The sequence below is a fragment of the Tauraco erythrolophus genome, chromosome 2 (assembly GCF_009769465.1).
Source record: "Tauraco erythrolophus isolate bTauEry1 chromosome 2, bTauEry1.pri, whole genome shotgun sequence".
NCBI lineage: Eukaryota > Metazoa > Chordata > Aves > Musophagiformes > Musophagidae > Tauraco > Tauraco erythrolophus.
In genome coordinates, this window is record NC_141466.1 from 86397055 (window position 1) to 86541233 (window position 144179).

The 144179-nt window shown below is 36.0% G+C and overlaps 1 protein-coding gene across 4 annotated transcripts; it reads right to left on the reverse strand.

The window, feature by feature from the left end:
• Positions 1 to 7948: 7948 nt before the first annotated feature.
• On the reverse strand, positions 7949 to 94025 carry SIPA1L2 (signal induced proliferation associated 1 like 2). Of its 4 annotated transcripts, XM_086627409.1 has the most exons (22): positions 92561 to 94025; positions 85979 to 86112; positions 84418 to 84606; positions 78517 to 78691; positions 73718 to 73821; positions 70947 to 71024; positions 67041 to 67198; positions 64952 to 65528; positions 59194 to 59468; positions 43482 to 43739; positions 39951 to 40034; positions 38343 to 38446; positions 37861 to 37964; positions 34819 to 35207; positions 31001 to 31225; positions 29597 to 29750; positions 26529 to 26748; positions 19424 to 19555; positions 11690 to 11743; positions 10626 to 10749; positions 8903 to 8984; positions 7949 to 8095 (listed from the first exon to the last, which is right to left on the reverse strand). In XM_086627409.1, the coding sequence occupies exons 1-22, from the start codon at positions 94023 to 94025 to the stop codon at positions 7949 to 7951; spliced, it is 5232 nt and encodes a 1743-aa protein (XP_086483535.1). The 4 variants fall into 4 exon arrangements, with proteins under 4 accessions (XP_086483535.1, XP_009978913.2, XP_086483551.1 ...); XM_009980611.2 differs by lacking the exon at positions 70947 to 71024; XM_086627425.1 differs by lacking the exon at positions 70947 to 71024 and having other exon boundaries at positions 8903 to 8999.
• Positions 94026 to 144179: the final 50154 nt, after the last annotated feature.

The window sequence follows — 144179 nt, forward strand, 5'->3', positions numbered from 1 at the left end:
ATGTGTTTGTTCACTGTTTAATACACGTGTGTTATGGATGATGTAAGGGGCTACAGGAGGGCAGCAGAAAGGCAGCCTGCTTTGCTCTGGCATGCAAGCAAGCAGCTTGCTGCGGCACATGGGGAAGGTGGAAGCCACCGGAGAAAGGAGGGGAACAAAGAGCAGGGAGGCTGCCGGCTGGCAGGACACTCTCAGAAGGAACAGGAGATTTGCCTGTAAGAGACTCAAGAACAATGTTCAGGCTGCCAGAGGAAGGGACACTTTCCTCAGGTGTCAAATGGGACCATGCAATCTGGGAAGCTGCTCAAAGCTCCATGGTACAAGCAAGAGGAAAAAGCCAGCCCTCGTGGGCAGGGGACAATTATTTGGTTGTGAACACAAGGAGAAAAAGATCCGTCTCCATCAGAAGATCAGAGGATCTCTGTCAGCAATTACCTTGCTCTCCTCTGTATTCTCATCAAATTGAGCATTAGAGACTGGAAGTCCTGCTGATATTTCAGGCATATTTCCTTCAAGGAAAAGGTACAGGTGTATCTGCCCCTGAGCAGCTCTGTTTCCTGTCAGTACAGCTTAGCAATCTCACTCTTGTCTTTAAACTGAAATAGGGTAGATTTCAATTAGGAAGAAATTTTTTACTTTGAGAGTGGTGAGGCACTGGAACATGTTACTCAGAGCAGTTGTGGAGGCTCCATCCCTGGAAGTGTTGAAGGCCAGGTTGGATGAGGCTTTGAGCGACTTGATATAATGGAGGGTGTCCCTGCCCATGGCAGGGGGGCTGGAACTAGATGATCCTTGAGGTCCCTTTCATCCCAAACCATTCTATGACACTGACTGAGGGATTCATGTCATTAAGTGAGCATTTCCACATCACTTTAAAAAAAATGCAGCTGGGTATTTTTGAGAACTTTCTTAGAGATGAAAAATAGTGATTTTAATGGAGGAAATTTGTAACATTTCTTGTAAAACAGGTCAACAAGTCATTATTACCATATTGTTACCCATTCACTGCAATGTGGTTTGCTGTCTGCCTGGCTTGACAGAGAACCTGTGGTGCATTCAGGAATTATACACCAGCCTGTTAAATATGCAAGCCTATTTTTTTCTCCCTAAGAGGATTATTAAAGCATCTCTATGATGCTATAAAAATACTTAAAAAGGATCCTCATCTGTGCTAGTCTGAAGATTGATTTCACTTTCTCTCCTTAGGTTTCTTTCAGTCTCTTCTATTTCGTGTTGGGTTTACACAAAAAAAAAAAAAAAAAAAAGAGAGAAAAAAATCAGCAGCTGAACAACTCTGCGTTGCTCTGCAATAACAAACTAGGATAGATGGGGAAGGAAGGTACCGACACATAGTCTTAACAAGAATTCACACTTCAAGAATCCAAGAGGATTTTATGCATGAACCTTAATAAGGCTATTTACAGATGACGAAACTCTCCTATCAGCATCCCTTTAAAGTTTCTCTGTATAAATACCAACAATCTTGCTGGACAATTGGTGAGACGTTAGGAAGCTTACTGCATGCTGTGCTGTGAAGCTATCTAGTTTTAAAGAGCAAATGACTCATTTAATAGATATGGTTCTGTTGAAAGAACATTCTTCAGAGCTTAGTAAGAGGTTTAAACCACATTAACATTAGAAATCAATGAGCCAAAAAAACGTGGACTACTGAGGTCATGGTCAATAAAGACAGACTTCAATTTTATTTTCATATCCTGTTTTTGGTCTAATCACTTGACCTCATTTTTACACATGGTCTGGATGTAATTCACCATTCCACAGAGAAAGAAATATTCTTTTTCCCAGTTTTACTCTCTTCAGTAATTTCAATTGTATTAAACCTGATTTACACTGGAGGAATTACACACATGTGCTGATATTTTCAATGAAATGAACCATGCAGCCCACAAAGCACAGTCCAGTGTAATGGTACCATTTGGAGCTTTTCTGTCTACATGATATACAGTTTTAGTTGGCTATGTAACATTAAAATACATAGGAATGAGCCCATTGTTTGCTTTCTCCTTTGAATGGCAGATTACTCATTCCTCATTGTCCAAGCAAACACACACCACGATTGATGGAACGGCATTTCCTTCACTGGAAACAAAGTTGCCTCTGGTCTGTATGCAGACTGAAAGCATGCTGAACAAATTTTTGTATTAATTAGTGCTTATGTTTAAGATCCCCTGTATCTCCTACAAAATGAAGATATTGCAAGTCTGAAGGAGCTTTTCGTTTTGTGCTTATTTATGCTGAAACTCCTACTGAGCAACTCAGCCCTTGGCAAAGGAAGGGAAGACCAAGAATCCAGGAGCTGTGTGGCAGAAGACAGAGACAACCTTGAGCACAAACAGCTTAAGTTGCACACTACTGCTAGAGGATACTTCCCACAGCACTGTTCTTACACACAAGAGAAATATTTCTTCTTGAAAAGAAACACTCTGTCTTGGGTTTGTGAAAGGAACGTCCATCATCTTGAACAAAATGTTTATGTCGAGGGAGACACTCAGCATTGATGGGAATGCAGATATCTCAGGTTTCCACAAAAAATTATTCAGCAAATTATTATCTATCAAAGTTATGCCTGAGCTGAAAGCAAGACTACAGTGTTAGTGGTAACAAGAGCCTCAGACGGCTAGATTAGTGTTTACTGCTGGAGAACTCTAGGGTCACTTATTTATTCTATTATTAACAGCTCAAATAGTCACATACTTTCATCAGTTTCAAAATAGAAATCAAAGATGAAAAGGAGTGAGCTTCCAACACTTTGAATTTGGGTTCAGTATAACCAAGTCCCACCACTTAGACATTAAGTCATAACTATCCGAGTACTGCAGAACTTCTCCCAGATTTCTGGTCAGGGCTAACTCAGGACAAAAGTTTTTCCTGAGATATTCTCACTATTGCTTTCTGGGTTCCAAACAGTGGATTTACGAAAGATTAATAAAATAGAAAATTTGCATGGAACTTAAACGTTTAAGTTCTACTCTCTGAACATAGAGTCCACCTGTCACCAATAAAAGCACAATTCTTATTGCCCATGATTACTACTGGTGCACTTTGCATGTCCCACTTTCTGACATGGCATGTTTTTATCTCCTTACTCTCCATCATCTTTCCTCAGATTTATTTTAAACACCTCCAGCTCCTGTATGGACACAAGGACACCTGAACTGATACTAACAGCATATTCAATAATCTTTTGGTTTGTATTATTATATCAGTCAGAAAATGCCCATCTACTGTTTTTGAGCTTTTGAGATTTGCGAATTTTAATGATTTGCTGTTGTATAGTAGAAACTTAAAAAAAAAGTTTATACCTTTCTGCAATGAACACATTTGTACTATTCACTTATCAGCCTCAGATTGTTCCAGTGAGGACAAGGTCAATTACTAATATATTACTAGATTAAATCTGTGATGCTCTATAGTAAAGAAGCCTTTAAATATCAATGCTTAGTGAAGAAAAAATGTGCACATGTTCAAAAAAAATGGAAAAAAGGACATAAAACTATTTCCCCAGAGAAGTCAATAAAATAAATAGGATTCCAACAGTGATATGTTTGAAACCTTTGAGTGATTTCTAACATAGAAGGCTATAAGCAATTTGGCCTGTTCATTTCATCCCTGGTCCTGCTGTGTCCCCACAAGTTGGTGCAACATCCAGCAATGTTGGTTGTCTGTCTGAAAGGAGAATCAAAATAAGATCTAAGAAAATTTCCTCTCTATTCCCCACCCATTTTATCTTTTTTTTTTGTTTTTAATTAGTTCCCTGGTGAAGGTTTTGGAAATCTGCTAGATACAGTTATTTCGGAAATACATATACTTGCCTGGTTGAGCCATGTTTTACCCACGACTCAAAAACCAATTCAGAATTCTAGCACTGTGGTGAGACAGCGAGGGACTTCAGAGTCTGCAAAATAGCCAAGATTTACATTTGCAAGGCTGGATGGATGCGTACCTGCCTCGCTTTCTGTTCTGCAGCCACTGTAGAGAACAATGTAGGAGCAAAGACTGCCAAATGTTTAGGCCCTGCTGCTCTACGGCAGAAGTCTTCCTTCTGGTTCTTGTGCCATCGGATTCTTCTTGAGAGAAAAGCAAGGGAACAGGGTGAGGGAGTGAAATAAAGGAATGACAAGGAATCGAATGAAAAATACAACCTGTGTGCACAGAGAAAAGATCTGAGATTAAGATTTATATTCTTGGCAAATTCATTTCCAGGATTGCTAAAGTATACCATTCTCTCTGAGTTTGCACGATCCGTTCCCTAACACGCAGATGCAAGCTTTTGCTTGCTTTTGAGTTGAAAAGCATTCTTTTTCTTCTTGTCTTTGTAGACAAGAAGAGAGAAGTTGGAGTGAAGAATAACTTGTTTTACCAATAATTAATGGTTCTGATGATTTCAAACCATACAACACCAATTCCTGAGTTTCACTGAATTTCTTAGATATCAGAACCAGTCAGTGTAGAGAGCTCAAGAAAAGCTGCAACTAGAACGTAATGCACACAGCAACTCTCCTCTTTTCCAGACTGAAAATTGTTTTTCTAAGAAACTGCCCTACAATAAACTAGTTGATATTACAAATATTTAAAATGTTTTTCCAACATAACCAGATTTTAGGCACAAAAAAGTGAACTAATTTTAGAATTTATATTAAATAATATGCAGAGGATGTATAAAGCTTCTGTATAAAGCTATCACATGCTCAAGCCACAGTACAACTACGCTCTCAGGAACAGAAAATGTACCAAAAATTATCCCTTATGTTTGTAATAGTGGTCTCAGACAAAAACATACATAATAAAATAGTCTACATTGTGAGAAATGTCTCAGTAAGGATCCCTTTAATTAAGATCTGCATATATATTAGGATGCTACTTTTAAGGCAAAAGCAGTGCATTTTATAATTTTGCCATGATTTGTATTTGTCCCTTTTACAGAAGTAAACACCTGCGCTGGCTCATATGCTTGATTTCTGCATCTCAGTACTTCACAGCACAGCCTGCTGTGCTGGGAAGACTTTGTTGTCATTACAAACACTTCCATATTACTGTTTTAATTCAGATCACAAACACATCTTTGAAATTAATTTCCCAATCATCCCCACTTACTCTGCTTTGGTTCGCACGGATTGGTCTTAGAGCACAGAGCTCTAAGATGAAGCTAAGCCAGAGCCCATCTAACATATGATTTCAGCCACTAAAAGATGTCCAGTCATGGGCCTGGATAAGAAAGAGCCTGAAAGATCTCCTCCCACCCCCAAAACCTCAGTTAGCAACACTCTAAATTTTCCTAGTGCTCCACACTAGTTGCTTCTGTAGATTTACTCTTTGCCTCCACATGCCTAAACCAAGCATTTTTGTTAGCAAAATGTCTCTGAGAGAATTATTCTTAAAAAACAGTTAATTAAACTGTCCAATTACATGACAAAACTGTATTATGGTCTCCGATAAATATTGTATTCACACGTCACTAAAACAGTAACCATCAGACTAAAAACTTTTTCCTATGGTGAGAGTTACTTAAGGAAGAACCACACGTCTCTGACACAACTGCTTTTCTCATCAAAGGGAATAAGAGATTTGTAGACAGAGCTTTCTGCCACTTTTGGAAATAAAATGTTTTCAACTGGATGGGAAAAGAAGAATGATAACTACTGAAAATCCGTTTTGTGCAGGTAGTTATAGTAAAGCTTGTTTTCTGTAACTGAGAGATAAAGAGCTAAAATGAGCATTGGATTAAAAACTCTTACAGAAACCTAAAAGCACCCCTTCAGAACAAGCTCGTTCACACGTTCATTTGAGTCAGCATGGCTCTTCAAAGTGGACAAACCAATCCTTACAGAAACGCGTTCACAGGCGAACTGCCCGAGTTGTTCAGCACTGTTCTTTGGCACGGGCTCCAGCCAGATGGGTTTGCTAATGACTCCTGTAAGGTGCTTAAATCAGAGCCTAGTGTAACACGACTGCCATGTTTAATTACTCTGTTAATACAACTTAATGAATATTGTTTGGTATGTAAAAGAGTTTTGGGTAAAAAATACAAAAAAAAAAAGAATAAGCTTTTTCATTTGAATGTAAGGATTTTCTGCCCATATATAAGCTTTCCCAAGAGCAGTCATTCAGAACAATTGTTATAGCAGAGGCAGACACTTGTTCAACTTACAAAACATTTCCCATCCAATGTGCACTAACAATGGACACAGAATTTTACTTGCATCAGTTGAATATATTTTTTAACTATTCAACAACTTTCTATAGGTTTGTCTGAACACATTCAGCTGCCGAAAGGAAACTGGGATACAACCATGATCTTGAACTATTTTTTTTTTTCTCTCAGAAGGATAACTCAGACGTGCTCATTAGCTTCATTTCATTTTGCAAAACTGTACTTTTTTGGTGTAGACTTTAAGCTCAGTACTATACACAAAACATCTCATGTGCTAACACTGCAATCAAATCCTCAATTGTAGGCACAAGAAGATGGGAAGCTATTTGCTGCTACAACTAATGTACAGTAATATGAGAAAACTAGACCCCCTTTGAAAGCTTTCTTTAGGATGTATTTTTGAGTAAAGCAGCTTTTTTTCCTCCTAGGTCACTAACCACTGCCTGTAAACAGCCAAAACAGCTTTTATTCCTTGACCCAGGAAGCTACCTCCTCAGTTACAGAACAGGACACATCAAAGAAATTAACTTTGATAATATTGACAGTCCCTCGTTGGAAACACGGGATCACGAGAGTGCTGGGGGGTTGGGCTATCTCTGGGTTGAGAACCTAAAGGGTGGGCTGAACAGAAGCCTGAGCTATTGCTGATGACAGTGATTATAGGTAATACAAGATAAAATAATTCAGGTTTAGATTTTTAATATTTATTAAAAAAAGCAGGATGTATGTTCATTTCAAATTAAACAGTTAAAAATGTTAAAGCATACAAACAAATCAATTGTGTACTAGCAGCATCCAATTGTTAGAACTTTCTAGAACTCCTCAGTACAGTTTTGGCAAGCTAAAAATATTACAACTTGCAACCAACTGACCTCACCATAGTGCAGATAAAACAAACTTTATAAAAACAACAATTTAAGGTTAAATAAGCTTAAATAAAGGTGTTAAATACAAGACACTTGATCAAAGCTTCTGTACAAAGATAAACAAATTTGGCATTGTACAATTGATTGGCTGGCTCACACCATACATGATTTCAATAGTTAAGCAGTATAACTGTTTAGCTGAACATCAACTATACAAAAGTAACTGAAGTCGGGAGTGGGCTAACCCCAGTGAGCCATTTACAAGGCATGTGTATTTTTAGAAAATCAGAACACTGTTTATATTCAGGCACCATTTGTTCCTGCAAATAAATAATCTCTAATGTATCTGCATCCAAACTAGTGTTAAACACATCAGTGCTAACATTTTATAAACACAGCTTTGTAACTATTCACTATACCTCCATTCTTATTGCTATGACAATGTGGACTGAGGAAATAAAACTACTGTACATACAAAAAAATAGAGCACCTTTTAAACATTAAAGTATATGTCTGGTTATTCTTTTTATCTTACAATACTGAAGCCCAAGCTAATGTAAATTGCTTTAACATCTTCACCAGCGCACCTGAAATGCAGGAACTAAAACCCCAAATATTCCTCTTCAGGCAAGCCCCAGCCAGAGCATCTTCTAAAAATGTCTAAAATGACACTAAGGATTTTTTACATTCATCTGCACACAAACAAATATCTGCTATTCTCTGCTTTCTTCATATGAATTTAAAGACGAATTACCACAGTTCTCTCTCCTTTTCAAATGAATAAAGCTGGATAGAGAATGTAGCAGAAACACCTAAAATGGATTGTGAACACAGTGAAATTATTACCCCGCTAATTCAAAAAATACAGCTGTTACATTGTTCAAATAAGTATTTTCTAGGGGCCGAGTCATTAGGATTTTTTGTCTATCGTATTGAAAAACCATTCTGTAAATTTCCTCAGTTGAGCAGCTGCTGTTTGAGACTCCTCCTGAAGTCTCATGTTATCTTGTCTCAGATGCTGTACCTCTGCTTGGAGAACTGCCTTGTCCTGTTTTTCCTGATTAACAAAGACACAAGTTGAGTAAAGTGAGTAGTCGTGACGACAGCATTTATTTTTGTTGTTAATATTTCTGTGCAAGTCATACAGCTAGATTTTGTTAAGCTCTCTAATCCATTCTGACAACTACTAATTGTAATTTAATTCCCCAAATATGCTCCAACTATCTCATTCCTTCTAAGAAAACTTTGCAAGCTAAAAAGGAAACTAGATGTTACTTTAATACAAAGATTAGCATTTACTCCACTTAAAATTCAAGCACTAAAAGGATAAGAAGCTTTTAACTATTACAAATCATACGGGAGAGCTCAAGTAATTTCAAAATTTTCCCTTGCATGACTATTTTCTGACCAAAAGCAGTCTCATTTCTAGCAGTCTGGCATTGTCTCCAGCCCAGCAATTAGACAGCAGATAAGACACAAAGTAGGTCACTGTTACATGATCAAGATACCACAAGGCAACAAGGATGACAAATCTGGAGTGTTAACTACTTAGCAATAGTGCCTGTGTCCATATCCATACCTTTTCTTAAATCCAAGGTACCATAAATGGAAGTGCCTCATGACTATTATGTAGGACAGTTATTCTGGAGTAGAGACCCATAAACTAGTTAGCCTTGGGGCAGCTTGTTCACATAACCATTCCCACAGGATCTTCTGCATCTTGGTGTTCTGACAAACCACTGAGTTCTACCATTCATTATACTGTGTAGTTTGACTGATGCGCTTTTTTCAAGCCCTTGATGAACCTTGCATAAAAATATAACTATTAAAACTGGAGGTGATAATATTGCTAATGATCTCTTACCTTTCTCAGGTCGGTTTGTAGTTGCCGGAGGATGACTTCTAGCTGGTTTACTTTTCCAGTCAGAGTACTCGGAGCATGTTCCCTGTAAAGTAAACCACTACCTTCACTCTGGGTTAGCTAAAAACTTTTCCTCCCCCAGCTTTTGCAGAGTAATATTCTTAGTGATAGCAAAGGAAACAAGTCAGTTTAGGCATAGTTAGGAAAACACAGACAAAACCAGCATCAGCAAAAGACTATTGCCAGAACATAAACCCATTGCTGCAATACCTGAACTACGACACTGCCTCTCATGCAAATCAGGCAGAAATTACCATGATTTTAAGAAGGAACGCTCTAGGAATTATTTGCACATATCTTCACAGTGCAAGTCTAACTTGCTGCTAAATGATGTGCTGAGTACATCTGTTAACAAGCTGCTTTCTCATAAGGACTGTATTAATCTGAAGCAAGATGCAGCAGCAACTATTGTAAACCAAAAGAGCTGTTAAGAGCTCTTGTCTGGTCTGTAGTTGTGTCATTTCCAGTAAAGAATAAACCTATGGCTTTATGGAGACAAATATTCTGTTTGAAGGTAAAAACACACGAAATATTGCCACAAGTTAATCAAATGCATGACTGAAGGAAAATATTGAGAATAGCTTCTGTTTCCTGTATGAAAATGAGCACTGTGAGACAGTTTCATATACTTAATAGATGAAATTAGCCACGTGAGTCATTTTGTCTAGAAGAGAGAAGCTGAAGAGACAAGGTTTATACAAAGTTGAATCAGCTGCTTCATGCAAACGCACAAATCTAGCAGATTTGCCAATGCTAAAAGTGAAAGATCTTTAACAGTCTTTTGCAATCCTTACTGATCACTAGGCTGGGGAAAGATGTGGACTTAGAACTCATTATAATAAATGCATTTTACCATGTAAGTAAGTCAATTTGTGTAGAATTGGCTCAAATTAAAATGTGATAGTCTAACAAGCAAGAAGACTTTTCCCTCCATTTCCTTTTCTTCCATTCCTGCAGCTGAAGACCAAAACTAATGAAAGATGGGTTTTTCTTTTAAAGCCTGCTAGTGCACAGATTATATTGCTGAATATCTGTATTTTTAACAGGTACAGTCCCCACAACAGGAAAAAAAAAAAAAGCGAATAATCTCTCCTAGAGCACTGGAAAGAATTTGAAGAATTCGGCATTTTGGCATAAAAGTTTCCTCCAGTCCTCATTTACAGGTTCTCTTGATTAATTTACCTCTATATAAATTAAAAATCATGGATTTGCAAGTAGCAAATGGATGCAAAAGATAGGTAGGAACACCAGTTCCAAGGTCTGAGACATTTGCTTCAGATAAGGTTATTGCATACTACAGTGTTGAGCTCCTGTTATTGGTTCTATTTGAATGAAAATAGAAACAAGCATTAACACAAATTATTATTGTATAGGAGGAATACAGTGAAAAATTTGATTAGCTGAAACTCTGCATCTAACCATACCTTGCATTAGAGGCCTATTCCACTGAGAGAGCTTTGTCTGGCTATACTACAAATTTTCTAGATAGAACTGCAGGGGTTGATTCCAAGAAACAACATTTTTCAAAATTAAAGAAAAGACTTGATCAGTCAAGGCAACAGGTCTGCCATCAAATAGCACTGAAATATGCATACAGGCAATTTGACATGCAACATTAAGAGAAAATCAGGTGTTTTTTAAGAAATATGCCTTAATTCTGACATACCCAGTAGCTTCAAGGAAATCTTTTCCATCTGTGGGACTCTCATCCAAAGGTAACTCTTGTGTTCCTTCTAAGCCCTGAGCTTGCTGCATATCATTCAAGGTGCAAAAAGACGCTACTCTCTGATCTGCAAAAAAGTAACATAAGGATATGTTTAAAGCTGGACATATATACAAAATGAAAAGCTATATTACAGTCATTATCCTGGTTCAGTTAGAGACATGGATGTAGATTTCTACATCACAGCTTTGAAGATAATCAGCAGATGTATAATGAATTCCAAGTAGTTGGCTTCCCCACGTCTGCATCCAAAGGCAACCTCAAAACAATGTTTTGTGTCAATCAGCAGAGTAAGACAGATTTATTTTGATCAGTTAATGCTGATATGAACAGTAAATCAGCCTTGATGAAATCTGCAGAAAACCGCTTGAGAATTCAGGGCCACGATCACTGACAATAATAATTCAGCGAAAAGGTTTGCATTTTCCATGGACTTTTTAATCCATCAGATTCCTCAGAAATGGGCACTGTTCATTTTGTACTGTTTTACTTTCTCAAGCATTTGCAGAACCTTCTGGTAATCTGCATACTTGAAAAACGATGAATTCACACTATTTTTATCAATTGAGTTTTTGTAATATGTATTACTAAGGCACGCTATCTACATTGGATTCCACTAGAACATAATCTAACAAGCACAGATGTAATTACCTATGGATATACAGTGTGGTTGCCAAAATACATCAGTCACGACATAATAGAAGTATGCCATGCAGATCATCATTGCACAGAACAGGAGTAAATGATGCATTCATTAGGATTTAATTTGTCTTCTTTAAAAAAAAAAATCCATATTCTGTGGAGATTGATTTAACTTACATCTGTCAAACAAAATCCATGTCTGTAGGCTTGTATAAATTCTGCCGAGAACATGCCTGCCTTGCCCTTTCTCCCCTTGCTCTACCACCCCACAGGCCCAAAGCTTGCATTATCATGCAAACGTGCAAACACAGGAAATATTAAAGAAAGTTTACAAAAGGCAAAAGTCATCAATCCCAGACCATCACCTAGAAACGGCGTGTGATGACAGAACGGCCCAAATTCTTCATCTGAGTCAAAACCTGGAATAAGATTTAGAATGTTCCTATAAACAAGAGAGTCCATCTCCACTGGAGCAGCTGTGGCCCTCACGTACAGCTCACACAGCGGAACGCTCCCCGTGCAACTCATGCTGGCTCTCACTCAGCCTCGCAACGTCATTTTTACACAACACCGACATTACAGTAAAGCAGAAGGCATCACGCCCCGTGTCTCTAAAAGTAATACCCAGTATTGCGACACAGCATGGCAACTTGGCACGATACGTAAAAAGACAACCCTCCAAACTCTAAGCACTCAAACAGTGAATACATGCCAGATCATTTCAACTAGGAAGCAAATTTTGGTTCAAAAGTTCTACCAAACAAAAATAGGAAATCACTAAAAAGCTCTTTAAAGGGATTTTTTAAATAAAGAGTTTTAAGATTGACAATTCCTTTTATAATATAGTGAAGAAAAGGTGCCTGTCATTTTTTGTCCAATTTTAAAGACTACAGCTCCTTTCACCTGCTTTTATTATTATTTCTGACTAGTGATTGATCTCAGCAAATATGAACATGACTTTTTCATATGTGCTGACAAGGTAAGAAAAGAATTTTAAACGCATAATCGATGACATCATTTACAGATTTGAAGCTTATTAAATTGAAAAGCTTTGATTAGTACAGATAAACTAAACTAGTTTTCCCAATCAAATGCAGTATGTAAGCCGGAAACGAGACTGTGTGAACAATCAGTTTGAAGTACAGATCTGTTCGCACTTTCATCACCACTAGAAGAAAATAAAGCCAGTAACAAATGTTATGCTGTTGCTGTTTTTTCTATGGTCAACAATATGTGACATGTGACATTGTGTCTCAGAGGCAATTCTACTGTAATATATAAAAAAAAAAAAAATATCTGCATTTTTCTCCTCTGCTGAGTAAGCTTAACTAAAGGGAAGAGTCACTTGTCTGGTTTATTTTGTCGGTTGAGAAAATGTTTTGTCAATTTGATCTCCCAGCAGTACTTGAAAGCATCTTTTTCCTGACAGATAAAAGCAGGTGCAAAAACAGGTACATGCAGCTGTTAAAGAAATCCCATGATGCTGTTTTTAAATACAATATTTTAAAATATTTTCATATCATTTCAACACACAACAAAAATATAAAAACATGAGTGCTTGCAATGAAGTATAATGTGTGGATTAACTTTTTCTTCCTTGTGTAATCCCTAATGAATTTCAACTTCACATAATTTAAAAACAGTATTAACATTTAGTAGTAGGAAATTGTTAAATATTTTATATTTTACTAGTATAACACATTTTTCCGTTATTCATATCTTCATAAACTACGAAACCATATTCTCACACTCATCAGGTGAGGAATAAAGTCACTACACAGCCACTAATAACCAGAAGTCTCCAATCATATAATACTATGTAAATTCCTGTGCTGCTCTTTAAAGGGTAGTTTCTTAATTTCAAAAAGCCAGGTTAGTGTCAAAATCATTCTCTGAACTAGTTAGTGAAACAATAAACTTCTGTGAAAACCAGTACATCAACCAGATCCTGGACTAACAAATTATTTTGCCTTTGAATACTTTTGAAGTACTTTTAAAGACTCATTTTTATTTTCGGTAACTATATAAAAATCTCACTGATCTCCGTATAACATTCCTGCTTAGCAATACTTTCACCGATTTGCTATTTAAATCAGAACTGCTTTTAAACCTGAATTGTGGTGAAGGCTGAACTTGTGCTCCAAAGAGTAAAATCTTCTACCTGATTTTTGTTTTATTTGTTCTTAACAGAGTTAGCTTGACTCTGTATTAATGAAAATGAAATCAATGCTACCTTTACTGACAGTTAATTTTTTGAAAGAAAACCCAAGTGATTGTCTGACTACAATGCTGTAGACATAAGTTCTGCTTCTTCCAAGCTACAAGGACACCTCCCATTCAATTCAAGTGATATGTGCATACTAAACAGAAGAAAATAGATGCAAATCTCAGAGATCTTATTTTTATCTGGGACATCCTTGCCAAACCCCACCATAGGACCCATGCATAGAAAACTACTTGCAAAAATACATTGGTGTTTATAGCAAAAGGTTAAGCAACAGTTGACTTAGCAAGATTAAAGACACGACAAAATTCATGTCTCACTTTAAAGTAATAGAATTGTACAGTTGTAACCATTAAGAATTTGAATCTGGATTTCCATTGTTCCAGCCCACTAATAGGGGCCAGGAAACACTCCAGAAAATTCTGATGTACTGGAGAGCAGAAAAGGCTAAAATGAGTATAATGCACGAAGCTGCACTCTCATTATTAAGGCTAAGTCTACCCACAAACATACACTGGCATATGCACTGAAGCAAAAAGAGTTACACATGCCTGCACTAGAAATGACCAAATGTTAACTAAATATTTTCATTTTTCCTTTTTCTAGCAGTTTAACATATTAATTTGGTTAAAATAATTATCTCTCATGCTGAATGCTTCACTTCTTTCTCATTATGTTATGTGTAGCATTACTTGCATGAAGCTATAAAGATTTTAAATGAAAGTATTAAAATAATATTAATTATAGTAGCACAGATGTTTCTGCAAAGATAAACTGGCATTAAGAAACACTGCATTCTGATTGGCACAACTAGACATTTATAAAAATAACTTGGAAAGAAATCAGAAGTTGAAACCACCTATTTTAGTGAACTAAATCAGAGACAGAGGGACTTTCTTAGGTTGTTAATTCTCACAATATGATTTACCAAACACTAAACAGCTCTTCTTAAGCACAATAAACCCAGATTAAAGTAGCACAAATAGTACAAAGATCTATTCATAATAATAATCCGTATTTATGTTTGTGTCAATTGTCTTCTGTAATGACAGTAACAGATATGGACACCTAGAAAGGCTTCTCCTTTTGTTCCCCAAAACATTGAAAAGATCCAGATTAGTCATCAGCAACATAGTACACGTGTTGAAAGCCAGTCCTTCTTCTCTAACTTGGAGATCTATTGAAAGGATAATACTAAAAAAGAGAATTCAAAAATATGTTGTCTCTTTCCCCCCTTATTCTTTTCTGAGCTTTCTTTGTTCTCCTTTTTCTGATTTGGCTTTCCAATTCATTCATCTACCTGGACTTGTGCAAAGCTTTTGACACTGTCCCGCACGACATTCTTCTCTCTAAACTAGAGAGGCATGGGTTTGATGGATGGACCACTCGGTGGATAAGGAATTGGCTCAATGGCCGCACTCAGAGAGTAGTGGTCAACGGCTCAATGTCCAAGTGGAGACCGGTCACGAGTGGCGTCCCTCAGGGGTCCGTGTTGGGCCCGGCCCTCTTCAACATCTTTGTCGGTGACGTGGACAGTGGCATGGAGTGCACCCTCAGCAAGTTCGCCGATGACACCAAGCTGTGTGGTGCCGTCGACACGCTGGAAGGGAGGGATGCCATCCAGAGGGACCTTGACAGGCTGGAGAGGTGGGCCCGTACCAACCTCATGAAGTTTAACCAGGCCAAATGCAAGGTCCTACATCTGGGTCGTGGCAATCCCAGGCATAAATACAGACTGGGTGGTGAATGGATCGAGAGCAGCCCTGAGGAGAAGGACTTGGGAGTACTGGTGGACGAGAAGCTCAATATGAGCCGGCAATGTGCTCTTGCGGCCCAGAAGGCCAACCGCGTCCTGGGCTGCATCAAGAGGAGCGTGGCCAGCAGGTCGAGGGAGGTGATTCTCCCCCTCTACTCTGCCCTTGTGAGACCTCACTTGGAGTACTGCGTCCAGTTCTGGAGTCCCCAACATAAGAAGGACATGGACCAGTTGGAGAGGGTCCAGAGGAGGGCCACGAAGATGATAAGAGGGCTGGAGCACCTTTCCTATGAGGACAGGCTGAAAGAGTTGGGGCTGTTCAGCCTGGAGAAGAGGAGGCTCCGGGGTGACCTTATAGCGGTCTTCCAGTACCTCAAGGGGGCCTACAGGAAAGATGGGGAGAGGCTGTTCAGGAGGGCCAGTTATGATAGGACAAGGGGTAACGGTTTTAAAATAGAGGGAGGTAGGTTCAGGTTGGATATTAGGAAAAAATTTTTTACCATGAGAGTGGTAGAACACTGGAACAGGTTGCCCAGAGAGGTGGTGGATGCTCCATCCCTGGAGACGTTCAAGGCCAGGTTGGACAAGGCCCTGAGCAACCTGATCTAGTTGGAGATATCCCTGTTCCTTGCAGGGGGGTTGGACTAGATGACCTTTGAAGGTCCCTTCCAGCCCTAACCATTCTATGATTCTATGATTCTATGATTCTATAAATCCACATATCTTTTACTCAGTTCAACATGTTGCTTGTTTGCTTTCTGCTTCTTTAACTTCTCCTTTTTCACCCCAGCTGCACTCCCTAAAACCCCACCTCTTTTGCTGTACAGTCACATCCAGTTCTATCTATTTTTAATCATTTGCTTCAGGGACGGATACAAAAATACGACAACAGTGTACTTCCAGCATGTCAAGTGCTCCCTGGTTACTGTCTCTCTGCAGCTCCCACCGAAATGAAAGGGAACTGGAAGTAGTCTATCCATGTATGAAAGAAATGGAAGGATACTCCCTGATACTGACTGCATGCATGCCAGAGGAGATCTCTAGATAAATCAATGTCCTGCAATGGAAGGCAGTGCGAAGACTTAAAACAAGGTTGCACTGTGCTCCAGCTTATGGACTCTGACCATCAAGAGACACAACTCAAGCAAAACCCCTTAATGATGTGGCTTCCAGAGCCTGTGGAGTTAACCCCTGCACAGCTCTCCATTGCCCTGTGAAGACCTGTCTTAGGAATAACAGAAGATTTTCAGGAAAAGTTTGAAGTAGATATTTGGCTTCCCACAAAAGTTCTTGCCAAGCAAAAGCATTGAAAATTAAATCCTCACAAAGCATTACCATCATACTTTCAATTAAAATAACCCCAAACATCATGACTTACTCTATCCTCATGGAGCAGAGTTTAAAAACTGCTGTTCTACACAAGAGCAAGACTTCAGTTGGATAAAAGGTAATACCATAACAAAGAACCTAGTCAACAGGTCATCTGGCAGAAGGGGGGGAAGCTAAAAATGAGACTGCTTTTCTTGCTACATCCATGAGTAAACTCTGAGTACAGGTGATGGTAGCAAAAATCTTGCTACTATATTTAATTCTTAATCCAATTAATGTCAACATTATCAACACCTAAAAAGGCTATATTCAACATTAATCAAGATACAAGTGCATTTTAAGGCAGACAGATGTAGGATTGTGGGGCCCACATTATGGATGTTGAACTGATCAAAATATGTAAGCTATCAACGCATAATCTAGAGGGATCATCAGGGAAAAACCCTGATCTTGGAATCAGATTGGTGATTCTAATAAACCGATGCTAAGAAAAGACCTTGTACAAAGGAAAAACTAAAATTAAGTCTTGTGTCTAGGTTTTAGAAGAGGACACAAGTTTGAAATACCAGATTGTCAAAGCCAAACTAGAGAACAACTCTAATTTCTTAAATCAGCATTAAACAAGTCCTATCCATTTTGTGATCTCTTTTTTATTGAAGGTTTAGGGGGGGAGTGTGTTTTTTGTTTCAGGGTTTTTTTTTGAGATGGTCCTATATAATGTGTGATCACATTTCTTCCGAGTTTAATAAAAAGATCAAAGCAGTTTTGTATTTGGAAGTGGACAAACCTTAGAATCATCCACTCTCTTTTTCACATTGACAGAATGCAGAACAGTAGTTCCAAGCTGTTTTTAAAGGGTAAGTTGAAGTAACTCCTAAGTTAACAACTTTAAAATACATAAGGAAATGGCATCTGCCATTCATATCCAACACATTCTCTCCCAGTTATTTTTTGATGGCATGCCTATCAGTTATTCTTTTTTAAATTGCTTTCAAATTGCAAGACATAGGATAGAGAACATTGAACAAGGGCTGCTTAAAAATTCTATTCCTTGTGAAAATTTCAAATTGCAGTACTATGAATTTAGTCAAAACATTTTATAAATAACCCAACATATACACAGATGTCTATTGCAGTCATAAACAGAAAAGAATTACATCCCTTCATACAAAACTAGATTATTATTTACTACTCAAATTCTTACAACAATTAAAAAAACCCAGTAAAAATACTTTCTATCTTGTGACTCATATCATCAGTTTTTCAGTATTACCTACAGATATATCTAACATTTTTGCAGTTAAAACCCAACAAGCGAATACTCCTCCTCCCTAGATTAGGGCTCTGTGGATAGCTATGCTGTTCTACCTCTCTCTCGCAAATGCAGATGGTAATTACACTCACATAACACCAAAGTGAAATTATTTTCAGCACAGTATTGAGTAGTAAAAATAATGAAAACATATTAAAGTTTTCAAAGAAAACTAAAAACACAAGAGCCTAACTGGTACAGAATGACCTTTTATTCAGCTGAACTCAAAATTTTTATTAATGTTTTAAAATATTCTTCAAAAACAAAGTCACAGAGTTAGTCGTTCACTGATCCAAGTCTATTTTCAGTTAAGTCGTTGCTAACAAATAGCAGGATGTTCCCTGAGCAGTCAAACATAGAAACACATGGCAACAGTTGTCAGATCCTCAGCATCACAGGCATGTTTGAGTCGCACTGTATAGTAACGAGTGCACATACAGTTAATCAGGTTGAGAAACGATACAGTACTTTAGATTGCTAATAGTCACTGTTGTTTGGGTTTTTAATAATGCCATTTAAATTAGTATAGTAAGTAGTTCTGCAGAGCTTTTTGATCAAATTGAAATTTAATCACTTCACACTTAGGGAAGGAGCCACGTACCAGAAAACTGATTCCAATAGTTGCTTTTAGTTAGAAAAACAGAAGCACATCTCATCACTAACTTCACGACCAGTTCTCGTCATAAAGTTAAGACCTGTATCTTATACAAAGATTACTGTGGTAACATCATCCTTATTCACAGATATCTCTGACTTTCCACACATTCACTAATGAGAGTAACATCAGCTAAGGCATGTCAGAGATCTTAGGACAGCACAGCAACCTAATCAAAACACCCCTCGGAAACAACAAAACACAAACATTCAACTGTACACATTCACATATATACTCAAACCAACATCCACCTTTCTGTGTTTATACATTATGTGTAGGTTTAGCTCTCAGAGAGGCGAATTAGGTTTTTCTTAGTTAACCTGGCCTTATAATTTAATAATACAAATCTGATCTATATCCTGCATCTGAAGTTCTGCTACTGGAAAATATAGTGCACATTTTTGCTGTTTTCCAAGGGCTTATTATGAGAACTGAGATAGACCACATCATTTGGACTACACATACAACTTTATAACAACAACACAATAAACTCAGGGAAGTGTTACTCCCAGTTTCATTTTAAACATCTAACTTAAATGCTTTGAATCTCTTCTTTAAAGCACCTGATTTTTCCAGTTCATTACAGAAGGAACTTAGGCCCCTAAGAGGATGAACTGAACCTAAGACAGACACTGAGAGTATCATGAATATCCCAAATTTTCAGTGACAATTTTCTGCACTGAGAAGTGATACTGCCAAAAGAACTGAAGGGCTATGGAGGGAAACGCTGGATTTTTGTAATTCAAAATGTGGCTATACAATACATATTTTTTTAAAAAAGTTTTGTATGGAACATTGATCTTTATTCATATTTTCCTGTTACCTTCAAACGCTCGTGCAGCATCTACCAGGTGGGACCAGTCTAGCCCTGTGGCAGTGTCTGGCAGGGGCATCAGGCCAGGATCATTGAATTTGGCTTTATCAGATAAGGACCCATCTGAGAACCAGAATTCATCTAAACAATAAACACAATAATTAGTCTTCCTATAACAATGATGTACAATTAGTTTTGAAGCTATTATAATGAGCTGTAAAAAAAAAGTATGAGCAAGTAGTGCTTATCTTCATTTCTCTTGTTACTGTCTTTTCCTGTTCAATACTCAGTATGGGTGGAACAATTTTTAAACTTTGGTAGAATAGGATGGGAAGGGTTTCTAAAGATATTTTTGTGCCACTTTGCACAAGATGTGATCTTTGCATTTTCATGTGAATGCTGCATGAGTAGGCAGCACTCATTCTTTAAGTATACCATATTAAACCTGAGCACTGAGCGGAAAAGTTGCTAGATACACAAAGCTATGTTTTTAAGAAGGCTGTGAAACAACATATGAGATATCGACATGCAGTTTTATTCTGAAACTTAAATACTTCAGTTCCAGAAGCAATTTGAAAAAATATCACCTGTTTTTCTTTTAATGCATTTGTAAATTCTAGCCAATATCCAAAACTCATTTTCATATTGAAAAGACTACCCTATTAGTTTAATATTTTTAGCTGTATATCCAAGAACGTTAAGACTTGTGTGCTGATCTCTAAGCTCCAGAGTATACTCTCCAGAGTATACGCATTGTATACTGTAGATAGATTGTATATTGATTGACATGTATACACTATAAAGTTAGTTCAAACACAGCTTTCAGTTATGTAGTCTTTCAGAAAAGTACCACGAACATACATCTTAGTAGAGCAGATACTTTCATAATTCTTAAACAGTTTTACATTTTCCTTACCTATCCATAGCAATCTTCACTCTGATCAAAGTGAACACATTAAAACGACTACTGCTGAACAGGTACAGAGAGGTTCTTAAAACTGAACATAAACCAAATACATTATTTATAACCACATTTCATCTTAACCATAAAGCTAGTGATACAATTTTGTACTTTTATTACATAGTATAGTCAGGAAACCAGAAATTTTGCTTCAGATGTATCTATTTCTATTTAAAAAAAAGGTCAAAATAGTAATTTTTCCTCAACTATTTCAGATGGAAATTTCCATCTGGTTATTCCAGGGATTCAGACTATAATACTTCTGAGGAATATTTTCCAGGAAAACACCAAACACGAAAATCAATGAAAGAAAAAATGCACACATACAAGTGGAAGATACATCACAGTTTAAGAAAATGGCATGTTGTCATTGTCCTGATAGCAATGAAAAAGAATATCAGAGTCCATTTGAATTAAAGATTTCTGAACTAAAAATCCAAAAGCAGTAGCCTGTTACAGAGCATTCTACTGCATGGAGCAACGATGAGAGCACATAATATTTTTTGCAGAAACCTTATTTAAAAAAAAAAAAAAATCAGGAATAGGAAAGTGAAAGTTTGCAATCCCCTGTCAAAAACTAGGAGTCTCACAAAGCAAAAACAATGCAGAAGAGGTACATATTCTGTTTATTATAGCATTTATCTTGTTCTACAACTTATATAAAAGATGTAATATTGTTATATTACAATTGTAAGGGGCTTGACAAAAGAAATGTCTTTCTCAATACCCACTCTTAGTATTCAAAAGTGGATATATTATATGAAATGGAAAATGTAATACGCAAATATATTCTCTGCATACATCTGTACTAAGATTTTATTTTCAGTGCCTTATAAACATACATAAAACCTTATCTAAGGTTACCTTGGGGTGCAAATATATTGGAAGCTCAAAATCAGAGCAGTCTCTGAACTTTTGTATATGATCTGGGAATTGTAAGAGCCTTATTTATGTATGTACAAATGTTTTATACATCCCTGTTGTGGAAAATAGACAGAATGCCTTATTTGAAAGGCAGCTTTTGGTTCTAGAGCAGCAGGCGGGCCCTAAGGGACAGCCCTTGCTTTCGTGTGATCAGCCTACAGAGGCTGATTGTGAAACCTGTCAGGAAGATGCCTGTTCCCAGTGCGATTCTGCTGGGTTTCCAAATTAAAGTGTAGGAGTGATATATTCACCAGTAGTCATCCTTCATTATGCATTGTCTTTGTGAGAACCTCAGTTCACCTTAGGGTGGATCCTATTGAGTCCTGCATAAGCCCTGACAGAGCGACTTGACTGCAGAAAGCCTGCCAGAGTTGAGGTTTGAATACTGATAGCTCTGAAAACGCAAGTGCTCATGCTGATGGCTGAAATTATAAGTGGAATAACTGAACAGGTATGAGTATGCCACTACAGAATAATTAATTTTCAAGACATAAATTGTGTGTTCTTGTGCAATGGTGGGGAGAAGGGGAAGAGGAAAAAAGAAAAAAAAAAAAAAAAAGAAAAAAAAAGAGCTTTAATGATACTAGCTTCTTTGTGCTTTTGAATTTCAAAGAATAGTGTTTGTATTGCAGGAATGCTCTGGGTGAGATGAATTATTTCAAGCCTCCTGTATTTGCATTTCTTCCCTGCTCCTCTTACCTTGCTGTTGACTTCACTTTTTTCTGCATGACTGCCACATTAGCAGCTGCAGGCTACCTGTTGAAGTCTTCCTTTTTGATTTGTGTAAAGGTGGCAAGTTACACTTAAGCATGCCCACCTCTGCGTGTCCAGGAGGCTATGCCTAATCTCATAGGCCACTGTCTTCATTGCCCACAAGATTGGTTTTGAAGTAACACAGACTTATCCCTTATTTCCTTTGAGAAATAATGTAAGCGTTATCTTTCAGTTTTAAAGATTATTTTATTTGCCATACTCCTTTTGGCACAAAATCATTGATTTGGTGGCTTCTGGTTCTTTCAGGTATGTCACACTCTTCCTACTCTTAGGAATGTTCTTTATTTATTATTGATACATAAAAGTATAAAGCCTTTTGAAGAATACTTATTTTCATCAAAATTATATGGTCAGTTCAGTTTCCAAAAGAGCTCCTGAAATTCACTATTATTGACCCCACAAACCTCTGTATTCAAAGAGTAACCAGCTATAAAGAAAGAGGAAAGATTCACCTCACTTAACCTTTTCTACTTCCAAGACAAGTATCCTGCTTCAGTTGGAACTGCTACTCTTATGTAGAGACTGTAGATCATGAAAAAATGCCTGCTAAGTACTCCTCACTGTGCTCAAACTAAACACGTCATTTAACAAGCAGATTACGTCAAAAGATGCAGCAGCTGAAGGAACATATCAAGTCATATGCAGATATAAGTCCCAGTGTCTGCTTCCTGTTCTTCTTTCCTGCGATCAGCAACTATATCTCTACGGTCCTCTTAAACAACTTCTGCCTCCCAAACTCTTCCCTTCTTCAGTACTACCTAGGGTTGCCCAAAGTCTCCCTTGAAGATGCCAATCTGCTAGTAGACTCTTTTATGGACATATGTTCACATTACTGTTAGAATAGTGGACATGTGCTCCCAATAACTACTTTTCTTTTCCCTTTTGTTATTGAAGAGAGTCTCATGTTCTGGTATGGTGGATTATTCACTGTGTGAGAGTCTGTAACATACTCCTTTGGTTGCATGAATTATTTAATCAACAGCCTTTATTTGCTTACTGAAAAACTGATTTCCAAATTGTTCACGTTGTACACCATCAATACACAGTGATGGTCTTCCATTTTAATATTGCTTCTTACCAATTAGGTTAGTTTTGGATTGAAGCTAACACTGGTAGTAAACCAGTTTTAAGATGGACTTTCATCTAATAACATACTTGCAGATATATCAGCTGCACTTCTGGCAGCCTTTCCCTATGGCATGTATAATCCAAGAAATTCCAGACTTTGTTATCATTGCAAAATATTCCCTTTCTTAGGATCCTCTTCACTGCAAGTATCCTGCATCCTGCTCCTTTCCTCACAGCCCAGGAATGTCATGTCACTTAAGAAATTTTTCTTTCTCCTTCTTTTTCTGTTTCATAATAGGAACGGACCATGGTGCCTGCGATGTCAGTCAGACTGCAGCCACGTGTCTTCCGGGATTTCTGGCTTGTGTTACTACACTAGTTCTGTATCAGTGGTTCTCATTGTTTTCACTCTCTCCCTGCTAGTTCAGCTGACATGAATTTGCAAGACTGGGATAGATTTGCACCTCCAACCATGTATGGCATGCTAGAATCATTCAACGTGGACAGCACTGTCTCAGCTAGGGAATCTTTAATGTCCCCAAGGTAAAAATTCCAGCATTCTCAGCTACACAAGTTCTGCTTTCTGGTTTAAGATAAAAATAAGATAAATGAAATAAATCTTTCTACATTTGTGTACTGCATGCAATCAACACACTCAACTGTCAGAGCTTTAATTTCAGGCTTTACTGAAAGCAATTCTTTTTTCACTTCACTTCCCCCATGATAAAATAATAAAAAAACCCCTATAGCTCCATTTTCTCATCTTCTTCCTACAGTCAACAATTGAAGTTTCTGTTTTCATATTTGCATGGTCGTTCTGTGATAATGCTGATTTCTCAGTAAACTGAAACTCTTCAGGTTGCCTATTATGCTTCAGTTTTGGTACTGCCTTGCTTACCTATTAATCACACTCTTTCCCTTGCTAGAGAGGTCTCATGAGACTTGGTGCTGCCACATTATTTCATATACCACATGCTGGGTAATAACATGCAAGAATGCATGTTTCTAAAACGAATTCCAGCCAAAACCACAGTATTTCCACTGATTTCCGTAAACACTAAATATCTGTAAAATTAAAATGTTTTAAGATCACAAACATATGTCTTTTACAAAAGACATTACTATAACAGCTAAGAATCCTGATAGCTGAAACTACAACCTCAAACTAAAATTATAAATGAAAAAGAAACCTCTCACATCACCACTGCTATAGAATGTAAATACCTACTACGCACTGAGTACAAAAACCTTCCTAACAAGAGCCAAAGTTAGTTTCTCATACAGAGATATTGACTAACCTTATTTTGAAAGCAGAGGTGGGCAAGTCATGATGTGCTTGTTTTCAAAGTGTAATTACAGATAACCAATTCAATCTTCCTTGAAACAGCTATCATAAAAGATCCTATATTGCTGGCATTAAAAAGCATTTTTATAACAGAAAACCAGAGGCAGAAAATAGAGGTGTATGAAAACAGCATGAACTACCTTGGATATCAACAATCAGCTTCATTTTGACTGACCGAATAATAATTTTGTGGGTTTTTTTCCCAGCTATGTGTATAAATAACTTACTATATCTAAGAAGCAGCAAGAATGGAAAATAAGGTGTCCAAGATAGAACTAATACACAAACTACTAAAATTTCACTGCTGGAAGAGCAGCATATAGCTTGAGTATACACCATTAATTGCCTTGTGTCAATCTCCAGAATAAAAACACACTGAAAGGTTTGATCCCATTGCATGTTTACCTTTACCAGAAACGGCTCTAAAAACACAGGTCTAACAATAGTAAAATAAAAAAAAAAAAACCACAATCAAGATTCCTGATTATATACATAGGTCCTTCATAGACTACAACACGTAGTCTAATATGAATTAATCTCAAATGAAACAAAATGGGTCTTCGTTCTCTATCAGTAAGGGCAAAGCATCTTTTAATATTAAATTTATAGTACAGTTCCACTCTGATAGAAGAGTATTTTTAGAACGGCAAAAGGTACACCAAGCATGCATTCCCATCTGAAGCAGGAATTTAGCACTTAGCACTTGTTTGTGATACTGCTTTAAAATGAACCAGTGCTTAGTGACTAAAAAGCAGCCTCATAGCTGAGGCCATTATAACCAGAAAAGTGTTTTGTATATAAGGCTTACTTCTGAAAGTTAGCAAGTGATCGCTAGTTCCTGAAGGACATGATGAATGACAGAGCCCTTTTTATTACTATTTCTTTTAAGTCATCTGTCTGCATTCTCTGGACATGTGCCTACAAAAGTCCTTGATATTTTCAAGAAATCCACCCACAGCTTCCTAACTATAGACTTCAGAGTTCACAATTGCTCTACTATTTTTTTAAATTGCTGTCAGCTGTGATGCAATATTAAAACAGCTAACTAAAAGTGCCTTTTTTTTTTTGTTTCCACATTGGGTGTCCTCTGCAGTTTGGCATAAAATAATTGAGAAGTTAAGAGATTTATCGGTTTTAAAAAACAATTCACTCAATATTATTAAGTATATAGATATGGATATGTAGCCTAAATATATGTATTCAGCTGTGTAGATTTGGGCTGTGGTATATAAGCATGTATATTTGTCACAATCTGCTTTGTTTCTTTTCTTTTTTCTTTTTTTTTTTTTAATTTTCATAATTTTAATTTCATTTTTTCAAAAAATCACTACAAACCCTATAGTTCATCACTCCATATTAGAATTATTGCAAGGTAAGTATATAATAAAAATCTCACTTATGAAGACCTCACAAGTAAAGAGACACCTTCATAAAATAGTTTTAACTTAGCACCCCAGATTACTCTTTTTCTGCCATTAAAAACAAAGTGTTATTTGCAAAGGTTTTACTAACATGTTAAAAAAAAAAACATCAGCGAAATCAGTTTTGAAACGGAGATGACAACTATTGCATGTTTCCTTTTAAGATGTTACCAAAAAGATCATCTAAACAGAAGCTGTCTTGTTTAGCTATTAATTTGAATAATTCATGAATATTTCAGTAATTTGAAAGTACATAAAAAATAAACAAATAAAAATACTAAAATAAAACAGGCCAGTTTGGCTTAATTAGGTCACCACTGGAAAATAAAAGGATAACAAGAAATATCTTCAAACAAATGCTTGTTGTCTATTACTGGTCTCATGAAAATTTTTTTGGAAGTAAAGCGAATGCTGTCTCCAAACATGATAAATTTGAATTGATCACTAAGGCAAGCATAAACATGTACTGCTGACCAAATACACTTTTACTAGAATATCTAGAACACCGATTTGACATTTCATAATTTCACCTTAAAAGTAAAATCTAACTTAATATTTGGTGATTTGTTTGAGTTTATTACAAATATTCCAAACTCGGCAATGACAGCAACGATCACTTACTTCTCAGGTTTCCCATGCCAGGAGTGAGGCTCATTCTGGGAGGCAACGTGCTGTGATATGGTGGAGTAGTGCTGAATAAGATATCATTTGGCAAGGCCTGGTCTAGCATTGAACTTCGAGAGCTAGCATATGAAGAGCCTCTTCGATTGCTACATATACTCTCATCGGACAGGGTACGATAAAGTGTCCTCCGTGGAGAAAGGTTTCCATAAAATGAAAACTAAACATCAAAATATGAAGATACAAGAACATGTATTACTGGTTAAAATAATTCACACAATCATATCCCATCATCAGTTCTTGGGAGTATTTTTCTGGGCAGGCACTCTGGAATTCTTGAGCTAATACAGAAGATCAGAGATTTGTTCCACCACATCATGTCTACTGGGGCCTCAAAAGAGTTACTGAATTGGATTTTCATACCTCCTCTTGATATTTTGGGACATATCACCATGAATTATATACTGTGTAGTTTTATTAATTCTGAAATGTTAAATAAAACCTCCATAGCCTTATGACAGGAAGGTTTTCCATAAATGTATATATAAGGTTACCAACTCTGGCAACATTTATTCAAGACTACACACAAAATTGTTTGATTTTAATTTGAAATGACTAAGCTTTACTGTTAAACATTCTGAACTGATATATGGTGCAATATAATTCATTGGATGATAGAAGTGACTTGAGACACTGCATCTCTTCAGATATCACAAAACAGGCTTCGAAAAGAAGATAACAAGAGTTCAGTGAAAACTTTTTATGCATTTCAAAAAAGTTACTTAAACCACAACCCAAATATCTACAGTAAAACAAGATGATACTGTATTGTAAAACTGGGCCATTCCACTCCGTAAGTCCTTCTTCAGCAGTGCAAATCCAGTTATTCTTCACATCTCCAAATGCAAGTTATTGCCTTAATTATTTTCACTGATTTGTCCTGCATATAACAACTTAATATCCTGTCCTGTTTTCTTTGTAAATAACTATGAGTTGGACACTCCCTATGCAGAATGTATGCTTAAGAGCAGTAGCTTATTTAAAAAGTGAATATAGCATAGAATTAAAGATATCTGCATTGCTATATTTCTGAAAAAACTTGTTCACTGATGAATACTTCTAAAAGGAACACATAGAAACACTCAACCATGCCACAAGACACAGTCTTTACAAAATACTTAAATACACTCCATAGCATTCGTTCAGGAAATCATCTGTCTTGATGACAACACAGAACATGCTCAATTGTTAGAACGCTTAACTACGTCCTAGAGAAAAGTGAGGGAGATACTCAGATTCTTATCTAGGAAAGTATCAAAATACTACATCAATTCTAGAGATTTTCCTGAAACAGATATGGGGAAACAGATATGGGCTGTGGGAATAAACACCATCCAAAACTTTACATTAACACATACATAAAATGACCACAACAATAGACATAAGCAGCATCCCTAAATGAATGGATAGAGGACATACACAGCATCCTTAAATGAAGGGATATACGCTGTCTTTCTATACGCAGTGGTTAAAGAATACCAAAGACCCTGAGCCTAGTTAGGGACCACTTGGGCAAAGGGTTAAAAGCCTTCGCCCTCTGAATTCAAGGGTCTCTGATCCTCTTTCCTGCACCCAAGATTCCCAGCAAGCATCCTGCTGCAATTCTTGGCTGTTACTCCAGTCTCCTCAATCTTATACTGCATCTTCTGCCTATAAAGGTTGTTTACTAGCTATCCAAACATGTTGAATGTTAATTGTTGGAGCTTTACAGAGTTTCTTTTCAGGTTGCGACAAGAATTAAACATTACCTAGAGGGCTCATTATTCCTTGATCTATGAAGAAGGTAAAACCAAACCAAATCAAAAATGTGATTTGATTCTGTAGAATCTTACATATTCAGAAAATTCCTTTCCAGCTTTGTTGTCAAAGACAACTGACTCACCTATACCAAGATTACTACCCTCTATGAAGGCATAATCAAAGACTGGATACTGCTGAGTCCTGTGGCTGGGGATCCCCTGTGAGTCAGGGCCTATGGTCTCTTTCACTTAGTGAGCTTTTGTTTGGGTGTCTTGGGAGGGGAAGGGGACAACAGTAATTTATCTCACGATGGCCACGTCTCCTCACTCCTTGTTTCTCATTTACATAGTCAGAAACATTGGCAGCTCTTGAAATCATCACAGAAAACTAATTATTGTATCAATGATAAATCATAAAAACCTCTAGGACATTATTCATGAGAATTCAAACACATGTAACACACATTTAACATACTGCATGTTAAAAAATATATATCATTTCAATTTTAAATTCAACTCTGCACTTAGAGAATTCCCATATGTTACTTTTGTTCAGAAATGAATGATTCTGCTATTTAGCACATTATATAAACGCAGTGGGTTAAGAGAGCATTGAGTTAATATTGAAGTGTGACAATTATCTCAAGTAATTTCATTGCTTTGTGCTCTATTCCACATAAAGCACAGAATTCAGAATTGTGTATACTTCGGGGAGCAGTAAATTTTAAGTTCTGTATCCACTTTTTGTGAACTTTTAAATATTATTGTCTTCATACTATAAAGATGAGATGCATGCTCTGGCAACACTGGCAGTTATGCCTTTTGATCAGTTGCCAATGAAATTGTGACACAAACTTCAAGCAGAGTAGTTGATACTGAGTATCACAGGGGAGGGGAAAGTGGGCTACTTTTATTCATGGGCCTTAATATCATATGGGCTGTATAAATTTAGGCATCCAACCTTGAAAATGTTACTTTTAATCTTTGAAATTATAATTAAATTGCTCAACCCGCACCTTTCTCTGCTCAAACTAAGCAAAGCCATACTTAAATACTGTATTTCATACATAATCATCAAACTAGATATGATTTTCATACTGTGGGAAATGATGTTTTGGGACTTACGGTCAGTATTTATAGCAGTCCCACGGAATATACTTAGCTTATATGAAATGATATTGCCTTCTCTATAGCAATTTTGGGAATATCAGAAATTCATTTCTAAGGTAACTGTGCCTGAGACGCAGAGAGCCAAAGAAAGTAGCTAACCTTTCTTCTCCCCTCCTCCATAGAGAGGCTGTCTGGCAGCATCAACTTCAGAAAATCTTCTTTGGACAAGACTTGCTGACTTTCAACAATGGCATTCCTCACGCAAGTTTGGAGTGGACTCGATGCAGACACAGCATCAATATCATCATACACTCTGTTGAGACAATGAGTGTTTTTAGCAAGACGAGCAATAGTGGTCTTAAATTTGAAAGACTGCATTCATTTTCTGTCACAAAGTAAAAGTTTTGAGAATGATCTCCTGAGACAGCACAGTCTTATTTAGAACATTTTTCAATTATTTTATATTTATGAAACTGTTTGTGAGTCCAAAATGAAATTCTTAAATCACTAAAAAATAAATTTTAGAAATTCTAAGGAACAATTTAAAATAGCATAATGCTCGTTTCTCCTAGCTTGCCTCTCTCTTTTTCTACGCCACACTTCTCTATTGTTAATGTTGTATTTATATCAACGTTTCCAATAGTTCATCACAAAATATTTTAACTTTTACATCCTTAGCAAATAAGAAAACTGATATTTTAGAGTGTGATATTGTTTCCAGATTCACAATCTGGCAAAATTACTATGGTCATCAATGGCAATGTTTGAAGTTTGTTTGTAATCAGTCATGCCATGTGCCAAGTGTATTTTATTATCAGAAATTTCATAAAGCTCTTTAGATAAATAAAACAGCTGTCTTCCTTAATTATCAGCATATAAAAATGTATTTACGGTCAACAAAAGACTGTCAAACTGAATTATTAACTTTCAGCTTCCTTCCAGTGAGAAAGGAAAGAGAGAATTATAACAGGTTTACTCTGGAAATGCAATCGAAGGAACTAAAGATTCTTAATCACATAGAACATACATTTGAAGCTATTACTTACTGCCAAGTGCAGCATAATCAGTGACCGTCTTCAGCAGAGAGGAAACAAGCTTTGCTATGGTAAAGTGTAATTCTCAGTGAATTATAACCTATAGTCGTGCAACATTCAGCAATTGACCTGATTTTCATCATCACTGCTAATTAGAAATGTTATTTTACTTCAACATAATTATCCTCAGAGAGATATTTTGTCTCTGTGATGTATAGAAAGACAAACTCAGAATGCATGACATAGCCATACGTTTTTGCCTACACACACTTTCAGAAATTTCTGTCAGTTTGCTCTATTTCACATATGGGGAAAAGATGGGGCTGGATAGAACAGAGAAGAAAACAGTACCCTGTGCAATCATCATCTTTTTTCTTTTTTTGAATGTATCTTTGATACATAAATGTACAGAAAAAAACCCAAACATCTAAAAGTGAAATGGGATTTGTAAATTTTAATTTTTCTATCCTATTTTAAGATTTGTTTTCATTACCCTTCTTCCCCCAACAAAGTTAAACAAAGTTCTTACTCATGGCATTCAGAAACTTCAGATTCTTCAGGTGGAGGACTTCCTTCCGATTTTTTCCACCCGATGACATATTTACTCACTGCTCCTTGTCTGTGGTATGGTTTTGAAACTGATCCAGAAATCTGTGGACTACTGTTCTGCGACACTATATAGACTTTGGAGGTATCTAGGGAGCCACTCTTTTTAGAGCCATGTGTTGATGGGCTTCCTGAATGATGGGACCCACTGAAAAAGTAAAGAAAACACACAGAAGCAAAAATGAAATCTGGTACACAATAACTGAAAATCAGAAATGCTTTTCCTGGTATGCAGCTATAATTCTTAATGTTAACTTTTTCTCAAGGTTAAAATCAAGGTAGCAATATTGGTACAGTAATTTTCTACAGCAGCATATATATTAAAGCTCTTTGAGAACATAACTGTGATGAGTTTCTGAAACAAGTAATGCGTTTAACTCCACTTGCTGAATGCCAATGCAAACTGATATGAAATAAAATTCAAAGACTAAGTTCAAGACATTATATATATAATTTGTGTGTGCAATTTAAGTAAATAGGTACACACACATTATTAATGGTATAATTCCATTTACATTAAAAACCACATAGGGAATTACCCCAAATATCTCTCTAATTATAAAACTTATGTGTTTTTCCACTTCATGTTAATTTTGCCAGTTCACACCAGTCTAAGTTGTGTCTCTCATTCAGTACCATTGAGAATTTAATATTAACAGAAGTAAATTTCAGTTCAACAAAAACAGTCCGCTGGATAATTTTAATAGTCTGTTTTATTAGAAATAATAGCACTAGTAGGCACTAATGAAACCTTTTACTGAAGACTCTCAAAGTGATTTAAAATGAACTAAAACAAACGCTTCCTTGAAGAATAAATTTCTTCTTTTCATCTTGGAGGTGAAGTAAGCGAAGCACTCAGAAATCAAGTGCCTTGCCTAAAATCAGAGGCTGGAACCTTGAAGCAGCAGCTCCTAACTTTTGTTGTTGGTTTACAAAGACCAAACTTAGTGCTATCTTTTAATCTAATCCCAAGAATATTGGATTAATTCATAGAGGAGCAGAAGGTGTTGCTGAAAGCTAAACAGCCATGGCTACTTTGCTGACCATGCAGAGTCAAATACAAGCAATGCATGTGCATACATGTAATTAAATCAAATTAAAATGCCTGCTGTGGAAGAAAGTTGAATCATTAAGGCAATGGATTAATAATTTTGATCACAGTTAGTACGTGCATTTCATCTTACAATCAATTTATTTTCTCTCCTCTCCTCCCTCTTTCTCCCCAAAAAGTAGAAACAAGATTATGAGGTTTTGGGGGAAGAACATAATGGGGGTGATGTTAAAAGCTTTTTTGTTTGCTAAACTTTCAAGCATGCAAAGAAATGATGTAAAGATGTGGTGAAGGAAATAATTCAGCTATAAAAACCTGAAATCTAAAGATGAAGCAAACATTGAAGCACAATGTAAAATACATATCAGATCAACAGCAAGGACATTATTCAGAGGATTTTAGGCTTCTGTACGTTTTAAATAAAGGAATATTTTTTGAAGTAAAGAAATAAAATGCCTATAAAAGTCTAGCTTTAGATAACGAGCTCAATGCAATGGTTGGAACAAGCCGTACGTATTTTTAGGATACAAAAGATGGTCTATGTAAGAAACAAAGCAAAACTAAAGGCAACAAAGTTAAGCTGTTTCATCTACAGTAACATGAAGATATTTGACAATTCATGCACATAATTAATATAAAATAAGGGAGATAAAACCATTAATAACAGCGCTGTGAGACAATGCTGCGCATATTTAAAGACAGCCCTGTAGTTTGAGATACTGTTTCACACAGCAGGTTTAATTCTTTAAATCTTACTTGGCCGCTATAGTATTAAGCTTTTTCAGGGAATTCTTTATCTGATGACATTAGAGAATCAGGCCAGTATCTTTCAACCAACCAACGTCTCTCCTGTGGATTGAACTTTACCTATGCAGTAAACCGAATACAATTTTAATAAAGAAATGTTGCATTTATAGAGCAAAGACTTTCCCCACCAGTCTCCGGGCTTACTTGTTAAAATTTTACACTGTTTAGCTACTGCAGAACAAGTTTACTATTTCACATTCATAAAGTAATTGTGAATGAATGCCTCAATAATGTTAGAATTTCGTCGTTATAGATTATGAAGAAATACAAACTCAGTGCCTGACCAGTTGGAAATATATATAGCATTCAGCAGTAGATATCATATGCTTATATCTTAACTTTCTTACATCTGTTTGAATGCATCAATGTTGCAGCATCAGAGCTATACAACGAGGTAGGGTTTTTTTTTAAAATAATGTATGCCTGTGGGTGCTGTATAGGTGACACCAGCTTTTAAACTCAACTGCAAAATTATTTATCACTTCACCATGATTTGAAGGACAAGTAAGCAAAGTTTAAATAAAACAGTTGGGTCACGTAAGTCTAACATTTTCTTACAGCAAAAGGATTTGGCACACAAAATAGAAGGTGATCATCTGAAAACATTGCTATTGTCAAAGTGGAATTGGGCAATCCTAATGTGAGTCATCACCTCAACAATAATTAGTACTTTGGAAATTCCTGGGTAAATCACTTAACGTCTATATGCTTTTTTTTAATTATTATTTTTAATTAAACCATAAAATGTTTATTCCGTAGAAGTGAGCAGCAGATTACTTAATGGCTGCCTGGCACTTTAAATATGACAGCTGCTGAGAACACATATTCAAGCCATTAGAAATCTATTTCAGTTCATTATGATGAAGTCTTAGAAACATAGAGTTTATTTCTAGTGCTGTAGAAGTCTCAATATATAAAATTAAATCTTGACACACACAAAGCAGAGTAAATGTGGAGCTTCTACATTATCACAGGTGCAGTAAAAGTTTAATGTGAAAGCATTTATCTAGTTTTCACAATAGTCTATACCATAGCCCATACAATCTTCTATTACTTGTGAAAAAAAATCTAGAAGCCAGAGTAAGAATACAAGACTAATTCACTCATGTCGAGCATATAAAGAAATGAGGATACAGGAAATGAGGATATAGGATATTATTTGGTCATTTTCCTACACTGATTGACATTGAAAACACAAAAATCAGAGGGAAAGAAGAAAAACAATATCCTTCCATCCTTTACAGAGCAAAAACCTTAACACATAGACCAAAGCTTCAACTTCAAAGTCACCATAAAATGGAAATTGGGAGATAAAGGCAACCATCTGTAAAAGCGTACTTTCAAAGTTTGCTTTACAACAGATGTACCATGCACACATTCCATTGGTAACAGTTCAGCAAACAAAACTGTAAAGCATACATCACAATAATGTAAATTAGGGGGGGATGGTACGCAATGCAGTTTCACTACTCATAAAAACTGTCCATTGCAATTTCTCCGATTTCCCCCACTGTTAACTCCCAGATAATTTGTTGCATTGTACTAAAAAAAAAAACCAAACAAGTATGTGAAATAAGTTCTAGGTGCAGAACTCACTTTTACTCAGTGATGTTTCCCAACTTTAAAAACCTGAGCAATGTGCACAAGGTCAGATATAAAATGTCCAACAAATCCGGGAGTAGGGCTAGCTATGCTTTTTAGGGAGTCTCATCAAAAGTTGCCTGAAAATTGCTACACTTCCTCATATAGATATTTAAATACAACAAAAAAATCAAAATCAGTTAAGCACACTTTCAAAGAAAGGCAAACGGAATAGCAACAAAAAAGATTTCTCTGTATGTTAATCTATAATACACAATCCCTAATTTGTAAGAAATACACACCTGGAATGAGAGGAGATTTCACTTAGGTCTCCCATACTGCCTTCAGCTGCATGGCTGGTAGAAATAGCAGAGGCATAGCTGTGAACAGCATAGATTTTAGCTGGATCATCATCTGGCCCAGGAGTTTCAGAAGACTCGGTCCACTGCTCAGTGCGACAGTGCACTCCAGATCTGCTTCCAGCAAGGTGCAAAGGGGTCAGAAGAGGAGCAGGCATGCAGGGAGCTGTATCAATTCCACTGTCAGTAGAAGCCCCCTTTATATATGTTAACCCAAGCAGCTCAGGATCCATTAGATCTCCAGAACCAAAGTGTTTTTCATCACTGTTGCTGGATGTATTACTGGATAGGGTGTTGCTGCTTGAGTGGCTCGAACAGCTTTTGTCTCCAATCTTAAAAACAAGAAAACAAACAAAGGCCCCCGTATGTTAAACAGTAAAATATTTATTTTCATATAAATTACTAAATTTGTTCAATTCAAAGACCATTTTATTATTTTTTATAGTATGCTATAATATAACTGCCAAATATGAGAAGAGCTAATCATACCACCAGTTTCTATGAAATGCACAACTCACTAGACACATTAAAGGTTGATGTTACTGCAAACGAAAAGGCTCTAATTCCACCTTCTATGGTAAATCTTAAGATCACATTTGAATTTTCTTATTATAGGACCTGATTAACATCCATCAAATTGCATTTCTGAACAGTTAAAATAAGCATTTGTTAAAGATAGATGTATTGGTAATTATTTGTTTAAACAAGTTCTACTGCAAATCTGAAAGACACCAAAGACAATTATCCTTGGCTTTTTCTCAGTGTGGGTGAAATATGCAGCTTATTGGATCAAATCCAATGGGATGTGTGGCTAGTTAAACTGAAGCTAATTGCGATGTATGTGTACCAGATGAAAGTAACTTAAGTCACAGGGCCCTAAGCTAAGCATGGCTATTGAAGTGGAATAATTAAGCCAGGCATTTGTGTCAATAAAGTTCGGGGGTTTTTTAGTTTTTTTTTAAAAGAGATTTTATAGAGAGTTGGATTAATTTATCTATGTGACAGAGTAGCCAGAAAAAGGGCAGCTGGACTTCTATTAGGTAGAATACAAGTGGCAAAGGTGACTAACTGTTTTACGAGATCCCCCTCCTAGCAGATGCTTGTAAACATAGCTGTTGCTCACACATTAAAGCAGTCAGACAAGGCAGCCTTTCCAGATATGATACTTCTATTCTATATGGAAATTAACTGGCTGCAAAATTTGAGAAAATTATTTTAGAAAAAAAGGAGGGGTTGCATATGCATTCATTCTAAACTTTACAAGATGGCTGTCACCTTAAAAACAATGAAACAATTGATAAAAATACAATAAGCAGTTTTTCCAAGGAGAGGGGCTTGGAGAAGGGTGTTTGGAGAAAAGGCATGTCACGTCTTACTGTAAACATAAAATGGAACCAAAGTGGAAAGAAACAAGGGCAGGGGGGAAAGCTTGAAGGCATAAAATTAGCCTGAGAAGACATATTGTTTGCCTGAACTTTCCCAAACATTTCCTGTATGTTGCTGAACATACATGCTTAGGCACCTTCCCGACCCTGCAAGCAGCAGAGAATCTGGACAACAGCTATTGATATGGACATCTTGAACTGCTCAAAGTTCATTATGGCCATAGTTTACGGTCATTTTATGCATTTCCTTGTGCCAAGAGAAATCATTGTATGAAAGCTCAGCATGGCCTTAATTGTTACATATTGTTAAAGATTGTGCCATGGAGGAAAATTTTTTAAAAAAGAAATAAAAAGTCAGTGTGAATTTCACTGGCTGGCAGAGAGTCATATGGCAAACTGAGCTAACAAAAAGGGGATGCACAAGAGAGCATTAAAAGGTCTTTTACAAGGAGATTACCATTTTTTTTCTGTTTTACAGCATCTAACAACAAAATAGCCTTACTTTACTAGTATTATCTTTATAATAATGCTGGTTCTTACTTTGTACTATATAGTTCATTTACACCTACACTATACATATGCATCTGCAGGCAAACACAAACATAAGTTCATTATGAAATTTTCTGTTCAGATCCTCACCATTTTAAAAGCATGAGAGGTGTCATTAGCATAAAACTGATTGAAGTTAAGCAAACTCATCTAACTTTGGTATCTGTGCTCTGTTTCATACTGATTGTTACATATATGGATTCTAGCTTCCTGTCAACTTTGGCTTAAGGTAAAAGAAAGTATTTTTGTCTTCATGTGCTTAATTCTACAGTAGGATTCTGTTTATGATAGTACTTTTTTCGAGAAGTATCAAGCCAGATTCTCATAAGGTATCGATGTTCATAAAATGAGAAACTAGCCTCATATTCTTACCATATAAGTCTACAAATAGCGTACAGATTCCTACTATGTAAGCAGGTTTTCCCATGTAACAAACAAAAAAAACAAATACGGAAAAAAGATTGTGCATATCATTACTGTACTTTCCATCTCTAAGTCTTTGAGGATTTTGCCATTACTGAAGACAAGCTGCTAAACTAGGTAGACTAGAAATCTATTCAGCATTCCCAACATACAAACTATATTTTTATAGTGTCTATTGACAATTATACTACGTGGGTATTTCATACAACATGACTAGTGATATGGTGAATGTTTTTTTTAAAGGATATGAAATACATCACAGATTAAGCAAGTCACTATAAATGAAACTGTAAATACACAGCTGAGCGTAGACTATACTAGTTTTAGCGCTTCAATGCGCCAGACTCAAGTCCTCTTGGAATTCTTAGTTTATAAACACAGATTAAGCATGCTCAATTCGCCCCACATCTAGGTGAGCATACCCTTTGCCTCCCAAAACACAGTGGTCTTCATACATTATTAAAATGCATTTTTAAGATGTATTTCTTTAAGTCCAAGCTGGTGGTTTTGTTTGGTTGGTTTTGTTTTTTTTTTTTATTGTGCTGTTTTTTTTTTTTTTTGGTGGGTTGGTCGTTGGATTTTTGGGGTTTTTTTAGAGTTCCGAATGATATCCAAGAAAAAGACTTACATGTGAAAGTTTGTTTGGCGACTCCTTGCCACTGCCTTCTTTTTGTAAAGCCCGGTCTTTGTAGGAGCTCAGGACTTTGGTCGATGGTGCATGCCACTTGGTTTCTGCCATAAATAATTGTGTTTTAATTTCTGAATGCTAAAAAGATGAGTATACTGTACAAAGAAAAAAGGCACATGGCTTAGCATCAGGTTTCAAACCTGTGAACTCTTTGGAATCAGAGAAGCGTATCTTTGCAGAATTTCCTAAGATCTAGTTTTTCAATGATAATTAAACGAAGTTCAACCTGTTTTTCTTCATTTATGAGGCTTATCAAAACATCCCACACCATATTCTGTTAGACTGGCTGTAACATCCCCAGCTTTCACAGTCATATTATGTGTTCTTTGAGTATCAAATCTCCACATCAGAAGGTGGCTGCGCTTCAACAGGCACTGCATTGCAAAGAACATTTATTTTTAAGATATAGTGGTTTTTATTACCAGAATGTCTAGTTCCTTCCAAAGTTTCCTCTCGTTCTCTGCCTCCTTCACACTCCAGTGAGCCTGAAACTTGGTGGTGTTCATGGAGCAAAGGAGACTGGCACCTTTTAACAAAAGCAGAGAATTCAGCTGTTTGGTTTTTTCCCTAGGAAACTAGCTACATGATGAACAAGAACACTTTTTATTCTTCAAAACAAATATTTTTTAAGTGATTTGTTTAAACAATCATCATTCCCCCCTCAAAACAAACACAACAACATTTATAAACATTGTATAGAAGTATTTACATGTAATTTTTTTTTCAACAGCACACTGTTATGTCTTAAGAGTGAACAGGCCAAGAAGACACTAACTGCAAGAAGAAATGCATTCTTGGGGCTATAGAGCCAAAGGTTTTTGCAATGGAGAATAATGATAATGCATGCTTAACTGCTTTATGAACTAAGTCCCACAGAAAGTGGGACTATAGTTTTGCAGATTTTCACACTCAGAACACATAAACTAGTACTGGATCTATTGCTTTGTACTGTATTGCAGAAGTTACACTATTTGACAAAGCAACACACCAAAACCAAGGTCGCTATTACAAATAACTGTTCTGGAAAAATGACGCAAGATGCATTTTCATGTGTCCATGGAATTATAGGCACCTATTTATCTGCCAGATATTTCAATGAGTGTTCTGAAATCCCTTGAGGAGTCTCCAAGATATTGCACATGTATCTGCTACATGGGATATCTTATCCACAAACAGTCATGCCAAAGCAATATTAAGCTTACAGACAAGGAGTCAAGTTGATGTTTTCAATATTCACTTTTTTTTTTTTTTTTTGAAAAGTAGCTTCCGAAAGCCAAGTGGCAAGTCTGGAATGCTTTTATGTTATGCTATGTAGATACTGCCATGGCTCAACATTTTATAATAGAAGTATTTTTGGCAGCTATAGTTATACAACAAAGCAATAAATTAAAAGTAATTTAGAACGGATTTCTCACATAATACTCTTATAACATGGACAGTATATTGGTGTGGTCTTTTATACACAGACAGCTAACTTCTGAAACTTCAGCACCAAGAGACTAACAGGGATATGAAAGAACCATCTATATACTGCAACTGCCCTTTAGGGAGAAGAGATCTCTGAAAGAGTACTATTTTTTTTGAGAAGATATACTGGGGAATGGATGCCACTGGAATAAGCACAGTAGGAATTAAAAACTTTGAAGATTATAAAGATAATTTTTTAATCAAACACTTTTTCACTGGAGCAAAAGGAGGAGAAATTATTATTTTATGCCAGTTCTGAGTTACTAGCTGATTTCTGGCCTGTTTCTGAGGAAGCAAATCAAGAACTATTTGTTATTTACCTGAATTGAAAATAACAATTTGGTCCTTAAGAGTTAAAGCAGTATAACTTTAAAGTTGTATTGGCATACATGTTACATTAAAGATCAGTAAACTTGTACACCTTAAAATATGTTAACAGATTTTGCAAACATATCTATGATATAGAACATTCACATAAATTTTGCTTAAGAAAGATGATGAATGGGAGCTATGGCAAGATTTATGAAAAAAAAACATAAAGCAAACAAAAACGTCACCAATACCCGTCATATCCCACTTGCTGTCTCCATTGGCTGCTTCCACTGGGTCCTGGGTCACTGGATGAAGACTGGTTGCTCGGAGAACTTCTGTAATGTTGACTTAGAGTCATTAACAGTGCACCAAGATATTTGCAGGGTTTCAGATTTGAACTGAGCTGTGTCTCTTTTATTTGAATACATTTGTTTTTACAAATATTGCAGAGGCAGTATGAACACTTAATTATATTCATTTTGGGAATTTACAGCTTTATCTTATTTTCATAAAACTTAAAGAAGTATTTTAAAAGTATATTTTCTATCACCACTAAAAAAATATTTCCAACTGAAAATATAAAAAAGCCACAAAAAGAGAAAGACTAAGTGCCAAATCCTATTTTCCTTATATCTAGCTTTACTTTTGAAGAAGCAGGATTACTCAGGAGTCAGGGGAGCTGCATTAGACCTCTGAATTTACATGTAGAAAGCTCTCATGATGGATCAGAAAAGATTGTCAGTTGCTTTGCATTTATTCCAATTCTCAACATAGTAATTTCGAAGAGGTAATACCAATACTTTTTTTTTATTTTATTAATTATTTGACATATAAGAGCAATAAGAAAACATTTTCACAAATAGTATTATTTGGTTCTTATTATTTAAACTTTTGAGCCTCGTGTTAACAATGTCTCTAATTACTCTTCTTGGATTTTCAGAGTTGAAATCAGAGAAATGTTCCAATTTGGTTTTGATCACTCTCTTATCCTTCACTTCTCTGTGTATCAGTCCATAACTACAGTACAATTTCCCTCAATGACATTACCTTGAATTCCCTCTATTGCCCTTTTTTTTTTTTTTTTTTTAAAGGCTATATGCAGAAATGAACATATGTACTCAGGGAAGAGGTGAAATGAGGTAGTTTTGGATTTATGCACAACACTTTCCCAAGGACATGACATTCAAAAAGCAACTTTACTGTTCAGCTTGAAAATTTTAAAGACATTAGCTATTGCCTAATTTTTCAGCATGTCTCTCTGATAAGTATGGAGACGACTGAGCCACTCTCAATCAAGTGAATTAGTCTATAGGCTACAGTTGAATTCAGCTGAGTGTTCTTGCTTCTTACCACCAAGAACTTGCATTTCTTGCACAGCTTAAGAGAACCAACAATAAAGAATCGGTAAGTTACGATCCCATGTATTTCCAGACTGATGTTTAGGACATGGTCCTCAAAATCAAGACATTGGTTTGTACTATCCCAGGCTGAGGAACATCTAGGTCTCAGATCTCCCGTTTGCTGGACAAGCATCTAGCTATTAGCCTACTAAACAAAAGGAGAACCCCAGAAATCCAGTCAGTGAATGCCTCACACAGTTCCTTTACAGAAGAGCTGCAGCTGCCTGCTCTCAGGAACAGATTCCAGACTCCAGGTGAAAGGATGCACTCGTCTACAAATGTGACTTAAGGACTAAAGTACACGGAGACTTCTTGGTACAAAAAAAACCAAAAGAGTGAGTTTGACTGAAGCTTCACTCTTAGGCACTCACTAGGAGCAGCTGTCACAGAATTAGGCATTTTGTAAAAACAGGAGTAGATCTCAAGGATATCCTTGTATTTCTTAGTGACTAATTACAGAAAACTCCTTGATTAATGCAAAAACATTTGGATTGCCTTCTCAAAGCACTTAACTCTCCTCAGGAACTGTACTAGAAGTATAGGTGTTCAGCTCATAGTTTTTAATTTCACTCCAGGGACCGGGCACCTAACTGCTACATGTTACAGTAGTTGAACTGTCCCTGCTTAAGGCTTTTACTATATCTAGCCCACACTTCTGTTGCTTCTTCCTCTTTTCATCTTAAACTCAATCATTTTATCATTGTCTTCAATGTTAGCTTATTTTCAGATCAGTTGCTATAACTTCCCTGTTTTATCAATCTGCTTTTTCATGCCCAGACTCTTCAATTTGTCTAAATTGATATCGGGTCTCTGACCCTCTAAAATCTCTTCATCATTTTCCTAGCCCAAGTACATATTTTCACCCTTGCAAGACTATCCATAAGTACTAATCAACCTTACTTCAAACTCTTGTTTTAAGCCCATCTCTCTGCCAAGCTATCAACTATGCTTCTTCCCATGTGGAAGGACCTTGCCAATTAGGTATCCTTCTTTTCATGTTTCAAGACCCACATGTCACAAGCGTGTTGCTCTTGTTTTGCTTAAGCGATAGAAGAATTTCTTCATGACAAGACAGCATTACAAGAAGTGTAATTTATATTCGTGAAGCTTTTGGAAACAAGTAGCAAGTCAGAAAGCTTTCATTTTTTTCTATGTATAGGCATACAGTATGCTTAATAAAGCTCCACAGATATAAGTATTTCTAGACATTTGATACATTGTTTCCTTATGCTAGATTTTACTGAGAATTTCAGTAATAAGACTTTAGGAAAAGCTTAAGCCCCATAATGGTATATATATGCTTACAGAAATGCCCCTCTCCTTTTTTCAGGGTGTAAGGAAGGGGTTTGGGGAGAAAGAGAATACCAATGATCAAACAGTCATAACTGGGAGTCTGCCTTCCTCAGATCATGAGATAGATGTATTTTGAAATATGTACTACATTACTTGCATATATTTCAAACAATGTAAAAAGTCACTAATTCTTTCCTACTAAACAAGACAGGCAGTGTAGCAATAGTGGTATTTCATGATTTCATCCAGAATTTTTTAAAGCTATTTAAGATTAGTATTTTAGATTTTCATATTGATTAGATATTTTCTACATACAGTATTTTTTCCCTGGAAAATTAGAGCTATATCACACTATGGAAAAAGGGCATAAGCAGAAATAATTGCAAACAATAAAAGACAGAGAGTTCTGCTCAAGACATATGGTTTTCCCAAATAATTCAAAGGGCAAATGTATTTACAAATTTTTAACTTCAAAAATAATTTTTTGTCTTATGAAGAATTATGATTCAATTAGAATCGACCTAACATTAAAGGATACCATCCCATCATCTAAGAGGTGTTACATATTCAAATCACAAGCTCTGCTTTGTTTAATTAAAAGCAAAGCAAAGCATAAGGACTGGTAATGAGTTACAGAACCCTTTGAAACGATGCCAATAGCTTGGTAATGAGATTAAATAATTTATTTTTAAAGGGATGAGTTAATTTTATTTACGCTCATTATTTGTTTAATGAGGTAAAAGTCCTGTCCCAAAAAGGTAGGGGACAGGATATGGTTTAGATCAAAAAGTCATAAGGCAGTTTCCCACTTTATTGATTAGAGACTAAAGGGAAACTGATTAGAGACTGTCCTCAGCAGTAGGATCCTCAGTACTGTCCACTTTCATCACAAATAGCAAAAGTAACTTGTTTCAAGTAGAGGGAACTGGGCTCAGTAAATGCTCTTTCATACAACCTCAGAATTAAAACTACTGTCCAAAGTGAACAAAATCAGGTTTAAAAAGTAAGCATACCCAAGTTCTAGAAAGCAGGATATCTAAAGTAAGGCACATTAGGAAAATGACCAGCATTAAACGGGGAGTATATTACCTTGCACCATCTGGCAGTTTTCTATCAAAGGAAGTGCTGCGAGGAATGGCTGTCTGAGCCTGCTGGAGAAGCTGCTGGCACTGCAGTCTGTCAGATGTTCCTAGGATTGGAGAGGCACGAGAGAGAGGCTGCCCAGCGGGAGTCGGCACCCGATGCCAAGTGGTATTTCTTCTGAAAGGGGTTTTATACTCACATGGGGTGCCTTCACTGTCAAGTTTGTATTCCACCATGGGTATACGACAGAGTTCTGAACAACCCCTGCAGGACAAATAAAAATGCTGATCAGTCTCACTGGAGGGCACAGAAAAAGAAATCTTGCATTCTACAGTCAGCGGGTGCCTAAAGGAGTTCATATAGCATTGTACAGCCCTTAGAAAGCTTCAAAACTATAATGGCAATCAGGCAGGAAATATTTCAAAATAAAGGATTTGCACTTATGTGCTCAAAGGTTTTCAAACTCTCTCCTTGCCCTTCAAAAAGGGGAAAATATTTAAGCGTTTATAAATTAACCTGCACTTTGAATTTTACACAATAAAAACTAGCAGAAGCAAAGCATTCAGAAGTCAGCAAACATCGAGTTCTTCTCTAACAGCTTTAGTTTCCTTAAATTTCACAAATACAAATACCTACTTAATGTAAAAATTTACATAATCAAAATTGCAAAACATGTTTTTGAAACTAAGCATTTCTTAGTGGCATTGAAAACTTTCTTTTAGAATCCCTCCTTGTCCCCACGAAATGACAGAGCATATACACTGTGATGCAAATGATTAAGCAGCATCGAAATATTTTTCTATTTGTTTTCAAACTGTACTTTCTAACGTCTCTCTTCCTGGGGACTCTAGGCCTGGAAGAGGAACGAGGAGGCAGAAGGAAGAGACAAATCAGAAACAGTCTGGCTTACAACCTCTGCTTGAAGCTTACAATGCGGTAAAACACTGACAGCATTCCCAGAAAATGTAAACTCAGGTAAAAGTAGTGACAGTGTTCCCTGAAAGATCAGTCTGCCAGTGTAATATTTGCTGTAGACTCAGGATGGACTTGAATTAAGGGTTACTGTTTCAGAAATTAGTTAACAGAAGCTCCACACCCACTTTAAACCAGCACTGATTATCGTTACAGATATTTTATATTCTCATATACCATCTCCATGATTTGTCTGTGTCGTGGGTTAGGCCGCTCCAGCAAATGAACCCCACACAGCCGGTCACTCACCCTCCCCCAGCCCCAGGAATGAGGGAGAGAATTAAAGGATAAATGGGAAACACGTGGGTTGAGATAAGAACAATTTAATACAGATGATTTAATACACAGTGTAGATGCCCACCACCCTCTTATCTGCAGCCCGTCTCGTCCTGAAGCTGCAATCCCAGACGAACGCGAGGCCCCGAAATAGAGAGGGGCAGAGAGAGAGAGAGTACTCCGAGAGTGGGAGTACTGGGAGAGAGAGGGGAAAAAAAGGCAATAGAGCAAAAGCGCAGAAGCGCAAAAGAGCCAAAGCGCAAAAGCCCTTCTGTCCGGCTGACCCTCACTTTTATACTGGGCATGACGCTGCGTGATATGGAATACTAATTGGCCAGTTTGGCCCTCAATCTTAAGTTCCACCACAAATCACAAGGGTAATTGTGGCCCCCTTGTCCCAGCTATGCTCCCCCCTTATCCCGCCGTGCTTCTGCACTCCGGCACACTGAAAAGTCCTTGGAGTCTCACGTCCAAACACAAACATCAACTTGCTATCAACATTCTTCTCAGAGTGAGCCTCTGAGTAAAACCAAAACATGGAGCTCTTCTAGCTGCTAAAAAGAAAGAGCTAACTCTGTCCTAGCTAAAACCAGGACAGTCTGATAGGCAGTGTGTACCAATTTTGTTGAAAACTCAACATTCACCATTTCCAACTAAATTAAAATCACCTAGAGAAAGCGTAACAGAGTGCGTGTAAAGTGTTTACAGTCTTAATCCAGAAAATGTTTTGGCGCAAGTGACTTAACACAAACGTGTGGTTTAAATAAATTGTATAGATTCTTACATATTAAATTACTGTGCCCCAAAGTTTCTGAACTAAAGATCAAAAGAACATTTTCATTGTCAATGTTCTGGTAAGCAGATTAAAAAAAATAATTATAAAAACACTAACTATGTTACTTAAGGTTGTTGAAGCAAAGATGTGTGTGCAACTGCAGCAGTTACATAGTAGATACTCTGTATATGCCCAGTCTGATCCAGCCAAATGCTCCAGGCTGCTAAATTTTGTGGTGCTACACAGACTGTTTATCCTGTAGCATTAGATCTCAGTCCTCCTGGCACTCAAATATATGAAAAGGGTAAATAAAGAACTATAAAATATTGAGGATAAAGCATTGAGAGTGGAGATCAGTATCCAATGCAGAGTAGAAGACACCGTGACGAAGACAAGCTGAAGAGGGGTCACTAGAATACTTTAAAACAGAATTCAGAATACCTGTGTTTTCCAGGTTATTCTGTGATCAGAAATACCAGTAATAAACTCAGTAGTAAAATCTGGCATGAATAAACTCTGTTGAAAAAGCATAGTTGAACATACTGGAACTCAGAAGGTAAGAAGATTCAAAATTACTTTTGTTGCACACACAACTTTAATCTTCCCTCTTTCTGTCAGTGAAGTAAAATAATTTGTTTTCTCTCCTGCTTTTAGCAAAGAACTCTACCTCATTCCATGCATATAAAAGATAGCATTCATTGAAGAGATACTACTCAATATATAACTATCATTATGTTTTAATATGTGTCAGGTATTCAGTTGCATTTTTCTGCACTAATTTGTGATAAGAAATTATTTGATGGCTGTATACTTTCACTGGGTATAAAACTAATTTCTTTCCAGTTCCTCTTATTTCACAACATCAGAGAATTTCACGAAAAGACTTTCTGGTTGTAGCTTCCCTATGGAGGTAAGAAAACCCTAATGGCCACCTCCTCCTACAGACAAGGAATGGAACAACAGATAAACCAATGTTATAAAATTATCGATTAATTTCAGAGGGTTAATTTGATATATCTGTAGCCTTCCCTATGCCCCCAAAATGCCACATGTGTTCAGATCACCACTTCAAACTACTTCAGTTCATTTATCTATTTTTTTAAAATTGCTTCACACTTCTGGAAACCACAAAATGCGTGTTGGGCTCTTAGAATGACAAACACCATGGAAAGGCCGAGTTAAGCGAATTGCATAGAATCGCACAAACACGTCTACTGCACAAGCATACATAGAATACGTTTCCCCAGTGCAACATTGAACTGCTTATATCTGAAGACCTTTCTTCTCTTCATAAAGTTCCCTGCCTCATTCACTGCCTGCAAGAAATGACTCCAAGATGTAAGAGACAATAACCTCTAGCAATGCAATCCTGATTCATTTCCAGAGCAGGTCCATGTTATGTGAATGTAGAAAGTTCCTAATGAAAAAAATAGCCTAAGATCGATTATTCAATTAAAGACTTTTATGAAGCTTTGGATACAAACCAAACAGAACAAAGAAAGCCCAGATGACATAGCAAGGTTAGTATCAGTTTAGTGCACTGCATAATTTTTCATGTGGGTATATAAGCAGTTTGTCATTATTTGACTAGGAAATTGAATAATTATGTAGGCTACAATGTCAACGTCAATGGTCCTTCGGCTGATTTGTTAGTATCGCTACACTCCCTTCTTCATTCCTATAGACCTTAAGCGTAAGAAACAAACCATCCCTTCCTCAACTTTAATTAAGGATATCAATTTCACAGTTTGGCTTCATAATTGAGAAAGTTATAGCATGTAATTGTCATTGTATCCCTTATTAGATACTTCCTATAAAGTACTTTAAAGTGCTGTAAAAATGGTCATGGGTTTTGAAGGCAAAAGGAATTGTTACTACTATTTATTTTGACTCAGCTTGCTAACTGAATACCTAAAGCATCATATAAAACCAGCAAAAAACAAGCTCTCCATCAAAGAATAAGAATTTAAAATTTTGTAAAATTTTGTGTTTATTTACATCACTAAAATGTATTCCTCTGATAAATGAAAAAATGACTCAGGGCACTGTTCCTGCAAAAAAGGGCTTACAAAACAACCCTATTACAAATCACTACAAAAATCTTATAATGTTTCTTCTAAATTCAAAACAGAGCCCTAACTTTACTTTTGTAACTGGCCCTCAAAAAATTGCCATGCTTAAAATGGAACTATTTCATATGACTTCCTTTGTCATATAGACTTTTTAATTTTAATTTAAAGTGCCAAACCAATCAGTTCAGGATTTCTATGAAAAATTATGCTTCATTACTTCACAAGCACTGCCTAAAGAACACATTCTGCAGTATACTGAGATATATAAAGTCATAACTGTAGCTACCTCCAATAGCAGAAACAAAGAGAATGGCTTAATTCATGCCTGCAATCCAATAAAGCTCCTCTCTCCCCATCATGGATCAAACTGCAAGTTATCTTGCATGAAAAAAAAAAAGCCATTTCCTATTAAATATTTAATTGGACCATTATCTAACTTCTACTTAATATTTTTACTTATTCCAGTGGATAAAGAATATACATTGGCACTGGTACCAAATGATAGCTTTTAATTAACTTTTTTTTTATTATTATTACATTTAAAAAATTCACTTTAAAGAATATGTACAGACAAATCTATATCTTATGGTCTTAAAAAGGTATGTAAATTTATGTTAAACAAGTATAGGATATCAAACACCTTTCCCAATTATATTCAATACGACATTTTGAAAGCTGGACTCATGTTATTTATCAAGCAAGTGTGACCAAGTCTTAACCACACATCAGAAATGATAGAACTTCCTGTCCTTCACTATAGTTTGGTATTAATTAAATCAATCCTTCAACACAAAGCACAGACTCCTACTAATATCTTTGGTTCAAGAGCCATATTATCCTATAAAAAATTTGGTTAATAAAACCTACTCTGCAATTACACAGAGCATGACTCTATGATACAGCTAGCAGGTCATGACTGCATACTAAAATTTAAGAGCCCACTATAAAAATCTGCAATATTCAAACGTTACTGCAAGGAGCATTATGAAACAATTATCAAGCAGTCCATTAAATTTTTCAAACTATGTTAGCCAAAACTTTCAATATTCATTTAAGATTCCATATAAAGGTTCTGTAAGAGGCTCTGCATGGGGTCTACATTAGGCAAGGATGCTAGCTAAAGAAGCTGCATGTTAATCTCCACAGAAAAGTTAGAAGCTTTCATACACTATGATCAGCAGTTTGCCACCTTGACAACTTCACAAAAGCCTTTTCAGTTATATCCTACCACTATCAGCTACTTGGAATGACTTCAGTATTTGGACCCCAACTATCTACAGATGTCATGCATCAGGAATGACTTGCTAGGGTAATAACAAAACTAGAATAACTGGTTACAATTGAACTTTAGTTCAGCGTATCACAGATCTGAACCACTAAACTAAAGGGGATGTAGGGACGTAGAAGTAATAATCGGTATTCATCAGTTGTATTATGCCAATATATTATCCCTTACCATCACCATTTCAATTCAAAACATTTAATCCTGCCAATAAGGAGTCTTTATCTATACTTAGCAGTACAGTAATTGCATTCCTCTAACTCAAACTTTGCATTTGAAAGTGATCACTTCTGTTACAGTGCATGTTTGTTCCAACACTACAGCAGTTCCCACAATGCGTCACAATGAGACTGAGGACCCATCACACAATCTATCAAATCCGCATAAGAAAACATAGATTAATGTCACATAATTGTAAGGACTTAAGTGAAAATCAGAATTTAGTAGCTTAGTTTTGCTTAGATGCAACATGTAGTTCAATATGACATACACACATTTCCCCTTCTCTGACCCTCTGAAGTGCCTCCTGGAGATAACTCCTTGATTTCATTGACTTCTTATATCAACTACAGGGCAAATCCGAGACACTCAATAAGATTCAAATGCTCTAAGAGAACTTTGGTCAAAAAGTCAAGGCAAAAATTCCAAGTTCTGATATCTCAGAAACCTATTAACAGTAGTCACACTGCATCAGAAAAGAAAGGGCTGTCATTTGAAAAATAATAAATCCATTTTACTTTAATATAATTTCATAGCACAACAGATGTATTAAATTGCTTACAGCAACCTCAGATAAGGCTGCTGCCCACTTTATCACTCCTGGTTTAAGGCGAATGATAACACTTTAGCAGTCGCTTCACAGAGCTGAAGATGAAAATCCTTCCTTTATGAAGATATACTCATTGCCCTTCTGATGTTTGTTACTATACAGTTTTAAAGAGCATCTTTGTATTGGTGAGCTGACAAACAATTTAGAGGCCTCCTAAGAGCCTCTATGCCTACATTGTTGTATGAAAAAGACACAAAACACAGACAGGACGTTGGATGAAAGGAGCTAGTAAGGAAGTAAAAATGAGAAAAAAAAAACAACACGAAAACAAATCAAAACCAACCAAGGTGTTTGGCTTACTTGTATGTTCATTAAGGCAGTAACAACCCCTGCAGTCTCTGCTGATGGAAACTGGGACACAAGCAGAGCAAGTCACATTTCCAAATCCAGAGAACAGGAAAACAGCTACATCAAAAGACAACAATTACGGGGAACAAAGGCTTGAGAAGCTATTGGCAAGAAGGAAGAATCACTGAGAAAAACAGATAAATAGGAAATATTTTTGTGACATTAAAGAGAAAAGCCTTCAAAATTCACCACAAGATTGTAAGATGAAAAAGAGCTGGAAAACCTATAGCTGGGATGTAAAAGTTATATCATGCTCCAACTTAAGAAATGGAAATGACAAGTAATAGAGAGGAAAAACAACGTAGGATAACAGTACCAAACGGAGATCTAAGTCTTTGAGGTCTTAAAGGACTGTGTTCAGAACAAATCCTGATTTTCAAGCAGTCTTTAAGATAATGGAAAGACAAGATTAGGAATAAGATCACACACAAGGAGATACAGGAATCCGTCATGAGGAAGGAGTAAGTAAAGATATTTTACTTGATTCAGTCAGTTGAATCTAAAATAAAATGGCAAATATAAAGTTTGGATCTATAGATATGCCATTTAATGACTTACAAATATATCTTCCTTAACAAACAGAAAAAAAAATCTAATTTGATTCAACGAAAAAGCTGAAAACAACAATTGTATGCACTAAGGTATCTTTCTAGGTCAGAAATAGCATCGTTGGAACTCCAATAGGCTTAAAAAAAAGGAAGGAAGAAAGAATAGGAGATTTAATTGACTACTGGAAAGCACATCCACAGATTCTGTATTTATTTCTTCACCAGTGAGATTCAGGGGGAAGTTGATTGTTTCAAACTTCAGATTTCCAGGCTATCAAGAGTCCTTTGAAACATTTGATTCTCTACTTCCTTGGGAGGAACTATGGTATTCTTCAAAGCAACTCCCCATAGCAGCAAAAAGACATTCAGTTAGTATCTCCTGCGTTCTTTATTTGAGACACTAAAAAGACATCAAGCTACAGATGACTATGAAGACATCAACAAATTTCAGAAGTTGCACACAGCATAGTAATCACCTAGACTGATAATATGCCGATCTTAAGATCAATTCAGCAAAAGCATTTCCAGAGGTGCATTTTAAATTTTGCTCTGTGGAACTTTCATCCAATTCTCTTTTTCAAAAGAAAAATGACAGATTGACCATACTTCTGATACAGAAAGATAAAAATTCCTCAAGTATAATTTAAGTGATTATGTCTACATTTTACTTCAACTGATGGACCAAATGAACAATTTGAAGTCCAGAAGATCGTGAGACTTGACATTTAGTATCCGAATTGTGATAACAAATAGATGAAACACAACTGATAGTCTCTGTACAGCTCTTGTAAGCCATATTCTAAATACCAGTATCCATCGACATGAACACTCCAAACATGCTCCAAAGTTTACGCTGCAGTGCCTGTCAGCTACAGTACCTGTTAGTTTGAATCATGAATGTAGGTAGATGAGGTGAATGGCACAAAAGTTGTCCATAAGTCTTTTCTCTTCAGAGCACTATTGTAGATGCCAAATTAAAGATGTTTTAAATTCCTTTCTCCACTTAAGCAGGACGTGCACATGCTGCATAGTAAAAATCTTCTCAATGCTGCCCTGAGTTCTTGACCACTTCCCAAATGCTTGCTCATAGGAGTCAGTAGGGCAATTTTAGTAACACTGTAAGGATGAAGTGCATCTTCATATGGAACAGGGAAAAGATTTCAAAGAATGCTGCGAAAGTCATCTTGTGCACAGAATTTATCTCATTGATCTACACTATACCTTTGTGTTAGCTACAGATGAAAGAATTAAAAAGAAAAAAAGAATCAGTCAAATTCTTGAGAATGGTAACAGTGCGTGGATTACAGCAACACTGTAGAATCCATAGAGCAATGAAAAAAAAGGAGAACTAGAAGTTGTTCCAATTTGGCAAATGATCTGCCAACAAAGATAAAATTCCCTGCTCGATACAGCTAGACACTGTGATATTATTTCCAAATGATAACAAAATGAGAAAGCTTGAAACCAACTAAAAAAGGCTATACTATAAATCACCAGTGGGAGACTCTTCTAACTTGAGTTGCTAAGCAGTTTTTTAGCAAATTATTGAGAGGAAAATGCTTAGTTTATCTTACCAAATAGCGGGTAAAGTTGCACAATAGAGACTAGCTTTTTGTATAGAATACTATCCTAATATTGTATAGCATAATACACATACACATACATACTCACATACAGTGACATTCTTTTTCTGTTCCTTTTTGTTAAAAGAATTTAATTAAAAGTATATTACATATTTTTCTTAAGAAAACATAAATGACCTTCAAAGAAAACCAAGTAGAATGCGTTTCCAAGACAGAGGTTATACAGTCTCATCCCTGGAGTTTTTGAATCCCTGACTGGATAAAGCCCAGAATAACCTGGCTTGACCTCACAGCTGACTCTGTTTTGAGCAGAAGGCTTAACCAGATAAACTGCTGATTTCTGCAGAGGTGTCGTGCATTCTAACCCTGATATAACAAAAATGGATCCTAAAAACGTTTTATATAATAGTAGGTACACAAACCTCAAGTTATTTACAATGAAAAACTTCTCTGATGATCCAGAATTGGGTAGGCAATATATTAAGCTTCAAAATGCCAAAAACGTGGTTCTCTTGATTTTTTTCAATTACGTTTAGTAATAGAGAGCGGGGGGGTGGGGTGGTGGTGGAAATAGTTTGGAACTCCTATTTACATCTCTCCATAAAGAAAATAAGAGTTTTGCCTGACTATTTTTTTCCCCCCTGCTTCACTGTAACAACTATACACAATAAACTTTAGCAATTATAACTAGCTCCTCCTATGAGTTCATTCACAAATAAATGTAAGAAAAACTCAACAACTTTTTACTTGGATGAGAAATACGATAAGCATCAGAGAATTGTTTTCAACTTTGTACCTTTTTAGTTTATAGTTCTTTTGTTAGACTATTTCCCAGTGGAGACCATATGTTACATACATTGCCTAGGTTTTCCTTTGCTTTGATGCAAATCAAAATAGAAAAAGATGTACAATAAAGTTTCAGCTTCCCAAGGATTATAGCAATGCTACATACTTAGGCTTACTCTCAAGTACAATGTATTTAAGGAAAGATGTTAAAAATACAAATTGCATATACTGGCTAAGACCAATTTTACACATTCTTTTCTTAGAAAACTATATTAAGAAGAAAAAAGCTCAAAAGAATTTATAAAAAAATGACAGAAACAAAATTTTTTTAAAAACAATAGAAAAGTCTTTTTTTTTAATGCAGAAGAAAACCATAACATTTTGGTTATTCAGAGAAGAGGTAAAGCACATGGTGCATGATATTTTAAAGATGGGGAAGAGGGTGGCCCATACCTCATGCCTAAGCTCTGTTGGTTGCTGGTGCTGCCACACTTCCAAAGGCAGGAGGAGTGGCACATAGTCCATAGTGAGGGGAAGAGCCAACAGGTGTTATTGTGACATCAACCTTCTATTGGGACTTGCACTTAAAACGTAACACCCTAGGTCAAAATCTCTGGTTCTGAGAGAAAAAAAATCTCAGAGTTCTGACAGAGTTCATTTTTGGCAAGAGTGTCCATTGGGCTCAATCACAGTGAATATCTCTCATTCTCTGAATCTAATAATGTTATAAGTTTACAGTAATTCTGACAATAAAGAAAGTTAAACATTTTCTACCATTTTATTTTTGTTGAGTATAGAGGATTAACTTTTCCAAGTGATACGGCTTATCAATTAGTATCATTATATTTTCTTAGAGCTAGATCTTTGTTACCTCTAAAAAACATCATAATCTAGAGTTTTCAGGCTTCTTAGGTTAGTAGTAGGGGTGGTAATTAAAAGCTTTGGTACATTTAAATTCTAATTTTACAACGAAAAATTCAGTTTCAAGTTTTTCTGCTTTAACCTGCCTCAAGTGTTGTTAGTCTGGCAGTATCCTGCCATCAATTTTAGACCTGACTTCTTTCTAGCTCAGAAGGCTTAATTAAAAAAAGAATAAATAAATAAATTGCATAATCTGAAGGCCCTATGAACTATGCCACTAGCTTATGGCAAACAACTTTGGGAGAAGATTTGAACTCCTCCACACAGTAAACTCTTCCACTTCCTAAAAACATTTTTCCAAACATTCTATACTCTGCTGGTTATCTGTAAGTTAAAAAAAGCCCTCGAAATATATTTGTCTAATAAGATCACAATTACTTAAGAAGAACAAGCCTCTGGACTGGAAAACACAAAGTCATTACACCTGGTTTATTTGTAAGAAAGATTTTGCAAAGTTCAAGAGAATAAAACAACTTCAAAAGAAAAGCAGTAGTACTTAATAATAGCCCACAGGCAGTTTCAGTCATAGTTACTAAAATATTTCCATTTTCAGAATTACCTACAACAGCAGGAAAAAAAAAATCTGTCACTTGTTTGGACCAACAGGTGGAAACTACTACTGCATGTCTTACTCGAGCTTCTGTTTCTCTCCCATCCCTGGAAATTTTGCTTGCAAAGTTTTTGTTTATTTTCTAAACTTTCTAGAATTGTTTCTTAAGCAGTTCCTTTTTATATATAATGGTAGTGGAATTAAGACATATAAGTTTCAACATAGTAAGTAAGATTCTAGCAGAATCTACAGCTTAAAATGGATTTAGAAGTACTTGAATTCCTTGATTGGATTTGACTGATTAAGGATATAGTGTCTTTAAGCATTAACTGTGACACCACCAGTGAAAGCAAATTAGAATGAACAACATTATTCTCCTGTTACAATGTGTATAACTCTAGCTACTGCACTGCAGTACTGGGTAATGTTGACAACAACAGAAGAACAAATCAACAATTCCGAAGGGAAAGACATAGCGCAGAAACAAATATGACACAAAGATACTTATCCAGATCCGAATAGACTGACCAGCATATTTGCTTTAATACTGCTTTGTAATTTAAAGAATTTATATTTTAAACAGCAATTTCTTCTTTCTATCTAAGTATCAAGCTGATGCCACGCAAATAATTATCATTTCTCAATTTGTGCATGATTATTTAATTACTGGAGCAAACTGAAAACAGCAGGAGCTTTGTCTCAAGTTCATTAATTTTACAGGATAGTAAATGAAAGGTCTTATTCTGTGATTAGTTTTGCATATAGTGCTATCAAGACTACAGGTACAAGGATCTACATTAAGTAACGGAATGCATTTATTGAGCAGAATTTTCCTCTGTAATTTCCTAATCACTCTAACATTTCTTTGTAAGCACCTTCAACATTCCAAATAATTTATTTTCATGCTGAAATAAATCAATAAAGGATGGTTTGCAGAAGAAAAGAAATAAAAATTAATTGTTAATAGTTCATTGCTAATATTCTCAAGAGGATGCACACTTTTACTTTGTTGGTTTTCTTTTAATATATAAATGGCTGATGGACTAAGGCTGATTTATGGGTAAACTAACAGAAAAAAAAAATCAAGAACTTGATTAAAGATCTCCACTTCAGCTGATATTTTTCCAAGGGATTGGGACTGCTTTGGAAACACTCTTGCACACTTGAAATTCATTTTCATTTGAGGGGTACAGTTCCCAAGACACTCCGTGGCACTCACGTCCAATCTGTGTAAACTCACTTCAGAATTTGATCTCAGCAAGGAACCAGCGCTAATAAGCAACTAAAGAGAAAGTCCTCGTTGTTTCGTATTCCTAACACCCAGCAGACAGAGCTAAGTAGAAACTACTCTTTCAAGCAGTGGAAATCAGCTGATTATCTCAGTTAATGAAAGATAAGCATTAATAAAATGATACATGGGGATTTTTCATGACACTATGAATTTTTTTTTGCTAAAATTATATTTATGTTCTTTTAAATGTACGTCAATTTTTAATGCAACTGATTCTTGTAGAAATAAGGATGAATGTGTTTTTCTATCTATGCACTGTGGACAAAAAGTCAGTGGCTGAACTTGAAATCCCAGATTAATGCATTTAAAGTAAAAAAATTTTTATAACCTACCAACATCTACCCTGAGAAATAAGATTGAAATACACAGAAAAAAAACCCCAACTGTCAGAAGAATCGTATGCTCTGTAGGACAAGTCAAACAATCAAGATACTTATTTTGGCCTCCAAATCTACTGTTCTACTTGTGTCAGGTAGACTGAAGTATCATTTCTTAGAGGGAAATCCCTAAAACTAGCTGTGAACAAAGGCAATAATTAACAGAGCATATATCTGAAGATTTCTCCTGCTTTTGAACCATCGTTCTTTCAGACATGTGCAGTGTGTGGATCAAGGATTGATGGATCCCCAACTTTGAAGGAAATATCTGTATGTTTATTTTAAGTAGTATTTGATAATTATTAGAGCTACTTGACAGCAAAAAAGTTCTCACCTGGTGAGCTGGCACACCTGCCTTAACTGTTGCTTACAGATACGTGTTGGAAATTACTCAGAGACCTGATTCTACCCTATATAGCCATGCATGGAACCTCCAAGGAGCGTGACATTTCTTGTCAAATGAAGGTGAAATGGATTCTAGTTCTCCAGATACTCGTGTTTTACATCCAAAACTACTGCCTGTAAATTTCTGGGTAAACCTGATACCAGAGTACAATAGAGGCATGAACATACTGGAGCTAGTCCAGCAAAGGGCTACAAAGATGATTAAGCGATTAGAGCATCCAAAACACAAGGAGAGGCTGAGAGCACTGGGATTGTTCAGTGTGGGAGAGAGAAGGCTCAGGAGGGATCGTACCAATGTGTTAAATACCTGGTGGGTGATGTGGAGAAAAGATGACAGATTAAGGCTCTTCAGACTTGTATCCAGTGAAAGCACAGGAAGCAAGGTGCACAAATTGAAACCCAGGAAATTCCATTTCAGCATAACTAAATACATTTATTACTGTAAGGATGATTGAACACTGGAAATGAAGTTGTGGAATCTCCATCCTCAAAGATACTCGAAACCCAGTGAACACGTCCCTGAGAAATCTGCTCTAGCTGACCTTGCTTTGAGCAACGAGGTTGATCTCCGCAATCTTCAGAGGTCTCTTCCAACCTCAACTATTCTCTGTTTCTATAATTCTGCAAGTCAAGACACTGCAGATGGCTAAGACAAGCAATTGAGTAGATGACAGGGAACAAGGTTTAACTTGCAAGTAGCTGTGATAGGCTATCTTCTTTCTCCAAACCTCTGGTAATTTATGCCTTTCTGCCTTCTCCTCACTCCTTTGCTCATTAATAAATTTTACAGAAATATTATAGGTCATGTTTGTCAACTGAAACTCTCAGTCTTGTCACCTGATACCTATATTGCTTTCTGTCTGCTCTGTTTAGAATATAAACGTTGAGAAAAGGCAAGCTCAAAACTCTCTGGATATTGGATCTCTTTCAAGTTGGGTAATCAAAATCACTAATCATATTTTGGGGATATAAAGGGCAAATGAAGAGCTTTCCGTTTCAGTGAGAAGTTGATATTTGAGAGAAAGAGGTATTGACAAAGATTTCTTTTTTTACACTAGAGAGATGAGGCTGAAAAGAACTTAAAAGTAAATGCTTCGGTGGTTTTCGTATTTTAGAATAGAAACATAGTTTAAAAAAATTCATTTTCCTTAGCGATTAGTCATACAGTTTTAAAAATGCAAAAAAGTTATAAACAAGAACAGCTTTTGCAGGTTTTTCCCAGTTTGGTGGCACTCAGTTAAAACTCCTCCTTCACATAGACTGAGTGCTATGTACCACACTGATTTGGGATTTTAACATTTTATCTCTAAACATGTTTCAAAGAAGACATAAACAATTCATACAGTGTATGTTTTTCCATCAGGGCCTATAAAACACATGGGTTTACCTTCAATATAATAGGATTGGTTCATTAGGCTCATATTCTGTAAACAGCTTGGAAGTGTATACCAAACAAGTCAGTGAAAATTCATACCCAGAAGCAGATGGTGAGAACAGCAAAGCTAAGCAAAGAAAGGCTTAATGGCAAATTCTATCCAACTAAGCAAAATGGTGGTATTCTACGTTGACAGACATTTTCTTCAGAGAGCAACTCAATGCATCGACATGCAGGTTGAGGCAGGGGAGGGCACTTCTGCGTCATTAATCAGGCCAATGACTACTTGGAGAATTGCCACCAATTAAACAGTATTCGTGTACAGTTGGCGCCAACTTCATAGTGCTGCATGCTACGTAAAATTTTATGGCTTGTTGTCTTGCCAAAAGCAACACATCTAACGTTTTTTCTGTTAAATTAAAAATCAACAAGAGATTTAAAGTTGGCCTTCTACAAGACGACAAGTAATTTAAATTACTCTGGTACAGTTCTTATTAAGAATGCGTTAAATTAACAGTGCCTAGGCAAGGTATGTGAGAAATAAAGTCACATTATTATAAAGTTTTAGTTTTTTCCGTACTTCTTCTCTACCTCATAGTATTCAAAAATGGAGAGAAGAGTGAAAAAATATAGTCACCAAAAAAGGAACACTGACTAAAGAAAATTGCATTTCATCCCTGAAAACAATGGTACAGTCACTATAATATTCTTTATTTCAGTCTTTTCCTGACTGTGTGAGCATTTATTTCATGTTGCAGCAAGATTTCCTTGCTTTAACCGATGATCTCATTGATGTAATTCACTCTTCAATATGACTAAATTAGATATCTGTAGAAAGTGAGGAGGACTGTGAGACTTGGTACCGTATATGTCCAGAACCGAGTTTTTCCACTACTTTTGTTAACATTTCGACATAAGAAAAAACAAAACAAGTAGTTTTCAATAGTCAGGAGTCAGAGAAATGTCAAAGACAGACAAAGTACAGTTTTCCAATTTAGTATTAAAATATAAACCTCTCCTGTGGAAGGAAAGAAGTCCCATCAAGTTTCATAACACATCAGTCATGATGTGCTGAAGTTTACTTCTTACTCTTTCAAAGCCATATAAAAGTAGATTTCCCAGGAATTTCCAATTTTATCTTCTATTACAAGCCAATAGTGGTTTTTAGGAAAAGATTGCTTTAAGAGCCTCAATAATATTATCACCAAACATGAGACACAACATCCATTTCCTGAGGGCCTCCAATAAAAAAAGCTATCGTTTAAGCAGTAGCAGAGTGAAAAAAACAAACAGTTACAAATGTCAGATTGAGAACTGTTTCTCATTACCTTCTAGGAGCTCCATCCTCGTGTGGTTGAATAATCACCACTTTTACTGTCACTGATGTACGTAAAAGGTCAATCATTTGTTCATGAGTCAAAGTTGCCACAGCCACTTTACAGATCTCAACCAGGCGGCTCCCTTGCCGTAGGCCTGCCTTCCATGCAAAACCAAAGGGCTCCACATCTGCCACTATCCCTTCAAAGTTCACGTGGAATCCAAGTTGGCCCAACCCATTCCTCCGAAGAGTCATTTCCGTGGTTTCACATCCTCTGGTCACTATCTAAAGAAGTATCAGATTGTTAACGCTATTGTCAGGACACTCACTTCTTTGGACACACAAACAAATCTGTTTTCAAATACTATAAAGTCAGGTACAGCTTGACATTGAGCATCTTTAATATACTAATACTAACAATTATTTTGACATTTGTGGTTGAATGAAAGTTTCTGAATAAACCAAAATGAACAGAATATTTCACAATGCTAAAAATCTTACATCCCCAGAGCAAGCAGCTGACCCATGTCAAGTTCCTTCCCCCTTGGCCAACATTAACACAATACCATTTATATCTTATTGAAAACCTGTCAGTTACTTCATTCTTGTTGCCTGACTGACTGCAGATGTGCAGGCATGTTTTCTTCAGTATTAGACAGTATTAAACTTGAGATATAACATGAGTCAAATTGAGTGAAATGCTTCAGTTCTAGCAGCTTTACTTCCTCAAGACCCTAGCAATGAAGACAATGATGATTTATTTTGCCTTGTAGTCAGATTCCTAATTACCACCATCTCCAGATGTGGGAGTCATTACAATGGGATAAGAGTTTTCATGTCACTGAGAAATTTAGAAACAAAAAAATTACTTTCTTCATATTCAATGGAAAGTAACGTATAGAGTAGCCAAAATCCATCAAATTCAGACTTTGCTAAGCAGGCTTATTTTTCATATACTATACAACAAAGTACTTAACAGTTTTCCCCAATAAAAAGTAATCACACAATAGTGCGTATGCTAGGATACTGCGTCAGACTCAGAAGACCAAATTCTAGTCCACATTACAATCTAAGTTTGTGAGATATCCTAATGTTCCCTTCTGTCAGTGTCACAAAACCATAAGTATTTTAGCTCCAATAGTACAATCAGAATAAAAACTTAACTGCTGTGAAACAACATTATTAAAAAAAAAAATAAATCTTTGTTTATAATGTATATCATTCCAAGATCTCACAGTGCTTTATAACACTCCAACAAGGTAAGTATCTGCCCTTTAAAGATGTGTAGGTTACGATACAGATGAAGGGATCTTCCCAAGGTCACACTGCATTAAGAGCAGTTCCACAGCACACCTTATTCCACAAAGGTGTTCACACTTTTTATGGTGGCTTTTAGCATGCATTACAAAGATACACACATTACTCCACTTTAGCCAGCTAATTTAGGGTGCTTAAGGTAGGAGGCTAGTGTCCTGTATAGTCAGTTGTATAGGGTAGGTCCTTGCACAGGTTGTTTTATAGCTTGAGCTTGATTCAGGAGGCTATTTTGGAAGAGTCATTCTCCCCCTCCATTGTCTACTTGAGCCAGAACCTGGGCAGCCTAACTCACTAGTTTATTGTGTGCTTCCCACAGAAGCATGACACAGCATAATTCAGGGCTGCACGGCGAAGGAGTGGGACTGTGCAGCTAGGGAGATGTTGGCACTGAGGCTGGGTAAAGCTGTCACAAAATCATTCCTTTCACTACCTGAGTCAGACGCAGTTGACTAGGTGGAGTTTCATGGGAGGTTTAAACTGATCTAAGATTCCATTATCACTACACTGTTCCTTGTATGGCATTAGCACTTGTGCAGCCATGCAGATAGATACAGCTGAAAAACAGGGTGCTTTTTAAAACTGTGTTCCAAAGGGGTGGCAGGCAGGGAATGAATGGGACTTTCTCCTTCACTGGCAACTATTATGAAAGTAATATTTCATAATATAAGTTTATGAAAGTCTTCATCATTGACAAAGGAACTTAACACATGGCAAATACTAAGCTGTAAGTTACTTTTGTAGCTTCCTTTTTATACTTCCTGTTTAGGCAAATCTTTTTTCCAAGTCTGCTATAGATTCAGGGATGAGAGGCCCAACTTCTACTCCCTTCCCAATCCAATGGCTGACTGGAAAACACTTGGAGTGTTTCTGTAACTTATGCCTGCAACTTGGTCAGTGACTGAAAGTCACAGGATTTGGTACCTTAGTAAGTTTTAAAGCACTGTTGTTTTAAAAAGTATTTCTATATAGATATCTGTCACTCAGCAGAAAAAATTAGAACTTGCAAATATGAGAACAAAGTGCCATAAAACCATGAGATATTGTAAGTTTGCTGACTTGAGGGAGCTGATCCACATTCATGCTTTTAACTTGCAATAAATTCAAGGTAATGAAATAGTTTGCTCTCATTCATTAAGGGATAATCTTCACTGAGCTGTGAAACATCGGAGAAAGATCTTGCAAGGATCTGATATTCTGATAATCATTGCCTGGCAAATTTAGGCTACTTAAACTGTAGCACTTTGATCTCTTAAACCTTCCAGTTATTTCTGAAGATATAGGCTTCAAAGTTAAAATGTGAAAGTCATTCTTGAGATGTCCACAACATACTCCGGAGGCTTTCTTTACAAAATCAGGTTCTGGGTCTTCCTATCGAAAAAAGCAGCTATTTCCTTTGTCATTATTCAGCTCTGAGTTTCTGATATCGTTTGGAAGATTCCAATTTTAAAGAGAACTTTGTTGTGTTTATAACTGTGCGTATACTATTAGAACTATACGGCACGCCGCAAGCACTAATCTTTAACTTTCTTTTTTCCAGCTCTGAAGTTCATCTTCAGTCACGACTAATTTTCAGCAAGACTTTCATAATTTATGAATCAGGTAAGTGAAAACAAACTTTTCAGCTCTTCATTAGTTTTTTCTACACTTCTGTAACAAGTTCCTAAAATATTTAGTCATACAGTGAAAAGAACTTTCCAGGGAGTCCAGAAGGGAATCAGGAAGTCAGAGCCCATCTGAGGGATGGAACTTTATCCTTATGAAACTACACAATATTCTTTTAGGGGAGTAAACACCTCTTTGTAATTAAATCACAATTATAGAATACTGCAGCATGAATGCATCAGCCAAAGTATATGGATTTCCCCAACTCAGAGCACTGAAAATCTCTTCCTCAAGTCAGCTAAATATTCAAAGGTTAAAAGAGAAGGAAGATGCACATTCCTGCCAAAGATTCAGCTATTCCTAATTCCAGGAGATCAAGTCCTCCACAAGTATATCACCTAAAAGGTGACACTGCATGGTACATAGTAATGTCACATAAAACATAGCGCTGTTTCACTTTGAAATAGGTCATTCTGCTTCCTTGGTTGCCATTTCACTGAACACGTGGCTGTGCATGAACTAAGAGCTGGTTTCTCTGAATGCACTTAATACAGATGAAATGAAAAGAGAGCTCCTCTAAGTCCAATGAAGAAGGTGAAGAGCTTTTTTAGTATACAGGCTTCTAAGGAAATTTTGTCTGCTCAGATTCTTGTCTAAAGACCCATTCAGGGTTTTTTTTTTGTTTACTCTTACATCATTCTATCATTCTCTGTTATCCTAAAGCTCAGAACCACTGCTTTTTCTGCCTTCAAAGACAGCCTGCCAAATGAATCTATTGTTTGCTTTTGCTGCTCTTTCTACTTTATATCACTAAATATTCTTCCCACAAATAGAGATCTGACTCTAGATTGACAAATCCCAGCTCTTTTTTCAGTCTTGAAATGATTCTTTTAGTTCAAATCAAAATTGCAGTCTCGGCTTTTCACATCTTTGCTTAATCTGGATATTCAGATAGGTTTCTTATTCATCTGCATTATTTAAACCCTGGTGATAAAACGTAATTACTTCTTTGACAATCTCATTTAGTAACTGCAACATTTTACTCACTGGCTTTAAGAAATGCTTTTACTAGAGACTGAAAAGGGTTAATCATCTGGTCACCGAAGTCTGATATTACATCACAGTTTGAGCTTTCACCTTTAGCATCTGCTGGCACATGTGGTTGTTGACCTTAGCTGTGTTCTGAGTCACTTAAAAGGTTTTTAAAGGATGCATATGAAGTACGGAATCAGAGTTTTAAATAACTTTTAGTATTTGTAATGGTCATCTCTGAGCTTATATATCAAAATGTATATAAGAACTGTTTAGAAAGCATTCGACATCATAAAACAACTAGGGAATAACATTAATATGCAGTTTTCAGAAGACAGGAAGAAGCAGGGAAAAAGGAGAAAAATATGAGGTAAGAAATAGGGATGAAAAAGGTTTTAAAACAAGTAGTGACAGCTAACTTTTTTAGGCATTGTGAAAGCTAGATAGGTGGCAGTGAAACAGAGAAGGTGGTCAGAGTTCATTGGAATAGGTACTTGAAGCTAATATTCAGGTTACCTTGGCAGTAACTGATGCTAAATTTTTGAGGCTTAGTCAATTTGTCATTATTTAACCCAAAATCTGACCATAAAAAAAAAGTAAATATAGACAACCATTTCATTTTGGTATTTTTAATTACTTAATTTAAAAGATCTATTCTCAGCAACTGGGATATTTCTATGTTTTGTAAAACCGAAGAAGTGAAAAATAGCAAGAAATTGTCATCACTGATAACAGCAAAAGTTTTTACTAGAACTTTGAATATTGTTTTCTGTCTGTGTTAAGCAATTTATAATTTTCAATTAGCAATACTTAAAAGGAGTGAACTATGCATACACTATTTTTGAGAAGGGAAATGCCTGTCTAAGGTAAGTGAAACTGAAGACATCAATGAAAAAGATAATAGTGGCAAGAAGAGTTTAGAGACATTAATCTATTGAAAGATTAACTGTACTTTGCAAGAAAAAGTTTATTATTTAAAGCATGATATTGAGCAATGCTAAATGTGACTGCAGAACTAAATGTGACTGTAATATCAGCTAGAATCCAACGGTTCCAGTGCAAAAATGGTAAGCATAATGATTTATTTTCAGTGTCAGGCTTTCTAATGCAAACAAAATTGAGACATTTAGATCACTTAATTTAAAACCAAAGGGTGAAACATAATCACATGAAGTAGATGCAGTAGCACTTTTGCCTTGGAGTTTCTGTCAGTTCATTTGTACTGACTGAAATAGTTACAGCACAGTTGTGCTAACAGGGTCATCAAGTATCTGAAAAACTTTATTCAGTCAGCTGTAAAAACTGGCATTAATTGTTCTAGTTTTCTTTACTCCCTCCAGTTGCTCAGTATAGAGGAACAAATCAGCGCAGAATCACTTGCACAAGTTTTTCTGCTAATATTCACGAGTTATTATAAAAAGTCAAAGTAAGTATATTTTACACATTAAGATTTTGTATATTTTTAAATTCAGGTATATTTCTACCTACAAAGGTATGATCTGAGAACAGGCTACAGAAAGAGAAGACAAAAGTTTAGTCTTTCAATACTGATTTCAATACTGAAAACATTCATAGCTTTGGGTAAATCTATCAGATTATTGGTGTCAGATAATGACATCAATAGGGTATCATCCCTGAAAATGGGTTGATAAGACTTAATCTCACATGCTGTTGTGAGGACTATTGTAATGCTCTCTGAACACTGAAAACAGTCCCAAAGTATAAACATAGGATATTTTCACTTATATCTCAAAGGAAACGTAGAGAAGTAACTCTTCATAAAAAAATTGGAATTCCAGTTTAGAAACTGTACTTACTTCAAGTCTTTGAACAATTTCTCTGATGTCTTCAGTACAATTATCTGCTGCAGACAGAAGAATACATTCTCCTCTTTCATAAAATATTTTGATGCTCATTAATCCAGATGTCCATCCAATAACGTCTCTGCAGGAGCAGTTAAACACAACATTTTTTGATTCCTTTTCAATCAACATGATAAACTCATTAGAGATTCCAAGGAGACATTCAATGTCAGCAGACTGGCCAAAATCTCGTGCAATCACATTCCACATAATCGCTCCAACACTGAATAGATGTGCATCTTTCCTTGGTTTCACTTTTTCCTTTTTTTTTGCACCTAAAGTAATAAAGCTAAACTTTGCTGAAGTATCCACTGTAGCTGTGGTAACAAAATTTTCTGCCAGATCTTTCAAGTATTCTTGACGTGTCCTTGTGGCCATGGCTCGAAATTTTTCTGACTTATGTGCTGCGTTTTCAGCATTAATAACTTTGGCTAAAAGGAAGTCCCTAAAGACTGCTGATTTCGGGAAAGTTACTCCTTTGGGAATTGGTGGACCAAACGGAGGTACATCTTTTGATCGTGAAACACCAACACTGGAAATAGAAAGAAAAAAATACAGTGGTTAATTCCTAAAAAAAAGATCAGATGATAAGCAGAATTGTGATCTGTCTCGTCCATTTACACAGTTGGGTTTAGCTTTGACATGTCAATTTTCAGACATTTTAGACACATCAAAGAAAACTGATTGGGTTGTCTGTTTTAAAATGGCTTTTTTCTTTTAAATATACGAAAGACATTATGGCTGTATCTTACTGAAAAAAATACCAAGGATGACTTCTTAGGGTGTCATATCTCCTTTCTTTAATGGAATAAACATAAAAATGCTTTGCCAGACATAAATGAGAAAAGAATTTTTAAGATTTTTTAAAAAATGTTAATCTGACTACCATTTTCAGCTATCACTCAGTTCCATGAACTTAAAACTAAGAAATATATAAATAGAAACAATTCATTTTTAACCTCAGACATTTTGCTACAATAAAGTGTGAAGAGAAAGAAAAAGTATTGGTGTCAAAAGTGCCTATAACGGGAGCACTCTGCACCTGTTTAAGTTGCCTACTCTATGTTCATAAAATTTCAAAATACCTTCAACTCTTGATATGGAGAGTTCACAGTAAGATGTAAAAGAAATAGGAATATCTTCTCATTGTTAAATACCAATTGTAGGTATAATTGTATCAATGTATTTCAAATGAAAAAAGGATTTCAAAATACTGTGCAAACTACGTACAGCTACTACTACTTTAACTGAAATGCAGTCACATTTGGGATGACAGACAGACACTATTTAGTAATAAAAAAATGTAACTTATGAAATGTCATGTATTATTAAACACAAAAGAGTTACTGAAACAAAATCAAGTTCTAAAAGACAGCTAAAAGACAGTAACATGACCTGAACTCATGATGTACTTTAATTTCATTCTAAACTATGAATAAATAACATTTATACATGCTAAATCCGCAACATCATGCTTCGAGTCCTTATCATTATTTGCACAATTCCCAATCAGTTCAGACCTATGCTTCCACCCCACTTATCTTGCTAGAAATTCATGATGCAGTTACTTAAATGTGAGAGTTAGTCATCTGAAATTTAAGATATTTTTATTCTCCCCAAAAGTCCTCATTCATGTGCTTTAAGGCCATCATCCTATCACATTGTCATACTCAGGGATTTATACAGGTTAATAGCCTTCTAAACCACTTTATTTTAAATAAATTTCTTTGAAAAAGGAAAAGTGCAATACAAATTCTAAACTAATTTAATTAATGCAAATCTTATTTTCACTAGCTTGTTATATCCCCATTTTGTGTCCATAAATTAGCAACACAGAGTCCTGCATATACGCATTGAAGTCTACAAACTGTGCCCCATAACTCTAGATGTGTGCAAGGGAGACACTGGGGTTTTAAACTCACAGAAACTGTAGCAGAAATTTTAAAATTGCATATATAATATCTAAGAAATATAAAACTGTTAGAAGAGGCAGTTCCATTGTAGTCTTAATAACAAACTTAAATAGTTATAATGCTCTACTCACCTATAGCACACATTTTCAGTGCAAGGATTATGCACTTTGACTATGACAAATACATGTTGAAAGTGGGAACGAATATTTTTTGGAGTAAAAGGAAGTGCTCCTGGCTCTTGGAAGACAATGGTAACTATGTCATTTCCTATATGCCTTTTCCTTAGCAGCTAGACAAGAAACATGCATTGAAAAATTAGTTATAAAAAAAATAATCACAATTTCTTCAGTTTAGAAAAAAAACAAAACCAAAATAAATAAAGATTAATTCTTCAGAAATAACTTTTAATTAATATCCTGGATAGCTACAGATAAAGGATATTGGACTGAACTGCAAAAAGATAGGGAGAGGAAATTGGGCTAAGTTCACAAAAATACTAGTGAGTTCTCTTGCATCCTCACACTAGTTCTGCACAGTTTCAGCTCATTTCTTTCTAATTCAATGAGAAAAATATTTTTTTCTTATTTTAGTGCATCACTTTAGTAATTAAAAAATGTTACAGCATTTGACATTTCTCGCTATCCAGATAACTGTACATCAGTTCTCTCTTGACAATGTAATATTTCTATATGAAAAATATAATATTGCTTCTCTTCCTCAATAAACCTTCCTTTTCGATGCTGCATTTTTGTTAAACATTGTCCTTAATATCAGGATCTTAATTTTTTAAAAAGATACTTTATCATGAATACTTATCACAAATTTAAAAAAATGCATACTTGAAAACAAAGCTGAGACACAGAAGACTTATAAAGAAATAACAGCTATGATAAATTCATTAATTAAAAACTTATTCTTTTAGTTGGTAGCTTTTATGATCAATATATATTTAAGGAATAATTTAAAGTACTAAATCATCGTTACAGGCTAAAACTCATTAAAACCTACAAAACATGTCCAGCAATAATGGACCACTTCTGTCTCTCTCAAAAAAACCCCACCACAGCAAAACAACACAGTAAAATGATGCTCACTTTCCTTATGAAAGTATACTGTACCTCTCAAATTTTTTTTACACTTTTTTCTTAAATACTTTGCTTATAAAACATCCATATGTATTACCAGATGGAAAAAAAGTAGTCTAGCATGTACTACATTTCAAATATCCACCTGAAGTCTGCTATAGACCTTGCATTGTCAACTAATAGCATACAGACACTTAAAGCTTTTCCTTAGCTCATGTGTAACTAAAAAGGATACAAGAATAAATTTATTTGAAAACTTTATGACTAAACAAGTAAAAATTTCTCTATTGAGCTGATTTTACAGAGCATAATCTTTCTTATAAAAGAGTATTTGCTTCTATTTTCTCCGCTCCATTAAAAGTTAGTATTTCAGCTACCAACAAAAAAAGCGAAGTTGCACATGCTAAAGCCTAAGACCCATAAGTATGGTTCATTATTTCTCGTAAAATAACACAAAGGATGGTACCCTAAAGGTACTAAGGGCCAAAGCCACACTTTTAAAGCACTCAGTGTATCTATGTTATTTTAAACATAATCAAAAACCCAAATGCAGATTAAAGAAATAAGACTTCTGATTAAACTTTAAAACAGACATAAAACAAGAAAATAATATTTGGTCTAAGTCACGTGGCTCAGTCAAGTTTTCAGCTTTTTAAGACTAAAATCAAAATAACTGGCTATTTGAGCAATTTAAGATATATGTCCTGTTGTGTACAAATTACAGTAGAAGTACATTATGTGGAACTGATCACAGAATTAAGTGTCTCAGGTACACTTTAACTTGCTGAGCTGATGAACCATACAATTACATCATGGTAGTGAAGCACAAGTTCATGTTTAGAGGTTATTATTATCTCACAGGTTGGAATCTACACGCAACTAAATTTGTAAGAAACCTTCCAATTATGAGGTACAAGGTGATTCATTTCTGCCTTTGTCATATAATTAACTGCTCAATTACTCTTCCTTGCTATAGTGGTTCATGCCTGTGCCTGTACATTTCCTTAGAGCAAAATTACAAAAATTAGAAAGCAACATCCTGTTTAAAGTTAGATTTATTTTTCAAGACAACCACTGTTTCCAATAATGTTGTCTGCTTTTGTAGATCTCTTTAGGAGGTTCCGCTTGCCATCATAGGTTGCTTAAGCAAGAATGACAGTCACTTAATAAGAGGTAAGTTTTAGAAATGTTTGAAATTTTACCAGCAAAAATAGTATTTTCAAAACTATGGCAGTTCCCATATCCTATCCCTAAAACATTTTTCAAGAGCTTAAACCTGTAAGAGGCACCAAAATAGGAAACAGGAAGTCAGGTGGTCATTTTTAAGACGCTTACCCGGCTTGCAGAGATCTTAGTGACTTCTTCAACATTTTAAAATAAAATCAGTGTAACACTCTAACAAATAACTGTCATGCATAAGTGGTCAGTGAACTTCAACACAACGCGAAGGCAAAGCACAGTCGTGGCTGTGCACAGAGTATCACAATGCAAAGAACTTGGAAAAGGGAGAAAAGTAAACTGGGGTGATCTGGAAGATGGAAAGAAGTGCTCTGGATAGGATAAAGGAATAGGAAAAGAATAAAGTATTGAATGGAGAAGTAAAAGGGAACACATACTTCCCTGGGAAATGTGAGATAAGGATAGCATACTGAAAATGAAAAAGGAATTGAAGGAAACCAGAACTAAGCAAAAAAATTTATAAGAAACCCTCTTCTAGTTTCCATTCTTTAACCTAGATTTTCCTCCCAACTTTTACCTCCTTTTTTTTTTATTTTTTTCCAGGTTCTCAGTTTCCCCTTCCTCTCCCATTTTGAGGTCTGCTCAGGTTTGAGGTTTTGGGGGGTTGTTATTATTTTTTTTTAAATCTGCCTTTCTAACATACTCTAAAGAGTCTCATGCCAATGCAGAGCACAATAGGAACTCTCAACAAGGTGCACAGATTACAGAGGATTACTTACAGTAAGGAGACATCAAACACACTTTGACATCATTCTAGTCTCAATTTAAACCGGCATAGTAGAATAGGAAAATGAACCTAATCAAGTATGATAGGCAGCCAAAGAGGAAATTAGTGAAGTTTTATGTAAGACTACAAGACACGCAAAGGGGAGTCCAGTAAGGAAAATATGTTAGAAAAGCAGAATCTGTTAGATTAAAATTATTTATACCAAATAATAGCTACTATATTAATTTTGAGAATTTATCTACTCAATTCTTAGTTTTCAGATATGCATCTCTGAAGAAAAGTACTGTCTTAAAACTTCGTATATTTACAGGTTATGCTCAGCCAAAATATCTACCCACTTCTGTGGAATTTCAATTGCCTAGTCAAACTGTGATAAAACAAGGAATTCTTGTTGAAATAACAGTGAAATATATTCTTCATTCAATTAAATGATGAAACGTTAAGAGTGAAATATGAAAATCCTCAAACTTATTTTAGCACATTTCTAAAATAAGTGGTTTCAAAAGTTTTATTTTCAAGTTGTGTTATCAACCAGTATCAAAAGCAGAAACAAACAGAAAAAGATATTTCATCAGATCTGGTTAAATTGAGTTTGGTATAACCACACGTCTTGTTATTATATAATTATAAAAATTTTAACAGTAGCTTAAATTCAACAAGTTTATTTCATTATTGCATATCTGCTTTAAGTTTTCATTAAACCAGGTGAAAATTGATTATTTGAACTGATTTGAATTAATCAGGTCTGACCATGTGTACACAAGCAGACTGTAAATGTGTGAATGGGAAACTTGCAAGGGAAGGATTTGGAAAGGGATGTTGCAAAGGTAAAGTTTAAAGGGGAAAGCCTTTAACTATGATTTGAAGAAAAGGCCAGTAAAGAAAAAGAAACTGGCCACACCAGGGCTGGTAGTCTTTTCTGTCCTAGGGAAGGAGCAGCTGACTTGAAAGTTCCCAGCCTATGTTGCAGCCAAAGTGAAAATTACCTTGCTCTTTGGATCTCCTGCTGGCTCTAAAACTAGAGGGATGTCCTGATCAGGGACCAAGCAGGGCGTAGTTATGTCCTGGAAGAAGCAACAAACAATTCTGGTGTGGCCTATTTTGGCTCACAGGTATTTGGAAGATAAGCAATGCTCAGTGCTTGCTCATTGAAGTTGTAGTCCTAGATTACGAAGAATGACTCAATACCTTGCCCAGTCATTACCAAACAAGGGACGTAGGGATAGGATGCAAGAATCTCATTGTCAGTACATACACAATAGGCTAGCAAAAAAGAACTATTGAATGGGGGTCTTCATTGCTACCATAAACTAAAAGGACAATTACCATTGTCCCTAACTTCCCCTTACTTGGGCATGCAGAGTTAGTGAGCCAAACCCTGAAGAGACAAACAACATTTATATTCCACAGCATCTGTAAGTCTCTGTCTTGAGCACAATTGATGTAACTGCATCTATGGTCTTCAGCATCTAAAATGTCTCAAGGAAAAAGATCTAATCGAATTTTATCCTAGCTTGTGAAAAAAACCCACAGTGTCGGTACATTTCACACTTCAGTATGTATTCCAGAGCTAAACAGTAATAGAAGAAAATAAAACAACTATTATAGATCTCTTTTGTACATTAAGGCTGGCTAAATTCTGGTCATTTGTCACATTTCATTAAGACAGTGTCCATGCTGTGCAACTACTGCTAGATCCCAGCACCTGAAAAAATAATGTGGTGGGTCTTCAGATAGGCATACCACTTGACTTGGAAAACCACCACGTTACTTTGATCCCAAGAAAGCCAACAATAACAACATGGTGCTTCTACTAAATATTGAGCCTGTTAGAGTGACAATGATGATAGCTTACTAAAACGCTACAGAAAGGAGTGTTTGTTGCTGGGGAAAACCATGGAGGTAAAATTGGAAGATTTTGATATACACAAGAATCAGCACCTGACTATAAAGAAAGACACATAAGGAAATTATGAGAACGAAAGGAAAGCACAGGAAGAAGTAAAAGGATAGTAATAGGGAATGGCTGAGCAACACAGCAGTGAAGCTGACAAACAGCAAACAATTATGAAAACTAGTGGATCGTGGCAAGAGGATATCCTGTTCTCACAAACAAGGGAAAGTCATGAAAGGCAACAACAAAAGTAATAAACTCCAAATAAGGCTATATTTACTGTCAGTGCCTGTGATTAGCTATGAATTTTTTTTTTTTCCTTTTAAGGCAAGCTCATTCAGTGTATTATATCTTCTTAATAGTGTACAGTTTTCTCTATTTACATGTGCTCTCCAGTCAAAGATCATTATCAGTGATTACACACAAAGCAACTCCTAGTGTGTTTACTAAATTAATCCTGTATTGTAATAAGGTGTAAGTGAAAGTTTAGGGAAGTGGAGCAACCTCAAATCAGTGATGATGATCTGATACCTTGATGACTAGCTATTGGCACATTTGAGTGTGGATATAGCTGAAGATTCTGTCTTCTGAAAGCCACACGTTTTAAGACATGAGTCATCTAAACATTCATATTATTCATATGGTAAAGAGTTTCTGTATTTTGATTCCTAATTAAATTTCTTTAAACCATATCTAAATCCTAAGTGCAATGGAGAAAAATTTGCAGTTGTCTTAACTGTTCACTTGAAACAGTTTTTCAAACAGTTCAGAACATTACACACAAACTATTTAAAATACATAAATACATTATATACTTTTCTTTCGATTTTCATTTATCTTTTCTCAAGAATTTCAATTGTTTTCTTTCATCTTTTTCTTCCCAGAAGACTTATTGACGGGGCAGACATGAAAGATACAACTCACACATGGTTTGCAGTAAGCATCTTTTGTATGCTGTTCAAAATGAAAATGAGACAGCATCTTTATTTCATGACAACCCTCCAAAATGACTGAAATCTTTATGTCTTGCATGGCAATAAGAGAATACTCTAAAACTAACTAAATAAATCCAAGATTTATTTCTGCAGACCTAGAAAAATGGAGAGTAGTAGCACAGAAAGTTGCGAACTATCATCAGTCTGACCTACAAGCAATTCTAATACTTTTTTTTTAAAAAAAAAGTGTTAATGTTGATATATTATACCAAATGTGCTTGTACTTTTTTATTCAGTCACAAGAAATATCCAAGACAGGCAAGACAGAGTAACCTTACTGGTGCACTGCACACTTTGGGTGCTGTGCTGGTTTTTAGCCATCCTTAATGCCTAAAAATATTCTGAATTATTACATAAGCAACGGGAATTCTCCAGAAATAAAATAAGTACACTGCAGTTTTCTGTCTTCACAAGCAGACACCTTGAAGGATACAGTTAAGCATTTATTACTACGCTGACACATCAATAAACATTTCAAGACCTGTAATATAAGGATTAAGTGGAATCGTTTTAAAAATATTATTACATGCATATTTTAACCATATGACTATTTTCAAGCTCCATTCCACTCAATGTTTAAAACACACATATGATGTAAATCCAGTCCAAACCAAAAATAACTAATTCCCTACAGGCAACATTAACTTTCAATAATATAATTAAATGAAGGAGATAGGATAAGTTCCTGAATTTCATAGCATAAAAATCCTGTGATATTTCTAATGCCTTACAATATTTCAAGAAAAAAAATACAATTGAGTCATACTTCATAGAAAATAATTCAGTTTTAAGTCAGTATTACTGTAAAGAAACCTTCAATGTCAAACATTTATAATGTAAAATTACAATGAAAAATTAGAAAACATACCTGTTGCCTGTTACTGGGCATGTATGGAAGCATTGTTGATACATGAAACATTAACTCATAATCTTTATAGGTAGTATAGAGGGAATGAGTTCCTGTTGAATCAGCTGAAAATGAATTTAACCAAAAGAAGGTCAGTAAAATAGAAGATTCATGCTACTTTTCAGGACAGTACTCTTTGCATGCCAAGATTTAAATCTACGAATGCAATTTAAAACTTTTTTCAATGGAACAAACAGCTTGCATCAGCTAAAGATCTACTCATTAGTTTCATGCTATGACGTAGAAGGGTCCTGCAAAAAATTGCCCAAAGAGTTTCTGTCTATGAGGCCTAAATGATCTAATTTTGAATATATTGACATTTCATGAAAAAAAGGACAAACAGTTGACCATAATTTTATATATTTTCATTATTGAAAATGTTAATAAGAACAATAGGAAATCCCATACTTTACCAAAAAAAACCTGACAATGTTACTTCAAATCTGACATTAAAACACATACCACAGATTAGACATTTTTAAAACACAAAATATGTACATAATACATTGTAGTACAATATCAAATAATGGGAATTTTCAGATCTTTTAAAGTTATTAAAAATACATTTAATATATGAGAAGATAATATTTTTATTTCTTTATTTAGGAAGTTTTATTAATAGAGTTATCATTTCAGAACATTTTCAGCAAGCTAGATGAGTTTTACTCTGTAGTCATAAATTAATCCTTTTCATTCACCGTCTTTAATACGTATGGATTTTTTTAGTAAGTACAATTAACTTCAAAGCAGGAGGTTGGGAACACCCTATTGAGTCAAGATAGCTATCAATTTTTCTTCTCTTTTTCCATGTTCACCCATTTTTTTTATTTAATTTTATACTATTTACAGCAATAAACAGTCTCCACCACTTTCATCTACACACTGTTTAAGGTTTTTGGATTTTGTTTTGTTTTAAATAGTAACTGTATTCCAAAAAGAAATTGACTATGTTAGTTCATCTCTTAAAAGTCGATAAACATACACTTAAGTGTAAAATTCAACAGTATCTATATTGAAAATATTTATGCGTGTATATAATTTTGAACATATTCATGCTACAACTGGCTTAATCAGTTGTGTTTGTACAATAATAAAGTTAACTTCATTTATTAATATTCATAAAATATAAATTACAGTTACATAAGAAACAGGAAGCCTAATTTCCACTGAAGTTTCTTACTTTAATGTTGCTGAAAAAGGCAAAAATTGCATACCTCTATTTTAAAATCTCTGTTGAAAATATAAATCCACTATAACCTTTCCACAGCATTTTAGAAAGACAGAGTTTTCAAGAGATAGAAGAAGGAAATAAATTATAGTTTGATATACAAATATCTGCCTAAACTACACTGATTTTAGCAACCCTACTCCCTGACTCCTTTTGCAATTAGGACAGCTGACTTGAATTTGACCAAAGACATATTCTGTACCATATTGCATCATGCTCTGCAGTAAAACTAGAGCAGTGGGAGTTTTTCAATGGCAGCTGTTGCTCAGAGACGGGCTGAGCATCGGTCTGCTGATGGGAGGTGGCAAGTGACTGCTTTTGCATTACTTGTTTGGGGGAGGGAGTTGTTGGTTGGTTGATTGTTGTGGTGGGCTGGTTTTGGAGGGGGATTTTTGACTTTTTTGGGGGGCAGGGGAGTGGGGCAGTGTGTGTTGGGTTTTCCCTTTTTTTTCTTCACTTATTAAACTATCTTAATCTCAACTCATAAGTTTTTCTTGGTTTTGCCCTTCTGATTTCCTCCTCCATCCTGTTGCAGGGTGAGTGAGCAAGTAAATGGGTAGGGGCTTACCTGCTGGGCAGGTCAACCTATCACAACATTCTACAGTCTATATTCCATAAGAAATGGGCCCATTTATTTCTTATCAAAATATTACATAAACAGACCAAATTTAAAAAAAAAGAAAAACACAAACAACCCACAACAAACCACCAACAAACTTTTTAAAGAAGAAATCCACAACAAGTCAAACATTTAAGAATAGAAAAACTTAATAAATGCGAATCCTACAAAAACTGAGAAAAAACATTACTGAAACATTATGCATACCAAAAATGTAGCTACTACAGATGAAATTACAACACTATTCTGAACCTGCAGGCAATCAGGTCAATGTATTATCCAATTATAAATACGACACACAGTAATACTTGTTGTGCCGTTATATTAAGAAAACAAATATAACACAAAAAAGATTATAATTAAGTCAGTATTTTACATTTAATATAAAACTGAAGACTATATCTTTGTGAACTCTCTTAATTTCATTCTGTTTGTTGCAAACTATAAGAACATATTACGGCAGGACAATATCATTAATGGCACACAGCATTAGTAAAACATTAAAATTATGTTACTGAATGATACATACACAATGCCAATCAGCAATGTACATTCATACTGATGTACAGCAATACAGAAATTGAATTTGCTTGACAGACTAGCACAAAATTTCATATATAAAAATTACTAGGTGATATTTGGTCATGCTCTGATTGGGAAAAAAAAAAGCAAAACCAATACATTCCTTACTCCTTTGAATTTTTCTTCCCTATTTATCAATTCATCCCAGAAGCCTGACCTCTATAGCAACAATAAACATCTCTACACATTAATTTGAAAAATGAGTTATTATTCTGTACTGAAATAGGAAGCAATAGTCTCTATCAAGCCTGAATTATTAAAGTGAAACAAGTATGGATTTAAGCAAAGAGGCAATAATGTTAATAAAAATAAATGTGGTGCTTACGCAGGTTGACAGGGCTACGGAATTGCAGCTTTCTCACCTTGTAAGTCATAAATTAGAATCCGTCCTAGGATTCAGCTCACTTTTTTCACCATTTCTCACCACTATTAGAGATGCAGAACGTGAAAGATTTGAGAAAAATCTTTGTGAAAGATTGTGAAATGAATTGCAAAGTTGGTCTCCCTTCATCGCAAAACCATGAGGTTTTATCACCAACTTCACATATCTCATTTTCCTGATGGTGACTGGGCTATGGACAATTCATCTGCACTGGGTACCAACCACAATGTACACGCACTAGACATTTCCAAAAATTACAATACAAATCATTTAAGTCTTTTTCCTAATGCTGTGCAGGAGACGACAGTCCATCAGGGCATTACCAGTTTAATAACAGAAGATAAATCCTTTTATGGCTATTATGGCTATGACACTGATTAGAATTCAAATGTATCATCTAAAAAAAAAATCCCGATGGATTTCAGTTAAATGAAGATTGATGTTGAAGTAGCAAAAACACACAAGAGATTCCTAAAAACTGGACTAGATCAGGTGGATAAGTGGCAGGAGGAATAGAGAAGCATACAAGAGGACTTATCAGTTCTTAGATCTCTGATTATCTGAAAGGCAAAATCTCCCTTGCAAGAAAAGAAATCTTCCCTTAAGTTTTTAAGTACATCTTTCTAGCTTCCTTCTTGGCAGCTTCTCTCTAACAGTTCAAGGAACTTTCCAATTTGATTAGAAGAGTGAGCAGAATACACACACAGTAGCAGGATTTAATAGTTTCAAAAGGTTCATATTTCATAGTTTCACTATGAAAAATATTCCTTTTCTGTTATATGCAGGGTATGTACAGTATATAAAAAAATTTCTATTTTCAGGATGTAACATACAAGCTACGGCCAAAATAAGGATACAAATCGAATCATATGGTTTGAGTTGGAGGATACAAATCGAATCATATGGTTTGAGTTGGAAGGGACCTTTAAAGGTCATCTAGTCCAAACACCCTGCAGTGAACAGGGCATCTTCAACTAGATCAGGCTGCTCAGAGTCCCATCCAACCTGACCTTGAATGTTTCCAGGGATGGGGCATCTACCATCTCTCTGGGCAACCTGTTCCAGTGTTTCACCACCATTATCCTAAAAAAAATGTCTTCGTTATTTCTAGTCTTTATATCTAAAAAAATAGTATGTTACATAAAGTAGATGAATACCTAGATATCCTTAGATCACAGCTCATAGTGACCACTTGTCAAACTCCTGTTAAAACTACATTAAGCTAAGAATGAGTTAAGTTAAATTTAAGGGCAGTGAAAAGAAGTGCTCAAAGAAGCATGTTAACGTATCATTAACTTTTAACAACAATACTTCACTTCCTATTTTTTTGCAATGAAACCCAACAAAATACAATTAAATTATTATACTATTATACTTAGAGAAATTGAAAGACCTAAGGAAATTATGGTAGTAACACCGTGGTCAGGTAAATGAATGTTTATCAGCTGCTGAACGATAACATGCTTATTGTGCATGTGTGAGAAACTCGAAAACTGAAGAAAGCTTGATTGCTCCTCAAATATAAATATCAATATGTATGTTCATCAAAAAGAAACACAAAAGATAAGCTGAAATAAGGAAAACGGTCCCTTGTCATGACTCCACATTTTGAAATACATATATCGCGTTTTGCCTTTTTAAGCATAAGATGTTAAAGCGTAGCTGGGAAATTCTGAAATATATAAAAAATATCACACACATAGTATGATTTTAACTCAGTGCAAACAAATGAAATAAGTTGCTTTGATTTTCAGTTCTACTAATGCCACAGAAAAAGTAAATAACCTTTCAGACAAGGTGTGATACATGCTCTTATATGTTTCATCTGCCTCACTTACCATATAATCTTACTAATAAAAACACAAAGTCAAGAGCATGAAAAGACAAACCAGGATTTACAGAAGATCAACTGGCTATAGTTTCTACCATAGGTCAGAAACATAACTTACTTTTATTATCTAGCTGAGCCCTGTATTTACCAAATCCTTTTAGCCGTACTCTCTGGCCCAGCAGATCAAGGAACTCTTCAAAAGCTGGTCCTGCCATCTCATTGTTATACATTTCTTCCTCTGTGCTTTGGCCTGCTTTGCAGTAAAGGATACCAATCTTATGTTGAAAACTCAGCTGAAATTAAAAAAAATAAAATAAAGGTAAGAACAAATTACAGAAGCAAAGGAAAGTAAATACTAGAACAACTATTAACAATTAAAATATTAACACCATTATAACCCCTGGCAGAACTTACCTGAAAGTGAAAAAATAAGTGTTTTGATTTGGGAAATTAAGTCACATGGAAAAAAACAAGAAAACTCCTCCAAATATCTTAAAAGAAAACAGGACTGTCACTAACCAAATACAGGTAAAGCAGTACATAAAGACTTTTCACTTAGTTATGGAAGTGCACTCTACTGCATGTTACAGTATGAGAACTTTAACTGGCAATTTTTGGATAACTGTTGTCTTTCTCAGATTCAAAACAAGGTGAGCTTATTTTACTTTATTTCTACCCTTTAAAGTTCAGTGCAGTTCAGTTAAAGCAGGCCCTCAGAACAGTAGTTTCTGTTATATGTAACGTCTTGCCCTACACAAAATTGTCCATTGTTAAAAATTATTCCCCGTTTTCAAAAGTATGCTTCAAGTTAGAAATCAGCTTGCAGCTAAATAGCTTTGTTGTACAAACTAGAGTCTCAATTCTAGAATATTAGAAAAAGAAATTACTTCTATAAAAAAGTATAAAAACTACAAAAATTTAAGTATAAAAAGAGATTATCACTTCTTGAGCAGAGTACTGTCTGGTTTTCTTAGCTTTTATGCATGCATAAGATGACAAAAAGGAAACCTCCATGTGAATGGATAGTCCTATTATTCTTAACTGACAACTTTTAGAGCTTCACAAACTGACAGAGACTATCAGTCCCACCAGATTCCCTTAAGACATTTCTCTATATTTACTACTCAACTCGCCAGCTGTAGACTTCTCTTAACCAAACGTCAGGTATGCAAAGACTGTCTACATGCCTATTAGAGCAAAGGTGACAAGAACAGTCCGCTCCACCTTAGTCATATGTAACACACAGTCTGCCACGTTAAGTATATTGTAAAGCTCAAATCCATATACATGCTACTGAATCGATGTTTTACCACAGCAATTTTGAGGAAAAGCTACAAGATGAGAATACTAAAAGGTTGAGTTAAGAAAACATAACATACATGAATGAAGAAAGTGTCAAAAATACCATTCCAGACTTCAAATAACCCTTAACCTTCCCTCTTCAAGAAATGCTGCATTTCTCCATTGCAAAGGGAGAGTTGTATATGAGGCAGTTGCCAACAGTCAATTAAAAAAAATGCCACAAAACCAAACCAAAACAGAAATCCACTACCCAAATCCTCATAATCACTGGAGAAATAAAATCGTTCACTATGCTTTTTCTAACCTAGTCTTCTATGTTTTCACAATGCTACTGCTTTTTTAAGCTAGTATTCTTTCTTTGTCTCCCATGCAATTCAAGATTTAACTTGATAGTATTCTTGGTTTAACTATTTACTATTAACTTCATGCACAACCAACACATAAAAAACCCCGAAGATGCTCAAGTTAATGAAGAATTTTGAAGGCCATAGATGGAATCATTGACACTAAGAATCTCATGCCTGAAAGGTAAACGTATTAAAATGAAGTAACAAGGAAATGCTAGACTATTAAAGTCAATAACAAAACACTTCATAACATCACCTGGGCCTGGATTTCTTTTCTTAACTATGAAGTTAAGCTTATCAGTGGGACAATTTCTTCTGATTTTAACTAGTACAAACAGGCCCAACTCAGCGATTTCAGTACATCTATATTCACAGCAATGCACACTACAGAATCTGATCTACTGGTGAGGAAAACCTGCAGCACAGCAGGAATAAGAGTAATATATGCCAGCAGCCGTCCCGCCTCTCTGGTGCAGGGGTGAGCCCTTGTGGAAGATACTCTGGCAGGAGGCCATTAACCAGGAAGCAGTTAAGAACAAAGAACAGGCTTAGTATGGACAGGAATGAGGAACGATGCTGCAATAAGGTTTCACCTGGGCAGCATAGAACACAGAAGCTTTAGGAGCTGTGCCAAATTTTGATGTGAAATGGGAGGGATGAACATCCAAAATAAAAGCAGATTCTGGGTTATGGATGCACTGTAGGAGGTGCCTGAATCAGACTGCTGAACTCTGGAGCAGGGCAGTTAAGATACCAGCTTGCTCTTGTCATTTCCTTTTGACTGGTGTTAGATATTATCCATCCAGAGTGCTTCCTGGTTTGATCCTCATTTTGAAGCACTGCCTGGAGAGAGTTAGGTATTTATCAAAAGGTTCCAGATTGCACACTGGTGACTTTTATTCAGTGGAAAGCTAGCATGAACATTTCACGGAGGAAACTGGTCATGTAAACATTAGATTACAGGAAAGAGTACTGTTACTTGACACTCTCCAGCAGAGATCTCAAATGACTGAGCACACTGCCACCGCTATCCCAGCTCTATGTCAAATAGTTTGGCTTAAACCACAGGGAATTTGAGTGAATTTCCTTGACTTCACACTAGAATTGAGAAGTGGAGAAGTTAAATGCTAACTGAACCACCACCAACAGGGGCAACAACTGACAGTAAAGTAGCACCTGGGAAAAATACTCAGTCTAGAAATATACAGTCATACTCTTTCGTTCTTTCTGAGGACATCAGTCATTCCTGAATTTGTCAGTGAATATCAATATAATTCCAAATAGGAGTGAAGTATACCTCTATGTTTCTAAACAACCAACCATCTCATGGTTTAAACATTGTCCTAGGAGACACTGAAGAGGAAGATCTGAAACTCCCCAGCCCAAGGAAGGAATTAATCCTGGGTTTTCACTTCATGGACAAGTACTGTAAACACTATGCAATTATCTACAAATTTGATTCTACCAATACCACTATTCCTAAACAAGGTAGCAGCTGCAAGCTCATTTGCAGTAATCTCAACCTCCTACCCATGTGCTAGGAGCACTCATGACTGAAATTAAAAGACTTAAGCAAAAGAACTCTCATACTAAGATCATGGGGACTGTGCAGAAGCAGAAATCGAGGTACCCTTAGAACGTCAATGCCTAAGAAAGATGTAACTAAAGGAGCTTTGACAGGATCTTCTTATGTGGTTCATTTAACAGGCATGCAAAACTATCAGAATATTTAAAATTGATAAAGTTTGGCAGTTTTGAAGTGGTACCGCATGCTTATTCAAGTATTTTAAAAGTAAATAATTACAGATGTGGTTCTGATTTCATGATTTCTAAATTAGAAATTTTACGTTTATTATAACACTGAGAAAAATTTAATAATGAGACATTAGAAAATAATTTCTAAACCCTTTAGCTACTTGGATATATGATACGCATTACAGGTGTATAGCAGTCCTTCCTGACCCAAAATGACTATATTCTAGCAAGAATCACTCACTACTGAATCTTGTCATCTTCTTGTATGGTACAGATTCTTTATCATGTAACAACAACAACTTGCTGACTTCCATCACGTGAAAATTTAGTTTTTCTGGCAAGGAACCTCAAGAGATTAGATACTCAATAGCCACTAAATGGCTCTGCAATCAGAGCTCCTAATTTCTTTGGGCTTTTTGTAAACTTCAGCCTTTGGCTTAGAAAGAAGTGAACATTTCCAGAGGGATGTGAGTGGAACCAAAAAGCATAATATACAATAAACAACCATTAGCACAAATGGGGAAAGGGAACTAGGGGAAAATTAGAGAGAAGTTAAAAAAAAGGAAAAAAAAATCCTGTCCAAATTATAGTTAAACAGTTGATTTTTCTTGTACATCTATAGCCAAATCTAATGCTGATCATCATATGCCAGAATAAATTGGGGAAATGCAGATTATTTATATATTCAAATTAGGTCAACCATCCAATTTGCGTCTACTTTCAACTGTCAATTTAAAGACCAAGTTTTAGCCACACATTTCCTCTATAATCCAGACTACATTTCACTGAATACTACGAAACAGTTAGAAAATGAAATCAAAACACCGAAACAGTCTTCAATCTGCTGCAGAACTATGCAAACATTTAATACACTGTTATGCAAAATGAATATTATTCTGGTGACAGTATTAATCCTCTAGATCATGATTCATATTTTGAAATTCATGACACTTCAGTCAGTCATCACCTTTAGTTGCCAAGCATAACTCTTTTTATATTTACTTGATTAATAGACTGAAAGCATCAAGTACATAAGAGGATTAAAAGCCTAAATGGATATCATGCCAGTTCTATGCACAGCTTTCTGTGTATGTTCAAGTAATTATCTCATAATAAGCAGCACATAAGCTACATTAATATTGCATTTTGCCAGGTGACAGTCCATTTCACAACAGGCTTGAATTTTCAGAATTGATCACCCAAAATAAAAAGAAGAGCTATGTACTGCTCTCTCTCAAAATTAGGAGTTGATGATTAAAGAACTAATTTGGTTAGTTCAATGGACAATCTCCATTTCCAATTTCTGGGAAATACTTACAGTGAGTTTAAGAAATATTCAGGCCAAATAAATAAATGCCTAGAACATACTACCCCTCTGAGCAGCGAATATTATTTATTGAATCAACTTAAAGTCACTCTGGAGCTCAAATAGGAAAGACAGATAGCAACAGTACATCAGGAACTCTTAGATTCAGAGCTGAGTGCTTCTGACTTCTCTTTATTGTTTTTTCAGAAGAACTGATGAACACAGGAAAAAATAAGGACATTTGGCAAAACTAATATTCAATTAATTTTGAGTTTGAGTTCTTTGAGTTTTTCCTCAAAGACTACAGTGAACAAAAGTAGTAAAATATACATACAACACCAGCTTAACAATCCACTCAAAAAAGCAATTCTCTTCCTCTGTCTACAATTACTTGGTTTTAGCAATTGTTACAGCCACAAGAGAAGACAGAAGAATTCTGGTAGATATCACTAATGTTAGACACAATCACTACCTTCAAAACTGAATGAGCATTAAAAATTAATTATACTAGCATCATAATCAACTGGATCTATTGGCTGATTCAATTTCAACAGACAGATACTGACTTTTGCCTTGAAAGCACAATCTTCACTTTAAATAAATATTTTTTTTAAATATGATTTTAAAAATTGATTTAAAAGCCTTAACAAGTCTATCCTTGACAAAATAGGCAGAAGCTATAAATTTCATCACTAGCTTTGAATGAAGCAGATTCACTTTGCTGAGTCAAATAAGCCTCACCATTTTCTCTCCAAATTTAAGCCGTATGAATATTTCATTGCCATGCAGTTAATTCTTAGTCTCAATCACAATTTCAGTTGTTTGAAACCAAAAGCATTCTATTCTAGCAAGACTACTGCAATTTAATCAGAAAACGTTATTGTAAAAAACAATTCAAAATTTTACATGTAGAGACTTAATACGTTATATCCTTTTGCCTCTTTACCGATACACAGTATTAATAAAATGTTAAATGTATTTTCATTTGCATTCAGCATTTGTACACATTAAAGTGCAAACACAGATTGTGCAAATCACTTTTTACTGACATTAAAAGTTTAATTACAATCTTTCTCTCACTCACTTATCTAAAGAGAATCTCCATAGACCAATAATTCTTTTTCGCTAAGCTGCAACATATTTTACAAATAATTTGCTTAGAAAAGTAAACCTCATTCTGTCAACAAAAATACACAAGTATCTTCAAAACCAAAAAAAGTCAATGTTTTGCATTACAGATCCATGTTTATTAACATTGCCTGCAAAATACTTCAGATTTTTTTTTAATAAACTGTCATGTGCTACATACCCCTTGTTCATCCAGTTTAAGCAGCTGTTCAGGTACTTTGGGTGAGTTGGAAGCTTGCCTCAGGCACTGAATGCTCAGCTCTGGTATTACATACTCTAGTACCTCTTTGAGAGGCAGACCTCTTGCCGTGCCGTGCCGAGCAGTGGATGGTATAGCATCTTCTAAAATTGCTCCTCTAAGTGTAGTAAGCTGCAGTAAAGGTAAAATACACAAAACATTTTTACTTCTAATACTACAATGACTTTTAAAGATATAAACTTCAGAGTTTAGCAAAAGCCTGGAAGAAAGAATGGGAAGAAAAAGATCACTATTTTTGATTTTTTTAAATGATAAAAAGATTACTAAATAACTTTTAAAAAGGACACTTACTGTCTCAGTGACAAATACATTTTTTTTGTTTCAAGAAATTCACTGATGATCTTATTAACTTATTCTAATTCATAAGACTATTACTATTTTTTTGGAAACAAGTATTTAAAACACCAGGAAAACTAAAAATTGTTAATTTTAATGCCGTGCTACCCTAGCAGACAGTAGTTGAATGTGAGGTTGGACAGGCGAGGTAAGCCACAGCTAATGGCACCTTCATTACACCCATCCACCTATTTTTCAAACCATGCTGCTTTATCTTCCTTGGATTTGGCAAAAAGAGCCATTTCTTAGAAGTGAGTCAGCTGAATCACCTCTCCACATATACATACAGACTCACTCCTTTTTTGGTAATAAAAGAAATACCTAGGCTAAAAAAATTCTTACACTTTTCTGTTTCTATATCTGTTTGTAAAAATCACATGAGCCCAGAGATATCAAGAGGTCTAGCTAACGCTCCTCTACGTCCTAATCACAACAAAAAGCAATAGTCCTAAGGATTATCAAAATTTATAGTTGCTTGCTACAATGATAACATTGTGTGTTTTCATACAAATCAAAGCTAGTTGCTGTGATAAAGAAGAAATTAGTTTTGCAAGATACTAATTTGCTTGAAATAGCAGTTGAGACATGTCCTTCACAACGATCACGTGAGCTATTCTTCCAAATAAGACAATTGTTTTTATCATCATATTAATATTCCTTCCACAAATCATGTATATATAAGTATATAAAAACATCTCACAAAAAAGCTTCTAAGAAAGTATTTTGAAACAAACCACAAAAATACAAATAAGCCATAGTACTAGCTTTCATATTTTTCCCCTCTCTTTTTCCCTACATTTCTTAATCTTTTCTTTCTATCACTAGAAATTTAACATCAAGTAGCTTGATCCAAACTTATCTTCAGCTTTGTTCTTATTATCTGGTCCCTTGTTTGCCCCTTACAGTTCACTTCAGCCAACTTACCTCCTTTAAGGTGCAGGCTCAAAAAGAGAAAAATTTTATGCAGTACAGAAGAGGAAAACTTTGTTCCAGGATCAACTATATTTACTAGCAACACAAGAAACATTGCTTTCCCACTAACTGATTTACTTTCAAAGTTAGCAACATATCCACAGACAAACAACTAGTATCCTAAGCTCTAAGATAATTTTTTAATTCCTTTGCAGAATTACTGAAAGACCATTACCTCACTTGTCCTGAAAACTATACGATAGTTAAACTGAGATCCTTCTTTCTCCTTCGCATCTTCAACCTTCTCCCTCCGTATGCTGACTGCTACAGGTCCAAGATTTTCATCTATTCCAAAGTAGTTCTGATGCTCTTTTGAATAAGAGTGAATGAAGAAAGAAGAGAATAATAAAGTATGAGTCTCCTAGAAAATGCTCATCAAATTGCATTAAAAATTTCTGTGGCAAGAAAAAATTATTATTTTTAATTGAGCTATGAGATCTGTAAATAATATTGCTTGTGCTCTTCTGAGCTGCACAATAAGTACATAAATCACAAAATGCTAATTTTGATGAGTAGAATGGTCACTCATATCACATATCTCAAATTACTGCTACTACTATGAAAAAATAATTTTTTGTATTTCTTGTTACTATGAAATTAATCATTTTGCTGATGCCGTAAGAAACTACTTTGGAGAAACTATATCTATATAAAGTCTTCAACAAAAGCTAAGTCTTCAAACAAATAAGGTGCTATGTAGCCTCTTTGATTTCCTTCAGTTTATTCAAATTCTTATTTAAAGCAGCAACCTAGTTTTAACAAGTGAAAACTGAGGCTCGTAACTCTTCAGTCTTTGATGAATAGTTAAATTCATCCTTGAGCCAATCGGCCCACTCTGAGAGAGTAAAGCACTACCAACAGAGGAGGAAGATCAAGTTAGAGCCTATTTAAGCAGACTAGACACGCTCAAGTCCGTGGGACCAAACAGGATATATGTTGAGAGAACTAGCCAATGTCACTGCAAGGCCACTCTATCACCTATCAAAGGTCATAGCGAGTGGTAACACTCACCTTTAAAAAGGGCAAGAAAGAAGATCTGGGAAGCTATAGGCAAGTCTCCATAAACCTTAGTTCCCAGGGAGATTAAGGAACAAATTCTCATGGTAGACATTTCCAGGCGCATGAAGAACAAAAAGATGCTTGGAAACAGCCAGCATTGATTTACCAAATGCAAATCATCGATGACCAACCCAGTTGCTTTCTACAATGAGATGACTGGCTTAATGGATGAGGAGCGAGCAATGAACGTCACCTACTTGTACTTCAGCAATGCTTTGTACACAGTCTCCCATACTATCTGTGTAGCTAAACCAAAAAGATGTGGTTTGGACATGCAAATTACAAGGTGGAGATAAACTGGCTGGACAGCTGGCATAAAAGGACTATGATCAGTAATACCAATTCTAATTAGTAACCAGTTACTAAAAGGTTTATTGAAATTTGATAGAGGAGCTGTTACTGTTTAATATTTTTTAAGTTACCTAAATGATGGAATGAAATGCATCTTCAACAAATTCATGTACATGAACAAGCTGAAGGAGAACAGCTCAAGTATTGGAAGTTAGAGATGTAGTTGCGTGCAACAGATGAAGGGGAAGAACCAGCAGACTTTTAACAAATAAATAATGTGTGCATAGGGCAGATACTGAAATGCATAAACCTTGCAATATTTTATAAAAGCGAGCAAAGGAGGTTAACTCATTCAGGTAGAGTCCCATAGCTGTAGGGTGTCCGTGCTTCACTTCCCACTCTCCACCTGAAGGCAGCTGCTGCCCAGATGGGACAGCTGAGCTGCATCTGAAGCAACTCCTAAACTTCTGAAGAATTCAACCCGACATGTTAAAACGAACTGTCCAGTTGACAATCTGAAGACCAACACAGACCTGTATCTAGAACAGAGCAAGCTCATCCAACAGCACAGGCTGGGAGCCAACTGCCTCAGGAGCAGCTCTGTGGAAAAGGACTGGGGACCCTGGTGAGCAACAGGCTACACAGCAGCCAGCAGAACCCTCCGCAGAGGGGAAGGCTAACCACACTGTAGGTTGCACTAGCAAGAACAGACCAGCAGGTCAGGAGAAGACATTTTTCCTTTGTTTGGCACTTTTGAGGCCACATAAGGAACAGTGTCCTGTTCTGGACAGAGTGGGATAAGGCCACGACAATCAGGCAGTTGGAACATATAACGGATGAGGAGAGGCTGAAGGAGATGTGCTTGTGCAGCCTGGAGAAGAGCAGGTTCAGGGGGGAAACAATTGCTGGATCCTGCTAGCTGATAGGGGGTTATAGAGAAGGGAGAGCCAGCCTCTTCTCCAAGGTACAGACACAAGGGACTAGATGCAACCATCACAAGATGCAGCCCCTCATTCAGAGGAATCAAACACAGGAACAGGTTGCCAGGAGAGTTTGTGAAATCTCCATACTTACAGATGGTCAAAAGCTAAAAGGACAGCTAAAGCGGAATAGGTTCTGAGCAACCTATTCAGAACCTACCTTTAAAGGCAGCTTTAAACAGGGAATTAGACTGGATGACCTCCAGAAATATCTTCCAATCCAATCTATGCTACAATTCTATATTTTAATTAACAATGAAGTAATAGAATAATTTCTCCTTTTAAAATTGTCTGGATTGAAAAACACTTCACTAGTATTTTTGAGCTAATTTGATACTTTTTTCTTTTTATAATGTATTTATAGAGATGCGTAAGGAAGTTTTTGCAAAATGTCTGTCACTGAGAAGTCATCCATACTCTCAGAACAGATATAAAAACATAAAGTTATCTCTACATAAATGACAGTCTTATTTGTCAAATCAAGTTTAAATTAAGTTTCCAGTAGCCTTTCAAAAATTTATCTATAAAGTATGTTGGTGGTTACAGTCTATCTCCCAGTGGAGAGAAAATGAGCAACAGGGCATTACAACTAGCATCCGTTTTTTTGGAAGGAGCACCTGGGATCAAAGGAGCACAGACAATGAATTATTCGTTCATGCTTACCAACTACATTCCTTCCCCCAGCCTGAGCACTCTACCTGCATGGATAAATTATATCTCATGGATTTCCCCGTGTTAAATTAAAACTTTGAGCCTTAATGAGCAAATTTATCAAATGGAACAGGATTTTACAGACCAGGAAAGTGAGGGAGATTCAGAGGCCAAACACTTTCAGCAACATAAAAACTCCTCACAGCTGCATATTCAGGCTTTGACAAATGGTAAAATTCTCAGTTAGGGTTTCTATAGCCTTCCATTTTGATGTCAATCTAGAAAAAGCTATTACACAGTTACTAGATTTCTGGGCTGCAGTATTACTGAGCAGAAAAATGCAAGCTTGGCAGATATCTGCTTATTTCTTGTACAATATGAAAGACACAACACCAAAGACATTACTTATGTACATTTAAAATAAAATAGATAAAACGGTTTCAAGAATGGGAATTAAAGAGGCTGAAGTAAATTAAAGAATAGCATGGCTACTGATATTCTGGGATTTGGGGAAAACATTTTTAATTCAAGGTGCTTTTTTAAAAAAATCTCATAAAGTACAAACTCATTAAGCTCATTTAAATGTATTTATGTTGATTTAAAAGGATCAACTGGAGCCAAGAGAAGAAAATAAGTGCTGTTTTCTAGTTGTTTAAAGAGAGATGGTAAAATATTACTCATTTTTTACTTTTTCATTTTGAAGAATAATTGTTAACATTTCTTCTAATACAAAAGTCTTACTTACACAAACTGCGTTAATACCAAAAGCTTGCTAAGTCTGTACATTTCTTCTAGAACACTTTTTAAGTTTCATATCAGTAGTCAGATACAATAACATACTAAGAAATGGTTGCAAGCATCCCTCAAATAAAAAGCATAGTAGTAATAGTCAAGCCTCAAGGTATTATGAGGATAATTGCAAAAGGGGAAAAGGACAAATCAAGGATAAAAAAAGCATATTTCAATTATCCTTTTTTAAAATCAACATAATTTTTTTCCCTTCTCACTCTTTTTTATCACTCAAAAATATAGTTCATTAAAGGACACCATTAATAAATCAAAATCAGGATATAAAATGAAATATTTCAGCTTTTGTAAACCTTAAGTGAAAACTGAGAATATATTTTCCATAAACATTAACATATTTTACATCAGTCATGTTGGATTTGATTTTAACAATAGTTACAAAGCTTATAAATATGCAATATAAAACTACAGCTCATTTCAGAAGACACTGAATTCCAACTCTCATTTCTTGAAAGGGAATGGAATAATTAGTGCTACACATGCCAGGGTGTTTCTTTCATGCATCTTAAAACAGAAATAAAACTTGTATGCTGACAAGTGCCAATTATAAAACTGTGAACTAAATCAAATATTCAGAAAGTTATTTCTTTTTCATCGATATCTTGTCAAAGACAAAGAAAATTGGTGGCATTAAATACGTCTCTATATACAAGTGACTATTGTTTGCTAAATTTTTATTTCATCCTTCCACAATTATTTTGCTAAATTCAACTGTGCTATTAAATCTACAATTCAATGAACAATCAGCTAGGAGACCTCACTGTCATGGAAGAGCATCAAGTAAGACTCAGTACGCATATAAATGTCACCTTTTCTTATATGAGAGAGAAGCACAGCAGCAAGACATTTTGATGCCCAAGGCAAAATGCCTGTTTTATTTCCTCTATGGACAATAAACTTTGCTTAGGCGAGAACTGTGTTCAGCTGGAAGTAATCTGGAGATTCCTTACATGCTTGATTCCTTGAGATAATAGGTATAGAAAATAAAGTTTTCGGTTCCATCAACATGTTTGCCCTGACTCACTATCTGTCTTGTAAGAGCCATTCAATACAGATTTCTCTCATGTAGCTTCTGTTATAGCTCTATAGAAAGATAATGTGGAACAGGGTATGGCTTATATATCATTGTGGAGGTGAGAGGGTAACAATTTATTACTGGATATGAAATGCATCACATCATATTTACTTTTGAAGAACTCTACATGTAGAACAATTAGTAACAAGGACAATAACAATTCAAGTTTCCTAGTATTATACTATGTGGGATAAAACTCTCAGATACTATTTCTCAACTTTTTAATACTACATTAATATAAACATACCTTACTTTTAGTCAAGAGATCATATATACATAATACCAGAACAGAAGTTAATCAAAACTAATTACATTGGCATCAACTTTCCAGAAAGGTCATTAGGTTTGCTTATGGTATGTTATTTAAAATGTTTGAGTACTCTTTGTTTTTTCTTTTTTTAATCTCTCTGATCAAAGATTTTTCTTCAGGAAAGATGTTCATCCCTTCAGATCCTGTAACTCATCCATGATAACAGCATTTCACAAGCAAGTCCTCTTTCATTTGGCTTAATCCTTGTCTTTTTTTTTTTCCTATCCTGCCACCATCTTTGTCCATTGACAATTTTAATTTAATTTCCATCTATGCCAATCATTTCTTCTCTGTCCCTCAAAATATATGCTACCTTTTTGCTACAAGTTTCCTTTCATTCTCTTCCACTCTGACTCCCTCAACACTTTTTGACCCTTTACAACCTGCCCAGCTTAAAAGCCATTTTGAACCTCTGAATTTACTGCCCATTGCTTGCTTAGCTCTAGGTCTTTTTCTTCCTCTTCCATGACAGATCAGATTCTTTTCTTCCTTGCCTTTTATATGCAGTGTTTTTACAGCCAATATGTTCTAGGTGTCTACCATATTGTGAAAACAAGCGCTGTACTACATCCTCTTTCGAGTTCCTTGAAAAGAGTTACAGGAGAAAGAAGTACAGTACAGTGCTTATTTCTTGCTGTTCAAATATAGTTAGAAAGCAGAGGAAATGATTTCAGGAAGACTCGGGCAGTAACAAACAGTCGTTTAAGGACAGAAGCAGGTTTTTTTTTTTTTCTTTTCTATTAATAACAGCAAAAAGACTGAGCTGTAATTCATAACATAGAAAGGACAGAGATAGATATTTGGGGGCTCTCCCCACAAAAACAGAGATTTCACACACATTGCACAATGCAGTATTAAATATAGACAGCCAAAGTAGATGACAAAGCAGAAACAGTTTCTCTGAACAATGATTCAAGCCAAGATAATTACTCTGTGGAGAGGAGTACCCTGGCACTTTGCAGTGTGAATATATCCTAAAAGAATAGGGTAAAACACTAGAAGAAAGGCATAAAACAACCTCCTTCACGCTGAAAAACTAAATATCATCAGAAGCTCTCTGTTTAAGGAGTATGCATATGCACATACAATATCAAAGACCCCAAGAGACATCTGAAGACAGCAGAATCTAGAGGAAGGAAGTCAGAAGCCTCAACAATAAAACCTTTTCTTTTGGAGGCACCTTCAGAAGCCTCAATAATAAAACCTTCTCTTTTGGAGGCACCTTTTAGGAAATAATGATTTCCACTCTTGGTATCAGTATTTCCAATGCATTTACTGGATACAATGTAGTCTTTTCCTCCTGCCCACCAAGAAAGTTTGGTTCAGATAAGTTAGTTTACAGACTAAACAACCCCCACACTTAGTGAACTTACACAAGTATTGCATAACTTTATATATAACCCACAGGTTGTTGAATATCCCTCAGAGAGCAAGAATAACAGGCTTAATTTTAGTAAAAAGTTTCAGAGTCACCTGTAATACTTAGATCTCTTTATAAAGAAGAGGGAAAACAAAATAATCCTTACTAAGCAACTTAAATCTAATGCATGAATCTCTCATTATAGTTGCATTAGAAAAATTTACCTTTTCCGTAGAAGAACTTGCGGTAATAATAGGCTCCAAGATCAATGTGTTCTATGATGTAACGCTTCACTTTCTCTCTGTGAATGGACTGGTTTTCTCTTGGTACTTCCAGTACTGAAACACCAGCATTTGTGCAATGGGAACTCAGAGAGGACTCAAAAGAACAACTTTCACCTGATGAAAAAGATGCTGAATTTGCCCTAGAAAGTGCAATCCGTCTATCTCCTTCCCCACCAGTTTCATTCCTGAAGTAAGGGCAACTCAATACTAAATCATTGCTTTTCCCATCACCCTCATCAGCATCTAAATTCTCTTTTGAATTGAGGTCCTCTTTGCTTCCCAAAGGAGATTCACAGTTTCCCGTTTGGCCTGCTGGCATCTGAGTTTGTGACGCAGCTGAAGCCCCAGTGGTTATATTTTTCCTTTTTCCTACATTTACTCTGGTAGCCATTGCCTCATTTATGTTAAACAAAACGCTCTGAACATCATAATGTGCAAAACATTTCTGACAGTTCCAAGAACGAACATTTCTGTCAAGTCTATCATCCAGATCAGACGAAAACTTAAAAGTTTCGTGCTCACTTTTAACTGTCCGCAATTTTCTAAATAGAGATGTTTCTACTGCTTCTGATTTTAGTCTCCTCTTGAAAGATTTCTCCCTGTCTCGACCCATAAGTAGGGCACTATCCATATAATCCAAGCCAGAAATCCTGACAAATTCTCCCCTGGAAATCTGCGCAGCAGCATGAAGACTTGGAGAAACTGTAGGATCACAGTGGAAAAACTCAGAAAATCCAAACGGAGCAAGGGTTTTATTTTCAAAATTTTCCACTCGGTATCCTCTTAGCATCGCAAAAAAGTTTTCTCCAGACAAGCCTTGTCTATCAATTGAAGAGGTACTGCCATATTCTCTGTGAAGAGCTGCTCCTGTATTTGGGTTAACGGCATTCTGGTCTAACACGTCTTCAGCATCAATATCACTTATTGTCACATCACTGTTGCTTCTTTGCCGTATGGGATGAAGTCCCCTTTGAGGGGAATGAACAAAAAGATCTCCAATCGAATATTTTCCCTCCGTAAACTCCAATTCTAGCTCTTCTTGCTGTCCTTCACTTTGGTCATTTTGTCCATTTGGAAGTACTGAGCCAACACTTTCAAAACTGGTTGGAGGTCTGTTTTCCCAAGCAGCTTTACTGAGCTCTTTGGAGCAATCCTTTTTAGGAGGCCATTCAGATACCCTTGCTCGAACACCCATTTTAGGCACAGCTGGTGTACCATTTGTTTGATTATTTTCAGTTTTGGTAGATGCATTTGAAGAAACAGGAGGACCCATGCTACCATTCAAAGCTTTAAGTTTTCTAGCAAAATAATCGTCAGATTGCATGCTTCTTGAAGACTCTCTGAACTTGGAGGAAGTTCTGCTAATCTTGTGCTTATCTTCTTGCAAAGACCTTTGATCACTCATGTCCACTCAGTGGGAGGGGAACCACTACTATTGCATAAATTTACCGGTGCTTTTGTTATTACATTGCCTTTTACGGGCCAATAAACAGAAATATAAAAATACAGCTGCAGTCTTCCCAGAGGTGCAAGCAGAAACCTCAGTGTACCATTTTCGTACAACTTCTGTCAGGAGAACAATCTTAAAACATTTCCTTCAGTTCAGATGCATTCAGTTCAGTATTAATCCAGACAAATTTCTTCTATCTGTTCATAAAAAAAAAAACAGAGAAAGTGTATTAAAATGTTTATAGTCAATAACAGTAAGCTTTCAATGTTGCTTGTATATACATAACATCTCATGAAATTGGAACTAACAACACTTGCTTTGCATGGTTTTCTATCCTGTGCCTCCTTAAAACCCAGCAAATGCAATAATCTCAGTTTCCTCTGTGATGCCCACACAATGCCAGCAGTTTGAACCTGCATATCTCTCATGGGCTAACCAGTACATGTATACTGAAGAGCAGACCAGGTTCTGCCAAGCAGAATAGCTACATGCAATACTCTGTGCATTTCCTTCAATGCTAACAGCAACTTAGATGCCTATTCTATGTCTAATCACTGGGGTTCTTTACATAACATTAAAGAACACAGTCAACTCTAAGGTACCTTTTCCAAGTTTGCTTGAAACTGGCTAATACGCATAGGAGTAACTGGGGCAAAACTGGCAGAAAATGTAAGCAAAATATATCAAACAGAGAGGACCTTAGAGAAAGAAAAGTGTTTTGTCTCATTGAAAGAACACTTTAAAAGTAAGCACTCTCGCCGCTATGATTAATTCAGTGAACAAATGTCTAACTTCTTTTTTTTTTTTTTTCCCCTCTCTATCCCCAAAGGGAGATGTACTTACATTCTGTAATTTGGCATGTGAACTAATATTTAGCTGTGTAAAACAGTTATACTTGTTTCTGTTACATTGTATTCCTCTGGTCGGAAACCTAGACTGTTAACTCAGCTACTGTGCTAAAGAACACATTTGCTGTCCTTCACAAATAAGAAGAAACAGTAGCCCTATTGATAAATGTTAATATGTTTACAAAATTGGAATTGTTTGGATATAAAAATATTTTTCAAAGGCTTTAATGGTCTTAAGAATGACCATGACTCATGCTGTGAAGATTCATTTGCAGGCAGAGCCCATCCCTTAACCCATTGCATAATACTAGACTAAAATAGGAGACTACACAACATGTTATGTACTTCCTTTTCAACTTTTGTTTTTTGAACAAAAACGCCAACAGAATCATGTTTTAAGATGCTACAAATAAGCACAATATGCATTTACCAGAGTTTAAAAAAAAAAGGTCAGGTCAAATTAGCCTGGAATATGGATTCTCCCCTTATTTCAGTGAAGATACAAGGTGGTAAGAGGAGCTCAGAAGACAAGTGTTTTTTCCCCCCCCTACATTTAATGCCATAAAAATTCTCAAAAACAAACAAAAAAGTGAAGTAGGGGGGCAAAGGGATAATATATATTAAAGCTTGACAGATTATTTTTTTCTGCTTGTCAGAAATCAATGCAAAGCTATGTTTCATACAGTAACCTTGTGTTTATTAACTGATTTTGGCAGAAGAATCATAGAATGGGTTGCGTTGGAAGGGACCTCAAAGATCATCTAGTTCCAACCCCCCTGCCATGGGCAGGGACACCCTCCATTATATCAGGTTGCTCAAAGCCTCATCCAACCTGTCCTTCAACACCTCCAGGGATGGGGCAGTCACAAATTCTCTGGGCAACTTGCTCCAGTGCCTCACCACCTTCAGTGGAGAATTTCTTCCTTAGATCTAATCCAAATCTGCCCTCTTTCAGTTTAAAGCCATTGCCCCTTGTCCTATCACTACACGCCCTTGTAAAAAGTCCCTCTCCAGCCTTCCTGTAGGCCCCCTTTAGGTACTGGAAGGCTACAATAAGATCTCCTCAGAGTCTTCTCTTCTCCAGACTGAACAGCCCCAACTCTCAAGCCTGTCTTCATAGCAGAGGTGCTCTCCAGCCTCGGATCATCTTTGTGGCCCTCCTCTGGACTCGCTCCTTCTTATGTTGGGGACCCCAGAGCTGAATGCAGTATTCCAGGTGGAGTTTCACCAGAGCAGAGTAGAGGGGCAGAAACACCTCCCTTGACCTGCTGGTCATGCTTTGGATGTAGACCAGGATATGGTTGGCTTTCTGGGCTGCAAGTGCATATTGTGAGCTCGTACTCAGTTTTTTATCCACCAGTATCCCCAAGTCCTTCTCCGTAAGGTTGCGCTCAGATGTCAATATACTTAATTTTTTTTAGAGGCACAAGTAATGTCACAAACTTGAAATATAAGAAAACTTTTGTGGAATATACATTAGCACAAACAGCAGACAGCATTTTTATCATCTCTTAGAGTGTTCTTTATACAATCATAGAAGCATGAGGAATCTTTGCCAAATAAAAACACCGAAGGAAAACTAAACTATTCCAGAATCATCTTTGCCGTTTCTGCAAGAATATGAAACAGGAAGAACACAGAAAGGCCAATTTCACATATCAGGAAAGATATTTAACTTCCTATTGAAGGTTAATTCAATTTTCTTTGAAATTACAGTGTTTTACATGTTCTGGCCTTCTCCCCTTTCCCTACACAAAAACTATTCAGAGAAGTCATTAGTATATGCATTTTTTTTAAATCAAAAATAATCTCTTACAAAATGGGAAAATAGGTATAAGGTCAGAAATGGCTATCCTGCAAAAATTCCGTTCTTTTCTTCCCTTGTGTTAACTCTTTTTCTGCCAGAAGCATTTGCGCAAAAGTACATAATCTAGGTTGAATTTAAATTTAGAATGGGGTAGTGGGAGGCAGAAGGAAAGAGCAACAAAGGCACACTACCACCCAATTTATTTTCAACCCAAATCCACAGTGTGATTTACTGTTTGGCCTCACAAATATCTGTATTTGTGGAAGGCAGGAGAGAGCCTGAAGGCCACAGGAAAGCAAGACTTTTTTTTTTTTTCTTTTGGTGGTGGTGTTAGCTTAAATACTTGAGGAAGTACAGCCTGAGTATTTTAAAACAAAGGTATATTGCAAAAGGTAGTATTTAAAGAGAGAATTACTCTTCTTTACAGTGTAAAGCTGGTGTGACAAAAGACCAAAAACCACCTGTTTTTGAATGGTAGATTAACATTTTATTGGATATATTAATATTTGAAGCAGAATATTTGATGTATACTAGTAAATAATTTTTTAATCTGAAGTTGGCCTAATTGACAAGATCTGCCTGTTTTTAATATAAATGACCATTCCTGTAAATTCCTTTAGCTCAGTAAAACAGTATGTTTTGGTTGACAGCTGACCTATGCTGAAGGACAGCAATATATTCACCTGTATTTGCTGTTCCTTAAGATTTTTCTCTCTCCATAGTAAGAATTTAGCAACTCACAAACATTTCCCTATAGATGTTGGTACTATTTGTTACGAACTGATTTCGTTTGCTAAATTTAATAAACTATTACTTCCAAAAAGAATGCTGTCAATATGATCATGAGTACACTTCTCTTCAGACCTGTACAATCCTTTTGGTCAAGTTCTTCACTTTCTCTTTTTCATCTTATCCTAGCATTTAAGAATCGAACCACTGACAGATATGGTCAAAAAAAGAAAAGCTGGATGCCTACCCTGCTGTTGTGCTCCTGCCAACCCTTCCCACTAAGGCTGCTGGATGTTATGCAAATAACTTAAGTTCCTTCCACACAGCTACAAAGACTTCCTTAGCTCAGTACAGCAGCTGGTTTGTTAGCTACAGTTACAGTTCTTTAACAGGGAATAGTTCCAAGTTTCCTGGGGACCTGGATACATGCCCACAAATGTTCCTGTGCCAGTAGCAGAGCAATGAATACGAACTGTACTATTGGACTATCCTGTCAAAAGGAGGCTGCTTGGAAACACTGCCTCATGTCAGCCTTGATAGATGGAAATGAATTATTTAAGAAGTCTTTCTGTGATCACTTTGTTGATCAAGACTTTGGAAATCTGCCCCTATTATTATGTAACGTTATCATCCTAAAAAGAATGCATAATTTGGATGAAAGCATTAATCTCTACTATTTATCAAGATGACAATTCCATAAACCATGACTCTCAAGCTCTACTAATCTTAAAAAATGGGAAGTGCAACTTGATAAAATAGAAGCATAGGCAGGAATAATATGCCAAAAGCTGAAGATCAGACATTTAATTTGCATTCAATTGATTCTAGACAGCATTTTCTGTGAGCTCAGAGTCTGCAGTTTCCACTCTTCAAAGAAACAGATAGTAGGGTTACGTATTTTCCCAGTATAGCGGAGTAGCAGTTATCCTACGGTTACTTTAAGGGAAACCAAAGTTTGCAAGAAAACTCTGCCTTCAGGCCCATCACTTTGAAGTGCAATGAAAAAGAACAGTGCAAAGGAGAAGTGAACATGGTTTGTAAGCTGCCTATATTTTCACAAGTTCTGGACCATACAACCCACTGAATCAATCTGTCATAAGGTATCATTTCCTAAAACTAAGGTTGCCATTATGAAAAAAAAAAGTAAGTAATTTTTGAAAAATAGAAAAATCATACAAAAGTTATTATTTCAGTTTGATTATTTTTAAAAACAGACTACATTAGCAAAGTTTTTAGATTTATATAAATTCAGTATATCTATTAACCTCTTTTATTTCTTAATGATTCCTAAGTCAGAACTATCCAATTTTCAGAAGCAAAATAATGGCTATGCCTGGTTTTCAAGCCATGTTACTTATTTGTGTGTCAAAGTCAGAAAATTCTGGTCACACTGAACTGTGGTATCATATCATATGACAGATGATTATGATGTCACACAGGAGAATTATTAGTGCAGATAGGAGTATGGAACAGAAAAATGAGTTCTTCATGCATTTGCTTTCATGCAAATGTCTTTAGAAAACCATGATATTTAAGCATAATTGTCTTTCAATAGAACATTTCTTTCTAAGTTTTCCATGAGGCATAGTGAATATTAAAGGATAACACTAACTATAGTTAAGCCACTTATTCAGATTGTATTATTTCCAATCCATTTTCCACAGCTGCAATGAACAAATTATGAGTACAGTTCATGAAAAAAAAATGGTTCCAATTACTATACATCAAATTTACAATTAAATCTACAACTACTACAGTATAAATGGTTACTTCTCATATGCATATTTCAGATACTTGATTAATGTGCACAAATAGATAAGAGGCAGAAGGAGGACAAGAAGTTCCTCATTTGACTAATGGGAATACATATACTTTTCCTGAAATATTCACTCTTACACACTGTATCTCGATTCATGCTGTTTCATTAAAAACAGTTCAAGTTTTTAATCAAGCAATCGAGGTTCTCTCTCAGTTAATATCAATGTTTTATACAAAGCTGTTTACTGACTATGGTATTACTGTCACTGACTCTAAAATTTCTGTTAGAAATCACCTTCTGTTACTTAAAAATATGTTTAGATAAATCTGTGATTGAGTGTTTCAGCATTGTATTTTCTTAGAATATTAATATCAATATTCTATTGTTCCATTAGCACGAGTTTTGATACTGAGATGCATTAAGGCTAAGTCAATTTCCAGAACAAACTGGATGTCCTCCTATTTTTACAGCTCTATTATATACAGTTCAACTATGCAGCATATGCAGAGTTTAACTATGAAACTGGACTTGAAGTTATATCTTGTTCAGGTTGAACCATGAAAAGTAGCAGAATGAAACCCAATTATGTTGAAATCAATAGCAAAACAGCCACTAACACACTGAGAATCTTTCATTTGCACTCTTCCAATTCAGTTCAGCTATTTTTAACTGAAATTATGGAACCTAACAAAATACATTGAAGTCTACAACATAATGCAATTAATGAGGTGAAAAGGAAAGATTTTAACACGAAATTCTTAGAACAAGGAATTTTTCCAGGGAAGAGCTGAAAAAAACATCAGCAAGTACTGACCACTTACTAGCCCATGACAAAGGATTTTTTTTTAAAAAAAGCACCAAACTCCTCATTATTGTTAACCAATACCATTTTTTGGCAGTCTGATTCTTTACTAATTGCAAATAGAAGCTATAGACTTGTCAGTCAAGTTCCTGTATCAGTGAGAATTTTAAATAAACAGAAACCAAAGTGTCTTTGTTTCCTTTCATTCTTTCCATTCATGAATCTAGGTGTCAAATGGGAGGATGACAAAAAAGAACCCTATTTATTGAGCATTAAATAATCTGTTTTGTACAGGGAGACTAAAATGACATCCAGAAAATCTTTTACATGCATGCACATTATCTCTTCAGGACAGAAAGAAGTTTGGGAGACTGAATGACTAGGACATTTCCCTGCCTTGAAGTATTTAGGTGTATTTGTCTCTGTGCCTACAATATTTCAGAGTAATTACTATTTCCTTGCAAATATATTTATCCTTAAAATACTGATAATATAGAATTTTTATTTTAGTTTCATCTTTGAGAATGAAGAGTCTTTAACATATAATAATTTAAGTATGCCATAAACAAGATTCATACAAAGAAATATCAGTCAGCAGATAAACACAAGTTATTTTTGTATAATACTTTACATAATCGGTGTAGTTCAAGAGCTTACAAAGTAGGGAGTAAAAAGCTGTTTACATGACACGCACTTTTCCTCAGATAGTAGAATCTATTCAGCAAGAGAGTTCAGATTAGACATAGCATGAATGAATCATCTTTACTCTTCCAGAATAACTTTCAGTCACAATACTGAAATATTGCATTGAAGCAAGTTCCACTCAACAACAAGACAGTAATTTTCAGTGTTCTCAAGCAAGATGGACAACCTCTGAATCCTCAGTAAAAACAGTATTGTCTACACACTCAGAAATTGTCAAACGTCCACTGATTCTTGAATTGCCCCTTCCTACTTGAATGCATGTATTCTAATTTAAGTTTTACAGTCCCCAAGGCAGGGACTATTTCTTTGTCCTGTCCCAACAGGATCCTCATATGATGACTCCATTGTACAGGATGCTAAATCTATGATGGTACACTTGTTTGTCAACTAGATTAAGTCACTTTCAAAGGCAAAGCTTAGAAAGATAAAGACAGGACTTGTGCACCACATTCACCTCATTCAAACACAAGGAAAAGGACTACCATCTACTGATTCTAAGCAGTGATTTGCATAATCCAAAAGGAAAGTCAGCAGTTGCTGAATAACCTGTCACACGAAAATGAGCTTTTGACAGTCAACTGTATGCATTGGGGTAACACTCAAAAGAGAAATTCAGCATTTGTAAACCAAACAGCAGATTATACAGAAAGGAGAATATTCATATAATATATTGAGAAAGGAATGTAATACATGAGTTTCATTTCAAAACTTTTTACCTTCAAGTTCTTAAAACACATTAACAAATATGAAGAATGCTGAAAGTTTTTAACATAGTTCTTGTAAAACACTGGCAGAAACAAAGAACAACTCAGCAATTTAGCAGAAAAAACGGAAGTATATTCCATTAGTTTAAAACAATGAAAAGAACATATTCTACCTTCTCCCAGAATGAGTCACATCAGAAATTATATTTTTTGATATAATTCTAGCTCAGTACACAAAATTGAAATTCCAATAGAAAAGCACTCTGCCCCGGAGCAGGCTTAGAGAAAACCCAACCAAAACCTAACATAACATTAAGAAACATCCTGTCCGGTTTCATAAAAGTTACAGTGTAAAAATTTTTGCTCTTACAATATATAAGAAATTTCTACAGATGGAATGATGATAGAGAAAAATTAGAAGTAGTTACATAACATCATTATCTATACATATCAAAGTCAATCTACAGAAATTTATAACTTCAGGAACAAAGTGTGATTTCCAACAGAAAACGTGTAGATAAATTTCTGACTGTGTTAGCACTGTATTTTTTAGAGAAAGTATCTCAGAACTTTTTTGAGATATGTGTGTAAGGCTGTTTTCACATACTGCATTCAACTGCTTTTGACTATTCTGAAAAAAAAAAAGAATATTGGAGTTGGAGCCTCCTGGGTATCTGAAGAAATGTTGTTTAATGAGAACTTGATAAGGAGAGATGCATAAACATTTTGACTGTTATTTCACATTCGCAGGTAGAAATTTGGCAGCAGGTTCAGAGGCTGCACTGAAGCTGAATAAGGAGTCAAGTACTGGAAGAGGATAAACTGTTCAGAAAGGAGAAAAGATGACTGCAAGTTTCAACTTTTCAGAGTCAGTACACCACCAAAATTCATAAGAGGCAATTTCACTTTTTGTAAGTCTACAACAGTAAGGCCCAAAATAAAGCTTTTTCATCCACCCAGTAAAAAGATAAACAAATAAATCTATTAAACAGCTGAGGCTGCCTATCCCACGAGGTAGGTTTCAGATCCTGACGTAGTATTCAAGAGAGCTTTTGAGATGTACAAAGCCGTTATTAGCCAGAACAAGAAAGTTGTTTTGTATGTTTCTGTTGTAACTGTGTTTCACAGTAAAATGCTGCTCCAGGCAGGAGCAGATATTAAGCCTGTCATATCCACCTTGCAGATGTCAGACTATTTGTATTGTCCTAAGCACGCACTTGGATTCCATGGTATGAGCTCACAAACCTATACATTGGACACCATCTCAAAAGATCACCAAATTCCTCCAAACAGCAAAACACTCATCACTAGAATAGTACTAACACTCCTTCCACCAGAAACACTCTCCAATGCATCACAAGACATACTGCATGTAACTTTTAAGGGCATCTAATTTTTTGAAAGACCCTCCTTAAAGCAAAAGACTCACCCAGTACATCCATTGATGAAAGGGATAACAAAAGAGGGTATATGGACTTTAATCATGGGGACACAACAGCTTCAGTCTGAGAAATAAACTCCCTGTTCCATTCCAAAAAATCTTCTGTTTTGACAAATTGCCATCAATAAGAATGTTAATGTCAAAATGAAACAGACATACCTGAGCGACTTCAGTGGTATAAAAAGTAAGGACTGCAAGTGATAACTGAGAAAAGGTTTAACTCTTGTTCTACTTATGCTCATGAGAAATGGATATGGCCTCCGTATACTTACTCGCAACAGACCTTGCTGGCTCAAAATAATCACATTTTTGCAAGTAAGGGTATGCATATGTACAAGAATATATTTTACAGATAACCTTTCAAAGGTCCATCAACTGCATAAAGCTTTGCATAGCAAAGAACATCTGCATGGGACGTTAAAGCTCTGTGTTTATGAAATTCTACTATTTTTATCACACATACTACTTTATCCCATTTCCTGTTCTATGTAGGTATTTGAGAGAAAACAGCAATGACTAAAATTAGATTTGAGAAACCTTGCTACTCATAAATTCTGTTTAGATGTGTCCTCATACTTTGCCGCAATATAAGACGTATCAAAGACACATTAAGGTTCTTTGTGAGTTTTCCTGTAACAAGGCTACCTGATGATACTCAAGTTGGTCTACCACAGGATTCCAATTTCTGTATCTATTGGAAAGGCTCACACAAAGTTAATTATGCCAGTTTCTTTTGGGGAAAAAAAAAGATTCTTCTAGAAAAACATTATTTTGGTGATGCTCTAGAGAAATCTCGTAGACAGGCTTTATAACTGTTGGTCTGTGACAGCAGAGGGTCATGGTCCAGCTCCCACCCTGTCATGTGACTAGGCAAACTGCAAATGCCCTACACGGCCTCTCTGCATATATGCAGCATTATCCAGTGATTCCTCAAACATTCTACAGTTTCTAAATCAAATGCACAAAAGCAATGTGTTGATTCCCATCCCTTCTTCTGCTAGACCTATTGCATTCACCTGACATTTCCAAACACATGCAGGTGAGCCTAGACCACCTGGCACTGAACATCAGAGCTTGGGTGAAAAAGCACCTCCGAGATATCCAGCCTATAGGCCAGATGTTCTACTGCTTCATACTACTATTACCTAGTTCTTACTAAGCGAATATTTACAATAATGAACACAGCATTTCTCAAAATTTTTCGGTGTGACTCCTTTTAAAAGTCCTGTCTTTGTGCCATTCTGACCAGCTGTGTTCCTCCAGGATGGATGAAAATAATCTGTAATTATTAAGTGCAACTGCAGACATTCACTTACACACTCCTTAGAAAAAGTGATATTAGCTGCAGCAGCTCAGTTTCTAACAGTTTGCAACCTCGGGCAAAGAGGGAAACACAAAGTGGATAAATGCAGTTTTAGAAGTTCAAGCTAGTTCATTTTTAAGGGGGGAAAAAAGAGCTTAAGTCCACTTAATTGTTAAAGCAAAGGAGAATTGGAATAATCTCACCCATCATAAAAGTTCACAACAATGAAAAAAACCTAAAAGAACATGCTTTCCCACTAATGAATAAGGAAACATCGAACACTACCTACGACAACAGATAGAGTGTTGAAAAACTCAAAACATTCTAATGTGGAGGAGAGCTAAACTACTCACTAGGAAGAGCATACAGAGCACATGCAAAAAGGCACACTTTATGGAAAAAAACAGAAATACTAGCTTTGCTTCTGTTTCTTATGTTTTCAAGAAAGTAAAACAGAAAATTAGTTTTATGCCATGTCATTTGGCAGGAGAATGGCTCTGATGTCATAGTTCTGAATTATTTTTAGTAGTGATGAAGGAAGTGGTTGATTAAAGTAAAATAAGTTTTAAAGAAAAAGGAAACATTAGCCTTTATCTTCATTGTTTTTTATGGAAACTATTTTAGTTTGACCTTGATTCTTTATTCATTGGTATGAACTGTGAGGTAGTATAAACTGAAATACCACTGGCCAGTTTTCTGAATCTTTCAAACTGACTGGGGTTCTGCAGTTTCAGATGTCAGCAAGTACCTTCTTACATATTTTTGCCTCGCTTTAGAACTCTAAAGTATTATTTCACATCGCGGCACATTAAGATATTTTAAATAAGTTATTTTCCGCAAACAGAGATTTCACTTTTTTCTATCCTTTGAATCAAAAGAAATCACATACAGAAAGAAAATACGTTTAAATCTATGGTGACCATAATACACTTAATTCATAGTCTTACTACATAAACCCAATTTTGTTCTTAATTTTATAATGTAAATTTGGAAAGCAGATTTCATAATGTTAAGAAAATACCTTAAATACCTTGGTAGTTACCAAATATCTTGGTAACCTGTGTCCACATGACATTTCCAAGCATATGCAATTGAGCCTGGACCACCTGGCACTGAACAATACAGCTTAGGCAAACAAGCACCACTCCGAAACAGCCAACCTATAGGCTGGTTGTACTATAGCTTTATAGAGTCACAGTTCTTTTCGATGAATAAAACCTTTTCACACAACTCTAGACAAACAGACAAACAGCAGCTGGAGTGAGAGTTGCTAGTAGAATATTGTTCTTAATTTTTCAGCAACTAATTTTGGTTAAAGTTTTACATAAACCTTATGAAACACTTCCTTCTGCTTCCCCTAAAAAAAAAAAAAAACAAAAAACAAAACAAAAAAGTCCCAATAAGATAGCTTAATCATTGCTCTACCATTTTGTCTTTAGTTTGTTAAGTTAAAGCATATGTCAGAGAAGTTTCTGGGATTGTCCTGCTGAGAAAATATGCTATATATTTTCATTTTAAACAGGAAGAGAATAACTGTCTTCAAAATTATAGTGTGGAAAGACATCATTCAAAAAATTCGGAGCCAGATCAGCAGATTTCATTTTCCTAAATTGAAAAGATGACTTCTCATCGTATATATGCATTTTCCAGGCAAAGTCATCATCATGACTGGGGCTGAGGAATCCTGATTCAATGTTGTATTCTATAAGCCTTTCTTGATACTTAGCAAGATGACAGTGAACTAAACTAGCCTTTAAAAAGCTACAACCCTAAAAATAAGTTTTTAATAATTCATTAATCTTACTTCTTTGCCCCCTACCCATGCTACTTTTAGTCTTATCTCTACCTTTGGATTCTGAAAATATCTTGTATGGGGTGACACACTGGATGACAGCTACAAGCTATCATAAGCATGCTATCATCTTCCTAACTTTACTGCTTTATGATAAAAGGTCAAAAGGCAAAAACTTTGGAAAAAGAAGTCTTGCTTTAAGATGACTTACTGAAATACTCAGTAATTTAATAATCAGTATTTTACTCTCTGAACACACTAATAAGAAATAACACTGTTATTAAGTAAGAAAATATAACTGTGGCCCACTGTTGGTAAGCATGGAGAATGTTAATTACAAATTCACATTCATCTGGAATAGTTTGCCAATTTTGTTTTAACTTTTGCTTTTAAAATTCTGATTACATAACACCCCATCCAATAATTCAGACACTGAATTTTACATTTGATTTATTAACTTTTGCTCCTTATGTAAACGAAACTGTTCAAATATCTACTTTAACCAAGAGCCTAGAGAGAATTCCAAGGAGTAAAGCCCCTCAGAGAACACTCTGTCAGCAACCCTCATTCAGTTACAGAAACTGACAAGATTAGTGAGAAAACGAGTAAACACAAATAAGATCTTAAAGATCATGAATCACATTTTGTTAGTATAGATAAACTAAAATTGGGCATTAATAGGGAAAACACAGAATGTATAGTAGCCCTGTGGTACTATATCATACTTTTTTTGAAACTAGAATTATTAAAAAAACACATTTCACTTTTCAGCTATTATTTTTTTGAGAAAATATAGAGATATTTAGCCTTTGCTTTAAAAAAAGTAAATATTTCAGAAACTGATAAAAGCTACTCAAAATTGTTCAATTAAACTGTGAGTTTAAACACTGAGATTACTATGTAAAAACCTCAAACATGCATATTGAAGCCACGAAATAGTTTGAACAAATGGAACATGTATGAAGAAAAAAATTATAACACCTGTATCAAGAGAACAACTGAAATAACTGTTCTTGATCAAAGTACGAATGCAAGAACTCATCTTCAAGATGAAATGGGAATGTTATATTATTTTCCCATATCTTCCTAGAAAACTGAGTTTCACAAAAGAAGTAGTGTGTTAACTGGAATTAGTTTTTTTCTTGCTAAAACACTTCAAAAATGCCTTTTAATAATAAAGACTAGACTTAGTGTTCCAGTCAAACAATTCTTTCACTGATTAAATGAAAGTGGGGCTCTCTCTACGCTTTTCATGAAAGAAATAAAGGCCTATCAACTCATGAGTCCATCAGTTCTTCCATTCTAATAATCAGTGTGGGAGTCCTAAAATATTTGAAATTAAGCCAAATATTATTCCTTGCCAAAGAATGCCAGTTAGAAAGAACTAACAGAATTAGTCATAGAAAGAGGTAGCAGATTCATTTATTAGTCTTTGCAGAAAATTAAAAGCAAATCTATCATCACATTTCTCAGGTAAAACACTGACCCTTCCCCATTTGCCTAGTTTGACACACTCCCACTCCCCTGGAATTTCAGATGAATGTCTCTATGTGAATGGAGAATGGACTCAGTCTAGTACCAACTGCAGATAAGAGGTGATCCTGTTGTATGCAGTAACCACTCAAGGGAGAATTTTATACAGGAATAGTGCTTTACTGGTATGTTTTCTCTAGGAACATAATTCGCTCGCATGCCTGTACAAGCAGTTAATATTATAGTTGCCGTAAGGCCGTGCACTTTGTCAGACGTACTTGTCAACTCATCTGCAGGTAAAGCAGAGTCCATCTAATTCCCTCCCAGCTACTTAAGAAACTATAATAAGTCAGTTGTATTTTTAAAAATACATCAGTATTAATGTTACCTTAAAGCATTATTAGAACTGATTTTCTAGATAGACAACAGCAACTAAACATTGCAAAAAAAATGAACAGGTCATCTCAATGCAACAGTTCTTTTCATATTCAGTGCTCAAATAAGGTATAAATTGAATGAATACTTGTTGAACCTCTTAACTTTAGATAAACTTTAATAAACTTAATTTTATAGCAGGTATCAGCAGCAACATTTGTAACAGATAGAAAAATGCACATTATTAAACAAACTTGCACAAAATTTGAATGAAATTTAGTGATATGCAATTAATTGTTCCTACACACATAATGACTCTACATTAGAATGAGACAGAATTCAATACATCATGCAAACTGCTTTGCACATAAAAAAAGTTGGGTAAAACTACTATAGAAGCATATTGTGCTTAAGCTAAACAAGACAGGCATTATTTCCATTGAACTGTACAGAACCCCAGTGACAGTGTGAAGTGACTAGGGAAAGAGCACAGATTAACATAAAAATTCTGAGTCTACTGGAGAAAAGCAGCTTTGTGGAAAACCATAGAACTGAAGTACAAATACTGAAAAAAATATCCAGAGCAGCTACATAGTATAACACAGTAAACATCTTCCTATCCTGAAATACTCTGAGAAGGAACTGAATTTGAATTTGGTTTTTGGTGATGGTATTTATGTTGAGTTTTGTGTTGGTGTGTTTGTTTGGGGAGAGAGGTTGTTTGGTTTTTGGTTTTAGAAAAAAGTTATTTAAAAAATTAATTCATTCTAATATACAGCTTGTTTTCTAATAACATTTATAACTATGTATTCCTGCTGTGTTGCAATATCACTCAGATTCCAATATGAAATGAATTCTCACTTCTGTTTGATACGAGGAAGTAAATTAAATCTTATTGCAAAAAGTCTACAAAACAGAACCTTAGCAATCAACACAGTGAAATACTAAAACTACTGAGCAACTTTGAAGTGAGGAGGCATCTAGAGGAAAGTTTGTAGATCTCCATTTCGTCCTTACCAAATACAGAAACACTTAGAAATCAAAATATCCACATAACAGGGAAAAAAAAATTCTTCCCAGTTCCAGCTATCATCAACATCTAATAATTGCAGACATGATAATGGAAGTAGATCCTGAGTCTGAGCAATGGACATGTAGGCAGGACTTTCCTGGAAACGTTTGCTCCCAGAGAAGGAATGAACACCACTTGACACACCACATATGGGGTCAACTGAAAGATTTTTTGAACATGAATCAGTATCAAAAACAGATGTCTTCTGAATCAATTAATAAGTAGACTTCATAACAACTGAATAAAGAAGGTAGCACGTATGTTATGAAATAAATTAAGTGTGAATGATACACTGCAAAGATCTATCCATGGAGTTTATACAGATACTTCTATCCTGCCCTTGAAAGGGGATTTTTTTTTTTTTTAAGGGAGCACAAGAACTAAAAGTGCTCAAACAAAAACAACCACCCACCCCAATCCCTCATACAGATAGCCCTCATAGAGGTATGGGATACCAGTAAGGCTGCCTTCTATGCTATGAAACAAGGTAATTTTACAATATTCTGTAATTTAAACATGAATAGAGAAACATCTGTTTACACTGTGCTTAGCTCTACTTCTGCTAGCTAGGGAAATAATACTCAAGTAAAAAACTATTTTAGTAAAATCCTGACTGAGTAGTATACCCAACATAGCTGTGCAGTTGTTGGGCTGAAGAATACTTAAGGGAAATGTACCATGTAAAAAGGACAGAGAATGAAGGTGGTAACACTTGAAACAAAATAATGGGGGTTGCTGTCTGCATGCAAATCAGCACAGTTATCAGGGGTTGAAAGGAGACCGTAGGTAAATGCTAGTCAAAGCTGACTCTTAGAAGTCAGTAAGAGCAATAAAAAAAAAAAAAATCTGTCAGAAAAATTAAGTTGTATGTTAACAGTCCAGGCATGGAGTTGGGAGGAATGAAAGAGTAATAAGAAGGTAAAGTAACTGTAAAGAGAACTGCTAGAGAAAATAGTTTTTAATAGAACAAGACAATTAAATTAAGCATTACCAATTAATGCCAACTAAAATCATTATTTCTTTACCAGTGTTTCTCTCTACCTCTGAGTCTATACAACATCCAAACCAAATCAGTTTTGCAGTTGCTCTTCCACCCATGGCCTGAGCAAGGCTAGATTGCTTGATCCCTCAGGTTAGGAAGCATATGAATGCATGTGCCTAAAATACATACCAGATATAAAAGCATCAGCAGGGCCAGGAGGTTTGCATGTGCCAACTGAGCTCAGTTCTCTTCTGTTTAGCAACTATGTGGATCGTGTGCACATTACATTGTGGCTTAACTGAAGCAAAACAAAAAGAAGCTTCTGGACAATTATATGATTATTTTAAGGAAGGGATAAAGGACAGGACAGAGTATTGCATTAATGCGTGAAACAAAGAAATGGAAAGAGTACAAGAAAGTTCCAGAAAAGGGAGCATGTGGGTGATGAGGGGCACACAATAGAATGTGTGTCCCAACAGAATGCACTCTATCACCAGCCCCTCATCACCCATTCATTAAGCTTATGGCAAACACTAGGATTAGTATGAGAGGCTGATTTTTCTGGCAAAAGAAATAGAAAGAAGTTCAGTTTAGTTAAGATTTATTCATATTTCACTCAGCATCAAAGGAATAGATAAAAAATGAAACTAATTTTAAATCAAACAGCTGAGTGAAACATTAATACTACATCATCCACTTCAGTTGGATATTCATAAAGAAGAGAGACAAGATACGATGGAGGTTTTACCAGGACAGAACTCTCATTCTATTCCAATACTCCAAGATACCATTACTTCTCATAGTGCTCTACACAAAGAGTTTTGTTCATGTGACCCTGAACAAAACACCTTGTGCCCATCCAGAATATTTGTTTGGTTATGTTTTCTGCAAGATCCTTCTAAAATAGTTACCTTTATTCATTCTCATATTAAAACTAACTTTAAAATTTTAATCTCCTTGAACTGAAAGGAAGATTTTAAATTTTCTGGATGACGACTTTAAAAGTTTCGAAACTAACAAGCCATATCTTTGCAAAAAGTTATTAAATATACCCTGCAACACAGCGGCATCAAAATACTCTCTAAGTTTTCAATTTTTGCCTCAGAAATACAGTCACAGGTATAACCACAAGGCCCTATACTTTCTGTAGGCTTGCAGCTGTTCCACTGGCAACTACCATGTTGTTCCTCTGTTATGAACATGTCTGGTTTCAAATTGTGCTTTAGTTCAATTTTGTCCAACCAGGAAACCTGAAGCTTCCAACAATGAAATAATTACTTCAGTATACAGTTCCAGAAGCCACGCACACAACACCTCATAGTAAGCCACACAGACCTAACACAATGGAAAATTCTATTTCTGTTTCCTGTATGAGTTTAATAATAAAAAAAATACAAGGGCAATCGGAATGTAAACACAGAGGTTCAAGACAAAATCATCTTATCTTATAAAACACACTTGTCAATTACAACCAAATTTCAGTATGCAGTCTGTCGATTTTTATATTTTCAGTTACTTCTTTAAAGAGACACTCTGCTAATCCCCCTCCCAAAAAAAAAAATAGAAAACAAACAAAAAAGAAAGCCTAAATCTAAAAATAGCCTTCATCTTAACTTTTTTGTTATATCGCTTCATTACCTTGATACAAAATGTCAATCCCAACAACTCATTACAGTGGTAATAATACTATGACAGAACAAGTTTCCTTCTACCTCGCCCAGTAATACCAACTTACTTAATAACTTCAGTAACTTACAACGTAACATGGTTGCATACACTACTAACTTGTTTGAGAAAAACAAAGTATTTCAAACACTTTCCGTTGTATAGTTTAAAAATACTGTTTCAAAGTCAAACTACATCAAACACAAAGTAAGAGAGACCCAAGATTACCTTGCTAAATCATAGTACCGTTAAATGCTGGTTGCCCTGGAGACTTAAATTAACTGAAATGCATACAGCTCTCATAATCCACACTCTTCTTCCTCCTCAGACAAAGCTACCAACTATCCAATGTAATCTAATAATTAGCATATGTAAAGCAAAAGGGCTAGACTATGACACCCATTTATCTGCTCCTTAGAAAATAGTTTTGAATTAAACCTGCAGCCCACTTGGACCTTCCAAATTCTAAGTTACCAAAGAGAACAAAACAGGAAAACACAAAGAAATCTATTTACAGACGTATTCTAAATTTTAAAATGAGGAGGAAAAGATTTCTAAGCATTCTCTTCTCAAAACCAAAATAAAATAAAATAGAATAACCCTACTTTTAGGGAAAGATGGAAATAATCAGAGTCAAAAATCAAAGTCATATTCTTTGTACCTGACTTCCAAACATGATACGAGAGGAACATTCATCACTAAGTAAGAAAAAATAGTATTTGTGAATGGTGCTTTGGAGATAATTGAAAAATAAAGGCAAAGTAGAAATAGACAGTCTACCTAATCTGTCAGTCACCCAAACATAATTAGCTGTTATCATCATTAACAATAACGAAGATCACTTTTCTACAATCTCCAAGAGACAAATGACAAAAGAAAAGATGTCACGTATAGAAACAGCTGAACTCTAAGGAAATAGTCAGTATAGTCAGTATATATGCTTAACAAAAAGTACATTAAATGGAAGCATGTGTTCCTGTCTCTCTTAGAAATAACCACTTCAAAAAATATTTACAAATTTAGTTTATATTTTTGAGAAAACTTTGTTGCTGCAGTGGACTTTGATCCTCAGCATTTGCTGGCACATAGCCCATCCCTTCCTGAAGCTGTCCAGAGCAGTTAATTTCACTGGTCTTAAAGATGACAGAGAAACCTCAACAAATTTTGAGAAGAAAATATTTCTGTTTATTTTTCTAAGTATGATTCCTTTCCATCCATATAACTTCCTCCCATTTGCAATAAGATGAAACAGAAAAAACATATGCAAGTGAACATTAGATGAAGTGGAGGATCTGGGAAAATTTGGTATTCCTTCTTGCCCCCACCCTGTCGCAGGCTGCCATGCATGAGGGAGTACACACTCCATTCATAAAGACGAATTTGACAAGGCAGCAAATCAGGTTACTAGGCTAAATGACAAGAGTGTGATGGCAAGATAAAGAAAAAACTGCAAGTCTAACAGGTAAGAACTACGAAGTATTGTTCATAGTACATGAATTTTTAGAGGACTAACAAAGATAAATAAAGTGCTTGTGAGATTTCTATTTTTGAAACTAGACGCTTCCTTGCCTCCTGCTCTCTTCTCCTCCCCCCTAGTCTTTGCAAATAGACAGGGCTCAGAGTGTGCTGGGTTAATAACCAGATCAGGTCAGCCTGCAAGAGATTATTTTAAGCTGTCTGCATTTTTTAGATAGGAGTGGATGTGACAGGCTACCCAAGAGAAGACCAAGTATAACCAGAGGTCGTCTGTATCATATCATCGATATTTTAAGACTAAAATTTACTGAAAACAAAAACTTAGACATTTCATAGACAGGGTAAAAATATTAAAGCATAGCAAATTTCACAAAATTCAAAGTACTGGTAGTTCTTTTAGACAACCCATTTTGACCTTGAAAAATGCTTCCAAAATCTCATTAAATTTTTAGCCCTAATGAACTGAGCCTGAAAAAAAAAAATCTGATGTCTTTACTCTGCTACTTAAGCACACTAACTAAGGAATAAATGACCGAAGCATTTTCCCTACAACTTGATTAAGAAAGAGCTGCAAGTGACCTTGACTTATTCTTTTTAATTCACGGAATTTATCAATATATTCTAGCTTTTTTTCTGCTTGGAAAATAAACACCAATTTCTCCTCTTTTCCCATCTATAGATTTTCTCAGAATCACTGAACAGTTGAAGTTGGAAGGGACCACTGGATATTATCTAACCCAGCTCCCCTGCTCAATCTGGGTCAGATGGATCGGCTGCTCACGGCCATGTTCAGCCAGGTTTTACGTATCTTAAAGGATGGAGAATCCACAACCTCTCCTGGAAGTCTGTTCCAGTGTCTGACCACCTTTATAGTAGAAATCTTTTATGTTCAGATGAAATTTCATGTACTTCAATTTATGCCCATTGGCTCTTGTCCTGTCATTGTACACCACTGAAGAGAGTCTAGTTCCATCCTCTTTACACTCTCTCTCCAAGTATTTATACATTGATGAGATCCTCCCGAGCCTTCTCTAAGTCGAAGAGTCCCAGCTCACTCAGCCTTCCTCACGTGAGAGATGCTCTGGTCCCTTAACCTTCTTTGTGACCTGCACTGGATGTTCTCCAGTATATCCACATCTCTCTTGTACTGGGAAACCCAGAACTGGACACAGTATTCCAGGTGTGGCCTCACTAGCGTGGAGGGGTAAGATTACCTCCCTCAACCTGCTGGCAACACTCTTCCTAACACAGCCTAGAACAGTGTTAGCCTGCTTTGCCACAAGGACACACTGCTTACTCACGTTCAACTTGTTGTCCACCCAAATCTCCAAGTCCTTTCCTGTAGTGTTGCTTTCCAGATGGTTGACTTCCAGTACACAGTGGTTCATGGGGTTATTTCTCCCCAGCTGCAGGACTTGGCATTCTCCTTTGTTGAACTAGGGAGGTACTTCTCTGCCCATTCCTCCAACCTGTCGAGGTCCCTCTGGATGGCAGCAGAGCCATCTGGGATATCACACACTGCTCCCAGTTTTGTATCATCAGCAAACTTGCTGAGGATGCATGCATTCCCATCATCTGGTACAGTGTAATGAAGACACTAAACAGTATTGAACTCAGTATGAGCCCCTAGGGTACACCACTAGTAAGTGGCCTCCCACTGGGCTTTGTGCTGCTGATCACAACCCTCTGAGCCTGGCAGTTCAGCCAGTTTTCCATCTGTCTCACTGTCTGATTATCAAGGCCATCTCTGCTCACTCACCAAGCCAGACACCTCATCATAGAAGGCTATCAGGTAGATTAAGCAAGATTTTCCCTTTTCAATTCCATGATCACTACTCCCAGTCACGTTCTGGTCCTTCATGTATCTGGAAATATCTTCCGGGATTACTTTCTCTGTCATCTTTATGGGGACAGGCAAGGCTGATCTGCCTGTACTTCCCAAGATCCTTCTTGAACATTTACTTTCCTCCAGTCCTTGGGAACCTCTCCAAATTGTCACGACCTTGTAAAGAAAATCAAGTTTGCCCTCACACTGACATCAGTCAGATCCCTCAGCATTCATGGGTGCATCCTATCAAGTCTCACAGACTTCTTTATGCTCAGTTTGTTTAAACATTCCTTAACTTAATCTTCATCCACTGAGGGTAAATAGGCATGAGGGTTCATCCAGGCACAAATACAGACTGGGCGGAGAATGGATCGTGAGCAGCCCTGAGGAGAAGGACTTGGGAGTACTGGTGGACGAGAAGCTCAATATGAGCCGGCAATGTGCTCTTGCGGCCCAGAAAGCCAACCGCATCCTGGGCTGCATCAAGAGGAGCGTGGCCAGCAGGTCAAGGGAGGTGATTCTCCCCCTCTACTCTGCCCTCGTGAGACCTCACTTGGAGTATTGCGTCCAGTTCTGGAGTCCCCAACATAAGAAGGACATGGACCAGTTGGAGAGGGTCCAGAGGAGGGCCACGAAGATGATAAGAGGGCTGGAGCACCTTTCCTATGAGGACAGGCTGAAAGAGTTGGGGCTGTTCAGCCTGGAGAAGAGGAGGCTCCAGGTGACCTTATAGCGGTCTTCCAGTACCTCAAGGGGGCCTACAAGAAAGATGGGGAGAGGCTGTTCAGGAGGGCCAGTTGTGATAGGACAAGGGGTAATGGTTTTAAAATAGAGGGAGGTAGATTCAGGTTGGATATTAGGAAAAAATTTTTACCATGAGAGTTGTAGAACACTGGAACAGGTTGCCCAGAGAGGTGGTGGATGCTCCATCCCTGGAGACGTTCAAGGCCCGGTTGGATGAGGCCCTGAGCAACCTGATCTAGTTGGAGATATCCCTGTTCCTTGCAGGGGGGTTGGACTAGATGACCTTTGAAGGTCCCTTCCAGCCCTAACGATTCTATGATTCTATGATTCTAAATCTTCCTTGCTCCACACTTTCCAGGATTCCTGAAGGCCAGTCTTACCAGTGAAGACTGTGGTGAAAAACGTACTATTTCAGCTCCTACTGTGTCCTTTGTCATCAGATCCCCTACCCCATTCATCAATGGGGTGACATTTTCCTCAACATTCCTTCTACTGCTTATGTACATGAAGTAGTTTTTTTGTTGCCTTTCACATCCTTCACCAGCTTTTTTATTTCCACCAGCAGAGACCAACTCTGCAGATTGATATGATTTTACAAAAACAATTCATAGCATTAATAGTATTTTATAGTATGTGATTTAATAACTTTTTAACAAAATATTGAATCACTTATCCATGACCTTTCCACCCAGATGACAGATGAAAGAACTATTATGACTATGTACCACTCCAAACCTGAAGTATTTAGCATACCATGCCTTAGAAAATAAAGCACTCGATATTTTATTTATATCTGACTAAGCATATTTTAATTCTTCTGACAGAGGAAATAAAGGGTAATAATTTGGAGATTGAAAAGAGATATCTGAGACAGACTGAATTACTGAATATATTACATTGCTATTGACAAATATGGTATGTGCCTGTCTGCATTTCTAGCTAGTTATTTTTCACTTACTTGTTAGAGCTAAAATTTCATCATCATTCCCTGATCACATGCGGAATACTGTATTCTGCATTCCCCAGTACAAGAAAGATATGGAATTCCTAGAGCAAATCTAGCAAAGTGCCACTAAAATTATTAAGGGATAGAAGCATCTTTCACACGAGGAAAGACAGAGAGCTGGGACTGTTCAGCCTGGAGAAGCGAAGGCTCAGGGGAGATCCTATCAGTGCCTGATCAAGGGCAATGAAAAGGGAGTCAGACTCTTCCCATTGGGGTACACTAACAGGACAAGAGGCAACAGACACAAACTGAAACACGTGAAACTCCATCTAAACATAAGAAAACCCTTTTTTTTTTTTCCTGTGAGAGTCAGACAACAGAACAGGTTGCCCAGAGAGCTTGTGGAGTCTCTACTCTTGAAGATACTTGAGGTCTGACTGGACTTGGGCCTGAGCAAACTGCTCTAGCTGACCATCCTTAGGCAGAGAGGTTAGACTACATGATTTCAAGAGGTGCCTGTCCACCTCAGCAATTCTGTGATTTGTTTCATACAGTCCAGCTTCCGAAAGCAATTTACTCTACATCAAATGCATGCCATGTTTTCTATGAAGAAGTTTTATCACACTATTCTCTATATATGTTATTGGGTCAAATTAACTGCTACACATTCTTTCTTTGCATTAGTTTCTGAAAATATGGTATGTTTATTCATGAACCACATTGTTATATTTACCCTCACATCATTAACTATCAACACCATACACAAACTGTCAATAGTTTAGGTTTTCACTAATTCACATAAATACATAAGCCTTCAGAGGCAGGTTCTTTCCCAGGTCAAATATACTTCCAAAATATCAAACTTCGAGATTGGATCAGTCATCCCACGTACATGTGTCCCTATACAACAACTATCTGAAATACAAAATGAATAGCGGTTCAGGAGATAGTGGTCAGTTTATCAGTAGCTAAAGGTGAAGAGGGGTGGACTTATTTTAAATTTATTTATTTGTTTTATTATTATTGTTAAAAGGAAATACGCCACTGGATGCAAAACTAAGACCAAATAATGCATTTAGTTTTACTGATTCTATATTCTCTTCATATATGTGGACACATGCTCCCAAATGAGACGGTCACCCAGGAAGCAGATGATGTCTTAGGCAAATACAGATACGCTCATCACTTAAATCTAACACATATATTCTATGTGGATGTACACCCTCTAATTTTATTATCTGTTCCTCTGCCTCAACAGTATATCTACAGACAATGTAGGCCTGTGCAGTTGCAAGAGCTAAACAATCTAATATAAGTAATCTAGATTCCTTTTTAAATAGTTGAAATTGTAAACATTTCTCAAACATTTAGTTTTGTGTGATCATTTTTAAAATACCTCTTAAACAGAAACAAGCTTCAAATATTTTTTTACTTTTAGTGTTACCATTCTCTAATAAACGGTTAACTACTAAACTTTCTTCAGATACAAAACCACTATCAGTTTTCTACAATAAGAGTAATTTCCTTTCTATCTTATTATGCCTGTACTTATGATAGAAAGAGAGTTAACAAGTTCTTATGCTCTACAAAATACTCTAGGTTTACATATTTCAAAATCAAGATTACCAAAACTGCTAATCAATATCAGTCTACCATAACTGCAAGCTACACCCAGAGAATTGTTTTGACTTAAGTGTTTTGGCAGAATATACAGAAAAAACACAAACAAACAAAAAAATCAATGGATATTCCATTCATGCACAAGCAAACCACAAGTTTCTTCTCCCAGCTGTAAACAGTAACATTCATTGTGTTCCATACCTTGCAAATTATGAAAAAAAAAAATGCACCTCATTAATGTATCAGCACATGTAAGAGTATAGACATCTGTAATCCTCATTCTTTTTGCAGCATTATTGTATTACAACTACTACTACTTTGAACCAAAGAAAAAGAGAATTACAAATTACAATTTTCATCTTCTTCCAGATTTCTTTAAACAGCTACTATGTCTTGGCTATCTATAGAGCCAAAAGATAACCACTGTTAGTATTGCATTTGCTATATCAGACAATACTAGATTAGATTTACCAGTGTTAAGTTCTAGATTATTACATAATTAGCATTATTCAAAAGCAGACATTCTTGACAACACATAATACGAAATACATTACAATATTGCCCTCTCAGTCTTGACTATTTCTGAAGCAAAACACACTGTTTATATGAAAAGCAGTAGGTAAGATTAATAAGAGTTACGTTCTACACTGTCATTAACATAGTAGAGCTTCATCAGACTCAGTAACACAGGATGGTGATCATCCTTTGTATTACAGAACAGACCATTTATTGAAAAATGGAGTCCTAGATGAGAAGGGGAAAGAAACTATTAAGCTGATGGAGCAAAGGGAGCCATTTAAAACCTGATAAACGGTAACATGCAGCTATTGAGCATCCACCTAGTTTAACTGCTACAGTGCACAGAGGGCAGAGGGGCTCAGGTGGCTGGACAGAAAGTTCCATTTTGTTTCTCACATCAAAGCATAAGCTAACCCTGTGAAACCACTGGTAAGGAAGGTCAATTATTCAAACTCTCCTAAATCTATGATTCTTTGAGTAGATGAACAAACCTGTACAGAATCCAAAAGCAGTTATCTTACTTCATACAAATGTCTGAATGTATAATAAATTTAAAATAAAATTCAAAAGAAAAATCAGAATTTTTGTTTTTCTCCTGGAAACAGTATATAGTTGGAAATGAAAGTTAAAAGTTTTACTGGTGTCATCAATATGATACAGATGGAAAACTACTACACTGGGAAAAAAAGAACAAACTGCAATTGCATGTGGAGTATTATCAAATATAAAGCAGAAATTATCTTCAAGCCTGCATTTGGAACACCTGGAATATTCTGGAAGGACAGTCCTGCCCTGTATGTTCAACAGGCATGGGTACTTCACAAGCAGCTGTTAGAAATTCTGCCCTCTCTTTGCTCTCCCATGTTCAGCTGGCCTGCCTAGTCAGATATCTTGTCTATGTTGTAGATGGCTGTCATGACTATACCTGGCTCAGCCAGAAAGAAAAACATTGCCTTCAAGAGATGCAGCCTAGTCAGAACAACTGGCCACGAGCATGGACATTAGATGGTTCAACAAGAGCTTTTAAAAGCTTGATTTTTTTCTCCTAGACAAACATAGTTTAGTGTTGAACTTACAAACAATAAAAGATTTTGGGACAGTTCTATTCTAAAAAACCCAAACAAACCAACATCTCCCCTCAAAAAAAAAACAAAACAAAACATCACAAAAAAAAGGCAATTTTATTTTCCTGCCCAAAAATAGGAATATTTTAGAAAAAATAGATCACACAATATAAATTTGTCAGAAACTGGAATCTTCTAACAGCTTCAGTAATCATCTTTTACATTCTTCCTGTGTAAAATAACACAGTAGTGAAGCACTGTTATTTACTGCAGAACTATGATGCTTGAAAATACTGGAAATAAAGAGACTAAAGCAAATACAATAAGAATATGAAGCGTAACGTATTTAGTATGATTTATTTATAATCATATATAATTTATAGTTTGTTTATATAAAACTTACCTACTTTTACAAAATCCAACATTTCTGTTATAGCAATAATCAGAAAAAAACTAAATTAGACTAGTTTCTCAGAATATTTACTTACTTTCCTAAAGGTATATAATTCCTTCTTCTTGTGCTTTGTGCAAAAGAGAAAAAAAAGACAAAAAGAGAAAAAGTGACTACTACAAAAATTGGCAGCCTAGCTCAGAAGATTATCTAAAACTTCTGTGTCTGCTTTTAACCTGATTTGTTTATGCATTGATCATATCCTCATAATATTATTAATCTAGAAAGAAAGGAGGCAGAAGGGACTCAACTTTCCCCTTCCCTCCTCCAAATCTGTCCATTACATAGAAAGAAGGAACATGAGTACAGCACTTCTTCCTATGATATCCACTGAAGGGTAACTTCAGTGCTAACATGAAAGTGGGAAAATTTTGAGAGCTTCTCTTAAAGAAAAGTCTTCATCATTCTACTTTCCTGCTTTCTCCTACAGCAGCTGTAAAACTGTGAAATCCTGAGTTATATCAAAGTGTAGTCTTAAATCTACAAACATTTATTATCTGTTATCTTTAATTTTTGATAAACACCTCAGATACATGTTTGACATTAGGCTGCCCCAGAAATGTTGAATGAGCCACAAGACATACTGTGGACCTGTACTATTCTATTTCTTCTCTACAAAAGAAATTCCCACAACTTCTCCCTCTCGCTACTATCTCTCTCACCTTGTAATATGAGAAATCCATATTGCTAGTTTTGCATATATATCATTGTTTTTCTTTTAAGTTAGTTTTCTTCCAACAGTTAGTAAAAGACAAAGTTTTTCATCTGGATCACAAGCAACTAAGCCTAACTCTGAACCCATGGAGGGAAAATAGAATGAATGAATTTAATCAGGTTTTTCAAGTTTGTATTGAAATACTTCCCAAATATTTGCATGTTGTTGAAAGTAAATAATTTATCTATAAATACCCCAAAGCAGGTTTTATTCAGAAGTAAACATGCATGCACACGTGGATAGGAAGGTGTTCATCCCCAATAAATTATTGATTTCTTCACTGTGTTGCAGGAAGCATATCTTCATTAATGACAGATTGTGTTCAGCCAACACAAAGTATTTCTAAACTTGAGCAATACACTACAACAATAAAGCAATTCAGTTGGACTAGATCAAGGAGTTTGCAGAATTAGAAGCTATAGGAGGATGTTGCTGTTTCAGAAAATATCAAGATGTCATGATTTTTGGCAACTGTAGGCTCAGGATTTTCTACAAGTAGCCTAATTAGCCCTTACAAAGGACACTCAGAGCATTATGCTAGTGTCTATTTCTGATCACATTAGCTCTTTTCCAGAAGGAAGACCAAGCTAAGAATTTCCCTATCACCAAAATGATCATTTTATTTTTGGCTTATCCAATGCATTAGGGAATGTAATCATCCTTCTGTACAATAGCAGCTGTATAATAAGCATTGCCTCAAAAGTGATTGTACAATATGCTGCAATATTAATGAGAGGCAATCTGCCAAGTTACAGATTTCAAAAAAAGCTGAACTTCACTTGTATGCTAAGCCATATAAATGATTCCGCTATGGGTTTGTTAAGATGCTTTAGATATCCCAAAGAAATTCAGTTTGTGAGATGTCAAACATCAGACAGTAGCACAGCTGTCATTTTATTTCAAAGGTAAGCTAATACTAGAAATACACTAAAAATATATTTGTCACTGGTTAGAAATTATGCTTACCTTTGGCTAGAAGGATTCCCAAAGGATGCCAACTTGAGTCACTTTTTCTCTGATATTAGTAAAATGGAGATACCTGCAAGTCAAACGAGAAAAGTTTGGGTTTTCTTATTTTTAGGTGAACATGTCCACTTATGACACTAAGGAATGAGTAAAACCAATAATCTTAAATGAATACTTGCACAAAATAAGAATCTACTAATTTATACATACAAAAAAAAAATATCAAGAACAACTCAACGGCTTTCGGTTTCAGCCTAGTGTAACACATACAATGTGTGTGTGTAAAGCCATTAGCTGTGTAAGTTCCTGGCAACAACTGGGAAAAAAGCTTTGCTAGGGGAAGAAGTCATGAACCAGTAGCTAACAAACCATCAGACCGTTTCATTATGGCTCTGCTTCAAAGGTCATGATGAAGGGTCCACAGGAATTCCCAGAAAAATTCATGAGGTTCCAAAAACGTCTTGAGGGATGATAGCAGTCTTTTCATCCAAAATGTTTAGAAACACTCTGAGAATCCGGGACAACTTACAGCCAATAACGTATCTAACACTGCAAACTTTACATTTGATAAACAAAACAAAAAAAAAACACCACGTTGCTGAAACATTAACAATGGTGACTAAACTGCAGGAAATTCAACCTTGGAAACAGAGAAATATTATTACTTCTGAATGAAGTAAAATAAAAGTATATGTAAAGCAACAAAATTTTAGATAAGTCTGATCAACATACAGAGATATAAAACATAAAGCAATCATGTACAAATAAGGTGATTTCACTTTCTGTTTCACATCTGCACTAAGAGTTCCAAAGGGAGTTCATTTTAGTATGACTTCAGACAGTAAAATCTAGCTTAAAAATACACAATGTTACATTGATATTGAAAGAAAGGAAAAAGAAAACACACACAGCAGGAATAGATGTTATTTCCTGTACTAAATCACCACCATAGGGATAAAAATAATTCTAGTATTTTACAAAATAGTGCATACAATGGAAAAGAACACAAAGCCTCAAAATCCTAAATCAACTGCAAATCTAAGTATTATTATAGACACCAGTAACACAAAAAAACCAAGAAACCCACACAGATGAGATGCAGGACAGTTTACTACTATCCTCATATTAGGCCTAGTCAAAACTAGGCAGCCACTTTTCTCAGAAGCAAAAACCTTCTGGTGCAGTTATAACCTAGAGCTTGATCAAATACTTTCACCACTGCAGCTTTTATGGGAGAGCTAAAACTAAACGATGCCAGTAGTAGTGTTGACCAACATCATTAGATAACTAATCTGTTTGCCAACAGAAGACAATTAAAAAACCAGGGTATTAAAAAGAAAAATCTCATTCCTGACCTAAAAATTACATTGGATGAAGACAAACTTCAAACATAAGCCTCACTCAAGCAAAAGCTGAAACTAAAGCAAGAGACAAACATTTACATTTTTTATTCATGAATCCTGGAAGAAAGACCTTGAGAACATGGTAACAACATCTAAAACCCATTAGAGATAAGAGTATCCAAATTCTAAACAATACTTTCATATGGTAAAACAAACAGCTGAAGAATAAAAGGAAGTCCAGCAGGACATACTTGTTTTCTCACCTAGAGTACTTATTTTCTTATATGTACTTTAAAACCCATTTGTAGCATTAGACTTCATAAGACTCCTGTGCATAACATGATTATCATGTATCTGTTTTTCCTTGACATCTGATCTTTTACTATTCCCAGAGTCCCATCTGTGTTGCTTTATTCTCCAGGAAGTATATGCACTTAGTTTGCTGGTTTGTTAGTCTTTTCTTTTTCTAAATGTCCCCTGGAATTGAAAATTAGAGCATTTCTGCTACAGAGAATGTCACTGAGGAAGCCAACTTGGCCAATGACAAGGCAAAGAAGACTTCACAAAAAAAGCTATCTGGAACACAGATAGAATTCTTAAGTAGATTTGGAAGGCCGATCCTTATTAGTACTCCTGTTTGGCAAAAGGTCAGATATTCATAACCGTTGCCTGCCTCAACTATTAACACTGCACCTCATTAATCTTTCATATACTTATATTGTACGAATATTTTTCTCTACCTTGCCCAGTTTTATTGGCAAAGCTATTGTCTGTCCTGTCAGCTTATATATACACCTTAAGTTTCAAGAAAGATTATTCTATAATGCTTCAGCAGAATTTAGAGTTAAATACCTAATCCACAATTCTTACTGATGACAAAGGTTCTTGCTCATGCTACAGAAGATAAATAAAAATCAAATAGCTATTCACAGGAATTAACACAGGCAAGAGTAAGATATTCTGATTCACACCAGATTTATAGTTACTATATTTCACAGGTGAAGCAGAACTTTGAGAATATGTACACTCTACATGTACATTTGAAGACATTCTTTTCAAGAAAAATCCAATTACAAGATTTGTCTAGCAAAGACAACTGTATTTCAAAGACAGACAGCTGGAAGGCAGATGTGCAAAAGTAACTTGAACAAGTAACTAAAAGTACAAGTACCAAAAGTATGTGTTTTTAAATAAAAGCCATATTTCATAAGCTCTTCGCTTTTATTTTGAAGTGAAGCCTATATATGATCAAGTTTACAACGATCACAAGTTACTTGGGTCCAAACCAGAGCACTCCATGTCCTAACACCTGCTTTGATTTCAGCAACTAATAGGGGCATCTGGCACTTCTCAGGGTCAAGACCAAAGTGATTACATGCATTTTGCTGTTTATTTTCCCTCCAAACACTAAACTCAATTTAACTCCATATAACCTCCAATATTCCCGACACAATAGGCTGATCTCTGTAAAGGCACTTTTCCTTCCTTTCATACAAGAAATATCCTGTAAACAGCCTATTTCCCACTCTCTAAGTGACTCCTTTTCTTTACAGGAAGGAAAGGCACCAGAAATCTTGCCATAAAACAGTGAGAGCTAAAAAGTTCTGTTTCACTTCCTACTGTGCAGGTGTTTCATACATGAAATCTATTGTAATTCTTCATTTCAGAGAGAAAACACGCTGCTTCTTTTTGAAATACAGACAGAGAAACAGAAAACAATAAGGTTAACGAAGTAGCAGCATGCCTTACTGTGAAACAAAACAAAGATATACAATAAACAAGCCATAAACAAGATCAACAATGTATATTTTCCCCCCCTTAGCTCCCTATAATGAGACCTAGAAAAACAAAACGCACCAAGATTTAGAAAGTGAAACATAGTAAAAGCATGGACTCAAGAAAACAGCAGATATCTGATCAGGCATTCACTTGGTTTGCATTGCATTCCAGCTCTTCCCAAACTCCACCCTCTGTCTTTCCTTTTTCCATGTTGGTCCTGCTATAACACATTCAAAGCATTTTTTCAAGCCCCTAAATATAAGCTATAAAGGCAGTATCTTTGCTTTAAAACTTGTAAAATCCCTGGCTTTGGACACAACGTTTCTTTCATATGTTGACTCATGAACTGGGTTTTCCTTCTAAATCCCCAAGTTCTTTCTTAATTTTATGCTGCTCAAAATAAACATGTACAAATTGATGTTTCAGCTACCTCTGACTACAAAAAAAAAAATCTTCCCTTATTTGACAAGTTTTTTTGAAATACAAAAGTTTGTTGCAATGTTACAATGACTATTTAAAACCCAAACTGGAATTTCCCATTTACAGATTTTGCTTGGACTCTGTATTCTGAACTGCTGTACCAAAGTCATGGGCACAATGAAAAGTGACTTGTATTGGTTCAGGATGCCTGGCACCTCAGCTTGTACACTTGTTTGTGAGTTTCAGAAATACCAACAACCATCATAGTAAGAATTACATTCATCGCTCTAAGATCCATAATTCTTTATTGCCCAGTGTTGTGTGGAAAATTCAAATTATAAAAGAAGTCAAGTAGATGAGGGCACTAACCATGTAGTAGGCTACACATACCACTCAGTTTAAAAGGAAATTGAGAATTTTATGACTATCACATACTATCACAAATACTGTCACAATATAAAATTATATAAAACATAAAAATACTATCACAAAGTTAAATTTGCCTCTCTATGGAAGTGATACCTTATTTGATACAGGCTGTCCTAACCTCACCAGCTACAGGTCAGTTTGGAAATCTTTCACCATCATGGTAAACATTGTTCCTAGTTCTACATACCAGTCCCTGTGCATGCAGAAAAGGATGGATGCCTCCCCAGTGGATGCATTTCCAAACTCTGAGCATCTAGCTGAATGTAGCACAGGGGAACAGCATTCAATTACCAGAGAGCACAGTGCCCAAACACCCAACTCATATCTTAAAGCATCAGCAAGCCAGCTGGAAGGACTAGGTGAGCCTAAGACAATTTGAAGTTCATCAGCTAGATCACCACTGTTTCAATCAAAGCACTGTCAATGAAACATGCAATTACTTGGAGTTTGTCAAAAGCAGCTTTCCATATCAAGATGAACTATTGTGTTAATGTGATCAGTTACCTGGGAAAATAAATTACATGATTGCAGTATGAATACTTAAAGAAAGATTTGCTAATTCAGGACAATTAATTACACAGCAGTACTGATTTGAAAAGCAATATCCATTCAGCTTCTGTCTGCTTAAGTCTCAGATTGACCGCCGAGAATTGTTCATGGAACCTGCTGACCAACCTGAAACTTTGCCTGATCCTTTCTCTGAGATGCATAATAAGAGCACTTGCTAAGAATCATAGAAGGCAGACAGCGCAACATATGTTATTGACTCACTCTAATGTAAGTAGCAGTGTAAACAGGTCTATCCTTAGGCCACCGTAATTTTCTTAAAAACACTCAAATGTAACTATACCTTTATCCTGAATACAAAAAAAAAATCAACTAGCCCTGCTCTGACCTGGAAGTGTTCTATCACATTTTGAATATCACCTCAAGTAAAGAAAATTCTTCATTACGAAAACAGAAAACGTAAGCTAGAGATAGCTCTACCTTTTCAAAGTCCTTTTCAACTGGGAAAGGGTTTGTGCATTATATCAAAATGATTTTGTCAGAAATGAACAGAACACCCCACATTGCCCATGATTTCACTGGATGTCTTTTTACCTACAATAAATCAGCAATTAATATAGAATGCAATTATTTTTAATAAAAGGTAACAAAGAGCTATATCTTTATCATTTGTATTTTCAACATGCGACTTCACACACTGCTATTCATGTACGTAATACGAATACCATCTTCATTCTCACTTTTTAAAATTTTTCTTCTATGAAACAATGTTCAGCTCCAGGCATTTTTCTCTCCCTTTGCAACACCTCATTTTGACCACATAACAAAAGCATGTAATAATCAAGATCACAAAGACAGCATGAAACAGTATCAACTCTGGCACTACAAATTACCATGCTTGGACTACAAATCATAGAAAATACAGTAGATAATAGAGAGTAGATAGCATAGTCACTTTCAGATCTATTCTGTCTGCTGCCTTTCCTCTGCCAGGAATAGCTCAGCATTGAGTCCTCACATTCTTGTTTTGTTTTGGTTTTGTTTTGTTTTGCTTGTTTTTTGGGTTGGTTTTGTTTGTTTGTTTTCTTTTTTTAATTTGTACTATGCCAGACTTCATCATAGAAACGAAGACATAAACAGCTTAAATGTGAGTGGCTTGGTATGACCACAGCAAAGTTGAGAACCACACCCCACAATGAAAGAGATAGAGAGTCTTAACATCCCTGTATTTTCAGACTGTAACAATAAGACATTTGCAGTGCTTTTGATACCCCCTAAACACAATAAAACGGAAGCCTCGTGAAAGTGCAAATGCTGAAAATACTAATGATAAAGATAAGTTACTAACCTGGAACTGAAGTTACTAAACAAGATATAAATCATTTATGATATTCACAGAAAAGCAGATTAAAAAAAAACCACCACAAAACAGCTAGAGGATGAGGTAGTACCTGACCATTTCCAATTAAAGATAAGAGGAATGCAGCAACTGACTTCAGGCAACTGCTTAAAAGCAGCAAAGATACAAAAATTAGTCACATGTCATAAAACCAGGTTTGAAATAAACTTAACTAAATTAGTGCTGTGAACGCTATTCAAAGAAATAATAAAATCATTTTTTAAAAATTGTTCCCATAGGTCTGCTTAATGTTTTATTTGTTATTAACTTTTGTCTGGGGTGAAGAAAAACCTTTTTGTTATTTTTTCCAGTGGAAAGTAAGATTTTAAGTACTATGGAAAAACCCAAAACATTTATCATCTCTGTTTTCTTCAAGAGTGAAAAGTAAGATGGTGTTCAAATGCTATCAGTGGACATGAAATGTTTTTCATATTATTATTTTCTCTCAAAAACAAGTAGAGTTCTGTGAATATCATTTGCAAATGCCTTACTGTGTGTAGGATATGTCTTTTGACAGCATCGTTTGGTTTTTCAAATAAACATATAAGTCACAGTCACTTTAGAATGGGATAATAAAAAAGGGGGGATAGAAGATGAACAAAAATCTAGTCAGTTTAAATTTTGGAGTAGCTGAGAGAGACTTCTGGAAGTCATGCAGTCCAAGCTTCTGCTCAGCAGGACTTATCAACACTAGTCAGGCATGGCTTTGTCTTGCTGAGTCTTCAAGACCTCCAAAGATGGAAAAGTCAACAGCTTCTCCAGGCAGCCTGTTCCAGGGCTGTATTGGCCTCCCAGTAGTGTTCTTCCTCGTGTCTAACCTGAACATACCATGTCACAGTTTGTGGCCAATCTGGTGCCACTGAGAAAAATTCACCTCTCTCATTTTTGTTAACTGTCCTTCAAGCAGCTATGGGATACTCTTAGGTCACGAGATAGCTGTTTCTTTGTCAGAGTAAACAAGCCTAGCTCTGTCAACCTCTCCTGGCAGATCATTTGCTCTAAGCAGTGGGCCTTCTACCCATCCTATTGGAGTTCCCCAGTTCCTCCATCCCTCTTGACCTATGAGGAACAACATTGGATATTTAGATTCATAGAATCGTTTAGTTTGGAAAAGACTTTTAAGATCACCAAGTCCGACTGTTAACCTAGCACTGCCAAGTCCACCACTAAACCACATCCTTAAGCACCACATCTACACGTCTTTTAAAGACCTCCAGGGATGGTGACTCAACCACTTTCCTGGGCAGCCCGTTCCAATACTTGACAACTTTTTTGGTGAAGAAATTTCTCCTAAAATACAATCTAATCCTCCCCTGGCGCAACTTGAGGCCATCTCCTCTTGTCCTATGGTTTCTTACTTGGGAGAAGAGTCTGACACCTACCTTGCTACAACCTTCTTTCAAGCAGTTGCAGAGTGCGATGAGGTCTCTCTTCACTCTCCTCTTCTCCAGGCTAAACAACTCCAGTTCCCTCAGCTGCTCCTCATAACACTTGGGCTCTAGACCCTTCATCAGCTTCATTGTCCTTCTTTGGACACACTCCAGCACCTCAATGTCTTTCTTGTAGTGAGGGGCGCAAAAGTGAATACAGTGTTTGAGATGGGGCCTCATCAGTGCCAAATACAAGGCAACAACTTCCCTAGTCTTGCTGGCCACGCTGTTTCTGATAGAAGCTAGGATGCTGTTGACCTTCTTGGCCATCTGGGCATACTGCTGGCTCCCATTCAGCCAGCTGTCAACCAACATGCCCAGGTCTTTCTGCTGGGCAGCTTTCCAGCCATTCTTCCCCAAGCCTGTAACATGGCATGGCGTTGTTGTGACACACATGCAGGACCTGGCATTCAGCCTTGTTGAATCTCAAACAACTGGCCTCAGTCCATCAATCCAGCCTGTCTCGATCCCTCTATAGAGCCTTCCTACCCTCAAGCAGATCAATATTCCCACCCAACTTGGTGTTATCTGCAAACTTACTGAGGGTGCACTCAATCCTCTTGTCCAGATCTTTGATAAAGATATTAGACAGAATTGGCCCCAATACTGAGCCTGGGGAACACCCACTTGTGACCAGCCACCAACTGGATTTAATTCCATTCACCACAACTCTTGGGGTCTAGCCAATCAATCATTTTTTTTACCCTGCAAAGAGTATGCACGCCCAAACCATGAGCAGCCAGTTTCTTCAGGAGAATGCTGTGGGAAATGGTGTCAAAAGCTTTACTAAAGTCTAGGTAGACAATATCCACAGCCTTTTCCTCATTCACTAAGCAGGTCACCTTGTCATAGAAGATCAGGTTAGTCAAGCAGGACCTGCCTTTCATAAACCCCTGCTGGCTGGGCCTGATCCCCTGGTTATCCTGTACGTGCTGCAGGATTGCACTCAGAATTATCTACTCTGCAACCTTTCCCAGCACTGAGGTCAGACTGACAGGGCTGTAGTTCCCCAGATCCTCCTTCTGGCCCTTCTTGTAGATGGACATCACATTTACTAACCTCCAGTCAACTGCAACCTCCCCACTTAGCCAGGACTGCTGATAATAATGGAGAGCAGCTTGGTGAGCACTTCTGCCAGCTTGGGTGGATCCCATCCAGCACCATAGACCTATGTGTGTCTAAATGGTGTAGCAGGTCACTAACCATTTCCCCTCAGATTATGGAGGCTTCACCTTGCTCCCTGTCTCTGTCTTCCAGCTTGGGGGCTGGGTACCCAGAGAACAACCGGTCTTACTATCAAAGACTGAGGCAAAGAAGGCCTTAAGTAGCTCAGCCTTTTCTTCATCCTTTGTCACTATGTTTCCCCTTGCATCAAATAAAAGATAGAGATTCTCCTTAGCCCTCCTTTTGTTGCTAATGTATTTATAGAAACATTTTTAATTGTCTTTTATGGCAGTAGCCAGATTAAGTTCTAGTTGGGCTTTGGCTCTTTTAATTTTATCCCTACATAATCTCACAACATCGTTCTAGTCCTCCTGAGTAGCCTGCCCATTCTTCCAAAGGTCATAAACTCTCCTTTTTCTCCTGAATTCCAGTCAAAGCTATTTGTTCAGTCAAGCCAGTCTTCTTCCCTACCAGCTTGTCTTTCAGCACATGGGGATGGCCTGTTCTTGCACCTTTAAGATTCCTTTCTTGAAGACTGTTCAGCCTTCCTGGACTCCTTTGCCCTTCAGGACTGCCTCCTAAGGGAGTCTGTCAATCAGGCTCCCAAACAGGACAAAGTCTGCCCTCTGGAAGTCCAGGTTAGCAGTTCTGCTGACCCCTCTCCTTACTTCTCCAAGAATCAACAACTCTTTTGTGAACACTATGCCCAAGATGGCCTCCAATCATCACATCGCCCACAAGTCCTTCCCTGTCACAACAGCTCCAGCTTCCCTAGTTAGCTCTCTCACCAGCTGAGTCAGGAAGTTATCTTACACACGCTCCAGGGACCTCCTATACTGTTTGCTCTCTGCTGTATTGTATTTCCAGCAGACAGCTGTTAAGTTGAAGTCCACCATGAGAACAAGGGCTAGCAACTGTGAGAATTCTCCCAGCTGCTTATAAAATATTTTGTCTGCCTCTTTGTCCTGGTTGGGTGGTCTATAATAGACTCACACTATACCACCTGCCTTATTGGCCTCTCCCCGATTCTTACCCACACATACTTGACCCTATTGTCACCACCATTAAGATCTAGACAATCAAAACACTCCCTAACATACAGGGCTACCTCACTGCCTCTCCTCCCTTGCCTATCCCTCCTGAAGAGTTTATAGCCATCCACTGCAGCACTCCAGCTGTAAGAGTCATCCCACCATGCTTCCATGATGGCAACTTGATTTAACATAAATCAAGATCTTTAACACAGCATTCAGCTCTCCTACTGAAATATCCAGTAGTTTTCCAGATTTAGAAATTAATTTGATCATTTCTTCAACACAATTATAACCTCACAGTGCCTTTCATACACACTGAACTCACGCATTTGATTGAAAATCCTATTCAAAATTCTGTACAGTCCTCTTTCGACCTTAACTCTAATACAACACTGAAAAGACTGACAATGCCCAGAATTGCATTTGAATGTCTCCCACTTCCCTTAGACTATAGAGACAAAAATAGCATAATTGGTCATCAAATTCATTCCAAGAATACAAGTCTCATAATTTACTACCATTGCTTTTTATAGTCAACATTCAATTACATGATGTAATAGTAGAGTGAATAAACCAGATTAAACACTCACAGAATGCAAAATAAAGAGGAGTATGTAAGGTAAATACACAATAGTAAATAAAGAATTAATGGTGATCCATTTGAGGAGTACAGAAATCTGAACTACCGTCTGAGCTGATAAGTACACTATAACATACTGTAAGAAGAATACTATCCCTCTTTCAGGCCCAGAGGGACTAACTTGGAACCAGCCCAAAACTTTCAGCATCCCAAATACCATTAATCCATATCCATAGGTCAACAGGATTTGGTGACAGATTTTGGGTACATGTTGATTCTAGTTCCACTGAAGTCAAAGAAAGTTTGTCATAGATAAAAATCACAATGCTTTCACCCATTAAGTGAACTGGGGGAAATGATACATTTTATGAAGGTTGTAACACGGGATGTTTCAGGATATGGTAGCTATCAGATTAAAAAAATTTGAAGCCCATGAAAGTGCAAATTTTATATAACAATTTTGATTTGATTTTTTGGAGGTTGGAATGAATTAATAGATCTTTACATATTTTACAAAATTATAAATTATTTTTTCTTTAATTACTTAGACTAAGGAAACATTTTTACCACATTTGGATTCCCATTGCAACTAGACCCCAATATTTATATACTTACACTACAGTCTAGGATATATTCTGTTTGTTCAACCAAAAACAAAAATTTGCTCACCATTCTTTCACTCATCCAATGTTTCTGTGAACTGTTACTACATAAATACTTGATAATACCTGTTGGGGGGCAGGGGAAATTGTTAGTTTGGGTTGGGTTTTTTGGGGTTTTTTTTGGTTTCTTTGGTTTCTTTTTTCTTCCTCTTCACCCTCCAATCCTCCATCTCCCTGATATAGCTGCAGAGAAAGCTCATTCACAAGCATTTTTAATATAAGAAATTACAATTACCACCTTTACTGCTGTTTCCCAGCCCTTTTTTCTTTACTGAATGGCAAAACAGGACAGCCGGTGAAGAAACTTAAAACTAAAACTTGGTTTCTGGCGAGGATTGCCTCAGTTTGATTCATTTTTCCATTATGTTTGACAGATTTTTTTTCTCTTATATTTAAAAAAACCCACACCACATGGAATTTTGATTGTACAAATTTCCAGTTACAATTCTTAAACCCGTTTTTCTTGCAGATGAAGGTTCAATAACTTACTTCAAACATGGCATAGTTTGTGTGGTTCTGAATGAAAAACACACGGTCTTTATGCCAGCCTGTCAATCAACTAGAAGCATCCCAAGGCACTATTGCACAAGAAGAGAGATGAGAAAGGCAAAGACAATAGCCTGCCTCCCGTAAAACAAAAACTCAGTAAGATCAAGGTTTGTTTGCTGTACCAGAAATACGTCAAAACAGTATTTGTCATGGACTTTTATAGACCTTACTGTCTGTGGAAAAGAAAAAAAAAATCAACGTATCTAAATTACTGAATAACTAGCAGGGATAACAGTTTCACTTCACCATGTGCCATATACAGTCATTTTCTTTCCACCTTCAGTAAGATAGTCCCTGGGTGTGTATGTAAAGAGGCCATCTGCTGCTGAACTTAAATAAATGTCCTTAACTGTGGAGCAGTTACAGCCATTCAGTATTTGCGAAACAGGAGTAATAGCCACTTATGAGGGAAAAAAAAATCAGTTGTCCAAGAGACAAATCCACTCTCTGTATTCTTGCACACAGTTTAGAAATCAGCACACATCACAGAAATAAAACAGTGTTAAAAAAAATCTCAATTTAAAACTGCACCAGTTAAGAATTAACAGATTTCGACATGATTCAGATATGACCTAACCTACTTCTAAATAAAACAATAGTAAGCAGGTTTTTGACGTACTTATTTAAGAGCTTCAAAATAAATGTAAACATTAAATTAGGAGACTACATTAGGATAATATAGTTCAATATATTCAAATAAGTTTTCTACGAAACAAAGTAAATTACTACATTTCTAGAAAGAGAACAACTCATTCTCTCAATGTGTGTTTTCTAAGTCATGAGTTGTTCTTTTTTTCCTAGACATTAGTTACAATAGCTCTAATTTAGGTTCATGATCCCAGTCCCTGCATAGGAGAGAACGCAAATTAAAATAGTGAGTGTTGTGCACTTTAATTGGGACTTAAACGGACATCAAGTTTCTTGCCATCTTTTATACCCAAACATTTTATAGATAATCTTATTTGAGAAAGACAGCAAGGCTCTGCACCTTCATGCATTCTGCTAGCCAGCACAGGTTGAGCAGAGCTTGATAGCTTGGGTATCATACCATGCCATGCCGCATCTTCTGCCTTCAAAGTCTCCCTCGCTCCTTCAGTACTTTGATCTTCAGTGTTGTTGTGAACACAGCCTTTTGGTCTTGTTAAAAACATTCAGTAACTAAGAGGAATTTAACCTGACCTTAAACAAACTTTCAAGGTTGCCAAAGTTCTAGGAACACATTCTTTATCTCAACCATTGAATCAAACCTAAACCTAGTATCTAGTGTTGATTATTGAAACAAGATACTTTAAAAACTGACAAAAACTGACAATGAACTTAAACACAGAGAAGTCAGGATTCTGGACCTTGGTGCTCTGATGGGACAAATGGTTGATAACCTTGCAGGCATCAGAATTGTCTTACATAAAAATCAGACTAGGATAGCAGGAGAAAGTCCAGGCACAGGCTCCATCTCTTTTACTGAAAGTGACAGCAGAGACGAGTCTGTATCAGCTAAGCAGAGCAGTGACAGCTCTGTACAAAAAGAGGCTCACTTTGCAAGTTTTTCATTTTTCTCATATATGACTCAATCATGAAAGACAGCATTAAGTTTCAGACACATCTTTTTGTTCTGGTAAGGCCATAAAGTCAGGGCATTCAGACCAGTTACTCACTTGTGAACTCTTATATAAGTAGGTCACCATTTTGCCATAAACTGCTCTCAATATAATAATGGAAAAGTAGTCTTAAAAAAAAATTATGGAAAGACACACAAAGCAAGGAGGTTTGCTTAATACAGAGTCCAAGTTCTCTAATATTATACTCAAAATATCAATGATCACAAAATATAGATCTGCACTCTCATCTGTACTAGCCAAAGAACTGCCAAGAAAGAGCTGAAGGGGATTCTTTTAATATAAAAAAAACCCCACACATCACTATCTACATTCATCTGATATAGTGCTTAATGTTTAAAAATGAAACTTGAAGTGATTTATTTTTTTTCAGATTAACAATTCTTTTAATCTAACAGAAAAATTGAGAGTGTTTGTATGTATGGAGAATATTCCTAATAAATGTTTTCATATTCCATATGCGTTCCCACTCACTTGATCTTCTCACTTTCCCTCCATTTACGAGCATCTTGAAGGCAACAAATATCCACTTTTTATACAATGTATATAAATATGGAGAGCAAAACAAACAAGGACCTATTCTACAGCCCACCAGTTTGTGAAGAGAAACTGCTGTTAATACATTAACTTCTAGAAAACATAACTTTACAGCTTGTTACCTCTTAAATATGAATATTATCAACTCTTCTAATCAGACAACGGCATCTATTAACTTATCTTCTTCATGCGATAGTAGTTTTTAAGTTTTACAAACTCCTTATCTTTGACTATAAAATATTATTAAAACATGCCAGTGGCTATGGTAGTCATATAGGAGAGAGGAAAAAGAAAAGTGAAGGAACAGGAATCTGTCAAGGATACCAAGGTTAGCATTAAATTTATGAATAACCTTCAGAGTACACGTACTAACTGTACATACCAGGCAAGATGTTAAAACAAGAAAAAAAGAAGGAAAAAACCCTGATTCTACAGGAGACAAAACCCTTCAGTCAAGTTTTGATGACCTACAGAGCTCAGAAGGCTTTCATCACCATCATACCTGCACATCAGACTATTTTAATATTTCATCCCTGTGATAAAGGGTATCAAATAAAAAAAAGGCTAAGACTTGTATCCTGAAAATTGTTTCGACCTTTAACATCCATTGAATAAACAATTGAACAAAAAAAATAATCTTTGGGAACCATATATAGACTTGTGATCTTTAGAACCTCTTGCAACGTTTTTATTTCCTCTAACTGATGAGACAGAAAATCATTTAAAGTTTAACTAAACTAGCTCAAAAAGACAGAATATTTTCTGTAAATTTAGAAAAAAAACATACTACCATCTATTCCTTTATTGAAAGGACATGCTATCGCAAGAAAAAGAATTTTAAAACCAAAACAGCTAAAAAAACCTCATTCTACTCTGAGATCTCTTACATTACATGCTGTATAAGTCCCATGAAACACATAGCTGGAAAATTAATTTTGCTAATTTGTCAGCGGTCAAGGGGCAACCCGTGCTGCTGGCCCACTCAGGGGCTGAGAGCATGTCCCCTTGGCAGAAGTAAGCGTGAAACCCTACAGGTAGGAGGCAGGAAGCAAATCTGAGCACGCACCTCCCAGCCAGAAGGTACACAGGAGCTGCCAGTCAGCTGTCTTTCACCAGGAGGTATGCACTGCCTCCAGCCCCTGGAGAGACAAACAGCACACTGTGCCCCTCTGGGTGCAGTGAAACAGCCAGGGCTTCACTGAGTTATGCTGTTGTGCCATAGACCTACACCTTTTAAACAAAGAAGAAAAGTGGGGTTTTGTTCCACAAGTGGGTAATGGCAAGTCAGTAGAGGGGTGTGGGAGACATGAGTGAAGGGTATGAGAAGTTCTACTGTAGAATGAAAAAGACTGTATGTGGGAGGAGGAAAGTATTACAGTAGAAATTACATTACTACAGTTTAATAAAAAAAATGCATTCTAAACAGATTTTTTTAAAGTTTGTTGCGAAAAAAGTTGAAGGCCATAAACGTTCTATTAGAAGCTCAGGTTTTAGGTTTCATAACATCTCATAATTGCAAGGTTTTACTGTGGTCAATTCAACCATAAGAATTTTTATATTATTGCTATAAATCAGTTGGACTACTAACAATTAGTTGAAAATTTTTTGTAGTGTATCCATGACCCACTAAGATCCTCTCTTCAAAGGCTCAGAACAGTAGTTTTTATTGGTTTATTCCCAATAAGTAAACCAATTAGGATATGAACTGGCATTAAATTATCAGGTTTTTGGGGTGAGGAGAAGCAAACCAAAAGCCAGAGCATTATGTTTAAATAAAATAATTTGAAAACAAGATAAAGCATGTGGGTGCCTAAATTCCCACTTCAAAGAAGAGGTGAAGAAAAGAGCTTCCTGGGGAATGAATGGAAAGCATAGCTCTGAGCTATTTCCTTGAAAGTCATCAATGGCTGAACAGATGGACACACTTCAACCCCACACCTTGTACTCAAGTGTTCTCCACCTTTCTTCACTCCTTACCTACTGTCTCAGCATCTCTCTATCTCCTCCAGCAGTCTATGAGCTAAAGAAAAATAAATCGCTTCTATTTGAAGATTTTTTTAATTATTACCATAACAATTAATATTAGCAGCAGTTAGTGAGAATAGTGTCCCTCTTACACCCTTCTGCTCTGTGAATTTTGAAATATCTAGAGAATTATCTGAACAGCCTTCCCTTTAATCATCTTGCTATTTGTGCTTTTTTTTTTCCATTCAATAGAATGAAGTAAAGAAGAAATTACTATGTAAAGAGAGTTCAACTGAAATTATTCTTCGTGTTCTTAAAAAATACATTTATCCATTTTACTTGATACTGTGGGAGTTTCAAAGTATTGTAGAAACAGTACTTTGAAAGTAGAATTTTATCACAGCGTATAAACTATTTGATGATTATTACTTTGTCTTCTTATTGTTCACATACACACAAAAAAAAATATAAGTCAACCCTAAACACAAAACTTCTCAATAAACTATCCTACCTTCTCTATCAACATTTCTTTTTTCACAGATATTTTTCTCTAAATTGTGTAATGTACCCTGATCTGCTTCACAAGTGCAACAATTCAGATGTACAGGCAGAAGAAGTCAGCAACACAAAAAGACACTTTTGGAAGCATCAGCAATTAATGGCTAAAGAAAAATATGCTTTATGGGAGAAAATGAGATTACAAACATGCTAACAGTTCACAAGGTTGCTGGTACTGCACCAAGGATTTTGAGTATACTATTTTTCCTATATTCCTATATAGGACACATCTTACCAGTCAGTTTGCCTTAAAACAGAACATGCAATTTTACTTGGTTTTAAGTTGTCATAGGCTTTTTATGTTAGGAAAATTTAAATCCTCAAAGCAAACAATTTATTTAACACTGAAATTAGGTCTTCACCTTTATGCACGTTTTTCTTGCTGCATTAAAAATACAGAATTTGCTGTACCAGACTATTAGTCTACAAAGTTCATCAATTTGTTTCTACAAATGCTTCACAGTCAAGGAGTCGGGGTGTCACAAACTACACACTTAACATAGCACTGAGTGATGTCTAGCTGTATCAAGGACTGGGACAGGAGTTATTTTCAGAGCACAAACTGAAAACAACATCTGGATGACATTATTATCCACGACTACGTAACTGTTGGCGGGCATGAGAATGGTGTGCACCATTTTCATTCAGTCTTTAACATTTGATTTTGATCCTTCTGGAGCAACAGACTTAGGTGACTGACTATCACCAACATCAAGGATTCTGCTGCCACTTTGGTCATTAGTCCTTGAGCAATGCAGTGCCATCCTACTCAAGCTCCAATAACAGAACATGAATTGCTTTGAGATACTGAGCAATTAGCATGAAAGCCTCTCTTGGTACAATCTCTATTTCTGGAGGGCTCAACTTCTTGATTTCTCTGTTTGATTCTACAATTTTAATTTTACTTCCATGTTTAAATAAACACAGATAAGATTGTCTGATTGATTTTTGTATTTCTTCATGTAAGTAACAGATGAAGGAAGACAATGGGTTATAGACAACATAACATTACGCTTTCCTGATGTCGTAGTAAGGAATGTACATTCAGAGGAACCTTGTTCAGAGCGTCCACCAGAAGCGAGAATTGACTCTCGTGGCTAGAGATGGCGTTATATTAGAAAACAAGGGGAGTTTTACTCATGAATATACAGGGGGAGGGGGGGGGAAGTGTTAGGTGAAGACTAGGATAACCAATACAAGAAAGCAGAATAGTTTGTCGCTATAAAGCTTATTCAGATGTCAACAGAAAACATTAATGGATTAATAGCTTTGTCTCGTTTTGTCACATCGGAGTCTGTGTAGTAGGTGGGAAATCACAGAGTCTCAAACTACACTTCCTGACAGCCTCTACATGAGTTTGGCTTTATGCTATTGGTTAAGCCCCTACAAAATGCATTTTTATAACAACAGATTTTTTGCCTTCAGGCTCTGTCCTTTTCCATAGTAGTGAACCCAGAGACCTCAAGACTGTCAGTTTATGGACATGTTACAAAGGATTATTTACATTGTAACTTTCACCATCCCTCAGGCCAGTTTACAGGGACACTCCCAATCACAACAAAGTTAGCTGAGAGTGCAAAACCTTAGAACTATGCAATTTAAAAAAAGAAAACAAAAAGAAAACCCACTAAACATATAAAGGCTCAAATAAGAATTATATGATTCTAACTACACTTAAAAATAGTTATCTTTGCAATTTCAAACTATGACCTAATTTTTTATGTAAATAATAATTAAAATTTTGCTCCACACCATTCAAATCAATTTCAGATGTTGTATTAATTTCAGTGGAGTTGAACATGAAATCTAGTTTAAATAAAAAAAACAACAAAACAACACAAAAAAAACCCCAAAAAACTCAAACAGTAAAGAGACAGAAAAATACAAAGCAAATATAGGAAGCTATGTGTTCATTTTGGTGTATGTAACCAGAACACTGGTATGTGATCAGATCTGTGAGTCAAACTATTACAGCAAGCAAAACCTATAAAAATGAAGCACTGAAGAAAGTAATCACTACACGACAGTGATCTTTCCATTAAAAATTTAAACGACAGCTATACTGCCTTCATGAGGCTAAAAGGAAGGATAAAACGGGGGATAGCCCAAGGGATACGTATTTTTTCCACCTCAAGCTGAACCTTAAAAAAAAAAAATTAAAATAAAAGGCAAACTAGGTGCTGCTGATGTAATGATTTAAACTTTCGGTACAATAGTTCTCAACCACATTTCCTTAGTAGTGTGGGGGTTTTAGTGGGTTTGGTTTGGTTAAGTATCCTTCCCATTGAGTGACCATATCTCAGATTACTCAACTCAATTTTTAGTGAGTTGATCAAAATGAAGACAGATCAAGTCATAACAAGTTAGAGAAAAAATTGAGTTTCTGAATACTTAGAAATAAGTGTTTACTCTGCAAACTTTGTTTCCTTTCATTATTTGCTTTCTTCTCATATATTCATCTCAAATTTTTGTCAAGTATGTCATCTTCAGCCATATTGTTTTTAACTTCTATTTCTCAAGTAGTCAGTCACACTGCATAGCATTCAGAATTAAAAATACAGTTTATGCTAAGGTCAACATTTTATTTGTGTTAGCTTCATCACAGAGGAATATAATTGACATTCTCTGAAACTACTCCATCGCACAAACAAAATATTGGTAAGTGGGAAGATCAAGAGATTAATTTCAAAAGCTGCGTCCTGCTCTGAAAATAAAATGCCAACGAACAGACTTTTTAAACCTGCTAATGAGTGGAAATCATGAGTAACTGACTTAAGGATCAGAGTCAAAAGCCTTAAAAAAAACAAAACAACTCATTGCTCCCTGTAATAGGATTTTCAGCATAATTTACAGTTTTCCAGGTGTCTTTAGTTTTATTGACTCGTTTGAAATTATTTAGTTCTGGAGGTTTTATAAGACACGTTCACTTACAAAAAGCAGCAACTCTGTCTCATTTGCAAGCTGGCTAGCTGCAGAACTTGGTTTGACATAGGTTCCGAAAAACGTCTGCTTTGTCTTGTATATTCCATTAGCAATTGCGCCAGCCTTGATAAAAATCAAAAGATTAGTTGGACTGCATGAAAGAACATAGTTTAGAGGAAGGAAGCTCACATTTCACTGCTATGAAAATTCTAGGCAGATTGTTTTAAGTTTTCAGGTGAAACACACTTTGGGGCTAAACCTAGCTCCTTTTAAGTGGAAACCCACAACTCACCTTCTGGCTTTCCAGTTTGACAACATCACTTTGTATCCTCTACCAAGTACCAGTTACTGTGTTCCATATTCCCATGTGAGGAAGCAGATCATTGCAAAGCGAGCAAGTACTTATACAGCTTTCAAGTTGTTTTTTTTCAGGTTTTAGGTAAAGGTTTGAGAGTACACATCAGATGGAGACTGTTACTGATTCTGATATCAGCAGCTAGGATTAAGTTCAGCAAAGGGGAAGCAAAATGACTAGTTTTCAGAACGCATCATAAGAAATCCGTATTCAATACTGCCATTTTCTGATGGTTCAATGTCAGATGATGTAAACATACTGAGACTTATACAATACTGGAAACTACTCCACATATGAAAACCTCATCCTGGAGACACATCAGGACACCATTTTGCACTTAAGGTACTCTTCTGCATCAAAATCATAATAGCAGAGCATTAATTTGGAACATATCTATATTCATGTCAAAGCTAGAAGAATGTTTTAAATGAACTATAACTGGTGAAATAAAATCTTTTCAAAAACATAACAATTCCACATTGATTTTGGAAGCCTCATTTTCACAGATTACTTTCTACAGCTATTGTTGAGGTGAGGCAGCCTTGCATACTGCTACCACTGTATTTTAAATTACGATACTATGATTGCTTGGTACATAAGCCATACTTGACCTACTTAGGAACTCATCAAGAACTACTGCTTCAGCTGGGTTCCCACAAGTATCAAGGAGAGGCTGGCTCAGGAGCTGCATCTCTACACTGTAGAAAGATTCCCTAGATCAACTCATGAACAGTATACTAAAAAAAAAAAAAAAGATATTGGTAGAACTTGGAATTAAGAAAGTATCTGATACAGTACCATACCAAAAACAAAAGAAGTAACAAGATAATAGATTCTCATGAAAAAGAACTAAAACAGTTTATTAGATGAAGCCTAAGACCAATCTTGGAATCAGTCTTACCTCTTATCAGTTTTCAACCATGACCTTGACACAAAGTGGAAGTTACTAAAGAAAGCTGAAATCAACACAAAGTTGAGAAGCACTGGCACTGCAAAGGAAGGTACAAATATAACTGAGAAAGAACAAAGTAAGTTTTGAGGAATCATTTCATTCCACTTTTATTTTATGTTTGGAGTCACTCTCTCAAGAACTATAGGATAAAATTTTGATCAATCTGGTAGCTAATCAGCAGAAAAAAAAACAAACAGACAATAACCATGACATTGTACTAAACATGAAGACACAACTGCACAGTAATTCCAGTAGAGACAAAGCTTTAATGCCATTTTATTCACCACAGACAAGACTGTGGAGAATGCTGCTTAAACTCCTATTAGTCATAACGAAACCACACAACCAGTACAAGTGTAGAGAGTGGTCTTCTGTTCCCCAGCCACCATACTGTACAAGAGGAAGTGTTTGTCTTGTTTAAACACTGGCTAAAAGTTGGGCTAGATTAACCTCTGAAAAACGAGGTCTGACAGAGCAAGTTGTCTATAAATATCAGGAAGAATTAAAAAGTATTTAGGTTAAACAAGGATATTGGTAAAATCAAACAAATGCGCTGCAATCTCAGCACATGCTCCACATCCAGGTTAGCAGAAAATTCTAGTCCTCAATAAAGTGAGTCCCTGAACAACCTTCCACTACAATTATAAGATGGGAGAAAACAAAACCAAAGCAACGGGAACACATCAGTAAATCAAAACTGAGTGCAACTGATTTATGAAAGGGATCAATGATGTAGTTTTCTATAGCAACTGGATTATAAAAGTAGTGAGTAGTTCAGGGCAAAGGAGGTTTCAGGCTAGTGCTGCTGATTCATACCTATAATGAGCCTTAATTCAACAATTTTGGACATCTATCAGTTTAATAAAATTAATATTTTAGCTCCTTTTGTTGAAAATATGACTCAAAACTACATCAGACTGAGCTTCTCCATGTCCTCACCTTTAGCAAAAAATCTGCAGAAGCCAAGTGATAATCCTCTCTGCCAAGTGACACGCATTATCTATCAGGGTTATTTCAACTTTAAGGAATTTTACCCTAAAGGAAATTCCTTCCATTCCCTTTCCTGTTTGTTATGCTTAACTCAGCATGCATTTACAATCTCTTTCATACTGAAGCTGAACGTATACAAAAGCCTGAATTTTTAAACACTTAATAAAAGGGATTATAAAAAAACAAAACAGGGATCTGAAGCTCTGGCTCATACTTTGGTAAACATAGCAATGCTTAAAAGTATAATTACTGTGATGTTGGATCAGCAAAAGCAAGAATCATCTCAATCTTCTGAGGTTCTCCTGGCTCTTGTTTATAGTTAATGAAGCTAAGAAGTTAAGATTGAACATAAAAAGGTGCAAACAGCAGCTGTTTTCAGAACAGAATCACTTTAATATGGATTTTTAAATAATTTTACAAATCACAACTCTTTTTTTTCCAGCCACAGGGATAACTTTAGCCTAGATTATCAAAAGTTTCACAGTACTAAAATTAGTAGTCAGAGCAAAAGAACTAAATACAAGTGTAGGTTTGACTGGCTGAGAGCCAATTTCAAACTCACACGTCCTGCTCTTTAACAGTAAAACAATCTTTTGGAAGAGATCCAACTGAGTCGCTCAATAGAAGTTCACACATTCGAGTTCTACTATTGCTAATCATGTTTTAGAATTCAGTGACAAGGAGAGCAGAGTATATCTGAAGTCAAACCTGAAAGGATGCTATTTTCTTTAAGTGTTTATTCTTTTGTTAAGTGCTATAGTTATAAAATATTTAACTGCTAATAATTTATTGCAGAATTTTTGTCAACTGGTTTAAACTACAAATATATAATATGAGTACATAATACTATATTTCTTAGTCTTGTAAAAAAATCCTCCCAACATTATAATAGAGAAATATTCTGTACTATAGTAAAGTGGAAATACAGTACACTGGAATATCAACTAAAATTCTTGAGTATCAGACCAACTATTATTAAAAAGTCGTGATATTTAATAGGATAGTTAATACTGGAAGGCATCACAGAACATCATCTAATCTAGCCTCCTGCTTAAGGCACTGAATTCAGACCAACTTGTTTGGGACTTCGGCCAGTCTGGTCTTCAAAATTGGAAAGGATGTAAACTTCACA

Coding starts and splice junctions, on each gene's coding strand:
- SIPA1L2 (XM_086627409.1), bottom strand. CDS start 94,025: ATGAGTGATCAAAGGTCTTTGCAAGAAGATAAGCACAAGATTAGCAGA. Junction 86,113..92,560: donor CAAGTTCTTCTACGGAAAAG/GTAAATTTTTCT, acceptor CTTATTCAAAAG/AGCATCAGAACTACTTTGGA. Junction 84,607..85,978: donor TAGTTTTCAGGACAAGTGAG/GTAATGGTCTTT, acceptor CCTTTACTGCAG/CTTACTACACTTAGAGGAGC.